General features: G+C 44.6%; 1 protein-coding gene and 1 pseudogene across 1 annotated transcript; both read right to left on the bottom strand.

The window, feature by feature from the left end:
* Nucleotides 1–1371: 1371 nt before the first annotated feature.
* LOC146196347 (uncharacterized) lies at nt 1372–3152 on the bottom strand (annotated as a pseudogene).
* Nucleotides 3153–5585: 2433 nt separating this feature from the next.
* On the bottom strand, nt 5586–59248 carry LOC146196346 (uncharacterized). The gene is made up of 6 exons (XM_084596966.1): nt 59129–59248; nt 52147–53077; nt 48036–48094; nt 26040–26518; nt 24851–24864; nt 5586–6424 (listed from the first exon to the last, which is right to left on the bottom strand). Exons 1-6 carry the CDS (start codon nt 59246–59248, stop codon nt 5586–5588), a joined length of 2442 nt encoding a protein of 813 aa, XP_084453092.1.
* Between the last annotated feature and the right edge of the window lie 62648 nt (nt 59249–121896).

Below are 121896 nucleotides of genomic sequence, written 5' to 3'. Positions count from 1 at the left end.
TGTTCATCCGTGCATCCTTGTCAATCAGCGCTCGTCTTGTCGTCTTCCTTCGTCCCTGTCGTTTTTTTCGCGCTGTTCTACACAATGGATTACCAACATGCCCAAGCTTCTGTTTTAACGCGCAATATGCACATTACTTTGTATGGCTCGGCCCCTCAAGCCGCACGTCTGGTGAGGGCCAATGAGAACCGACATTGCGAACTGTAGGCGATTTGATAAAAGTTTGGCGAAAATCTTGTAATCCACATTTGCCAGTGTGATTGGTCTATAGCCTTCCACTGAGCGTAATTTTTCTTCATCAGTACTCTTTGGAATTAGGACTGTGTGGCATTTTGTAAAAGTCTCGGGAAGGGCTTCTAGATCAAAACTTATCGTGCATACATCTAGCAGGATAGGAGCAAGAACAGTTTTAAAAGCTTTGTAAAATTCAGAGGAAATGCCATCAGGACCAGGCGTTTTTGAGAAAGGTAATTGATCAATTGCCACTTCTGCCTCTTGCTGCGTGAAAGAGCTACTAATTACAGAATAATCATCTTCTGATAAAGGGGTCACCAGGGATGTGAAACGCGAGATGTTAGAATTTCTTACAGGAGGAGTGGCACTAAACAACATCGAGTAATAATCCACGAATGCGGCCGTAACCTCATTCGTACTCGTAACCAATGTGCCATTACGCATAATTCCCGGAATAAGCTTTGCAGTCGCATGATGACGTTCATCAAGCAAAGCTTGCCGCGTCTGCCGTTCGCAGTGCAAAGCACGCTTGACACGAGATCGAATTAAGGCACCCCTGTATCGTTCCGCATCATGCCTTTGTAACTGACTTTTGACTTTAGCAATTTCGTCCGTATATGATCCAGGGGATTCACATTCTAGCTCATAGAGGTTACACAAGTTTTTGTTAAGTGTCTCCTACTGATGTTTCCTGTAGAAAGATTTAATTGAGCCAAGTTCAATTGCTATCGCACGTACTTCCTGCTTGAACATTTCCCAAGCGGCGAACAATGGTAGATTTCTGGAAAACATGATTGGGGCTGTGAGCGCACACGAATGATAAATTCTTGATCATTTACCAGCGATGTGTTTAACTTACAAAGTTCCCACTGCGGCCTAAACTTTGAATGGTCATTGCCGCCGAGCCGGGCTACTACCGTGCTATGATCAGAAAACGAAACCGGTATAGTTTCTCAAACAAGCCAGCGGGAAACTAATGTACAAGATGCATAGATCCGGTATAGACGAGCGTGAGAATGACCCTGAATGTGGGTGAATGATCTAAAAGCACGGCAGGATGCCCCTGTATCAACCAGTCCCGCATCTTCTGTAACACGGAACAAAAGTTCCCCACTCCTGTCACTGCGTGCGTCTGGACTAGAACCATCTATGGGATTGCAAACACAGTTGAAGTCACCCATTAGCACAAGATGTCGGTCACAGTCAAGTAAGCTGGCTATGTGCTCAAGAAAACTTATGCGCTCTGTCACAGTATTAAAAGCATAAACATTAATTATCCGCCATGGTTTCCTAAAAAGTAGAAGATCGCAACATATCAACCGACCTTCGGCGTCGACATTATAGGTTAGGCCAGCAGAAGGCAGCGTCTTTCGCAGAAACAGAAAACAACCTGCCGACAAGCCCACAGCATGTGCAACAATGACATTAAAATCTGCCAAAAAGGGCTGTAGCGCCCTCTCGGTTTCCTCCTCTCTCTCTATCTTCGTCTCTTGGACTGCCACAATATCTAGACGTCTGCTGTGCAAAAGTCTGCGAAGTTGCATCTGTCTCTGGCGAGACCTAAGACCCCGTACATTGAGAGTTGCAAGCACTATCTCTTCAGAGACCGCCATGGTGACAGCACATAGTTTTGTCTACAATTCCATTTGCCTCTCGGAAGACGGCGAAGCCACCTCCGAACCACCGCCAGGCCTCCTCGACCACGAACGCCGGCACTTCCCTTTGTGCTTCGACGCTCGACCGCTACGACGATGCTTGTTGCCAGCTTGATCGTCCTCCTCACTGGACTCGGAGGCACATGATGCACGGCGTTTCAAGACTGGCTCGTCGGCAGCCGCGAGCCCGTCAGCCACAGGAACTTGGCTCTGGTCTGGACGTTGTTGCACAGTAACGGCCACAGGGGTCACAATCTCCGCGGTGACATTCGCTGGGTGTTCGGGAACGATTGGTGGACAGTCTGCGGTTGGCTCCTTGTCCAAAGCTTGACACATCTCGTCCAAGGCCTGAGACGCTGAGTTGTTCTCATTACCCTCGGACGCATGAGCAGTATTTTGTTCCTCAGTATCCTGTGTAGTAGCACTTGAGGACTCGGCCACAACGCCGACAGGAAGGTCGCCAGACGCATCAATTATCTCAGACGCGTCCATGATGTGCTCCCGTAATGCTTCGTCAGGAGGCCGGACTCGGTGCCGAAGCTTGTCCGCGTATGTAACCACACACTCCTCTGCAGTGTGGCCGAAGCGCCGGCAATCTTCGCAACGCGGCGTACGGCAGTGCCGACGAATATGTGCTACACGGTTGCAGCGGAGACAGAGAGGTGGCCGGCCAGGTATCAAAACGAGGCTCTGCACTCCACACACTGTTAGCTGATGTGGAACGTCACCAACGCTAACCCCTTCGGCAAGAGTCAAAGTGACATCTCGGCTGAGCGTCTTCATCTGTTCCATATCGGCAACTTTCCACTTTTACCTCGAAATCGAGGTGACTTTGCCATAAGCTTGTAGAGCTTCACGAATAAAGGAGTCATCCAAGCGTTCAGGCAGCCAGAGAAGTTTCGCCTTTATCTCCTTCGGTACTGGATCCACAACAACACAGCGACGGTTCTTAACCAATAAATCTCCACATGAGACTAGGTTTGCTTTAGAGTGCGCCGATTTACATGTAACCATCCAGACATGCGACATTTGAAATTGTCCAATAGAGCTTATTTATTCCAAATCCACCACGTTCCGAAGGGCGTCTCTGAAGTCTTGGGCACGGTAGGGGTGACCGGCGAGGTCAGCATGCAGAAAAACAGAATCGAAGACAAGCTTACCAGTTGGGAAACGGGGAAGGACAACACGGTAATCATTACTGCTGGCATTAACCTGAGCAGTACCTCGGCCTGAGGCCGATTGAACCTTTGTAGCGGAGAGCATCGTGAAACGCTGCTCGCGCCGCTACCGCGCGCACCACTCTCGCCACAGCCAGGAGTTCGATGCATGAAAGCGGTACAAAAGCGCTTCTAGTGAATGCGGTGTTGCCTTAGAAACGTGCCGTAGAACGTTACACTGCGGTGTATATCGGTAATTATGAGCATGTTACTTACAGAAGTCGCAGTTGCACGAGTAGCGAAGTACGTTTCCGCTACATTTCTTCTGCGCTCTGCGCACATGCAGAGCCATCTTGCGGCAAACACAGAAGAACGCCTCCTCGCAATGTGCGGCGCTGCCCCGACACGTGGCGCGCCACTCGCCCCTGACGTTTCGCCTTGCACCCTCACGGGTTGTAGAATCAAGCGTCTTTCCTTTCTTTAGATCACTATCTTCGCTCACCCGCTTCTCCCCTTCGAGCCGCGCGGGTAGCAGTGCGAGGATGCCCCGATACCCTTGCGTTTAATAAGTTTTTTCGACGAGGTGCACTAACGCTATCGCGTTTACTCTTGAAGGCGAAGCTTAAGCGTCCTCCAAATTTTTTCTTTTCCTTCTTCCTACCGCCACAACAACAACGCAGCCGCCGGCGGTCGGAATCGAACTCGTGTACTCCGGCACAGTAGTCGGGCATTTTATCCACTGCACCATCGCGGTGGGGCAAGCGTCCCGCAACCATGTGCAAATGGTTAGAGTAAACGTTCGTTAAAGTGCTCGGCTGGAGATCCGATGGATCGTGCCACAAGTCTAATTTTTTGTACATGATAGAGTCAGTGATTAAACAACTGATTACTAGATTTGGCTAATAAAGTTTATTACGTTTACCTTAAAGAACCATTATTTTGCTAATTAGTTGAAGGCCGTCAAGATGCAAGCTACGCCGTGTTTTCAAAATTTAATTATTGGCAATACAGTTAGAAATATATAACGTCGAAAATATGTATCATTAGCCTGTAAAGTTTGCTTCCCGCAATGCAAGTTTTTAACAAGGTGTCGCTCGCATATCTAATATAGTAAATGCAGAAACCGTTCGTCTATTTTCTCCTGTAGAAGCAGATGACGTGGTTTCAACGATAATGATGTGCTCAGTGGCGCAAGTCAAGAAATTTACATAGCTGTGAGCGAAATTTAGCAGCTAAAAAGGATAATCTTGCCTTTAGATATTTTTAAATCCATTGCTGTTTCAGAGAATTGGAAACCTTTATTCAGCTTCTATGTTGACGGCCCTCAATTGCTTAATATAATGTCGGCCCTTGCATTCATAACTGAAAGTGCTGATTATATAATTTTTGCTAATTTATCGTTTTTTTTTCACTTAGCTGTACCATGCCTTACGGTTCGCCTTGCTGTAAATCCATCTGCACAGACCGACCTGACCCACCTATAGTAAGAATAAAATAACCATCTCTAAACTATTAAATATATACCCGGTCAAAGCATATAGTTGGCCGCATGCTTTAATTCAACGTGCAAGGAAAATTTCTTTTTCTATTTCAATTTACAACATGCCATAATCATAGTTTGTTTTAGAAAAGGGACGTATATAGTGGAACACTGCATGATATGTAAAAAAAAATGAAATTCAACCTTTTCATTAGATATGGTTTAACCTTCGCAGAAGCAGTATCAAGTATTATTAAAGCCCCGCTTATTTCTTTCGTTTCTCCACCACAGATCCATCCTCATTCCTGTAGTATTCTTATTCGGGCGTGTGCAGTGTCCGTATACATTGCTTCCAAATGTGGGCGTAATAAATGTCTTGTTTAATTTTGCGAACGCACAGCCCGCTCTAAACATCGTTTGTTTCTTAAATATTACGCCCTAGCGCATGTATGTTTGAAGTGTACGCGAATTTTAATAAAAGCCTTGGAAACCATCTACCAAACTAAATTCTCCACTTATCACCTATATCTGCCTCAGGAACTCCCATCATTCGCAACTAGCTTGTAAGAGTACCCCTTTCTGATTGGTTGCTTTTCTTCGCACTCCACTTCAAACTTGAGAGCGTAAACAGTCCTTGCATGCTATATTCGGTAAAGGCTGTACCAATTGATGGCTCTTTCTCTCCGGTGTTTACGGGTCGCACAATAGAACACACGTTTGAAAATGTGTATGTTTATTGACACATGACACTTCAGTGGAAACCGCTGAGCAGAATATAATGTTGAATGTAGGCTTGATACATCTTGTGCAGATTCTGAAAAAAAAAGAGAAAAAACAAATGTGAGGTCCGAGCTTTTTTCCATCATATCCACTAACTGGGAGATTTCGCGCTGCTATACCAGTTTGTTAGCTTAAAAAGTAACCCCTCCGCACGATAAGTCAAAGCCAGTAGGAATATTAGGCGTTTTTGGACTAATTTCGTGAAAGTTATTTGCTTTTGAGCGAGTGCGTAACGAAACCTAGATTTAACCTGATAAAACTGGTCTCAGTATAATGACTCTAATTATCTATTGCGGCCTTAGCTTGTGGATACATGAGATCGTCAGTGTACTCACACTTCTTTTTGCGGAGGAGGGTGGTGTAGTCGAACGGAGAGCCAAGACCATAGCCGTAGTTCAGGCCGTAGCCGAGAAGACCGTGACCGAAGCCGTAGTGGCCGACACCGTAGCCGAGCGTACCAATGCCGTATCCGTAGACTGGAGCTGCGTGAGCCACGGTAGCGACAGCTGGTGCAGCGTGGGCAACGGTGGCCACAGCTGGGGCGTGGTGGACGGTGGTGGTGGCAACAGCTGGGGCAGCGTGGTAAGTGGCGACAGCAGGAGCGGCGGCGTAGGTGGCGACTGGAGCAGCAACAGCGGTAGCGACTGGGGCAGCGTGGTAGGTGGTGGCAACCTTGGTCACAGCTGGAGCGGCGACGACTGGTGCAGCGGCATGGTAAGTGGTAACGGCTGGGGCAGCGTGGTAAGTGGTAACGGCTGGGGCAGCGTGGTAAGTGGCGACAGCTGGAGCGGCGGCGTAGGTGGCGACTGGGGCGGCAACAGCGGTAGCGACTGGGGCGTGGTAGGTGGTGGCAACCTTTGTTACGGCTGGAGCAGTGTAGGTGGCGACGGCTGGAGCAGCGTAGGTGGCGACGGCTGGAGCAGCGTAGGTGGCGACGGCTGGGGCAGCATGTGCCACTGTAGTGACAGCTGGGGCGGCGTGGTACGTGGTAGTGACAGCTGGAGCAGCAGCAACGACTGGAGCAGCGTGGGCGACAGTAGCAACGGCTGGGGCGTGGGCAACGGTGGTGACCGCTGGTGCGTGGTAAGAGGCGATGGCTGGAGCGGCAACATAGGAAGCTCCGTAGCCATAGCCCAAGCCAAGTCCGTAGCCGTAGCCGGTGTATCCAGCGAGAGCGCTGGCGGCCAGAGCCAAGATCAGGCAGACACGGAACTGCGAAGGGGCCAAGAAGTGAGAGAAAATAACCTTTTCTTGACATCAGTAATATTTTTCACACTACTCAAAGAACAAATACTTGATGAAAATTATTTGCTGTTACAAATGCTTACACCCTAATGCTTTCATACCCATTCTTACAGTGATATTTCGCTTTCTCTCCTATTATATTTAGTAACAAATTGGCACCAGAAATTAGGCCACTTGAAAAAGAGAAACCTCCTATGTGCAGAGAGCGCCCTAAATGAAGCTGTATAAGCCTAGGAGGATACCTCGAAGCAAGCGCCTAGATTATTTTTCACAACATATCACTTTTAATGCAGAACCATTGCTACCCGCATTCTTCGACTTTGTCGAAGAGGCTGCAAAGAATCTTTAGAACGTGCGCTTGGAAAGCCTAGCCGCCCGGGGGTTTCGAGCTAAAGTCAAGGTAAAGAGCTCACCTCCAGTGGCCACCAAGTTAGGCCACTGCGCAATCCCCATAGCCGGTTTCGTCAATACTAAGTTGCTAGTCTTTCACGCTGCGCTTCGGTTGTCATCGTCTTCACCTTCTTCATTTCCCCTGACAAAGCTACAATAAATGCTTTCATTACGCCGCTTTCATACCAATAAAACTCTAAAGCATCCACTAAATGTCAACTAAACGTGTCAAATTTTCCCCGACAAAGCTGCACTAAATGCTTTAATTACGCTGCTTTCATACCAATAAACAACTAAAGCATCCACTAAATGTCAACTAAATGTGTCAAGTGATAACAAAGCGAAGCTAAGTAAAGCTAAAATTAGCTAATAGAGGGCTCAGTTTAACTTCTGCGCGTATATCTCTAAGTATTCGAAGTAAACCACCGCTTATTGGTTTTCAATTACTTTTGACTCTTGGACATTTTGTTGTTGCGCTCTAACATTACGCGACAGACCAACATTTTAAAGCAAGCGTGGTAGTTATATCAATAATAAGTTTTGCCATTTAAGAAATGTTGTTCGTAAGCCTTTGCCATGTTGTTACAAGTCCCGTAAACTTCGCCTGCAAGCACGCAAAATAGTGGTTTGATCCTTGTCGAGGCTGCCCCTTTGCGGCGGAGGTCAGAAGAATGGCAGCCGAGTATTGGTCGACTTTAATGCACTTAAAGAACTACAGGTGCTCGAATCTTCCGTAGCAAGGCATATCTCGTACTATGATCTGAGTCACTTCTGTACCTTAAACCTTCTGAACCAATGTAAAGAATTAAGAAACGTATTGGCAAGAAAAAATTCTACCATATTTCTCTTTATGAAAAATACAGATAATTAATATCCGTTAAACTGCAAAATTTCAAAACCAGACTTAGTAAGTCTTACCATGGAAATCTTACGTAAGTCTTATGTGACTTAATATGTCATACCATGCATTTATTATTGCTTCAGTTCTATACCCATATTGAACTCGTAGCTCAGGGCTTTGTCCACAGGAGCGCCTCACAGAAAACTTTTCACAATCTGGCAGCAGTATTTGGGCTCCAAGGTACAGTTATCTGTGAAACCTTTTGTTTTACCCTCCTTCCACCTAAAAATTACACTTGACTGCGGCATAACAGCGATAATTAAAACGTAGGCGCGACAATGAACTTACTACAAACAAGAAGAGCTAGACGCCTCTCAGGAAGCACTAAGTCATACAAAAGTTTAGCTTCGTCGTGCTAAAAAAGTCATGCGCGTCTACAGCCAATATTTAGGCGTGCCGGAATGGAATATATACTTTGTAAGGAAATGAAGATGCGTGCATTCAAAACCTCCCAAACCTCGCAACGCAGCGTCTGAGAGGAAAAGGAAGCTAGCAGAAACTACTCACAGCGATCATTGTTGCACGTACTCCACTCGAAACGGAGGACAGAGGGCTGCTGGCTACAAAGAGGTCGGTTCGCTCCTTTTATTTGAAATCCTAATGGAGAGGGTGCAGTCGTTTCAAACTCATTAAAGAAACATTAATGTATCATGGACAGCACAAACGTACAGCCATGGGCTGACAAAATGTCTCTCGGCTAGGTGTGTCCTGCATCGAAAATTACTGTACTGGAACGCTACCTACAACTACCGTTCCGCCAGCACTTCCTCAGAGCCAACGATCTGCCTTCCTATAGTGCTGTCGAATTACACTCCTTTTTTTTATTTCTCAATTTGTGCCGCCTCACTACTTTAGCAAAGTTCGGCGGTGTTCTCATAAAAATGACCAGGGAACATTACTTTCCCTGAGTATCGAAAAAGCCAGGAATTAGGATTCTCTGTACCATTCCTGTACTTTCCTTTTTACATTTCTATTCTTTTTTTTTTGTGCTGAGAAAGAAACTAAAAATGAAATTTTACATGTATGATGTTGGCCAGCTTGCCTTTAATGAAATCCAGGGTTGGAAAGAGAGTTCCCGTACCCTAAGGGTCGGCAATCAATTAAATCTTCAGGAAACTGGGAGAACGAAGATTGCGTAAGAGGGCACAATTTCTTCCCCGTGATTACCACTGCTCTCATTGCATATATTTATCAATATTCAGGTGGTCTCATCCTTCTTGATGAGAGTTGTTCTTCGAAGTTTCTCTCAGAACTTGCCTCTGCTTTTATTTTCGCATTATCAATGAATAGCTGTTAGTTGCGTAAGGATTATATATGCCGAGAACAAGACATCGCGCCGTACTCATGTGTATTGCATTACGCCCAGAAACAAAGAAAACGGCGCTTGAATGCTAATTCACTTCGGGCCATTCGGATTTCGCTCGTAAACTTGGCCGGGGAACCTGATCGAGTAACGGCTGCTATGTTTCGCTATGAAGAAAAGAGAAATGTACTGGCCGTACTTCCGCTCGGTTGAACTCTTTGCAGACTATCTTTCGTTGCTTTTTTCATAGGTTTACGTTTCTGAACGGTCTTTGTGTGATTTATATTTCTACAACGCTACGTTTAAAGCAGCCCTGCCTATGAACACAACAACGACTGCGGCGGTACACAATCTGAATGTCTACCAATCGCATGAATTGTGAATAATGAAACAATTCTAATTCTTTTAAACTGAGTTCGTTGTTATATTTTATCAAGGTGTGAAGGTGGATTAAAGCTCGTTAAGTCCATTTTCAGAGGCGTCTGGCTGCTTAGAATCACATTTTACAGAGCTACTTTATTGTGCTACTTAAAAGAAAACCACAAATATGAGCAAATATTTGCACAATTACCGATCATAAAGCTGTAATCAAAATAGAAGCTTTGTGCAATAAATAAGGATGTAAGTTACCGAACATTATATTCAGATTGGTACTGAGCCGTAATTTAATTAAAACTTATGTCATGGTGAATACCAATCGAAGAGCTGGAGCACTTCTACAAGAAAGTTTTCTGCTCTTTTCGGAGTAATTGTATTTTAAACTAAGATCCTGAACACAGATCGCATCTTCTAAAAGCAGGTGGGAAGCAATCCCCGAGCCAAGGTCGATCCGTGGCCCAGTCGACTGCTCCGCCGACTACTCCTGAAAACTTCCGGCGGAGCTGCACAGAAGTTTGCATGATATATTCCTTCAGCGGCTCTGCATTTCCGACAGCTTGTCGTCATCCCTGCGCCGGTTTCACCTTCTGCACTTTGTAGCAGACAATCAGTACATTCCGCCGCTGTGGACGCAAATTCCCCGTCGCGAGTGGCGCTCTCTTGGGAACAGCGAGTCGGAGAGCAGCCTCAGCTCGGAGAGCGACTGAAACACTATGCACGAAAACTCTCTGTACACTTGTATTTCGTAAACTTGAGGTCATCCAATCACTGCTCTGCTTTTCTCTACTCTGCACCATAGCATTGTTTTATTCGAAAAAATGCGAAGTAACTCTTACCGTGCGGGCCGCGTTAGGCGTGTAATGGCACTTCATTCATTATTAATAGTTTATTGTGCGCCTATGACAATTCCTGATATATTCTTGTTCTAAGCTTCTCAGTAGAGTTCAAGTGTCATGAAATAAACTCAATCTTCCACCACAATGTTCTTTTCGTTTGCTCTGACTGACTGAGTCCGAACATTTTGCAGACACGAAATACAGTAATTATAAAACCAGTATGTGAATAAACGTGATATATTTTGAAGTAGCCTGCACTAATTTAAGGAGAGAACGTAAGAACCCCAGTTAAAGCAAGAATGAAATCGCCAGTCCAAATTGCATAATATAAGCTTCATTATTCTTGTCTTGCCGAACAATAACAAACTATAATAAAATTACTTTCAGTTGTCCTGGCATAACACTCAGCAGTCATGAAATAGTTACAAAGGCCACGTAAGGCTGCCTACGTACTCTGAAGTTGAAGGCATGACCGCAGTAACAAGATTTTTGTTCGTGTTTTTAATCACTTTATTTCATCTTTCTTTTATGAGAAATATACTGACTGTACCGCGTATTGACCATGTCTGTATTAGATAAAGAGCCTTCTCGACATGTGAGTAGCGCACCGATCTGCAATCCGAAAGGCCCGTTTCAAGTCGCATCCTTTCAAATTAGTCCAAATATTCCCATCTTAATTAACTTCGATTACTTGCAGGAAGCTTCCTGTGAAATTTAACCTCAATCCGGATATTGACCCGTGACGTCACATGTGCCGAGATTGCCTTTCAAAGTTTGCAAGAGTTGATAACTCCGCTTCTCTCTTTTGTGATGATGTCACAGTTCCGTTTGACCAATCTGTACACATTTCTGTCATCAACTGGTGAACCATATAATACTCTCAATTTCAAAACAAGCAGCAGCAGTCCGCAGTAAATGTTTTAACACTGCCATAAGCAATACACATGGGAGACAGGGCTATCAGTGCTAAATTGTAAGGCTAAATTGTAATCATGCAGATGCCGCACAATCCTGCCGAAAGCAGTTTTCGAGAATTTCAATCAGAATGCCTTTAATTTTGATGAAATAAATTGCTTGTTCGGCAGTCAGCTTAGAGATCTGCAGGGGACAGAAAATATTGGCAGGCATTTCTAATCCATAAAGTTTGTACTTAGGAACCCAGAAAAATAAGTTTGGTAAGAGCGAAATTAAAATCCCTTAAATATATACCCTTGCGTAATAATCAGGCGGGGAAAAGAATCTCACACAGCGTGAACTTTGAAATTTATTCCCAGCCTGCACCCTCAAGATCATTTAAGTTCAATAGGCTTTTCCAAACATGTTTCCTTCTCAGCGCTTAGTTCGGTCCCCCCCTATTGAATGCTTCTCTTCTCATCATGCCCCGCTTGCAGGTATGATTTACTACGATGAAATATTTTTCTGTTTTTTGCAATTGCATTTCCCTCTTCCTTGTCTATATTATTTGTTATCTAACGTTCTTAGCCGGTTATGGTACTTCCGCTGAAGCTGTATTGCTTATTATCTCCTTTAACAGAGAGTGTCTCCTTCCGAGAAACACCTGCCAGCGTCCGAATTGCTTTAGAGGGATGACGCATCATCCTGTGGCTGCCGCATTTTTATTTTGTTTTTAAGCAACATCACCGCTTCAAGGCTCAAAGAATTCATAGCTATGGAAACGTAATTTCACTCCTTCTTCTGCACATCTCTCCTTCTTTACCTTTTTTTTCCTCCACCGTTTTATTCTTCGGGAATAAGAACGCATTTAAACCCTGCCAACAATGATTTGCGTTTCCAAGACGAAGTACAGTCTTTTTGTCTAAACGTTGGCTTGTGCTTCCGAACTGACACTCCTCCTCAACCCTTGTTCAGATCTCTTTCATCTATACGTATTCAGATACGCTTGCTTTGCCGCAACATCTGGCGCGAAATGATTATGGCCCTGTGTAAGTCGTTTTATTTGGAGACACTCCTCTGTATATATACTATTTTTTATCTCTTAACATGTTAGGAATAAGTTCTACTTCTTCTTCTTTAAATGAGGCGCAATTTCAAAACTTGTGAGAAGAATGTCTATCGTGACGAATGCACATGAAGCTTGACATATCCATAGGACAATTTTTTTTTCAACTTTTCTAGATTACAAACTATGCAGCCCGACTAAACCTGCCAGTCATTTCATAATCAGCCTTTGAGACCCCAGCTGCTTAGTCAGGGTTTCCGAGTACCCTGGCTATGTCGTATACGTCTAAATTCTCTGCCCCCTTTTTATCTCCTATTCTATAGTGTCACATCACATCACGTTACAGTCATGTCATAGCAAACTCATACTCTTTCGATTAGGACTGTGCTTCTCATAAAGCAGAGCAGTGCCTGGGAGGCCTTCACCCCAGACGATCGCCGTGGCCAGGCACTTAAAATCTTAGTTTCACTCAATGGGCGCCCATCTAGATGCTCCAGCGAACGGCGCAGACACTGCCTTTCCTCACTGTATATCGGGCACTCACAAAGAATGTGGCCTATAGACTCGTCGCATCCACAGTTTGTACATCTAGGGTTGTTTGCCATGCCTATCATAAAAAAATACGAGTTTGTGAATGCTACACCAACCCACAGACATGTCTGTTATGTGACTGTATTAACTTCAACTATCCCTCTCTCACAACTTTTATATCCACTCATCCCCTTCCCCCAGTGCAGGGTAGCAAACCGTTTGCTTTTACTGGTTAACCTCTCTGCCTTTCCTCCTCATCTTCCTCCTCCTCCTATAGTGTCACGCATATTGTTACTTCGAATCCTTTTTCTTGTTCTATAGGGTTTAACTTCCTAATGCGAATCGGACATTAGTGATACTACAGAGAAGGATCTAAAAATTTTGACCACCTGGGATTCTATAACGTGCGCGGTCATTGCACAGTACACAAGCATCTTGCTTTCCACCTGCATTGAAAATGGTCAACTTGACTTAGTTTTGATCCCGTGTATTTGTGTTAAGCAGTCGAGTACCCCTACTAATGAGCAGCCACATTTATTGTCGCAATGTCGATGTGGCGGTCGACGAGTGGCAGTGGCAGCACCCGACTGGACGAATGCTAAGCCTTCTGTCTGACGCGCTTGGTCAGTTTGTGATGCTAAAATACGATTTTACTGCCCATTTTTCGTCAGAATGGACTAGGCTCTGACCACGAGCCTAGCTAAAATAATGAATTAGATTGCGCGTCTATAGGTTAGGTGGGGCTAAGTAGCAATATTTTGCACTATGCTTCATGCCGAGTTTTACCTGGCTCTCCTATAGAGTTTATTGATTCTATTCAGCAGCCTCGCTCTGTTCTCTCCACCGCCCTATCATCATCTTTTTAGCGCGCGCCCACATGTCGCGATCACTCCGTGTAAAAAGCTAGAGCCGTACTGAATCAAGGCTTTTATTCATTCCCCCCGCGCGTCTCAAAATGATAATTTTTTTTTATAAAAACGAAAAACATCATGCTGGCGTATATCTGCCTACACAAAGCTCTTCATTTCCATCGCGGCACAAAGGCCGGATTAGTATTGCCATGCAAAAAAAAAAATAAAAGCATGGGCCCGGGCTTCTCAGTCAACGTATAAAACGCACTGAGCGTAAATGGTAGACGTTGCGAAAGTGATAAATGTAACACTATTCTTAGCGATAGCCTGACGGCAGAAAAAATATAGTCTTCCTAATATACTCTATTTTATTAGGAAATTGTGGCTATAATCGCTATAACACAGCTGCGAACGGTGATGGTAGGAGCACGCGCAGCAATCGAAGAACTCGCGCGGTCGCCGCCACGAAGGAAGGGGAAGGTTGATCTGGGAACTGAGAAGGGGGGGACCTGGTTACGAGGCACAACGCTGATTACGAAGGCGACGCCAACGACGACGCGAAACGCCGAAACAGGCGCAAAAAAAGCTGCGCTTTAAAAACTGGCATGGCGATAGAATTGCATAAACACCTATGAAAACGCACTCCCTCACCTGAACAGGTTTTCGGCACCCTGGTGTAGTGTTTGGCCACAACCTTCTATGCATGCTCTAACAAGCCCCTGGCCCTCTGTCCCTAGCGGCTGCGAAGCAACGGACTACAGACGCGGTCAGACCTGCAACGGAGCAAAGGGTGCTGAGAATCTCTGGCTCCAGAAAGGCCGCTATTGGAAATTGACCTTTGCAACGTTCAACGCTATTACACCAGCTAGTGAGGGTAGTTTCTCATTAACCCATTAGGAACCAGCGTCCATATTGTTACGAGTGGAATTCACGCACCAGTGGGCAACATCATTCGGGAATTGATGGGCACTACTTAATCGCACAGCTCAACACTCAACGTCGTCTTCATCCACACACGCAGACACTTCGTTCTTCACTTACTGAATGCCAGCATGGTACACCACATAACATTACTCCCGCCACAGAAGCACAGTCCCCGTGCGATTGAGGTAAACGAAGCAGGGCGTGAATAATACGGTCCGAGTCGTTTCAGATGCACAATGTCGGAAGTGTGGTGCAGAAGACTTCGGGTTCAGAGATTCGATTTCGTATGTGACGTCAGTGACTCGGCGCAAGATACGGTAGGTGCCTGTGTAGCGTGGTAGAACTTTTTGCTCACAAGCCCACCCGGCGGGATGGGAGCCAGAGCAGAACGAGATAGCCTGGGGCGTAGCGCATATCGCGGTGGTGACTTTTTAGCAGGATTGCTGGGAGCCTTGGGAGGAAAAGGGCCTGTCGCAAGCAATCTGGCGATCATCATTAGCGCGGGAGACGGTGTCACGAGCGTAAGTACTAGTGGCGGCGTCAGTAGAGGGTAGCGATGTATCAAAGGGGAATAATGGTGTCGGCCAAAGAGCAGGTAAAATGGAGAGTAGCCAGCGGTATCATGTCGATATGAGTTATAGGCAAATGTTACAGAGGGTAGATTAATATCCCAATCCCGGTAGTCGCCGGGGACATACATTGATAACATATCTGTGAGCTTATGGCTGAGGCATTCAGTGAGGCCGTTGGTCTGAGGGTGATAGGGCGTGGTAAATTTGTGGCGGACGGTGCACACACGAAGTAGCTCGTCAACCACTCTAGAGAGGAAGCAGCGACCACGATCCGCGAGTAGTTCACGAGGGGCACCATGTTGTAGTATCACGTCGGGGAGGAGGAAATCAGCGACGTCTGTAGCGCAGCTAGTCGGGATCGCGCGGGTAAGAGCGTAACGCGTAGCATAGTCGGTCGCTACGGCGGTCCATTTGTTGCCCGAGGCAGAGACCGGGAAGGGTCCAAGAAAATCAAAATCAACACGGAAAAACGGGTCAGTAGGGATGGAAATTGGCTTCAGGTGTCCAGATGGCAATACGGATGTTTTTTTTCTATTTTTTTACGCTGGCACAACTCACATGCGGCCACATAATGCTGAACAGAGCGATAGAGACCCAGCCTGTAAAAACATTGGCTCACGCTGTCATACGTGCGGGACACGCCAAGATGTCCAGCGGTGGTAGCATCATCAAACTGCTCCAGGATGGTGGAGCGCAGATGTTTAGGTACGACGAGCAAGAGCTCAACGCTATCAGGCCGCATATTGAGGTGGTATAGTGCGTCCTCTTGGAGTACGAACAAGGAGAGGGTAGGATGAGACTGGCTGGTAGCCAATCGGTCGATGATAAACCGGAGCGCAGAGTCCAAGCGCTGTTCGTCAGCTATGTGGGGAAAGGCCAATAAAGACAGGACACATGCGTCAATGTCACAGGCCGTGGAGCTGAGAGGATCGATAAGGTGACGAGATAAGCAGTGCGTATCTTTATGAAGCCGACCAGACTTATAAACCACGGAAAAGATGCATTTTTGCAACCTTAACGCCCAGCGTCCCAAACGTCCAGTAGGGTCTTTGAGTGAAGAAAGCCAGCACAAGGAGGAGGAGGATTGATGTTCTAGTTTGGGATGGGAGAAAGGGGGGTAACGTGGTGCTTTCAACTGTCTCCTCTATTGAGGGAATCACCGCCGTTGCACAAAGCCAGCACAAGGCATGGTGGTCCGTGATAACAGTAAAGGGTCGCCCAAACAAATAAAGGCGCAATTTCACAATAGCCCAAACAAGAGCTAGGCACTCCCTCTTTATGATAGAGTAATTTTGTTCTGCCCTAGATAGTAGGCGGCTGGCATACGCAATCACTCTGGTGCGGCCGCGGTTGCTTTGAGCGAGGAAAGCTCCAATGCCTTTGACCACTTGCGTCAGCGCGGAGTTCGGTAGGGGCCGAAGGGTTGAAATGGGCCAAGACGGGTGGATTGGTGAGAGCAGCGATAAGTTCGGAGAAAGCTGCTTCTTGGTCAGGCCCCCAAGCGAAAGGTGAATCTTTTTTTCAGTAGAGCGGTGAGAGGGCAAGGGCTGCGAAGTTCTGTACGAAACGACGGAAATACAAACACAAGCCGAAAAAATTTCGAACATGAATATATGAACGTAGCGTGGGAAAAGTACGAACGGCGTGATTCTTATCGGGGTCAGGCTGAACACCAGCAGCATTCACTAAGTGGCCAAAAACTTTGATCTCTCGATGGCCGAAACTAAATTTCTTTGAGTTGAGTTGAAGGCCAGCGCGGCGGAACAGCTCGAGAATGATTGAAAGGCGAGAGAGGTGGCTGTCAAAAGTGGACAAGAAAACAATGACTTCGTTTAAATAACACAGAAAAGTCGTCCATTTAAAGCAGCACAGCAACGAATCCATCATGCGTTCGAAAGTTGCAGGGGCGTTACGTAGGCCAAAAGGCATGATTTTAATTTGTAGAGGCCGTCAGGAGCGATAAATGCAGTTTTTTCGCGGTCTCGTTCATCGTTCATTCGCCATTAGCCAGAGTGAAGATCTATGGAGGAAATGTAGCTGGCTCCATGTAAGCATGCTACACCACATAACAATATGAAAAGTGCACTTAGATTATAAAGCGATTGAAGGGGCAGACTGAATATCTATTCAGGTGGATCGCAATTGTTTCGTCACGATGTCTGCTGTCAACCCAAAACCATATACTAAGGTTTTCCGTCCGTCATTATGGCCCGTACAGAAAGTTCAGGGTGGTTGCTTCCCGCCACTTTCATTGCTAAGCGCCTGTTTAAAGTTTGCTCGCGTCCGCGTTTTGCGCCGTATTTTGCCAGTATCAAGTCTCCAGGTGAAGAAAATACGTACATAAATTGTTCTTGTCTTGATTTTCAAGCATTTTGACCGTTTTGCCCTATCGTAAAGCAGACGCTCCTAGTTTTGTAGTACGCTGGGCTCTGCTCTACTGACAACGGCGCTTACTTTTATTGGTCGCTACTAGCTTAGACCCTTTAAAATAAAGAAAACAGTTTTGTTGGCTCAGCTAGGCCTTTACATTACTTCCCATGTTGCCAGTGATGCTGAAGAAAAGCTAAAGGTGACCATAATTCCCTCGGTTCCGTCAAGTTAAAGTGACGAGGAAGATGAGGGCGATAAAGACAACATTATTAAAAGTCATGTTTAGTTGAGAAAATAAAACATTTTTTAGGTTGTGTGCAATTTAGACCGATTTACATGAAAGCTGTGTACTTGTGAAAGTGGAGGCACACTGGAAGTCCACTGCGTTTGCGTTGAGGACATGGGCATTGATACCCCTTTTGCCGTGAAGTTAGTAAAGCTTTAGAACGTAAAGTGGAAGTGCACTCGTTCTAAGTATACCTGGCCGCATAAAATAATAGAGGAAGTCAATGACAGCAAACATGTAGGTCTGAATATGCGATATATTTGCCAAGCCAAATATTCCCACGGCTGTATTCTTCACAACGAGATACTCACCCACATCATTGTTCAGACCGGATACTATCCAAAAGAGAAAAGTGAGGTGAAGAATTTTATTAGCACTGTCTTCTTGACTAATCAATTCAAAACTTTTGAAGAATGTGAACACTATTTGAGCCGCCTATTTGTGTCTCCTTTTCTCACAGTAACTCTCTTCAAGAATCATTCCAGCTGACTGGAAACAGGGCAAGGTGGTTTCAGTCTACAAGTCGGGTAACAGAAACTCACCTTTGAATTACCGCCCTATTTCCTTAACTAGCGCACCGTGTAAAATAATGGAACACGTTATATACTCACAAATCATTAATTTCCTTGACTCAAACAAGTTTGTCCATCCTTCACAACACGGATTTCGCAAGGGCCTCTCATGCGAAACCAAACTATCACTGTTCTTTCATGACTTACATTAATCTCGACCGTAACATGCAGACCGACGCCATTTTTCTAGATTTTGTGAAAGTCTTTGGCAAGTTCCCTCACCGTCGACTATTACTAAAACTTTCGCAGCTCAAACTACACGCTAATATTTTAAAATTAATTGAAGAATTTCTATCTAATCGTGTGCAGTCAGTATATGTTAACGGCCACCTGTCTACGTCCATGCCAGTAACATCCGGCGTCCCGCAAGAATTTGTCATTTGTCCACTTCTATTCTTGATATATATTAATGTCTTGCCCATGCATGTTTACTGCAATATTAGAATGTTGGCGAATAATTGTGTCATTTACGGTACCATTAACAATCGTGATGATCACCACACTCTTAAGGCAGATCTTAACAGTGTACCAAACTGATGAAATTATTGGTTGATGTCCATTAGTCCTACTAAATTCAAACTCGTGTCCTTTCTTCGTCGTCATAACCCTTATCCCTTTTATAACTCGATTCTGACACAGCGATTGAGCTAACAGAATCGTACAAATATCTGGGAATCACCGTCTGTCCTGAACTGTCATGGCGCACTTATATTAGAAACATGATTTCAGCATCAAATACACCATTAGGTTTCTTTAAGCGTCATCTCCGTCTTGCCCCACCTCAGGTAAAGCTGCTCGCATACAAATCACTGGTAGCATCAAAATTAGAATATGCCTCTGCAATCTGCAATCTGCAATCTGGAACCCACATCAAGCATATCTAATCACTGCATTGGAATCTGTTCAAAATCGTGCCACCCAGTCATTCATTCCTCATTCTCCTACGACACCAGTGTTTCAACTTTGAAAGTGAAATCTGGATTGCCACTCCTGTCATTGCGTTACCGCATCGCTAGCGTCGCTCATTTTCACAAGTTTTTTTTTATTCTTCTCTGAATCAAGCACCGTATATCACATCCGCAGCACGCATATCTCACCGCACCAGCCCCCCACTGCAAGTTGCACGCCAGCCTTCGCACACTACTACTTTTTCAGCTTCACTCTTTTCTCGAACAGCTTCAGACCAGAACGGCCTTCCCTATGACATCATCGTCATCGCTTCGCCATCTGTTTTTCAAGCGCATGTAACAGATCATCATCAATGTTAAATAATAATTGCAGTTTTTCACATTTTCAAGCGTATTCCCACCCCGTATGTAACACCCCCTGAAAAGGGTGAATTTAAGGAATAAAACTGAACTGAACTGAACTTACTTTATAGTTTCAAGTAAAACGATGCGTTGGTGCATCCACGAAGAAGCCGGTGTACCTGCTTGCCTCAGTTCAGTCGTTCAGTCGTGTCCGACTCTTCGTGACTCATGGACCATGTTACGCCACGCTTTCCGGTCTCTCACTATCTTCCTAACATCACATAACTTCATCTGCAGTGCCTTGAGGATGCCATCAAACCATCGCGTTCGCTGCCTACCCCTTCTCCGGCGACCATCAACCTTTCCCAACATCAAATCTTTCTCCAGCGACTGCTCTCTTCTCATCAGATGACTAAGGTACCTGAGCTTTAACTTTAGAATTTGACCCTCCAATGAGTAGTTAGGGTTTATGGTCGACAATATCGACTGATTTGATCTTCTGGCAGTCCAAGGAATTCTCAAGAGTCTTCTCTAGAAACACAATTCAAACGCGTCAATTCTTCGGCGGTCAGCCTTTTTCACAGTCCAACTCTCGCATCCATACATCACAACTGGAAAGACCATAGCACGAGTTATACGGATCTTGGATGGCAGACTAATGTCTCTGCTCTTTACTAGGCGGTCAAGGCTAACCATTGCTCTCTTTCCCAGAAGCAGGCGTTTCATAATTTCATAGCTGCAGTCTCCTTCCGAGATAATCTTGGTGCCCAAGAAGAGAAAATCTGTCACAGCTTCCACTTCTTGTCCATTGATGCTCTAGGACTTGATAGGGCAAGACGCCATGATCTTTGTCTTTTTAATGTTCAGTTTAAGCCCAAACTTCTCACTCTCTTCTTGTACGCGCATCAGAAGTCTCTTGAGTTCCACTTCACTTTCTGCCATTAAAGTGGTATTATCCGAGTATCTAAGGTTGTTGATACGTTTTCCAGCAATCTTCACTCCAGCTGAAGACTCGTCCAGACCGGCCTTCCTCATGATGCACTCTGCATATAGGTTAATTAGGCAGGGCGACAGTATGCAGCCTTGTCTCACTCCTTTCTCAATCGGAAACCAATCAGTAAGACCATGCCCAGTTCTGACTGTGGCCTCTTGCCCTTCATACAGGTTCCTGAGGGGACAGATGAGGTGAATTGGAACTTCCATCTTTTGGAGAGCTTGTCACAATCTGCTGTGATCAACGCAGTCAAACGCTTTCGCATACTCAATAAAGCAGAAGTATGTGGATTTCTGGAACTCTCTTGCTTTTTCCATGATCCAGCGAAGGTTGGCAATTTGGTCTCTAGTTCATCTGCCCTTGCGAAACCCATCTTGCACGTCTGGAAGCTCCCGATCCACATACTGCTGCAGCCTACCTTGGAATATTTTCAACATCACCTTGCTAGCATGCGAAATAAGCGCGATCGTGCGATAGTTGGAACAATCTTTGGCACCGCGTTTCTTTGGAATGGGGATGTAAACTGACCTCCTCCAATCCTGTGGCCACTGCAGGGTTGTTCAAATCTTCTGACATAATGTATGCAGAATGTTAACAGCGTCATGGTTAAGGTTTTGAAGCAACTCAGCTGGAATGCCATCAATTCCGCTAGCTTTGCTCTTAGCAAGGCTGGCTAAGGCCCATTCAACTTCACTCTTCAGGATGCCTGGCTCGAGATCAGTAATCACAACCATATTATGTTGGGTTTGCACATTCGGGTCCTTCTTGTACAGTTCTGTGTATTCCTGCCACCTCTTCTTTACCTCTGAGGCTTCAGTGCGGTCCTTGCCTCGTTTGTCATTTATCACGCCCAGCTTAGCACAGAAGCTTCCTTTGATATCTTTGATTGTCTTATACAGAGCTCTTGTGTTCCTTAATTGGCTGTTGTCCTCAACTGCTTCGCACTATATGTTCAGGAAGGCATTCTTATCTCTCCTTGCTATTTTCCGAAAATCCGCATTGAGAACCTTGTATCTTTATCTTTCCCCCATAACTTTTGCCATCCTCCTTTCCTCAGCTGTTTGCAAAGCTTCTTCAGATAACCAGTTTGCTTTCTTGCATTTCTTTTGCTTTGGAACTACCTCAGTAGCAACTTCTTATATTATATCACGAACATCTGTCCACATCTCTTCGGGCTCTCTGTCTTCTAGATCTAATTCTTGAAATCGATTCCTCACTTCCACAGCATATGCTAATGAAATTTGATCTAGATCATACCTGAAAGGCCTTCTAGTTTTCTGCGTTTTCATCAATCGAAGCTTAACTTTTGCAACAAGAAGCTGATGATCGGTGCCACAATCGGCCCCAGGCCTTGTTCTTAATTCTTGTATAGCGCTTCTCCATCTCTGCCGGCAAAGAATATAATCCATCTGATTCCTGCACAGACCGTCCGGTGAAGTCCATGTGTACAGGCGCCTCTTGTGCTGTTGAAAATGAGTATTCGCTATGTTCAGGTTGTTTTCTTGACGAAACTCCACTAGCCTCTGCCCAGCTTCATTTGGCTCGCCAAGACGGAACTTGCCTATAATTCCGGATATTTATTCACTCCCGACCTTAGTATTCCAGTCTCTTATGAGAAAAACGACGTCTGATGATGGGGTGCAGTCTAAAAGGCATTGTAGGTCCGCATAAAATCTCTCAACGTCGGCTTCTTCAGCAGTAGTGGTCGGTGCATAGACTTGGATAACTGTTATGTTGAGAGGGTGACCTTGATCCGAAGTGAAATCATTCGGTCGTTTCTGGGGTTGTACCCTTGCACTGCTTGCCCATTCTTCTGTTTACTATGAGAGCGACCCCATTCCTTCTCTTAGATTCGTGCCCACAATAAAAGACATAATGGTCGCCGGAGTTAAATTCTCCCATTCCGGTCCACTTGAGCTCGCTGATACCCAAGAATCAATGTTCAATCTGTTCATTTCTCGCTTGACGACATCCAGTTTACCTTGCGTCATAGATCTTACATTCCATGTTGCTATGTGATATATCTCCTTGCAACATCGGACTTTCTGGTCGCTTCCCGACACATCCACAACTGAGCGTCCTTTTGTCTATAGCCCAGCCGCTTCATTCGTCCTGGAGCTACTAGGAATCGCCCTTTGTTCATCCCCAGTGGTCGCTTCCCGACACATCCACAACTGAGCGTCCTTTTGGCTTTAGCCCAGCCGATTCATTCGTCCTGGAGCTACTAGGAATCGCCCTTTGTTCATCCCCAGTAACATGTGGGACGCCTTCCAACCTGGGGGGCTCATTTTCCAGCGCCATATTATTAATGGTATTGTGACTGGCCATAGGGCTTTCTTGGCAGGAAATACTGGAGTGGATTGCCATTACCTTCTCTAGTGAATCACATTTTGTCAGAACTCTCTGCCGTGACCTGTCTATCTTGGGTGGCCCTACACAGCAGAGCTCACGACTTCATCGAGTTTCGCAAGCCCCTCCGCCACGACAAGGCAGTGATCCATGAAGGGGACCTGCTTGCCTACAGCGAATTTATTGAAGGAGCAACCGATAGAACGTACAGATTCCGACCATTTATGAATTTTGTCAATAAGCGAACAGCACGCCTTCTTTCACACATTAGACGAGTTTACCCAAGAAACACTTTGGATACGATCTTGCATACAATCTATTAGACGGAAGCGAACTCAGTACGGATACAAGAACTGGATGCTCTGCAGGCTGAGGGCTATTGCTGCTCATGGGACACCTGCTGTCGCAAGTGCAGTCCTTGACATCACAAAAAAAACATTGGAAATGTGTTCTGTCAAACCATCACTCTGGCACTATTTAAGCGGCCCATTCTACGGTCGACTGCTGCACTGTGCAGGTAAATGGCGCTCTCAGCGCTTCTTGCAAGCTCCCTATACTGTGAACATGACCATCAAAACCTATCGGTTTGCCACATTTTTGCAGCAACACTGGCATTCAAAACAGTGAAGCGGTCATCCCGATCGATACACTAATAAACAAAATAATTAGACTTATTGGAAGGGACGGTAATGTGTGAAACAATATATGAAGATTTTCTGGAAATAAACGTTGGAATTGAACTACCTGACCATTTACTGGTGTTGAAGGAGTTTCAATTACTGAGGCATATAGTTTATGTGGCTTGGCATTAATCAAACGCCGAGAGAATTCTTCGATGAAAATTGCTGCACGAAAGAGGGGAGTTGACAGAGGACATTTTCCTCAATTGCCTGCTACTTATTCTTTTGTTATGGGGACGACAATAGGCCAGGTTTACAAACGTTCTAAAGCAACCATTTTATTTGGTGGCGCACCCAACGAGAAAAGAAGCAATCTGTGTGGGCATTATATTAAGCGTAGAGCATATTTTGATTTCACCGCTGACTTTAGGTAATTGGCAGGTCATGTGACTATCCGGCTAGCAGAGACTGCATGCCCACTCATGCCGCGGCGCCGAAAGAGGCATTGCCCGGTGGGCAACATCGGGCACTTTCACATTAAACAGGTTTTTCCAGTGAAAAGAATTGTGCCTACAGCACCGCCAAAGGCAGAGGCGCCCTGGGCCAACACTATAATGGGAATTTGCTCCGGCTGTCGCCCCCTTCGAATGGGAGGGCAATGGGTGCCTCGAAGCACTATTGCCTATTGTAGTGGGCATTATCATGAATGGGCAAGGGCTCTCCTGCCTTTCCCAGTGTTGCAAACATAGGATTCACGTTTTTTCCATTGGCGCGGAAACACGTGCTATGCACCAGAAACATGCACTCAGAGAGGCTGGAAAAGAGACAAGGGAGCAGACTGGGATCAAGTGAACAGTTTGTCTCCCTGTTACTCCTCTGGCTAGTCTTTTTCTAGCCAGGACTCAACTTTAGTCTTTCTACTTTGCACACGGCACGCCTCTCGTCGCAGTTCCTCCTGTCGCGGAGTAATGGCCCGATTTGAGGACCAAAGTGGACGTTACTCTCCCAATAAGACGTTTTTTTTTCTTAAAGTGTAGTGAGTTCCATACAGTTACATACAGCTGAAAACAAAATTGTTTGCTTGCCATAAATTATGTTAACTTTGGGAAGTAGTAAAGCGTGGTTTTGGGAAAATCTGCAGAGATTACTCTTCATGAGGGAAGATCGGGGAAGGCCAGTAATTACAATGTCACCATTAGAAGCACTGTATACGAATGCGGCTAATCCTACGTTGAGCAGCCTCACTAGAAGAAGAGCAAGATTTTGGTACAAGGGGGCAGCTGAGGCAATATTTCTGCTTGAGGCTATTTGTGCGCTTTGTAATCATGTCGCCTGTTTATACGTTATACGAAAGTGCACTAATTTATTACATTTTGTAAAATATTGTAACTGACAATAAAATAGCTATATTCTCATGCGCTTTCCTAAGCTTAGAAAAGCTGCTTTTATAGGCGTTTTCAATTTCAACTATTAGGCATACAGACACGAGTGTGTGTGTTATTATGTACAAGTTTATTGCACCAATGCACTTCAATAGAAGTGGTATTCAATGCGTGAATGTCATGTGCTGTGATTTCTAGGAGAGATGACCAGATTCTGAAAGAAAACAATGAACAGATAAGGGATTAATCAACTTGTAAAACCGTTTGAAGATCCAACAAAGCATTATAACTATTTGAAACTCGCACAACTAGTATCAGTGCCCGATTGGCTTCTTTATATTTACTACATCTATAGAAAGCCAAAATATTTTCACAAAAGGCTACATATACACTGGCACGATTTTCTTCTGTATTTAAAGGTATGAAAATATTTAGCTGTAAATTAAGCCGGCTTATTATATGCATTTCGTTTCTGCTTTTTCAGATCGCTGCAGCATACCTTCTCATATAAGCAATGGTGTCAGCCGCAAACAGTGCATTTCAATGGAGGTCAAATGCAAATGACGCGCATGTGCTTTTCATGTTTGTGAACTTAATGAAACCAAGTCGTCCAAATTAAACGCAGATGTACTACCTCTCCTAATAATTATCTCTGCATTTCACCTCCTGACACCACGGCATGATTAGGTGCCGCAATTAGGTCACTACGTATGTATGCTTCTCTTAACTTAATAGTGTTATTTGGTGCATAGATAACATTTACTCAGGGTCGAGTAGGTCTCGTAATATTTCAAATGATGGTCAGCAGCTATCGGTGTCTAAAGGCACACTACCTGCAATGTATAAAAGTTCAAGCTTGTGCATGAACAGCCTACTTACACTTCTTTTTGCGTAGAAGGGTGGCGTAGCTGAAGGGCGTTCCGAGGCCATAGCCGTAGTTCAGACCGTAAGCACCAAGACCGTAGCCAAAGCCATAGTTGCCAACACCGTAGCCGAGGGTGCCAACGCCGTAGCCGTACACTGGAGCAGCGTGGGCGACGGTAGCAACGGCTGGAACAGCGTGAGCGACAGTGGCCACAGCTGGGGCATGATGGACGGTGGTAGTGGCAACAGCTGGAGCGTGGTAGGTGGCGACAGCCGGGTAGGCAACTGCGGTAGCAACTGGAGCAGCGGCGACAACTGGGGCGGCGTGAGCCACAGTAGTCACAGCAGGAGCATGGTAGGTGGCTACAGCTGGGACAGTAGCGACAACTGGAGCAGAGTGAGCAACAGTGGTCACCGCTGGGGCGTGGTAGGTTGCGATGGCTGGAGCTGCAGCAACAACTGGAGCGGCGTGAGCAACGGTGGCGACAACTGGGGCATGGTAGGTGGCCACTGCTGGGGTGGCAAGGTAGGAAGCTCCGTAGCCGTAGCCCAGTCCATATCCATAGCCCAAGCCATAGCCTGTGTATCCAGTAAAGGCACTAGCCGCCAGGGCCAGGAAAATGCAGGCACGGAACTGCGTAAAAGAGGAAGAGAAAGAATTGTGTATTGTGGCGTTTATGCATACAGAAAACTGTTGCAGTCACTGTCGATCCCGTGGAACATAATTCCTAATTTTTCAAAACTGTCCATTCCTTAACGAAAGCTGATGTCGCTCTGAGCGCTAAAATTTCTTTCTTTGATATTCTTTTGGTGGAGATGAGTCCTGCTACAAAGGAATCAACAACCATGTCGCAAGGGTACCCAGAACCATGGCTAGCTATGAGAGGAGGTCAAAAGACTCCGTCCTGAGGACATAAGCTGTTCTTAAGCAATGATTCATTCTGAGGTACCTTGAGGAGGCTGCGGGTGACCTATATGGCTCACTCTGCAAGGAGACTCTATGGGACCACGTTGTGCACCTTTACAGGTCAACCCCTACTCTTCGGCAGAATGTATAGAAAGTCTTGCGAAACAAATCTTGATTTGTGGCTTGTTTGGTACAAATACCTTGTCCAATCTTCTAATAACGTTAGGGGATATTTTTGCTCAAAAATATCTGCATAGAGTAGACAGTTTGCTGAAGGTCCTGACAAAATGTTAAAATGGTAGCACCACCTTTTTGAAACGAGTTTAGTTTTGCGCACTCTATGTATCAAATTTGTATTCCTTTAATTATTAATTTCTAATAATTTGATGAGGAAACAAAATTTAAGAGAAGCTATCGAGATGCTAATTGTTAGCACAATATTTACCGTAGGTGTGAACCTGTGCGCAAGCCTTTGCAAAACTGACGTTTCAGTTTCAAAGCGTCTCTTTTGCGGTATAAAAACCGATTCGATGTAGCCGGCAGACCTTCTGTTAAGCCATAATCCCCCTGTTTGCTTCAGAGTACCGCGGCGCAACCTGAATCTCGCTTTAAATATTTTGTCATATTACCGTGCGTTCATATATATTAAAACGTTGTTCTACTGTAATGAATATCATGTTTCACTCGACTGGGATGCCTTCTTTTAGACTTAATGCACTGAATGCAAGAAGCTTGCTGCTTTAAAAATGTAGCCGTTAAATCCTGAACTAGAATAGGACTCTAAGAAACATTTTCGCGAGAATGAGTAACACACAAGTTACTCATTCTGGCAGCCACGTGCTGCAATGTTTCTTGGAGTTTCACCCTTCTCTCCTCAAAGACTACTTTATGTATGCCCTAAATTAACTGCGCACCTTACCTCTGATGTTTATCTAGCATCACGTCATAATGGTTTAAAACCCATTCTTAGGGTGGAAACTACTCCATCAGTAATACAAGATGCCGGTTTGAGTGAAAAACCATGGCGTTGAATTCTATGAGAAATTTCAGAGCAGATTCTCCTCACAATAAAATACAGTTTATTCTTATTGAGAATTGCACATATTATTAGGAAGATAATTAAAATTTCTGCTGTTTTTGCACGCGCGTATAAATGGCTACTCAAACCTGAGAAGGCGGAAACTGGACGTGAAAGAAATGGCCACAAAAGCTCCGTGTTGAGTGGTACAAGTGGCAAAACTCAAAAAGAGAGATTGAGAAGCGGTGACGATTGTTGTTCGGACTTGGGCCGCAGTTGGGTTGCTTGGGCTTAAGAAACGGCAACTTCTATCACTGTGTACACCCAGCCTTCAAAACAATATTTGGCTTCAATGTGAAAAAGCGCTCCAACAGCTTGAATTTTCCAACGTTTGCAATGCAGGCCGTTGAGGCCTGAACTGGTGTAGCGCCATTTTTAAAGCCATCTCCCAAGATGGTAAAACTTATTGTCTAGCAAAGGCTTCTTCTCGATCAGACGTTTGAATCGCCCCCCTCTTCATCCTCCAAATGTATCCCCCTGCTGACGCATCACCACATCACATCACTTTAATACCTTAAAGACCCCCGGTTCGGGGGTATTACATAAGGGGTGGGTATCATGTATGAAGATTATATACAAAATGAACATAAGGAATGGTACACGCATGAAGATTATATACAAAGTGAACATATTATTGGTTGAATATGGCAGTTATACAATCACAAAATGTGGATGGGCAGGTGATTCCAGCAATCTCGTGTGGAAGGCCATTCCAGTCTACGGCTAAGCGAAGCAAGAATGACGCCGCAAATGTGGTAGTATGAGATTGTGGACGCGCAACTTGCAGGGGGTGACCAATGCGGGGTGAAATTCGTGCCGGTGGGTTGATGTAGGGCGGAATTCGAAGTGAGCTGGAAAAAAACTTATGGAACAAACACATACTGGCGATTCGACGACGACATGCAAGATTTGTTAGACCGGACTTAGCTTTTAAAGATGAAATACTGGCATTTTTGAATAGCAGGAATGAATGAATTTAGCGGCTCGATTCTGAAGGTAGTCAAGTGAACTTATCAGATAGATTTGGTTTGGACTCCAGATGGGCGATGCATATTCAAGTTTTGTTCGTATTAGTGACTTGCATGCGAGAAGTTTTACGTCTGGCGGTGCATGGCGCAAGTGGCGTCTTAAAAAACCAAGAGATCTATTAGCTGACGATAGGATGTTGGTAATATGAGCATTCCAGGTTAGATCTTCGCACAGAGTTACGCCTAGGTATTCATAAGATTTGATTAGTTCTACTCGGACGCCTGAGATTAGGCAGGGGAAAAGAATGGGGTTACGTTTGCGGTGAAACGATACGTGCTTGCATTTAATTGGATTAGGTTCCATGAGCCATTGGCTGCACCAGTCTTGTACACAGGTTAAGTCGTTTTGAAGAGCTAGTTGATCAGATGTGTTGGTAACCGTGCGGTAGACGACGCAGTCATCGGCAAACATGCGGATTTTAGAATTATTATGAGTGGGTAAATCGTTTATGTATATAAAAAACAACAGGGGACCAAGCACAGACCCTTGTGGGATGCCTGATGTTACTGGAAGAGAATCAGAAGACTGGTTATTAACATAGAGAAACTACGTGCGATGTGCTAAAAATTTCTTTATCCATTCTAGTACATTGTGGTGTAAATTTAACTGAGCAAGTTTTAGTATCAAGCGTTTGTGAGGCACTTTGTCGAAAGCTTTAGCGAAGTCTAAAAATATTGAGTCAGTTTGAATGTTAGAATCGAGATTCATATGCAGATCATGAACGAAAATGGCTAATTGCGTTTCGCAGGAAAATCCCTTGCGAAAGCCGTGCTGTGAAGAATGAAAAACATCGTTCGAGTCAAGAAATTTCATTATGTGAGAATAAATGGTATGTTTCATGATTTTGCATGGTACACTAGTTAAAGAAATGGGGCGGTAGTTAAGGGGGGATTCTTTGTTACCTGATTTATAGACTGGAATGACCTTTCCCATTTTCCAATCAGTGATTGGAAAATGGGAAAGGTCATTCCCATTTTCCAATCAGTGATTGCGTGAAAAGTAATGAAAGGTAAGATGCACAGACATGCCAAGTATTTTTTAAGAGTTGGGAAGTGATTTCATCAGTGCCCGCTGAGGATGGCAACTTGATGTTTTCGATAATACAAGCGATCCCATGTGCAGAAGATGTGGTTGACGTCATTGGGGATATCGGATAAGCAGCTGCGGCAGATAGTGACACATCAGTTTCTTTAGTGAAAACGAATGAGAACGCAGAGTTAAATATATTTGCACATTCAACGTCGCTGGCCTCCTGCCCTAGTGTATTAGTAAGGGTGATAGCGCGTGTCTGTTGAGGGCTTAGTATTTGCCAGAATTTTCGTGGGTTTTTGATTAATATTCTCGGCAGGTCTGTTCCAAAAAATGTGCGTTGAGCGCTGCGGATAGATTTCAAATGCACATCCTCGGCTGCATAATACTTGTTCCACGCGCATACGTTAGGGTTGGGTTTAGCTGCACGGAATAGGCGCTTCTTTCTATTTTCAAGCGTTTTTAAAGATTTAGTAAACCATGGCTTATTTTGGTTAGCACAAAACGTTATGCTGGGAATAAATTCGGTCGCTAGTTCTGCAATTTTAGTTCTGAAAGTCAGTTTTCTTCAACGGATTGGTCCCGGAAGCCTGTTTCAAAGATAGAAAGAAATGTCTGATGTTGGTTATTGATGGCTTCGTAATTACCTCTGTCGCACAAGCGAGTCGTTTTATGATCAGTTTGGCGCGACTCTTGGACAAAGGTGAAAGTGGCATGCAATACTTCAATCTTCAAGACTTCAATAATGCAATCTACGCATTAGCTGTGAAACGCGCAGCACCACATTTTAGAGGTTAAAGTTCACACAATTTGAGAGATGAGGTCTGTTTGCGCAAGTATTGCAATATTATCCCAGCCTTGGATTCGCAGGAACTTGAAGACATGAACAAAAAGTGCGAGCCTCAAAGTACTCACAGCAATCATCGTTGCGCTGGCTTCCGTCTAATGATCGGTGAGACTGCAGCTGAAATCGCGCCTACCCACAAGGAGCTTTTATCCGCAAGCTCTAGAGGAAGAAAGGGGGAATAACAGTGCTGTCGCCCGCCACTGCGCATAATTTTAAAGCGGTCACATGGAAGTGCCAGCGCTGCAACCATGGCCGCACAGCAGAATTAGCAGTTTAATGAGGGTCACTTTCTAGTTCATTTCCTACTTGGTGAGAATGCTTTCGTGCTATTTAAAATGCGCTTTACGTGACAGGTACCTTGAGGCGCATCGCTCGCTACTATTCCCTTAGGCCTTCCCTCTCTTTCCTCTAGGTGTGATGCGTTTTCAAGGAAAGAAACCTTGCCTCTGGAGATTCTACGGGCCCTATATAAAACGTTTGTTCGACGTGCCTCCAATGATATTTGTAGAAAGTTTTGAAACACAGTCCTTTATTCACTAAGCGCGGATGGGCTTTAGTTTTTAATGTTTTCTTCTTCCGCAGTATGCAGTATAACGCCTCTTATAGAAAGTTGTTGATATGTATCTTGCAATCTGCTTAAAATTCAATTCATCTAATAAAGGGCCGCTGCTGCAGGCGCCATGCGCCACTGCCAGACCGCTTGGCATAGCTTGCAATATCGTGAGGTTTAAACAGTGACACACTTAGTGACCTCCTCACAACATTTACCGTGGTTTTGCAACCTACAATAATTTATATTCAGGTCGCCGAGTCTGAGCTCTGACGCTATGCCGGTAGGCGATATCGGAGGCTTCAAGGCAATTTCACCAGTACTTCCCAATCCTAACACACCCTTATAGGCTCAACTTAGTTTATACTGGCTTTACCTTATATATGAAAAACACAAGATGACAAACTGTACTTTGTTCGGATGGTAGGCTGCCAGTACCGATGGTACCCCGATGACACCTATTTTGAGGATGATGAGGCAGGACGGATTTTCGACAGTAAGAGAATTTGGCTAAGAAATAGTTTTCTCGTGTGGTCAGTCTCAACTTTGCGATTGTCCTGGATGCGCGCCAGCTTCAGCGCCATATATTGTCCTAACGTAAACGCGGTAGGATATGTGGATGATTATATATTTCGGCATGCCTACTTGGGCATGCGTGGAACTGAGCCATAAAAAATACGTGTTTGTTGTATGTTATCGACCTCCCAATCACCCGTTTCGTTCGCATTTGAACTGCATGATGATATCAACTTTGTTTTTACGCGACACCCCACCCCTTAAATACTTGTACTAGGCGATTTCAACTTCCCTAATCACACATGATCCTTTTAACTAATTTCAAAGACATTTTTTTAGCGAGAAGGTAATGAGTTTTTGGACCTTTGCTCACTTCTTTCCCTTTCTCAGTTGGCACCAAAATCAATCCAAAATCTGTTTTTTTTTTTTCTAAAAATCTAGATTTAGTTTTAATATCCCATCCCAATCTTATCTCAACCTTAGCCTGTCTGCCCTGTCTAAGCGGCCGTTTGCTAGTATCCTTCAACCTCAAACGTGCAACTGTCAATAATATTAAAAAGTCAAGCAAATTCGCGATTATAATAAAGCTCACTTTCAGGCCGTCAACAAATTAACCTTTTTCGCACGGCGTATTCCTAGCATAATTTGATCGCTGATGCACGGAAATGAATTCGGGCATTTGCATTAGTAAAGCTATTGTACTTACTGAAAAATATATCACTCTACGCACCATTACAACGCATGCTAAAGCATTGTGGCATAATGCACACATAAAAAGGCTTGCTAATAGAAAGAAATGTTTTTACCACACTGCCAAAAAACACAACTCTGTTTCCAAATGGGAGGCCTATCATGAAGCCAATAATGTGTATGTTGTGGTAATGAAAAATGCTAAGGCATCGCGAGAGTGAGTCGTAACTTCAATGCTCCTGTCTCACTGAAACTTCTTTATAAATCGTTAGTTCGCAGTTAGTTAGAATATGCAACGTCCATTTGGAATCCCACCACGGATAACATCATCACCGTCTTCGAATTAGTTCAAAATAACTCAGCTCGCCGCATCCTTCACAAATATAACCACACTGCTAGTGTAATGTCTATAAAAACACATTCCAATTAACGTCGCTGGCTTCCTGTCGTAAGTACGTTCGTCTTTATTTCGCAAAATAATGTACCATAACCCCATGCTTCGTAGCGATCTTGTGCGCCCTTCATAAGTCCCATCACAAATTGATCATTCCTATAAGGTCGGTATTCCTTTCTGTAAAAAAAATGTGAAGCAGACTTTTATAAACTAACACCATAGGAATAAAACGACCTTCCTTGGCCAACTGCCTAGATCACTGATCATCGAATCTTTGGTAGTGCTTTAGCTAGAATTATACGAGTAGCATTATAAACACCCTCTTACCGAGCTCCTTGTTTGTATCCACTCCCATCTTGAATGCCCCGGCCAAGAGCTAAAAATAAATAAAAAATGTATGTATGTATGTATGTATGTATGTATGTATGTATGTATGTATGTATGTATGTATGTATGTATGTATGTATGTATGTATGTATGTATGTATGTATGTATGTATGTATGTATGTATGTATGTATGTATGTATGTATGTATGTATGTATGTATGTATGTATGTATGTATGTATGTATGTATGTATGTATGTATGTATGTATGTATGTATGTATGTATAATTATTTTCTCTCTAAAATCGTTACTGAACTAATGCTTGTGAATATGAACTTTAAACTTTATACATAAATCGATATATCCTACATTTACCTTGGGCTCGCAGAGAGTGGGCTCCTTTAATGTATATATATGTATATATTGTTACGGTGAAATAGCAAAGGGGTGATTATTTCCAGTGATGTGGCAATGGGATCAGGGATAAAGTGAAGCCTACTAGCCCCCAGGCACCAACGCTTTTCCTCCTCTTCTTCTCCCAGACCACCACAATTCTTCCTCGTCGTTAGTGGCGTGACATTTCCCCCCCTCAGCCTAAGCCCTCTGGGCGTGTTCGTGAGTTGTGCGAGGCTGACACGGCTTCAAGCGGGCAACATGACATAGTTCGGTTTTGGCAGACCGACGACCCGATGCTGTCAGGCGGGCTATTGCATAAGTTAAATCACTGATGTGTTTGACAACCACATATGGGCCGTCATCAATTCACCTCATCTGTCTCCTCAGGAACCTGTATGAAGGACAAGAGGCCACAGTCAGAACTGGACATGGTCTTACTGATTGGTTTCCGATTGAAATAGGAGTGAGGCAAGGCTGCATACTGTCGCCCTGCCTATTTAACCTATATGCAGACTGCATCATGAGGAAGGCCGGTCTGGACGAGTCTTCAGCTGGAGTGAAGATTGCTGGAAAACGTATCAACAACCTTAGATATGCGGATGATACCACTTTGGCAGAAAGTGAAGTGAAACTCAAGAGACTTCTGATGCGCGTACAAGAAGAGAGTGAGAAGTTTGCGCTTAAACTGAACATTAAAAAGACAAAGATTATGGCGTCTTGCCCTATCAAGTCCTGGAGCATCAATGGACAAGAAGTGGAAGCTGTGACAGATTTTCTCTTCTTGGGCTCCAAGATTACCTCGGAAGGAGACTGCATTCATGAAATTAGGAGACGCCTGCTTCTGGGAAATAGAGCAATAGTTAGCCTTGACCGCCTAGTAAAGAGCAGAGGCATTAGTCTGCCAACCAAGATCCGTATAACTCGTGCTATGGCCTTTCCAGTTGTGATGTATGGATGCGAGAGTTGGACTGTGAAAAAGGCTGACCGCCGAAGAATTGACGCGTTTGAATTGTGGTGCTGGCGAAGACTCTTAAGAGTTCCTTGGACTGCCAGAAGATCAAATCAGTCGATATTGTCGACCATAAACCCTGACTGCTCATTGGAGGGTCAAATTCTAAAGTTAAAGCTCAGCTACTTTGGTCATCTGATGAGAAGGGAGGAGTCGCTGGAGAAAGATTTGATGTTGGGAAAGGTTGAGGGTCGCCGGAGAAGGGGTAGGCAGCGAACGCGATGGTTAGATGGCATCCTCAAGGCACTGCAGATGAAGTTATGTGATGTTAGGAAGATAGTGAGAGACCGGAAAGCGTTGCGTGACATGGTCCATAGGGTCACGAAGAGTCGGACACGACTGAACGACTGAACTGAACTGAACTGATGGGCCGTCATAGTGGGCCAAGAGTTTTCGATGTAGGCCACGGCGCCGAATTGGACGCCTCAGCCAGACTAAATCATCTACAGAGTACGTGACTCGCCGGTGAAGCACCAAGCCGTAATCGGGTGATTATCTGAGCTTCTTCGGCGAGGCAGAGGGTGTCAGCCAGGCAGGGGTCTTCACGGCTTGTGAAGGGCAGGACAGTATCCAGGGAGTAGCGTGGTGGTCTGGCATAGAGCAGGAAAAATGGACTGTACCCAGTCGTTTCATGCGTGGCGGTATTAAACGCATACGTGATGAAGGGTGGTAAGGTGTCCCAGTTCTTATGCCCTGCGTCCACATGCATGGCTAGCATGTTAATTAGCGTTCTGTTGACGCGCTCAGTCAAGCCATCTGTCTATGGATGGTATGGCGTCGAGTGTCGGAAAGTTACGGCGCATAAACGCATGAGGTCTTCAACAACATCAGCAGTGAATTGTCGGCCCCGATCAGTGATGACAATTCGTGGCGGCCCGTGTCGTAAGATGACTGAGTGCAGGAAGAAAAGCGACACCTTATGCGCCGTAGCAGATGTAAAAGCGGCGGTTTCACAGTAACGTGTGAGATAGTCCCCACAGATTACAATCTAGCGATTTCCATCCACGGACTTCGAAAACGGACCTATGAGGTCAATGCCTACTTGAACAAACGGAGCTGTCGGGGTCTTCACAGGGTGCAGCAAGCCAGATGGAGTTGCAGTTGGATGTTTGTGGCGTTGACATTGCTTGCAACTGGCAACGTATTGTTCAATCGTTCAATCGTCGAGCGCATTCTGGGCCAGTAAAATCTTTCTTTAGCACGGTGGAGTGTTCGAACCGATCACAAATGCCCAGAAGTTGGATCGTCATGCAAGACACGCAATACGTCCGTGCACAGCGTCTTGGGAACTACGAGTAGGTATTGCTGGCCGACAGGCGAATAACTCTTTTTCCATAGGAGGCCATCACATACACAAAAACGGCTTGTAGGTACGCCGGCTTGGGCGGCGGCAAAGAGGCTGCAGATCATTTTGCGGTTTCGTTTTGAAAACATTCGGGTCGGGGAACGCTGGCTCGAGGGTCGATATATAATTGTCGAAATCGTCGCTGTCAGGTCCAGTCGTGGCCATTGGCATCCTAGAAAGACAATCTGCGTCTGCATGACGCCTCCCGCTTTTGTACTCCACGGCAAAGTCATATTCCTGTAACCGGAGGGCCCAGAGTGCGAGGCGACCACATGGGTCTCGAAGGTTCCGCAGCCAACAGAGTGAATGATGGTCAGCTACGATAGTAAATGACCGTCCGTACAAATATGAACGGAAACGCTGCACAGCGAAAACTACAGCCAGGCATTCCTTTTCGGTGACTGTGTAGTTTCGTTCCGGCTTGCTCAGGGTACGACTTGCGTACGCGATAACATGCTCTCATTCATCGTGTCGTTGGACAAGGACTGCCCCGAGACCGATTCCACTAGCGTCCATGTGAACTTCTGTCACTGCAGCAGGATCGAAGTGACGTGGGATGAGTCTCGATATTAAAAGAAGCTTCAGTTGACGAAATGACGCGTCGCAGTCTGGTGTCCTGTTAAAAGTGGAGTTTTTGTTGAGAAGGTACGTCAATGGGTAAGCAGCGTAAGCAAAGCGATGTATAAAGCGTCTAAAATACGAACACAACTCTAGAAAATTGCGCAACTCCTTCACTCTCTGCGGGGGTTTAAAAAACTCAACAGCGGCAGTTTTCTGGGGATCCGGCATTACACCATCACCATTGACATGGTGTTCTAGCACCAGCGCTTGGCGCTCTCCAAACCGGCACTTTTTCGAGTTTAGAATTAGGGTGGCGTTGTGCAGACAATTCAAGACGCGTACTAGACGGTCATTGTGTTCTTGGAAGGATTTCCCAAATATGACGACATCATCCAGATAGCAAAGACAAATGTCCCATTTTAAGCCGCGCAAAGCTGTGTCCATAAAGCGTTCAAATGTGGCTGGCGCATTACACAGCCCGAATGGCATAACATTAAACTCATAAAGGCCATCTGGCGTTACGAAGGCTGTTTTTTTCTTATCCGCAGGGTCCATTGGAATTTGCCAGTAGCCAGATCTGAGATGACAAGAAAAATAGGACGCACCAGAGAGGCAGTCGAGGACATCGTCTATGCGATGAAGAGGATAGACGTCCTTTTTCGTAACAGAATTTAGACGCCAATAATCGACGCAGAATCGCCACGAACCGTCTTTCTTGCGTACAAGAATAACAGGGGCAGCCCAGGGGCTAGATGACTCCTGTATCACCTTCTTCTGTAGCATGTCCTCCACTTGCTCATGAATGACTTTGCGCTCAGATGGGGACACGCGATATGGCTTTTGACGAACGGGACGAGCCGAACCAGTATCGATGGTATGATGGGTCCGATGTGCAGGGCGAGAGGTCGGTCCTTCTGTTTGAGAAAAGTCAAACATAGGCGAAAAGGGTAGAAGAATATCCCCAATAGTACGGCGTTGAGGTGAGCTGAGATCGGCGCTGATCATGCGGAAGATCGAAGTTTCATCAGCAGGCAGAGGTACGGTGGCACTCGTAGCATCTGTCACCAAAGCAACGACGTGGGCCGCATCGGGTCCACAGGAGGCAAGCTTCAATCCCGTTGGTAAAACTGCGGGCTCGGACGATGAATTGATTGTCCATAACGAGGCACTACCGTGATGCACGGAGATCATACAGTATAACATTTTTCTTCAGGCATGCTGAGTGAACTGGGTGCACCACGGCCTGAAATGAAACTTGGTCAAGAATTGGAGCGGACACGGGGACGAACATGGCAGACAGAGATAGAACTACTGTGTCTTCGGTAATACTAAAAACTGTTTCTTCATTACAGCCACTTTCAAAAAGAGTCTGCAGATGCGAGCCGTCAAAATGAACCTCTTGACTTCGGCAGTCCACGGTAGCGCCACAAAACTTCAAGAAGTCCATTCCTAAAATGATGTCATGCGTAGAGTGGGGTAAGACTACGAATACGGCTTGAAAAATTGCACCACCCACAGACACTTGCGCACTACACACACCCAGTGGCCGCAACGCCTCTCCACTCACACCACAAAACGTTGAAGCACGGTCATATTCAAACATCAGTTTGCGTCCCAACAAGCGCCGAAACTGATTACTCATCACAGACACAATCGCACCCGTATCCACCAAAGCTAGTGTATATACACCATCAATGAACACACGAATTTTGTTTTTGAGCATTGTAGTTGGAGGGATGTTGGCACACAGCACATTTCCAGCGGCCTCACCCCCATTGGTCGCGTTGGTTAGTTTTCCTGCTGAGGCGACATGGAGCGCCGCCGCGGTGATGGAGAACGACGCGCACGGAAGGCAGGTGGAGGAGTAACACTTCTATCAGATGCAGGGGAGTGCTCGCGGAGATTCTCGTTATGGATGTTGTGGTAATACCCACGCTGAGTATTTGATTGTTGAAAAATGGGACAGTATTGCCGATTGTTGGGTACTGTTGGAGGCGTTGGACGGTTATAGCGAGGTGGGAACCTACTGCGGCAGTACCTAGCGATGTGACCTTCGACGCCGCAGCGGTAGCATACCGGCGGGGAAGATAGAAAATGATGTTGTGGATAAGAGAAAAGAACAGCTGGGCTCGTCGTAGGTCTGGCTGAATGCTCATACTGCTCAGGAATCCTGGTAGATCGAATGGAAGGTCTATGTGCACTTGAGGCGCCAGGCATCGACGCATTCCGGTTGGCGAAATGCATAGGAGGGTAGTCAGTAGAAGCTGCAACTTCAGAAACTTGAGCGAAAGGCTGCACTGTAATCGCTTGTGGTGGTGAAGCCGGCCGTGTGGGTACCCCTTGGACAGAGACCTCAGCAGATTCGTGCAGCGGAAGTGGGTTGAGCCGCAGAAGTTCTTCCCGCACGATTTGCCGGATCGTCGACGGAAGATCTAGTTGCGCATGGTCATCAAGGCTGGCCACGGTGGGCACGTTGGCCAGCCGCCCATATTTTGGCGCAATACGACGCGTTTTGAGAGTATGAAAAGCGCGTATGTGTTTAATAACATCGGAGATGGTTTCAAGGTTGTCTTTGGCGATTAAAAAGTTGTACACGTTAGCCGCGATGCCCTTCAAAATGTGGCCGACCCTGTCTTCTTCGGGCATGTTGGAATTCACACATTTGCACGATCTGAGGATCTCTTCTGTATAAGTGGTACAAGTTTCATCCGGCAATTGAGCTCTTTGAGCAAAGTCTGCTCAGCCCGCTTTTTGCTCGGTACAGAGTCACCAAACGCTGTTTTATCTCGGTGGCAAACCGTCCCCAAGTTGTCAAATTGTCTTCGTTATTCTCGAACCAGGTCATAGCCGTGTGAGTTAGAAAGAATACGACATTTGTGAGCATGGTGATAGGGTCCCACCGGTTGTACCGACTAACTCGTTCATATTGAAGTAGCCACCTCTCAACGTCCTCACCTTCTTCTCCTGCAAATGGTCGTGGTTCCCGGTAAGGCTGGCAGGGAATAGTAGAGGTGGAGGGGGCAGGCCTGTCACCAGCCTAGCTTGCAGCGTCGCGGCTGGCGCGGTTAGATTCGGTGTGGTCCATGATGGTTGGAAGCGGTAGCAGTCCAACAAGGCGGCGACTTCGTCGAAACTTCAGTTGGTCTTGCTACGCCGTACTTAGGGGTCGAACGGAGCACCTTCCACCAAGTTGTTACGGTGAAATAGCAAAGGGGTGTTTATTTACAGTGATATGGCAATGGGATCAGGGATAAGGCGAAGCCTACTAGCCCCAGGCACCAACGCGTTTTCTCCTCTTCTTCTCCCAGACCAGCACAATTCTTCCTCGTCGTCAGTGGCGTGTGTGTGCGTGTGCGTGTACGTGTGTGCGTGCGTGCGTGTGTGTGTGTGTGTGTGTGTGTGCGTGCGTGTGTGCGTGCGTGTGCGTGCGTGCGTGTGTGTGTGTGTTATTTTCCGACGTTTTGACTCGGGCCCGGCCTTCGCCATCCCGCATGATCATGATCAGCGTGATGATCACGCAGAGCGCAGCTAAGAATATAAGCCGCCGCACGTGCGCTATACAGACGTGCAATGAATTCAGAGGCAAAGAGCAAGAAGTCGAAGCTTAGCGAGTGTATGAAGGTGCAGTTCGACAATAATTTGGTAACGGATCATCGCGTTCGGAGTAAACAGTGGGAAATCGCCACAGATTATGAGTACCAAAAAGAAACTCTCCCGTCTGGATACTGCGTATTCAAAATCGAGACGCTGGCAAACTAATTTACAGGCCACTTATCGGTCTTTGTTTGTATAAAGCGTAACATTAAAAAATTGTCCTTTACATATTACGACCGCTACAATGTCTCAATTGCTTAACCGGTGCAGCCTAACATAAACAAGCTCAACCAAGCCAAACCCTAACTTTCGCTACGTATAACCTGGCCTAGCTGAGGTAAGCCACTGAAAATGTTTTTAAGGGAGAGTAATGGAAAGTTTTTTGTTGTTTTCAACAGCCGCTAGCACGTGGCCTTATCACTTTGATTGCAGCGCACGTAACGATAATGTTCCGGATCGTTGTCGCGAGACGCGGCATTATCACTTTCTTTGTAATCGCGAGATGCACCATGATTTTTCCCATGTGATCGGTGATTGCAGCGGAGTAGCACTGTTTTCGTATTGTTACAAATGTTTCCAGGTTCGTTTAGTCAGTGACCTAGATGATTCTTAGGCGTCCTAAAATTTTACGCTGCCGAACTCTGCAGGCATATATACGTAATTCGACGTCTGCCGAACGCGCGCGCGCGCTCGAAACACACACGCGCACGCACGCACGCACACACCCAGGCACGCACACACACGCTCACACGCACACACAGACACACACACACACGCACGCACACATGCACATGCACGCGCACACGAGCACACGCACACGCACATACGCACGTATATATATAATTTGACTGTCGAGCAGAGTGAATGCAAGGAGCAAGTGAAGAAAGCAGTGAAGCAAGATGATTCATTGAATAGCAGTGCATTAATGCTTTACTCCGCAACAATATATAATGAAACATGGCGCACAAGTACACCGACTGAACACCATAAGGGCAACGTGAGTAAAAATTTCGAAATGCAAAAAGGTACAGGTCAAGCCGTAGAAAAGCCTCGCAAAGGAAGGTAAACTAAGATTGCAGTCAACTCGTATTGACCAGATAGCGAAATGTGTGTTGTTGGTGCTGAAATATAGGCAAAAAACAATGCTCATTTATAATCAGTAATATGTTTAAACACAAGTCATGCATTACGAGCCAATAACAGTGGCTATTAGAACACTTTATTGTTAATAATATATGCCTTCCTGTTGTAATTTCTGCACATTGTTATTAATAATAGCATACGAACGTCTGAACCCCGTTTTTTTTTTTTTGCAGCCAACCACTCAATGACTGATGGATATGTAACGCCTGCACTTTGTTAATTTTTTTTCCCCTCGGCAGAGAGAAAAACCTAACAGTTTTCTTTTTCTATCGGTATTAAGTGTAAAGCGTGTCATTAACTGTGTACATTGTGATTACGTTACCACATTTTTGAACCTCTGCTCTTAGACGCCTGTTCCTGTGGGTCCTCGGCGTAGAGGTCGGCATTATATTTGGCGTCACAGTTCTCGGGCAACAGGCACCAGTTTCCAGCTGGTTTTTAGACATATGAGGAGAACGAAGTACCCATATCTCCTTCTACTGCTTTTAGGTGGCAGAGAGAAGGGACGAATATGTCCTCACTATATTTAGGGGAGAATGAAGAGCGAGAGAATACTGATGGCTTAGTGGGTTGGGTATATGTAAACGGCGGAGGAATTCGCAACTGGCAAAGTAGCTGCCACGGCAAGAACCAGAAAGGTGGCAGTCGCGAATGGAGGAGATTGTGTCAACTTCAGTATGGTGCTACGCGAAGAAGCTGAAGGGTGACTACCTGGAAAGTGTAAGGTTATGTCCAGTGTTGGTGGGACCACAGAAGGGCAAAGGCGATTAGGCTTGTGAGTGATAAAGGAAACGAATAAAGGGGGCAACAGGCAGGCTTAATGTAGAACAGCACGGTAAGGGATAGAAGCCGTACGTATAGATAAAGCGGCTAATGCGCAATATATCGCACTCAAATGAGATTGCGAAAAAAGGAAAAGACCGTTCTCGCAATGAGGTGTTGTGCTAGCCTGGCTAAGACATCCCCATACCTGGTACCAGAACAAGGCGTCGGTCCGGCACCTGCAACACATCTCATACCCCTTTTCAGATCAAGATACTACCTCTGTGAGAATCAAATCAGGGAAAAGAGCCTCTATTTGAGAGGGATTATGTGTGGAAAAGTAAACAGTGGTATTTACAGTAACCTAATGCATTCATGCCTGTCCCCACCTAATCGCCTCGGAACAGGCGTAGTCAAAAGTCGCAAAAGCCGCCCCCCCCCCCCCCCTCCCTTAGCACCTTTTTTTAATTCCAAGCAGTTTGGTACGGTTTGCGGCTGCCACCTAAGGATGTACATTTGGTGGCAAAATTGGCGCACTGCGTTGGTCTAGACAGCGTGTTTTAGATAACCGAATCCGTTCGCAAACATTGTTCCGTACGACTCAAAGCGGGAAATACATTTTAAAAGAGCCTTGACACAGCACCCGTAGATGGAACTCATTGCGCCGCCACATCAAAGATAATGCGTGCGTATTATCTTTGCTGGTTCATTCCAAGGCATTTGCGCTTTCATTTTGACAGTTAACTTCAAAATATTTAAATCTGTTTAAGGCATACCATATCTCCCTCACTAAGGTATACGGACAAACTTGTGATCCTATGCCTTTTGCATTTCCCAGGCGAGTAAGAAAATATCTAATACGGAATTGACTTCAGATTAGTTCTTTATTTACGCCCGACAGATTTTCCTTAGAAGCTTGTAAGAACAGCAAATGAGAAATTGATTTCACATAAGTTCTTTTTATTCGGCGTGCAACAGAATTTTCTGAGGTTTTTTAAGAAGAGCACTTCTGTATCAGCCCCCCAACGTTTCCTGCAGAAGTAGCTTGAGTTTGCGTATCTATAGTTGATATTTGAGCCGGAAAAATAACTAATGTGCACATGGTTATCAAGTAATGTTTGCAATGTTTATAAGCAGCACGAAATGCTCGACCGACTCTCCGGTTAACGCTCTAATTAATCAGAAAAGATTTTTCCATCACAAAAAATTCCCAAGTTGCAAAGAGAAGCGGTCATTCAGGGAGCCCTAACTTCCAAGTGATGTGTTGCTAACTACAAACAAAAACCGTGCGCTTTGCACATCCTATGTGAGTATGAGAACCATCACTCGTTTTTATCGGAATGACGTTTTTTAAAGGATCCAAAACATATCCAGAAGTTGGATGCAGTCAGTACCGGCTTTTGTTGTTCAGTGCTACTGTACTACGTTGCATGCCCTTCCAAGGAACAAGCAGGGCGGTTTTTATGCTATACATTTCAACTGCACACTGGTAAAAAACACAAATGAACAAATAGTTTCTTTCCGAGTAAACGAAGATTGTAGTGTTAGTATGCATGCTCAGTTTCGGATTTAGAATTTGGGTACCGCAAGTTCCACGTTCACGCTATTGCACTCACATTTCGGCCACTTTTATCGGTATAACGGCCTTAAAGAAGAATAGTCAGAATATATGAACAAAATTGCAACTGTCACATGGGAAATGTAAAAAGTTCGCGTTCTAGGAGAAACAATGATTCACTCAGTCTCGACAAACGACGTGTTGCTTGACACATGGCACCTGACATTTTCACCATCCTGACCACGCTTGGACTAAGATTACTTTTTACCTTTCGATTTAACCGAATCTGGAACCAGTACGCCACACTTTATCCGCGCACACATCATAATCACCTCTTCAAACATATATTTAATGCACACCTGCTAGGCTTGCCTCCTATCGGGATCCTTTTAGGACCATCGGTTATCTTGCCTTTGCATTGCGTGCCAAGTTCAAGCACTATTCTTCATCTCAATTTCGACTGGGGATGCTATTGTTAGCCATGTGTTTTCTAAACCCTCTTGCTACCATCCTCTATCTTAAAGCTGATTTGATTGTTTCCTTTTTATTCCTCGCCACATTGCCTTCAATTTCCTTCAAGTACCTTTTGTTGGCCACTAAGGTTCTTTCCCATAGGCCATGATCCCTAAGATACAACTGTTATATTATGCTCTCCTCTCGGGCTACCGGCATGCAGTCAGGCATAACTTTAGATTGATTTCAGATTTTCTGCCCCCAAATCACATTATTCACGATATTTCATTCTTGCTGTCCATATCAGCGCTCAAATATATTTCAAGGTAAGTGAAGGTCATTCGCTTTTCCAGAGGTTTGCTACTTGTAGCAATCTGCGGTGACTAGTCCTGATCAATACTTTAGTTTTTCGTATGTAAAATTTTACAACTTGCGTTTCAATTGTCTTCATTCGTACATAATGCTTTGCAAAGTATACCCTGAGTTACATCGCAAAAAAAAGTCATTAACCAAGTCATTAGCCTAAATCTTATCCACAAATCGTCCAAATTGTAGGTCGCTCAATGTGTCCTGTAAACATGCGGCGCATAACACCCGAAATACGTGTCTCCATGCCGCAAACATTCCCTTATTGCGATTGTACTGATTTCTTCAATGTTGATCGTGTTGTCTCTGCAGCAGCTATAGATATCTTCTAGCATTTTATTACCACAGCATGAAATGTCTGGTTTTACAAAACATGTGTCGGTCCGTGTAAAAAGAAATCCCCATTGTTCAAGAGCCAATGCAGTCGCGCCGTCACAGAACGGCCTATTACTCAAAGAGCAGCCACCAGCTATGATACAGTGACATAACTGAACACTACGCCAACGAAGGAATCTTGTGGCCTGTTTAACAGAGACTCTAGAAAAAGGTATATGGCTGCCTTTCTGCGGCTTGTGGGGTGTAATGGACGAGTAGGCAAGTCTCAGAGGGGGTTCTGCAGGGCTGTGACATTATCGACGATACCGCAGCATCAACGTTCGACAAACGGCATGCGAATAAATTTGTCGCTACATAAGCAAACTTTTCGTTGAAAATAAGAAAGTGCTGGTCGAACGGTGACGATCTCCTGCCCTTTATGTCGCGCGGAGGGGGCTGCCTCTAAACACTCAAGTGAATCAGGTCAGCGCAACTGGTTATAGATCTTATGCGGCCCCTCATGCCAGTTAGTTCTTGACAAATCAAGAAATATGTTACACCAACACTCTTTAATATTTAGACCAATAATTAACCTTATGTGCTACAGTCCCTCCTAACCATTTCTCCTACTCTGCCACTTCGAAGAAATCAAAACTAATTAGAGAATACAACAATTGATTTGCAATCGGTTGGTGTCATATTTAGCAAAAAGGCATTTTTTCGTGTCGCAACGCTATCGTATTATCGTCTAAGGATACTTAAGCCTCCCCTATTTATATATATATATATATATATATATATATATATATATATATATATATAGCTAATTAACATCCCGATTCCACAATGCCTGCATGTGCTCGGCTTCTTCATCACGTGCTGGACGGTCAAATCACTCACTGAACAACTTGCGTTAGCGACAGCGTTCTTATTTTTTTACTGCCATGAGTTGCGTTTTTGGCGGCGCTTCGAGAGTCTGCATGTGTGGCGGGGTGTGAGAACTTCGTGTGTGCACGTGGCAGATAGAACTTGTGCGCGCTTTTCGTGTGAGCTCAGTGCGACGATTCGCGGATGCTGGATCTTTTTAATTCACGAACTTGTTCCACATTTTGTTGGTTTTTTTTTAATTTGTCTACGAAGTACTAACTCGACTACACGTCAAGACAGCCAATGGTTAAGAATAGTAAAACTTAAAGTTTTCATTTTGTTTTGAGTTTCCAAGTCATCGTTTTGGTTTATGAAACTGTCAAAGAAGGTTTGCAGCAAACACAATTTTCGCTTGGAGCCGACGTAGCCAGTTCTGTGAGAGTGACATACTGGAATTCTGTAGATATTCCCGTGCTTGTGTCTGCACCTTGCAACCTATTGAACTACTTTATGGCTGAGTAAAAGACCTTTCCTGATTCTTGAAAAATATTTCCTTCGAAACGTAGCTATAGAGGCGGGGAGGGGGGGAGGGGTGGAAGAGGGGAGGGGAAATTCCGGCCTACATTGTCGCTTGTAGAGCCTGCTTTGAATGAGTGGCAGAATAAGAAAAAGAAAACAGAAAATCTATACATGCATGGCAAAATTACTTTTCAAAAGGAATTAAATTACATTACTGATTACTTTGCTGAAAACTGCAGGAAAGTAGTTAAATTACATTACTCATTACTGCTCCCAAAAAGTAATGAAATTACATTACAATTACTTATACTGAGTAATTCAATTACTTTTATATTACTTTATAGTTTCCATTCATGCAAAAACTAAGTAAGGCTATTGAACAAAACAACTTGTTCTGCAGACGCGAAGCACACATATTTTTTCGTCTTCCCGCCAAATCCTGTCCCAGAGATCTATTCCTTCCTTCTTTCCTACAGCACTTGCCATTACCAGAACAAGACAACCGCAAAAAAAGAAAGGGAAAAAAGAAAAAAAAAAGCAGAAGCAGGGTCGAACGGTCGTGAAATGACCGGCAAACCCAGCGCCTTGCTGGCCTGTCTCCGCCATTTTAAGGGCCCGAAGAAGCTAGTTTATTTATTGCTGCCGCAGTCCCAAGAATCGACGTCGGTACCTTGTACTCACTGCTCAGAATGTTCAAGCCACGGCGGCTCCCGCCATGGAGCCTTCCACCTATCTCCCCCCACCCCAATCCTTCCTCGCCCCGTGGTGACGAGTGTAACCAGGCACCGCTGTGTCCTAGCAGAGGGAGTGCCACTGCACCGCGCTCCTAGCTTGTTTTCAACACCAGCCTTCTTGCACCATCTGTCCCTTCGGCATTCCCTTGACTCCTTGTATCCTGCTGCTTGGAGAATGGTTGTCATGAGATAGCCTCACTAGAGCCTCACTAAGTGACCCTGCTACACACGAGCTCTCAGACGCACTGTTCTGCTCAATTCTGTCTACTTTTGCCGATCCGTTAGGCTGGCTTCGGCTTGCCGCACGTCATTCCTGCTTTCGCAGCACCTTTATTGTCTATTCAAGGAGTAGTGGCGCACTTAAGTAAAACTAATTTCGAAAGGAATTAATTACTTTTGCTGCGAAATTACTACCAAAAGTAATTCATTACATTACTAAATTACCAACCCGAAAATGTAATTCATTACATTACAAATTACCGCAAAAAAGTAGATAAATTACAGTAATTTTATTACTGTGATTCAATACTGCCATGTCTGAATCTATATATATAATAAACAACAAGGCATCGAAAATGTCTGCCATATTGATAATAATAATGATTGTAACCAGCAGAAAATAAATATAAAAACACAATTTGTGATGTTATTCAAGGATTGTCCGAACTATTGCAGAGAAAAATGATCAAAGCAAAGAAAAATGATCAAAGCAAAGAAAATGTTTAGTTGTGGTACGAACTAGTCCTGCAGTGCTAAGCCCTGACGTTTCTGCTCCGCGCTTTCACTTAACACTGTTTTCTAACAGCATGTTTAGGCTGAAAGTGCGGCTGTTGCATCCTTTTCTTCGTAAATATCAATTGAAAGGGTCGCGGAGATTCTTTCTATTGCCCAGAGAGCTTTCCTGTTCTAAATCAGTGAGGCAAACATCTACGCGTTCGGCCCCAGCTCACATATTTGAGGAAGCTTAAGAGCTTTCTTCGGTTGGTTAGTTCGGGAAAATGCCTACTAATGGGCGTCTCCTCCATTCATCAGACGTTCGCTCACTTCAGAACTTCCTGGATAGCGTTCGAGTCCCTCCAGCCCTACGAGAAGCGTGACTTCACTTTCAAGTTCTCAAGAGAGCACATTTAGACTTTTTTTTTTTTTTTTTCATTCTAAAATACCTGAAATCTTGATTTCCTTTTGCACTCTTGCGCTGAGCAGTTCCTAAACATGTGCTGATCTGTAACATATATTTCGGAAAACTCTGGTAATTAGGTATTTTTTATGATGCTTTGATTCTGCGATGCGTTTTGTCGGACGCAGTTACCAATATATAATTGCTAGGTAAAATGAGGTATTCGTGGCCGGCACATGTGTTAACTGGCTTCAAAGGTATAAGAACACGCAAAGTAATTCATAAGCGCTTTCAGTCAAAGCATGCACAAGCCCTCCAATCTAAGTCTCTGATTACTTAACTGCTTAATCAAATCTTCTCTTGAGCTAAGTAAGATGTCCATCATCTAACGATTTTCAACCGGAGCATGTTTACAGATACTTCGAAATATCCCTTCCATTTATTCGGTACGCCGTGCATAAATAATCCGACATTTGTGCTCACAAAAGCTCAAGTTCATAGAAGGACGCTTTTGAAAAAAAAAGAGACCAGACATATTGACACCGGTTGGTAGCTGAAGAGATACGCCGGCATGTACGCTAGTGCATTCCTGGCAAAGGAGAACAGGCGTACGTTTTGACGTCGCATGAAAAGATAAATACCTCCGTGAGATGTCTGTTTATTGTTGTAAGGATGCAATGAGGGTATCTTTGTGAAAACGCTAACGCAAGTAGTTTTATGTAGCATACCGTATCTCTATAATAACGTCATCTAGCACTAAAAAGCTCGCTTTACACTATGTGTACTTACGTACAAGGGGAATGCATAGTGTCGCCCTCTGTTATTACTCAACGGCCAGCAATGAAGCTCGAGAACGATGGACTATTATTGGCCCAGGTCAAGCCCGAAAAAGTGCTGCACTCTTGAAATTATGCTTGTCAAAGAATAGTCAGACGTCGTAATTGAAGCTTCTCAAAGAGGAAACGTTAGAATTCTCGAATTATAATTCAAGAAAAAAATACCCGAATGAAAAGCTGACAAGATATTCTCGTGAATTTCAGCCTGATTGCCAAACCGTTCAAGGAGTCTTTTAGCGCTGATTAAGAGCAACGGCAAAAATGGCCCCAAATTGCTTGAGCGCTTAGTATATGCTCCATAAGAAGACTACTTGCGGTTAAATTAAGCTGCGTTTTCTCTATCCTCGTCTTCATTTGGACAGAGACGCTTTCTTTGGAAGCCATTCCATCGCTCACTATAGGGCCATAGAGACAACTGTAAGCAATCGTGACTCGTAACAATTTGTGCCAAACGCCCGGGGAAAAGAAGAATCACTCGTGAGTCGTAACTCAGTAAAAAATGGCGCTCATTTCTATTAAACGAAAAACAGTTTCTACATACCTGTCTCTATTAACAAAGTGTTGAATGTGAATTGACAATTAATACGAAGCCATTTAAGTTACGAACGTGGGTTGCTTGTCAAAGAATGATACTATTCATCGGGAGAAGGCAAATCCATTAATTGTGCGAAGGGCACGTATAAACGGCACCATGGTGCATTCTCAGCAAGGCATTCGTAATCTCGATCTTCACATTTTTTTCTTAATTGCCATTTTCGCGAGGTTGCTCAATTCAGCGGCATTCGGTGTTGAAAGGATGCTTTCCGTGTGCTTTCATCTGTCGCCTATTACAGATTTTTCATGCGTTATTATCTCATTGCGTTCAATGCGTCAATGCGTATGCAAGCTTACTCGGTCTGTAGAGCTTAGTTGCCAAGATAACTGTAGCTTCGGAACACAGATCGCGTTCGCTCTACGTATTTGAGACAGCAAGCTACTATGATTACTCGCATTGATACTAATTAACATTACTTTCTGAATTAGAGAAACTAATCGTTTTTCTGTTATGTATATTGCTATGTTAGCTATATGCCCTAAAAAAAGGAAAAAACACACTGGTACGGGAGCGCTTTGGGAGCTGTTCTGATAAAATGAATACAGTTCAAAGGGCAACCATCTGTTTAAAACAAACTATTACCTATTATAATTTTCATCTTGTAAGCTTCTGTGATTTGGCACTACTAGGGAGACTTCACATTTATAAGTGGCAAAAGCTTCGTTAGCCTTTCTAGCTTTTGAACGTTCACCAAGGTACTCCTCTTGTTACGCCTATTCTAAAGAATAAATATTGCAAGAGACAAAAAAAGAGAGTACCGCACTCCTTTGTACCCCTCGGGCTTCTCATTTTCTTTTCGCTAGCAGTATCAGCTTTCTGTCCTTTCTTCTATTCTGATTTCACAACAACTCAATAATGACCTAAGTGACCTGAGAATCGCGTTTCTATACACCGGCTGTAAAATTATTGCTGTCTAAAGGGGGCTGTCATTGCATTAGTATTCGATGCACGTAACAAAGGTGTAAGCTGCTGCTTATGTATCGTGTGACTCAGTCGCCAGTCGACCTCTGGCGTGAACGGTACGAAAGTGTCGTCGTTTTTCACTCCCCCTCAGCGCATGGAGGTCAGTCGGAGGATAGTGCGGCTCTTATCGCATTTGTGGGAATGTTGGAAACCCGGATATGCTTTCTCGCAGCGATCGCATAAATCGTTACTGGCAATATAGGGACACTAGATAAGAGCGACCACCACTGCTAGGGCAAATTTCTAATTCGTAGCTCTGAGCGATATGGTACAGCAGAAAGTACATAACTTAACAAAAGGTTGTGCACAGACCTGGACAGTGGAAACATCGTTTCTTTTCTGCTTCACATGGGTAAATCAGAACACTATACAGTGTTTTGTATACTATAATTTCGGATGTGATTCCAAAAACGCGTTATAATGATCTACTTTACAAAGTTAACTTTGTAAAGTAGATGATTATAACGCGTTTTCGGAATCACAGGTTAGCGTATTTACGCTAACCTGCGCCATTGTGGTCACCGCGCTCATACTGTCTTTGCGCGCAATTTTTCGCGCCAGCGCCTACATCGAAATTAATGATTTGCTAGCTCTTTTTGTTTCGTTCAATATTTGAAATGTGGGATAAGAAGTTTAACAACTTCAAATCATTATTTTTAGAAAAGGAACCAGATATCAGTACACCGCCACATACTGTGAACTGTCGGTATACAGGTCTTTCTTAAAGGCTTGCACTTTTCCCCTTGTTTATGTCACTTTAATGCTACAAAGAATTGGTCTAGAATTTTGAGTAACATAGCGAGCAACTCCAAACAAATTCGCACATCAGGAATGCGTTAGGAAGGGGCAGAGATGCACCCTTTTGTAGTAAAGATATTATACATTTGGTTGCACATGAATGCATATCGTGAATAGCTGAAGGCTCGACGAGGGCAGGTTGCGGAGTTCGATATAGGGCGGCAGCAATGTTGTTAATAGAATCATTACAAGCAGCTAACGCAGACCTATGTTTTACAGATCGCTTTCATTTGCAATGATCTATATACCATCACTAATAAGTGAGATATATGGAGAAGTGTAAGTACCGAATATTAAACGCTGTTGGAAGAGTTCGACGGCATTGAAGAGGTAATAAAAATACCGAAAGATACGAAGTACGAGTTTAATCGAAGACTGTACAACAGTAGAAATTCTTGTAACCAAAGAAACCACTTTTGTGCGCCAGGGCTGACGAACGATGGATATATCATAGTTGTTCCTGCAAAGAGAGAGAGGGGGGACCATAAGAGCAGATAAATCAATTCTCTACGAGTAGTGAAATGAATTCAGTGAGATTAGTGAACAGTTCTCGCGCAACACATTGTTTACAAAGTCTTGTTCTATTGCTGAACTAGTGTCGAAAAGCAACGGTAGAAATTTAAATGTAATGGGTAATAACGTGCACTCATGCAGGGACTATTAATGAAGCATGCCGCTTCCCACTAAAAAGATTTCTAAGAGCGGACTGCCTTTGGAGTATTAGGAGCAATATATGATGCATGAGAAATATTTCCCATTCTATTCATCCTACCTCATGCCTTTCCATCTTATGAACATAATTTTATTTCAGGAACACAAGGTCTGCGCTTTATCTCGAAGCAGTCTTGTGCCGTCTCAGAGACGTCTATGTAATGGCCGAATAATATGCATTGTGAGCGAAAAAACATGACGAGAAAATTTATGGGCTGGTTGCTAGAAAGGTTCGAGAAAATAGAAATACATACATTTTTTCTTGCGGAGAAGCGCCGCGTAGTCGAGGGCGCCGAGGCCGTAGCCATAGTTGAGACCATAGGTGGGCAGAAGACCATGGCCCAGACGATAGTGGCCAACCCCGTAGAGGCCACTGATGCCATAGCCGTAGGCAGGAGCGACGGCAGCAACGGCTGGGGCCGCATGGACAGTAGTCACTGCCGGTGCAGCAGCCACCACTGCAGCTGGAGCGGCCGCGACAGTAGCCACAGCAGGGGCGACATGATGGACTGTGTGTACTCTGGTCACGGCAGGAGCAGCTACTGCCACGGCTGGTGCAGCATGGACAGCGGTGACGGCGGGCGCGGCGTGAAAGGCGGTTACTACTGGGGCAGCCTGGTAAGCTGTCACCCTGGTGACAGCAGGAGCTGCTACAGCGACAGCTGGAGCAGCGTGTACAGTGGTGAAAGCTGGGGCAGCGTGGTAAGTGGCGAACCTTGTCACGGCAGGCGCAGCCACGATGGCCGGGGCGGCATGATAGGTGTGCACCCTTGTCACCGCAGGGGCAGCAGCCACAAAGGCAGGAGCAGCAGCCACTGTGGCCACAGCCGGAGCGGCACGGAATGTTGCCACCCGGGTAACGGCGGGAGCCACGGCAAAGACGGGTGCTGGTGCGTGATAAGTTGCCACAGCGGGCGCAGCGGCTACGGTCGCAACGGCTGGAGCGTGGTAGGCTTGGAACCTGGATACTGTGGCGACGGATGGAGCAGCATGGAAAGTGGCAACCGCAGGGGCAGCGTGAGCAATAGTGGCGACAGCTGGAGCGTGGTGAATGGTAGTGGCTACAGCAGGTGCTGCTACAGCGTAGCTGGCAGGTGCAAGTCCAGTCAAGGCAGCGTGGTAGCCGCCGCCCAGGTATCCAGCAAATGCGTTGCTGGCGGTTGCCAGTACGAGAATTGTACGAATCTGGAAGAATGCAAACCCACAAGATTATTGTGCTGGCCTACGAGCGAGCTAGCAAGAAAATAGCAATAGGCCAGCCAGCGCAAAGCTGCACTCTTCCTCCGATATTTTTAGCTATCCTTCTTATGTTTTATACTCTCTGTACTGCAGTGAACTCATCTCAGATGTGCTTTTAAGCATCAATGAAAGGCGTCACTTCTACACCATACTACTCTGCTGAAGCTCACTTTCGAGAGCATGCAGTGAAAATATATGCAGACTCACTGGCGGGAATAGCACGCACGTATTGACGGCGGAATCGAGCAAAATAGTCTGTACGTCATGCACTTATCTAAAAAAGGTTAGTTTTCTCCGCACCCCCTCTCTGCGTGAGAATACGTAATGGTGTTACTTTTCCACTAAGGCACGCAGTGGGTAAATAGATGTAGTGGGGCTGAAATCGTCCTTCTTTTCAGGATGCTAGTCTATGAAATTACAGTCCTGTATATAAATAACTCCAGAAACAAATTACGTAGCTCATTAGCAACGACACCTTACGATCATGTCTGCTATACTGCAGAGACAATCTAAGGACGCTGGAGATCAGGGACGCTTCTAAGTTATGCTGTTCCGAAAGCAAGAATGCACCTACTCGCCACGTATACTTCATTGCGGTGAAAATTTCGGTCCCTGCGAGGAACGCACGGAAATCAAACACTTATGTATAGTTTTCTTACCATGACTATGGGGATGTTTGATACCTGTGCGCGCTCAAAGAAATGACACAACTCTGACGGTGCGACTCTCGCTTCTGGGCCTTTTATACTGGGTCTCTGGGACAAGGAGGACGTTGACAAACATTGGTGATATAACAAATAAGAAATGCTCTCAGCAACGGCCACTGAAAAGGTGACTTTATAGACAGTATCGCGCACAGCTCATACGAGCGGTGGGTTCCACAGGTGCCGAAACGTCCTTGAACCAGAATCACTCGCGATCTTGGTTGTAACATACATGTTGTGGGTGTATTCCTCGCCTTCGGGCGCTGTGCGGTCTTCGCGGGTATCCCCGATGATAATCCACGAAGGTCAAAACAGTCGGTGGCTTCATCTAGGCGTCGCAGCTTGAAAGGGTCGATAGTGGGATACTTTTTGGAAAGTAAACAAGCAAAACATGCAATTTGTACACAAGATATGAAACGCTGAAAGGCAGTTTTTATGGCACCGTATGGAGGGGACGTAGCAAAGGGTAAGGCCGGAGAAACGGTAACACTTGTTTAGTGCATTTGTAGCGGTATGTATTGTGCTGGAAAGTACTAGAAGCGTACTGTGAAGTGCAAGCACAGCTCATCATACTTGTCTTGTATTTTAAACTGTCTGCCGCGGTGGATGAGTTTCTAACTGTCGGATGCTGATAGGAATGCCAGTCGATTTGTTCTGCTGGAGGGCCAAATAGTAATATTTCCATCTGATGCGCCGTGTCTGCAGCGACTGTGTAAGTCCGGGCTGTCTAAACCAATCAGGAACCTCCCCTTCGGTGTCCCTCATAATTATTCTGTTGCCTCTGGACGTTAAGGATGATCATTAGAACTTGCTAGAATTCTAAAGCATATTGTAGTAGTTTTGTGACAGCGTTCTAATAAAAAACACTTGTGCATTTACAAAACCCAAGACATGCCTATATTGTAATAGCTACAGGTATACATGCTTCAAATGTGAGCCGTTAACCGATCTCTTCTGATAATTCCTACAAACTAACGTCGCATTCGCGGAACATTTTAATGAGCCCATTGCAAACCCCTTTCACTAAACAATCAATATTACCTTCCAAATTACCATGGTGCAATTTTGCGTCTCGTATTTTATGTTTGCTGAGAAAAAGACTGACGCTTTGACAGAGATGACCAGTAGATCCCGTTTGTTAGGTATTCTATTACTCACTTTTATTTAAACAGATATTTAGAAGGCTAAAGCACGTATATAGGGTTGTTCGTTAGCCACGAGGACAGATATTCGCCAGAATTGAAGTTGTAAGTTATTGCCCGTCCTGTATGTCTCGCTGTGTCCGCGTCTGTTTAGACCTATGTGTCAAGTGGACAGATATTCGATCGTTATCCATTTCTTTTGCAATCGTCTTGTTTTAAAGGTCTCTTCTTGGACATGTCCACAGCTGCACCTGAGCGGCCAGAACGTCACAATTAGCGCAGAAGACCAGTGCTGCTTCTTTCCAGAGCAAAGACGAACATCAGCCGCCATGTAATGCTGCCGCACTCATTATACATTATCACTATAATCTAATGCACTGCCCTGTCGTTTTGTTAAGCTTAGTTTCTTTCTAGGGACGTGGTCTGAAAACGACAAATAAAGTAATGTACTTTCCGAGCCCATCACCGGCAGCGCGCTGATAATTGAATAGAATTTCATCAATGGGTTAACATTATTTTATTTCTCTTAGCCACTCTTCGTGTTTTATTGCGTTCAATGCTATCCAAGAAGCCAGATAAATGCTTTGTAAGATGTGTGCCACTCAAAGTGTTACGTACACCATTTCTGGTTTCTACAATTATCGAACGAGCGGCGTCTTCCTCGCGCTGTCCCGCTGAAAGAAGAGGGGAAGGAGAAAGTATTAAAAGGGCGACGGCAAGCCATCATTCTTGCGGGTGAAGGTAGCGCTATTCTGTGAGCTCTTCTGATTTTTGTGAAGCAGTTCCTGTCAGTCGGCAGCTGTTATTGAAAGAAGCCTCAAGAAACGGCGTCTAATTGTTTAATCCGCTGCGTATGACGAAGGTTATACGCAAAAAAAAGGACAAATTTGTGATGAAAATCTACAATTATCAAACAATCACTTGCAGTTTGCTCGTTACTTACGGAAACAAAATTTCGGAGGACCCTGGCTGTCGAAGCATCATTTAGTTATAGAGGAGTGATTACTCATTAGCGTCCACCCATGCCCAGTCACATGGCTAAAAAGCAAAGCTAATATAGCTCTCAATGAAAATTTACAGCCGATGAAATATTCCACCTGAGGTGATTTTGAAACCCATGGCCACCATAAATTCGGGGCGGTCCCACAAATAACTGCGCTAGCACTGAAGGCTGACAGATTACAAGTATTGCGAGAGGGAATTGGCCAAGAAGTCGAAGCACGAGGTTGGTTGTTTAAATGTTCAGCGAAATCAGCAAAGCATAAAACTTTTTTTTTTATTTCGATCATACTGCTAGACTGTTACGAGTTTATGGCAGGATTGGAGTATATCACGAAGGTCACAATCATGTCTCGGAATATACAAGCACAGAACGAAGCGCGCACAACGGAAACATTGTGAATAAGCAGTCATTATGTGTAGTAATATTAATGACCATGGTGTGGTACACACTGCAACATGTGGGCAGGTGATATAAAATTTGGTGATGAGAGGTACAGAAAAGTACAAATAATCGATTATGATTTAGTGATAAATAGTACAGAGGTGTCCGAGTTTAAGGTTCAGTTAGACTATTATGGAAGTCAGAAATAAACCTGTGCACAGTTTCAGAGCTAACAACGTTGGGAGGTAACATACTTAATTCGCTAATCGCTTGCGGGAAAATTGAATAACGAAGAGCGTGCAACAAGTAGCAAGGCTCCCACCAGAAGATGAGAACAATAGCTGCATTTACCCAGTGGTGGATATTCTTGCCCACTCAGTACAACAACATCGCACAGCACACGGATGCCTCTTCGTTTCGCCTCCATCGAAACGCAGCCGCCGAGGTCGGGTTCGAACCCGGGTACTCCGGCACAGTAGTCGGGCGTATTAGCACTAAGCCACCCCGGCGGAAGTGAAAGTAGAAAGAGAGAAAGGGGAGCCATAGTGGAGGGCTACGGAGTAATTTGGTCGAAATATTACATATTACATATTACACAAAATTTAACGTGCGCTGACATCGCACAGCACACGAATGCCACTTCGTTTCGCCTCCATGGAAGCGCAGCCGCCGTGGTCGGGATCGAGCCAGGAAACTCCGGCACAGTGGTCGGGCGTCTTACCACTGCACAACCACGGCGGGGCAAATTCCACGTGTCTACAGTGAGAATGACAGCGAGCTTCCGCGAGTTACAGATAAAATTGGCAAAAAAGAAGTGAATTAAGCAACTAAAAGCAAGCAACCAACAGCAGTACCCGTGCTTTCGAATTACTCCAATGCAGATTCTGAAGTGCTCTTTAATTTGTTTTTTCAAGAAATGATACAATACGCTTTAGAATATGTTCAAGGATCCTCGATGCAGTACAGGGGAGTGAAATAGGGTGGTAGTAGTATCTACTTGTAGCGCCCCTAAATTTATGAACCAACTTTCCCGAGTTTCCAGTTTTTCGGCACTTCTGCGTTTTGAAGGGACGTCTTAAAAAGAAGGAGCAAGTATTTGTATACGCACTCTGCATATCTCTTGATAAATGAAGAATAATATTTTCTGGACCGCTAGATTTCTTTCGCTCAACATTAGGTAGAGAGATAATTTGCGACTCACTTCGTCTAATTGTAGCCTACGAGACTCTATGTGTGATTCTAGGTGAGACATAGATTTGTCATTAAGCTTGAAAACAGTTTGAAAATACAGGTTAAATTCATAAACCTTCTTTAAGGCGACATGCTGTGCTTACATGGCTTTCTCTGTGTTTCCGAGGATTCGGATAACCCCAAAATATTTGGGGGAGCCGTTTCGATGAAGTTACTTAGGTTAATGTTTGCCGATTTAATTGCTCGCTTTGATGATACGAGAGAGTGAGAACTTGTTCAGTGTGTATTGCCAGCCATTTGGAGCTATATTTAAGAAAAATTAAGCCAAACTCTCTGGAGGCGCTACCTGCGAACGCCGTGCACTGGCGCCTATCAACGTGCTTGCAGTATTTGACACTTGCACTGAATAAGAAGCGTGAGCGCGCAACACATATAACACAAAATTACGCTATCAGGACTCGACGCTAACACTTTCCTCTTGGGGTCTGCTTTACACAAAGCAGGACAGTCATGAACACGACGAACTCTCCTCAGCAGCATGACCAACGCGATTGCTTGTTGCTACTTTCGATTTCCGCTCAGTTGTATTTCCACGGCTCGCCACCGAGGCATTGCAGCAGTACCGACAGACTGTGGGGCCGTAAAAAGTCCTTGGACAAGCAGGAACTTCGTCGTGCTGTTGAATTTCTTTTCCTGTGATCGTGTTTTTCATAATGCGACCATGTATTTTTTTGCAGTCTCATTTTCACTTATGGCAAGTTACATACTGTTGAATTCTTCAAAGCTCTAATTGTGGTCTTTAGTAAATAGCGACGTTTTAAGGATGCGGGAATATTTTCAAACTGTAAATTAATTTCCCACTTTTTCAGAGCTTCAACTGTGTACGTTTAAGAATACGCGACGTACTAAAGATACTAAAATGCTGAAGCTCTCTTTGCATGATGCATCGAAACATTTCTACGCTAAAGTTACAATGACGCTGTGATGTCATGCCCTTGCAGAGCCTCAAAGAATATCAAGCATGGTCGAACAAAAAATTATCTGTCTTGTTTATTCCTGACAGAATGGTTAACGGAAATGTTGTTGCTATGATTATGTTTTCGGCTGTATCGTCCAACACTGCTTAAGAATGTCAATATCCATATGATGGACGTCTACATTCACGTCCAAAGAGCGCTCAAATGCTTCACCGAGGGGACACAGAGGTGTCGCTAACTAGTATAGCTTAGTGCTAGACGCAGCACCTTACTGTGCATACATATACTAGTTCAAGAAGCTCTGCATGTCGAACCCAGAGAAAGCGCCGCTTTTCACACACGCGTGGACTTCTGTGAACGGACACTTACTGAAAGTATAGGTAGCTCGGCTTCGCGAGCAGATTGTTATTGTAGCCATTTTTGCTCTGAACCGGAGAGACGAACCGCTTGTGCAATTTGCAACACGTCTACTCCACAGCTATGAGCTCTTCCTTCAGAAAAGTACCTGGGTGCGCCCGTTATTAGATTTCACAGGCCGGAGAAATCCTCTACCGCGATTGCTCACACCTTCATGTTTCCGTTATTTCCGTTAAGCTCACCCGGGAGCGGCACGGGGAGCGTAGCGCCTCATTCTTCATGCCTTTCACGGCTACCGGTTTCCTGAGGCGCGAAGGCTCCTCGAGGCAGAGTCGGTCGCGGCGCTCAACAGGGACCTTCATCCTACTTTTTCGTGCGCCGGTGAACGCTGGCGGCAAAACGTTTGGGATTTGGCGCTCCGGGCGTATACGCCGCAGCGGTTGGGACGATTGCGAGCATCGATATCCAGGGCGCAACTGGAGATGCTTCAGCGTCACGTTATCAGGACGAGGGCGTTTGTCTTACACGAGGCAGATATTACCCGGAAAGCGCAGACATGTACGGCATACCAGCGCTGACTGAACCGGTTCCACCCGCGCTTCTTCGGCATCACCGTTACTCCCAATATGACGACGCGCGTTTTTGTCAAGCTTCCGAAGGACGAGGTTTTCGGTCGCTCTGCTCTTACGGATGTGCTATCGAAAACGCGTTGCTTTACAATGCTTGCGCGATTCGTATCATGCGATGAAGTTTACATCGACATTCTAGCACATTTCGTTCTTTCTAACCGCCTTCGTAATGGGATTATCCGAAAGGCACTTTCGCCGAAGGACGAATGCGCTGAAAAGACGGACTTCACTCGTTTTTGTTTTGAATTTGAGTAAATATTTGAGCTGTATCGGCACACGTGGATGGAAGTTATTATCGGCGTACACATGCTTCCAGGTGTGGCAAGGAAAAGGCACTCCTACTGAAACTACTCATCCGCGTGCATAGAGGACATTTACAGTCATGCTAGCAATTGAGTGAGTGAGTGAGTGAGTGAGTGAGTGAGTGAGTGATAACTTCATTTAACGTCCGCCAGAGTTCAACGCGACTGGGCCTAGACCTCCCAAGTGGAAATGTCTAGATCTTGTGTCTTCGCGGCCTTGAGGGCCTGCTGGCCGGCCCAGAGTTAGTCGTTAAGTTTGGAGTTGTGCAGAGCGGCGGACCACCTCGACGAGAGGCCAGCCCTTCTTTTTTTGTAATGAGAAACCTATTGCTTCATTAAAAGTCACTATTTCGCTCTTTCAAACATACACTTTAGCAGAAAAATAATTTTAAAATTTTACACATATTTAAGGAAATGAATGTATTACATATGTGCGAATAAACGTCTTTCGTTCCTTCCATTTTTGCTCAGCAATTAATATTAATTAATTTACTTAATTTATAAGTAAACAAAAGACGCGGGAGTTTGCTACTTGGGTAGGAGCTACGGCAACCGTTAGTGTTGGAGCCCGGTAAGTTGTGACAGTTGGGAACAGAGATAACGGTCGCTACGGCTAGAGGGTAATGGACCCCTTGCAAAAATCGTTAAGAAGGCTTTCCCACGCTGCTTCTTTCCCCAAACATGGCGTCGCTGGCCGCCAGAAAAATGGCGATATAGACCTGAAATCGCATGTTGCTTCTACACAGATGCATGTATTGGTAATAGAGCAATTATGCAAATATGTTCTGATGCATAAATGATATGAATTATGGCCATAATATAATGTTTCAAAACATTGCTGTTCCGCCATTAGAGGGGAATGCAGCATAGAAGTGAAGCTGACTAAACATTTATGAAAGGGGTCTATAGGTTTTGAACCTTGATACTGCGGGGACCGATGTAGTACTGCTCAAAAGTGGTAACCACAGTGGCATCATCATCAAATTGTTGGGACGTGGATAAATGAAGTGGCTACCCGCTCACGGTGCTGCAGCCTATAGCTAGCTGGTTCGGAGCAATCTTAGGGCGGTCTTGACAAATCCAGAACTGCGGCAAAAGTGCAATGTGCAAGGGATATTTCTATACGCAAATAATAAAGAGAGACAGGTGATTTAAGCAGCAAAGCTCCATACTAAGCGAAAACACTCGCAGAAAGGCGAGCAAATAGAAAAGAACTTCGTATTCAAAGAAGGAAAACACAAGAAAATAAATTTTATTCTCATTGTCGTGTGATATTGGGACGCAAGGTTATTTAAATGTTTGTAATACTTTAATTTTTCGATGTAGCTCGCAAATTCAGCTGTGAACGTAGCGGTGGGCTTGGTTCTCCATACCGTGCAGGTGCATAGGAAAAGTTTATTTCTCAAAAGTTCTATTTATAAGAGAGCAGGATGTTTGTCAGCATAACTTCTAGTCCTAGCCGAGATGCAGAAAGAGTACTAATGTGTCAGATACACTTGCTACCTTTTTATTGCGAAAGCAATACTACGCCAGGTCGAACCGCTCGTCGCTGCCTGCCGTGTCCGTGTCTGTGGTCCGTGAGCCGGTGCTGCGCTCAGAACAGAAGAAGAAGAAGAAAAAGAAGAACGCTCGGTCACCTACAGCTAATGTTTTCGCTCCATATTCGGTTTAGCAGTGTTGAACCCTTCTAATATTTTCATTCAGTTTACATGTGCAGAGCCAGTTTCATGATGGGGAGGCAGTTTGTTCATCTTTTTGATCATGTCAGGCCGGCAAAAATGCCGTGTGCCTAAACTGTAATTAATTTCAGCCAGCCACGAAGAAACGCAGGGGCCACATCTTAAAACAATTTTGCGCTTCTTACTTGTCGACCTACAAGAAATCTTCTAGTTACCTATTTACTATCTGTCCTATGGGCATGAGTTGCCAGTCCAAATAAAAATAAGCAAGGAGAAAAAGGAGAAACAATAGATGGTCATGCGCTTTCAAGCGTTTCTGTCCACTAATATAAAATTCCTATTGCATGTCACCTGATTGGATTAGTCTTCTTATACTCGAATCATAACAAAGCTTCTCTAAATGAACAAAATTCTCCCGAATTGTCCCAACGTTGCCCGAGGGCAGTAGCGTGTAAAACAGCTGGGGTTGTACACGGGCTGACCTGGGTTCTATGACCGCTGTCTTCTCAGGATTACAATCTCCAGAATATATCAGTTAGATGTTTTGAAACATACTTTCACAATAGTGTGCATTTTGTAGTGATGTTAAACATTTTTGGCATATTTATTTCTTTATACAACTACCTGCAGGGCCTCAAGGGCATTTTTTAGGGGGGGGGGGAGGGGTGGCAATTGGAAGAAAACATACGTCTTAAATGAACATGTGCTAAAAACTTTGAAAACAGTTAAGTACAGTTGGGAAAGCAAGAAAATAACAAGATACGTGAGATTCATATATCATCTCTACGGCAAACGGTCTTCAGCGCACCACGGTGCAAAATTCACAACGCAGTAAATGGAAAAGCTGCACCATCACATTTATAGGTGCATATTTTACAGATGAGTACTTATTACCGCAAAAGCTTCAACGCGAAACATTTCTTTCATGCCGATACAGTTCACAGGCTATCGAAAATCAGGAATTGTCTACACAGAGCGGGATGCTGGTGTTGCACGCCGACTATAGAACGCATTACAGCGTATCAAATAGCTAACAGCCCCATGAAAGAATATCAGTGGAGTCGCAACTGCGTATAGAATGTTCTTGCAAGCTCCCTCTGCATCCGTCTTTATTTCATTGCAGCGAACGTTTTCGCTGGCTTGTGTGTACTTTGTCAATATTCACTGATGTAATTTGTTTGCTATAATTTATCAGACGTCCAACTGAGTGCTCCAAATATCATGGTTGTGTAACACATAACATCACATTCGTGTCCCGTACGAAGAATGTTAATAGGCGTCGTTCTTTGCGACGATGTGCAAATATAGAGGAAATGGTGCGTGAGAACGGTTAATATGAAACTGCGTATAGAATGTTCTTGCAAGCTCCCTCTGCATCCGTCTTTATTTCATTGCAGCGAACGTTTTCGCTGGCTTGCGTGTACTTTGTCAATATTCACTGATGTAATTTGTTTGCTATAATTTATCAGACGTCCAACTGAGTGCTCCAAATATTATGGTTGTGTAACACATAACATCACATTCGTGTCCCGTACGAAGAATGTTAATAGGCGTCGTTCTTTGCGACGATGTGCAAATATAGAGGAAATGGTGCGTGAGAACGGTTAATATGAATACGTTCAGAAAAGGGGCTGTTTTTCTTCCATATTCAAAAGGTTATAAATCATAAAACAGCCGAAGGCAATCCCTTTTGTGCTGCGGAACGCAGTAGGCTAGAAGATTTAAGATAAGGATGGCAGCTTCGTTGATGCGTTTGAAGGTGAAATGCCTTACTTCTGGTCTCGCAATTGCGGCGGCGTAACGCTTGCACAGCGCTTGCAACACTGTTACCGATAGGCCGTACTTTTATCGTGAACGGATCGCTCTCATTAAAGTCAGTTTACACCACTCTGGCGGCGAATTCTAGGCAGTAAATAACGAAGACGGTGTCGAAGAGATACTCGTTTAGCCGTAAAAACATTCCATGTGCGCTTCGGCCTCACGGTTTGCAATGCATTCTCACTGCGTAGGCATTTCTACATTTATGAATACTCGTTGGGTTCAAAACTTTCGATTCACAAAGAGGCGTGAGAGTCGTAATCAGGATGCTCGGCATAGTAAAAAAAAGTTTACTTTGACCCATTTTGTTGTTCTACTCAGCTTCTCTGGCAGAGCGACCGAGGATGTGTGGAGATCGATAGAAAACTCGCAGCGAGTTGCCTCTTCACTCATGCATGGTTCAAGAGGTCACTATGATCGAGCTACTGTTACTGTGTCATTCCTTCTCCCGTGGACACTAATCTGTACAGTCTGTGCTTCAGTCATGTTCTTCGTCACTGATAATCACATTCCTCTGAATTGTGCCTTATCTGAGGTTCTCACAATGCAGGGAACGCAGCTTCACCACAGCTAACTAAATATATGCAGTCTTTAAGCTGTTCTTATATATAGGAAGGACTCCACATTATCAACGGAAATATTGCATACTATACTACCTTATTTCTAGCGATCACAGCGACCACGGACAACTTCAGGATAACGGGGGATGTTTCTTTTCATTTGTATCAGAACCAAACACAGAAAACCGAATTCTGAACACTGGAGATTCGGCTGATAAAACAGCAGCTATTTGCCGCTGCCTACTCCGCACCTCTGACTTCTGCAGTGCAGACTAATAGAAAGAGAGGTCTCCTCAGTTCTGCGCAAGACTGCGCCGGACCATCCCAAATATTTCGTGGACAACCTTTGGCATGATCGTTTCCTTTAAAAATATTAGTTGCGATTACCCAAATTTCTATGCGAAAATTAACAGGTATCTGGAATTTGATAATTTGGTAAAAAATAACTAAAAAGCTAGATTTGCAAGGTTCACATGTGCGATCCTTGCACATTATTCTGCACCGTGTGGATTCACATCTTCAAACAGCGGCCGCAAACTCCGGTAATCGAGAGAAGATATTACCACTTCATGTTTACATCTGCTCTCGATTACAGGAGAGACATTCTTATTTGTAATTTTGTACATCTTGAATGAACAGTGCCCAAGAAAAAAATTCTGTGGCATTACTTTTTAATCTCCACTCGAAGCTCACTACAGCATCTAGCCGCATAAACCCTGAAAAACATAGCTTTCTTGTCATATCTGCGCATCCGTGCCACTATTCCCTCTAAACGTAGCTAAAATGCACAAGCTTGCATTATGAATGCCGCTTTTCACTGGAATATGTTAATATTATGCCTTCTAATTTTCTCCCGTTTTGTAATTTGTGCTCCTCAACAGCGAACGTTATATTAACGGCTCATGGTAAATAATTTTCTGCGCATAATGTTCAACCTGGTATTGTGGTTTTGTGGTTTCATCACCTGTAGATTCTCACAGTATTCAACTTTATGTTGGGGCATTGCGGATAATAACAAGCATTGGACTTACCGCTTCCTTATTACGGTAAAATGTTCGTCGCATTGCTCTTTTTGGGCAAATAAACATGTAATGAGTGGTTTAAGGTTGTACAGGCTTTGTGAGTTTATTTTACACATATCAAGTTTTTGTTGCGGGACATCGAAGACCTGTAATCCACTTCTGAGCCGTTTTCCAGAAAAATAATACATAGGCGCCTAGATGCCCAGCTTCTGCGAATTGGCAGAGAAGTAAGCGCCATCAAGCCTGCAATTGATGGGTTTAGGAAATATAAAAGCACCTGTATGACAGGTACTTTCTTACAGCCGTTTCAATATATACGATTAAGAACATATTAATCATCTTGATCATCATCTGCCGAACTATACCCACTGCCGGGCGAAGGCCTCTCCCATATTCCTACTGCATCCACTGCATCCACTTGAACCCTGCGAACTTCTTAACTAAATCCGCCCTCCTAACTTTCTACCTGAGTCTGAATTTCAATATTATTTCAGGGTCCGAACAAGATAAATGAAATTCATTATATTATTTGAAAAGGAATTTTTTTGACCTTTTCTAGTGAAGTAGCAACCACCCCATTAATCTGTGTGCCTCGCTTCTGAGCGTTTCCATGCGTTGCTGTGTTGTTACTGAAATCGCAGCGTGAGCAGTAATTTTTATAGTTATTGTTCCACCTTCTTTACAGAAAGTTAGTGCTGTGTGCTGTGAGCCGGTATAAATATTTGCGCTTATAAATAACTGGTTTTTGAGGAATGGGGGTCGATTTAGTTATTACAAAATGCCCGTTCCAAGGCGCACTACTGTGAAGAGACGAATATCAGCATCATAAAAGTTTTTTCACTTCCTTCTAGTCAATATCAACTAGAAGACATAAAAAAATGATATTCCCTACGTTTACCTTTGACTGTTGGCTCCTTTAATCGTGTCATAATGAGCCCCTCGTTCCCTTCAATTTTCTGTTTCAGCGGTGCTACACCTAACCCTTACTCCGATCGAGAGACGCGGATAGGGTAGACATAAAGTTATCCTTCTAGCCGGCATGCTGAATACATGACAACTGAATTTGTTTAGACCCTAATTTTATAAACGTAAAAATAATAGAAAGCTGTAGATCGAAGGCTCACATTATTTTCTTGAATGTTTAAAGAACAAATAGAGCCCATGACTTCAAGAAGTCAAGAAACCAAGGCACCTATTCACCAGGAAAAAAATGTAACTATGACTTTCTGGCAAACGTATTACTTTTAGGTCTGTGGAACAAATTTTAAAGTAAAGTAGAGATTTACAGTTAATAACAAAATTTATAAACTTTCCAGATGGTACTAGTGTTTTTTATAGTCAAATTCTTATACTAGCCTTATTTGCACAGAAAATAATTTCCAAACCAGTCCCTCAAATTTTATGCAGCATGATGCTTTAACGTTCAACTCCAGAAAAAAGCACTAACATTCATTGAAAACAGAAGATACGTACATGCTAGTCACACAAAATATATTTCTATAACTCACAGAATATAGACGTTGTAAACTGAGTAAAAGCACATCGCCTATATCTCGCAGCCAGATTGCAATGGCATGATCACATAGATTTTATGCTTAAGAAATTGAGTCGCATAACCGGTATTCTCAATCGATCCGTCAGCTAAACTGATCATTCACGATTAACTTGTTGCCTCCCATATAAACTGGTCCTATCGCATTTAGAGTACAACATCAGCCCCCAATCTGTCCAAAAGATCAGACGCTCAACCAAACAAAATAATACATATTATTTCAAATGTGCCCTGCAACTCACACACCTTACCTCTCCACCAAGAACATCATTCCGAAAAGTCATGATCTTTACAAACGAAACCTCTTACGGGCCTACTATTTTTCTCTAAAACCATATACAAATAATTAATAACAGATATTGCAAACTTACTTCAGACCACTCAAATATATGATGAACGCAACCATGAAAAATAACTCACCCCTGCAGCGAGGACCAATTACGGTCATTAAATGATTGTTAACACCTTGCCGCGGCTACTAAATCCCTATCTAGAGGCCGGCATAGGCATTTACAAATTAACATCGTCGGAGCACATCTGCTGTGTGAAATCTATTGCTTGAATTATACTCTTACACTGTAATTGTTTTTGTATTTTTTACTGTAATATGTAATATGTAATATATGGGAGAGGCCTTCGCCCTGCAGTGGGTATAATCAGGCTGCTGCTGCTGCTGATGATGATGATTTCTCTACCATCGGACCATCAATAGGTAAAAGAGGCTAAGCACCCCTTACTCTGGGACAGCTTGTACCTTGGCACCCTTCATTTTCTTGTAAATACGCCCAAATAAATGAAAACAAAATGACAAAATATTTTCCAGGAACATCAATCCCGAGCTGAGTTAAATATTGTGAAAAAACTAATTTTGTGTCGCTCAAGAAGCCATGTGAATGGGGGCGATTCTTTTGTATGACATCATTATTGAAAAAGCAGTGCCAGCATACAAAGGTGGAGGACAATGAATGTAATAGACATGCCCTCATCTAGTGGCACTACGACAATTTCACTTTTATGCGGCTTAAAAGGACATAGCAATAAGTGCGTATCTACGGGCTAACGTTTGTGATTTACGTAATGGCTGCGAAGTATTTCTGCAACACTGTTACTTATTCAATGTCGATTATGGTGCTCAGCCCCCTACGTAGAGCGTACAAAGCTAAAATTAATCATTTGATTGGCACTGTTGAAAAAAGTTTGCTTCCGGGTCGTGGCAGTTTCAAGAAGTCCTGCAAATGCTTGTCATTTCAAAGGGTTGTACTGCACGTGAATACTTTGGGCTGCAAGTAAATACCTAAGGCTAATCATAGGCATCGAAGCTTTTGTATGTAGTCACGCGTGTGGTGAGCGGAGAGTTATGTTTATCACAAGCAAGAATTAGGTGGTAGACTCCCTCGCGCATAATTGCTCTGCGTTTTACCACTTGTCATGTCTGTTGAGCATCGCACCACTGCAGAGCAAATGATCGCTTCCTTCGGGTAGCAAGCTCCGCAGGATTGCGTGCCTGAGCGAGAGCTTCTGGTGCGCTACAGAAGAGCGCCATTGCCGTTCTGCTGCCGGCTTTATAGGGAGCACGCGGCCGCAGAGACTTTCCTCTCGACTGTTGGAATGCGTCATCTATCGAGCAGTACGAAAACCTCAGAGTTAAAAGTTAAGCGCTTGCTCAACAGACGGCACTACTATGAACGTGTTACTAAAACTCCTTTACGTGGCGCCGTGTACGACCGCGAAAATCGAAATTTAGGTTTTGGTTTGGTTTTGGGTTTGTAGAGTTTAACATTCCAAAGTGACTCAGGCTTTGAGAGACACGGTGACTCAGGGCTCCGTGAATTTCGACCAACTGAGGTTCTTTGGCGTGCACTGACATCGCTCAGCACACTTTGGCTTGCTTGTCGCCTCCACAGAAAAGAAGCCGTCGCGACGGGATTCGATCCCGCATACTTGGGAATAGCAGTCCAGCGCCCTAACCACTGCACTACTATGGCGGGGTGAAATTTAGGTTTCGTTTTGGATATTCAGTAAAGCAATACGTAGTATATGGTGACCTCTGCAATCCATATATAACCGACTGGCCGCATAGTAGCTTTCTTTCAAGAGCAGGAGTATAGTGCTTGTTGAAGGTTACATTGATTTCACGGAGAATTAGTGTGAAGAATATTTTGTTGTGATCAAGCGCCCAAATGTAGGGTCGCCACTCAAGCTAGCTTGAAAGAATGGGTGCAGCGCTGTGATCAGCATAGAAAATGGACGCACGAGATCACCCTTCACTCAATCTTTGAGTAATCTTCCTCGACTTCAGGTCATGTGCGATCGCAAAATCGGCCGATGATAGCCTCTATTCGATATATGTTGAAATTATTCTATTCGTAATTTGTCGGCTTATATCACTCTCCTACAGTCACAGTGGATATCATGGGTGACAAGCAGTTCGTCGTCGACTTCACATGCTATTTGATCGAAGGGAACTCATGGCAGATTTTAATGTTTATGATTATCATGTACTCGACTTAAGACAGTTTTATTAATGCAAATTTAAAAAAAAAACACGCTTTAAAACTATATTATCTTTAATATTGAACGCAGTCATGTACGGCAGAGATTTTAGTGATTTAATTTATGTACACAACTCTAGGTTCCATGGCTGCAGCTGCCGGTTTTCTCGCCACTGGTACAAGTGTTAATCCATTGAGCATTTTGATAGGCTGTTTATTGTAGTCCCTATACCGTTCTTCTCTTCCTTCTGCTGCATCATCAGCTCTCAATATTTTTAGCACACTTCAGTGTTTCGACCAGTTCGAAAAGGAAATAACTTTAGACGCGCGCATTTAGAAAAGCATCGCGTGCTGAATGTAAGTAAACAAGCACTTTTCCCTGTTACACTGCTGACGATGGCGATGTTCTTGTGGACATAAAGGAGAAACACAAGAAGCCCCAGCCCATTTCAGGGTTTGTTTGCCAAAGAGGCGCTAGGTGCCTTGCGTTGTCCATTATGGGGCCCTTAAGAACAAGTGTGGGTTTATGTTTAGCAAGGTAATGGAAAGCATTTAGAGTATCCATGCTCATCCTGCTTGTCTTGGCATAGAAGGCTGAAAAAGAATGAAGTTCGATACATTAGGAAAATAAAACCGCAGCAGGCACAGGACGGAGGGCGGAGACAACACAGAGTGGTACTGGCAACTAAAACGTTTATTGAAAAAGCAAAGGCTTTTAAAGACAGATGCCACATGTGATCTCACAACTTTGTTTTGTTTTTACAAAATAAAAGCACCTCTTCCACAATGTCGTTGAGTAAAATAATATTTGCCTCACATATCTTTGATGTAGAAAAAGTGTACTGTTCAAGGGTTATGAAAAATATTTATAAACGTTGGCAATGAAATCAGAACAACGCCTGTTGTCGTAAAATTCGTATTTTTAAATTTATTGCCCTTACTCCAAATTGGGTGACTTCAGCGTTGGCATGAGAGACAGGTTCAAACATACGATTTTCAGAAGTCTTTTACACATTCTCTAAGCGTGAGTCTAAACAATAGCAAAGGCTTGTTTTATCTGGTTGTCCAGACCCCTGTAGGATTTCTTAACATGGAATTCAACAGAAATGATATTATAACGTTTTTGTTTCGGAATTCCAGCCCCGTGTACAGCGTAAAAACAGAGTCTGGAATGGCTTGAAGGTTAGCTGGGAAGTTCGAGCTCTTGCCTTGCGTGCTGATTTCGTATCTTCGTTACCAGCGAAAATCTTGGCGTTTATGTATGCATGAAGCTTTCTACCTTTAATGTATTCACAGATAAATAAGCTTTCGGTGGCGCCGGGGTTCAGTGCACTAATGGCAAAAGCTTTCTGCCTGGGATACCTGGAGGACTGCATAATCTAAGCTATATCAGGTCGGTAGGAAAGTACTTGGTAAGACCGGCAAGTGTTTATGAGCTCATTCTTATAAACATTCATAAACATCGAAGTATTCTAAGCTTAGACTCGAAACGGCTACTACCCAATCAAACCCCACTTTTCTAACAGACATTACTATTTCGAACTATGGCGTGCTGACTGCACACCGCAGTTAAAATTAGCGGGAACAAACTTCTTTTTCTTGTGTGTATTACGCTACAATTGCCACTGTGCCAGAAAGTGCAAGAAAAGTAATAATTAAAAAGCAATGGCGATTCCAATAAGAAAGAAATAAAAGGAAACATATCGATATTTCGTTGCAGCAGAAACAAAGCATTCCGGTATTGTGACTGCATTGACGGGTGAGTTTGCATTTAGAATTAAATTGCATTTGGAGGCGTTTTAGAAGACAAAACTCTCACTATCATCATCCCTCCCATAATTCCCATTACGTAGCATCGAACGAAGTTTTTTTGGGAATATAGAGGTACATCTGCATTTTTCAAATCGAACCTTGAAATTGAATACTTCTAGAGCCCTACCAAGGCAGTACTACCAAGCACTACCAATATGTGACGACCTATCACTCATTCCTGAGTAGGAAAAGAGCATTGTTACTAGACATTGTTCACCTGGGGATCAATCAGCGTCACAAGGTGGAACCTGACAGTTTCTCAATGACAAACAAATGAGTGCAAAGCTGTGTGCTTATCTCGAATCATCTGGGTCATGGCTTATATTTTCCCAAAGATTGGCGGAGGGTTTTCCTCACTGGCTTGCGCCACGACATTGTGGCATGTTGGACAGTAAGTTGCAGCACAATATTAGGGCTAAAGCCTTAAATGCCCAATACGATCGTTAGCTAATGTGTCCGCGTTTCGAGAGCGAGAGTTTAAAATAAATAAATAAACCTCGTCTCTACCGGGAATCAAACCACCATCAATTGGATCCCGAGCCGAGCGCCTTGCCACTGTGCCATGCCCCGGATCGTGAAACGCTCTTCATAATTCTGCTTGTCTACCGTGAGGATGATAGCGGGATTCCGCGAGCGACAGATATTGCGCCCTTCCTTGCCTGTAAACGAATTATAAAACGCTGGTGAACTTTCATGTGTTCAATGAAAGGCTGGTTGTGTTCGACAAAGCGCATGCAATGTACCGTAATTACATATCATGACGTAACCAGGCGGTTCATGCATGTACGATTCCTTTCCTAATCAGCGTGGCGATGAGGGGTCTCCCAAAAGCGCTGAGCAACATCGAGGGGCTCAAGTTTAGCATGTACGCGGACGACATCAATCTCTGGATAAACCAGGGGAGTGATGCGATCATAGAGAGACGACTGTAGGCAGCGGCAGACACAGTAGTGAACTACGCCGCTAGTAGGGGCTTTCAGGCTCACCGCAAAAATCTGAACTATTAGTCTACAACCCAAAATCGTTGAGGTGCAAGCAAATCGGAAAATTCGATATCAAAGTGGAAGGAATGTCCGTGCCAAAGGGTGATCAAATACAAATCCTAGGGCTATACATTCAAGAGAATGGATTAAACGACGGAATACTAAAGAAACTGGAAGGCCACGCCACACAAGTCTTAGGCATATTCAGGAGAATAACATTGAAGGATTGAGGCCTAAACGAAAGGAGCTTGATCAGACTTATGCAGGCATATGTCATAAGCCGCATAGGCTACTCTACTCCAATATTAAACCTTAGAGCAGAGGAAAACAGAAAATTAGAAGCACTCATTAGACGATGTATAAAGAGGGCCCTGGGCCTAACAATGATTACATTCACAGAGATGCTGCTCGCTATGGGGGTACACAATACGCTGGAAGAAATAGCAGAGGCAGTCAGAGTGTCGCAACTCGAAAGGCTAAGCCAGACACAGGAAGAGCCATTTTAAATATGGTAGGCCTGCAGAGAGACAAAGGGACGCAACAAAAGTCGAGCATTTCACAGATATACTGAGATAAGCTAACCATCTCCCCTCTTCCTCGACACATGCACCCCATATACAACGAGGAAAGCAGGCAAAAGAGAGCAGAATCACTCAAAAAGCGTTTTGAGACACTGGAGAGCAAGGTAATTGCATACGTTGATGCGGCGAGTGGGAAGTCGGATGCGGCTGTAGCCTCGGTAGTCGACAGCCGAGGCGCCCCAGTATCGGCAGCCACTATCAGAAGCCGCAATTCCGAAACAGCTGAAGAAGTTGCGATAGCGCTCGCTTGCGCGGGAACGGAAGCAAAATTCATAATTAGTGACAACAAAACAGCCATCTACAATTACGCAAAGAGTAGGATCGCACCAGAAGCGCTGAGAATCCTGACCGGAAAACTTGTGAATAGAAAAGTCAGCTTAATATGGACTCCAGCGCACGTGTCTGTTCCTGGTAACGAGGCGGCACACGAGTTAGCCCAAGATCTCTACTTCCGGGTAACCGTGGAGCCGCCTGATTGCCAGAACATGGACGAACGTCTATTAAATTACACAGAATAGTCGAAAATTATAGACAAAGCAGAAAACTGGTGCCACCACCAGATAAGCGTCTGGACAACAAAGAGGCGAGAGCATGGCGGCGTCTACAGGCAGGGAATTACACCCACCCGGTCTGGGCCTATCAGGTCCAGAAAGATGAGCGACACGACGATAAATGTAAGCAATGTGGGGAGACAGGGACCCTAAACCACGTAATTTAGGAATGCGCCTGCTCCCCAGAGCTAACACAAAATACTTAGTAGAGAAGCCTGGGAAATCCTTCCGCGGAACGAGGACCCAACTCTTAAGAAGCAAGCCGTCCGCCTGGCGGAAGAAGCCACAAGGAACCAAGACCTCTTTGCCTGCCTCTAATCGCGGAGGTCCCGGCCCCCGTCCACTAGGCCTGCGTGCCGGGGGCGGGGAGTAGGTGGCCTCAATTGTGATGCAAATAAAAGTTGTTCACACACACACACACACACACACACACACACACACACACACACACACACACACACACACACACACACACACACACACACACACACACACACACACACACACACACACACACACACACACACACACACACACACACACACACACACACACACACACACACACACACACACACACACACACACACACACACACACACACACACACACACACACACACACACACACACACACACACACACACACACACACACACACACACACACACACACACACACACACACACACACACACACACACACACACACACACACACACACACACACACACACACACACACACACACACACACACACACACACACACACACACACACACACACACACACACACACACACACACACACACACACACACACACACACACACACACACACACACACACACACACACACACACACACACACACACGCACACACACACACACACACACACACACACACACACACACACACACACACACACACACACACACACACACACACACACACACACACACACACACACACACACACACACACACACACACACACACACGCGCGCGCGCGCGCGCACACGCACACGCACACACACACACGCACGCACGCACGCACACGCACACGCACACGCACACATGTACGAATCTGGCACCGCCGGGCGTCCGATCCGGGCGTCCGTGTTGCGCCTTTCATTTGCCGCTTCCTAAGAAAACAGAGGCAGACTAAGATAGGAAACAACTTTATTTAACGCATTACATTAAGCGTTAAGAATGTCCTGGGCCAGGGTCACCAAGGCCCACTGATCTTGCAGCTGGTCAGAGGCTAGCCAAGCCCGCCACGTTGGGGGAGGATGGTGTGGAAAGTGAGGAGATTGGAGGGCGACAAGGCATGAAAAGATGCAATGCTCCAAGTTTGCATAGTGTTTGGGCAGTTTGGGCATGCAGGGGAATGTATGATTCTGTATAGAAAAGATCGGGCAGGAGTAAGCAGTGTATTTAGTTGTATGCGTCTAAGAATGCGGATTTGCGTGGTAGTGAGAGATTTATCAGGAAGAGGAAGTGTACGGAGAGTTTCTCTAATGTTGTCGTAGTGAACGTTGATTTTTTTTGTAGTGAAGAGTAGTGTCCCACGTTGGTGGATAAGGCCAGGGAATCCCAGGCGCCCGGTGTTGAAGTTCGCGGGCGAGGCGATGAACTACCTCATTGCTTGGGATTCCAGCGTGACCAGGAATCCACCTCAGTGTTACAGTGTGGGGACGTAGTTTGGTAAGAGCTCTGTGTAGATCATCGTGTAGTTCTTCAGGAATGCGACCCGTGTGAATGGCGCGTATAGCTTGTATTGAATCAGTGTATATGGTATATCCTGAAGGGCTAGGGGATGCTTGTGCGAGGTCTTGAATACTGGTAACTATTGGTAGGGTCTCGAGAGTCGCTGTAGGAGGAGGATCTATGTAAGGAGCGAGGGTATGCGTCACTACATCGCTACAGCTCTGAATTGAGTAAGCAGCTGCTCCGACGTTAGTTCGTGATGCATCTGTGTAGATGATCGTGGAATCTGTTGGGTGAACATGGTTGGAAACGCGAGCAGAACGTCTGCCTGTGTTAGTGTCGGGTGCAACGTTTTTTGGAATGGGGATTATTCTGAGGTTATCCGGGAGCGAAGAAGGAAGTGTAATTATAGGGAGGTCTATAGGTTTGAGTGCTACCTGCTGTAGTATCCAATGTCCTTGTTTGGTGCTAGAAAGACGTGCCATTTGCCGGTCGCGATGTTGTTGTATGAGGTCTCCCAGGGGCAAGAACAGCCCCGTAGAGTATAGGCGCTCCGTGGACGTATGTACAGGGACGTTAAGGGCGGCCTTGTACAATATGTGAAGCGCAACCTCAATCCCATGTCTTTGGCGACAAGTTAGTGTAAGGTAAGGAATCGTATATAAAATTTTGCTAAGTGCTAATGCGTGGACAAGCTGCCTGACTTGATCCTCGCGTAGCCCGGCGTGCTTATTGACTATGCGGCGAACTAGATGCGTAAGCTGATAGCAAACTTTAACGGTTGTAGATACATTGGCCTGATTGGTTGACTCATGGATATGAAGTCCGAGGATCCGGCAGGATGATACACGAGGGATGGGGTGACCTGCCATTGTGAGATTGATCAGCTGGTTATGTTGGCGTTGATAGCGAGTTTTTGCAATCAGCAGCAATTCGGATTTTTCAGGTGCGGGAGATAGCCCTACCTTATCAAGGTAACTAACGACGGCATCGATACCTTGCTGTAGGGTCTCCTCTACTGCTCAAGGAGACCCAGAAGTGCACCAAAGAGTAAGGTCGTCTGCATAGAATGTGTGTTTTAGGTTTGGGATAGACGCTAAAATACGAGATAGAGGAGCCATTCCAAGGTTAAAAAGGATGGGTGACAGAATAGCGCCCTGAGGAGTACCATGCGTGAGGGGAAAGGATCAGATATCGAATCGGGGAGACGGAACTTGGCCGTACGGTCGCGGAGAAATGCTGTGAGGTAGCCATACATTTTTGGACCACAGCCAGTAGAGGCAAGGATGTTTAATAGAGGATCGTGTGCAAGGTTATCAAAGGCTTTTCGCACATCAAGGGCCACTATGGCTTGGATCTGGGAAGTGGGCGGAGGGTCAAATTCGTGCATGAGGAGAAAAAATAGGTCCTGAGTAGACACACCTTTTCGGAAGCCAATTTGTTGAGGGGGAAAGAAATCTATGGATTCAAGATGAGTCTCGAGCCGATTGAGCACCATCCGGTCCATGGTTTTTCCCAGGCATGATGTTAAAGAAACTGGGCGGAGGTTTTAAAGCGCAGTTTTTTTGCCTGGCTTTGGAAGTAGGGTTATAAGTGATTGTTTCCAAGATGCTGGGAGTGTGCTTTCTTCCCAATGTAAGTTTATAATGCTCAGAAAATGTTCTTTGTCTTTGTCAGAGAGATTTCGAATGAGTGAGTATGTAATCTGGTCTTCACCTGGGACTGACTTCCGCTTTAGCTGTTCTAGCGCCCAGTCGAGATCCCAGAGGGTAAACGGCTGATCGAGTTCTACATTGGAAGCACCAGTGTACGGAGTATAAAGGCTGGGTAGGGGAGGAGGAATGCAGAGATCGCGGAGTTGGGCTGTTAAGGCATCCGCGCCTAGTTGAGAATAGTGCTTCTCGAGAGTGGGAACAGGCGCCGGTTGAGGCCCGAGTAGTTCTCTGAGTAAATGCCAGGTTCTTTTTTGATTTAGTGTGCCGTTAATGGTGTTACAAATTTTGTTCCATTGATTGGTGTCAAGTGTAACGCAGTGTTCTTTAACCTGTCGCGTCAATTCGGCGACTCGGTCGGAGAGGCGAGCATTGTTGGGTTGAGTGCGAAGAGTGCGCAAGAGTCGTTTCCGCCTCTTCCAGATGCGTACAAGGTAAGGGTCCGGATTATCTGACGGGGGCTGAAGTGGAACTCTCCTGCGTAGCTTGTTTCTGAGCATGTTTGAGTGCTTTCGTCCAGCTCTGAAGACTGCCAGTAGTATGAGAGGTGTCGCGTATAGTGCGAAAGGTATTCCATCTATGAGGCGTTAGTACAGCAGGCATCAGCGGCGTTTGAAATTGAATTTGTGTATAGAAAAAGTCCTGCATAGGTGTCACAATTCTCGTCGGACACATGTACCGCGTCGTAAAGGAAGGGAGGAAGGTAGGAGTGAAAGAAGAGAGGGAGATAGAAGTGCCGTAGTGGAGGGCTACGATCCACTACGCTGTAATGGCTCTCGCCTCATGACACTTTAGTGGTCCAAAGGGCCCGCTAGAAGTTTATACTGACTTGCCGCAAAGACTTTATTGAAACTTATATTGAGCTGTAGTTATTGCTGGTCTTAGCACTTTCTCGATTTTAGGAATGTTTGTCAACAAGATATACCGCCGGCAACGCGGGCTACCAAGGTAGACAAGAGAGCATTATGCTGGTCATTTAGGAATAGTTCATTGAGAGGCAGAGGAAACGTTCTCTGCCCACCGTCTTGAATAGCATACATGGAAGTCATCGACTAAACATCTAGGTACATTCGGTTGCAGTTATTATTACCACATGTTTTCAAAGTAAATTGTTACGTGGCAGTTGTGGTTAACGTGACGTTTACGCGATAGAAACTAATGCTTGCCGGGAACAGTGACGCACCGTTACAATCCGCAAAGATACTGAGTAAAGCCGCGTGAGACAAAGGCGTTTATTTATTTATTTATTTATAATACCCTCAGGGTACAGTTGTACGTTACAGAGGGGAGGGGCGCATACAGGATATATATATAAAACAGAAGGTTAACAAAAGCGTACAAATCTGAAAAACAAAGCAAATAAAATAAAAAAAAGGTACATGTGCAATTTAGGAAATTTAGGAAAACGGCATAGGTGTTAAAAACAACAATATAAAAATATAATAAGCAACAGTATACAATGATGTTATGCAAATAACCATACAGTAAGTTTTAAAACTAGGCAAAAAAGAAAGATTGCAGCGCGGATTTAAATTTTTGTTCTTCAGTTATACTTGTTAGTGATGCAGAGAGGTTATTCCAATCATTACAGGTGCGGGGAAGAAAGGAGTTAAAATAGGCAACTGTGTTTGTGTGCGGAATGTTTACCTTTTGACTATGGTTACTATGGTTGCTATGAAGCGTCGTTAAAAGCACGCCATGTTGACAGCATAGCAATTGCGTCGTTTACATGACATGATTACATCCATTTGCTTCTCATTTTGTGCAGCCATATGCTACGCTACTTTACCTACCTGCCTGTTCGCGACATTTATGCCTCTGCCCGAATTCAGCCCCTTCCTCGTAATTTATTCTAAAATATCATCGAGCGACTGTCCGGTTCACAAACCTGAAACTTCACTGCTGAAATAAAACGTGTAAGGCTACAACTGCTTCATCTGTTTGCCAAATCTCACGTATTCCGTTCTTGAAAACACCGGCAGAAGCCTTTCGTTCAATGTGGAAATCGACCACATGCACTGCATTGGCGCAAGCAGCACAAACAAATGATCAGCCATTTTTTAAAGCCACAGCAGTTGCCAAGCTTGAAGGCATATGATCTATCTATTTGTGAAGTCACGGAAATATTACAAAGCTCTCAAAGAATTGTTTTGTGAGAGCCTTTAATAAATGTCTGTCGTTGATTGTACACTGGCCCCAAAATTAACAACACACTGCAACCACATCGCTCTTTCGATATCATTCGCCCGAGTTCAGCGCTCGCTTACACCCATCAAAATGAGAAAAGCATTATAGAAGATTGCCTGAATTAGGCGTCACTTAAAAAGATGTCAGGCAACAGATGTAGCCTGGCTCCATAGAGCTTGGCTTTGAGCTTGCGTTAGTGTTTACATCCGGATTGAAGGGTTTTAAAAGTTTGTGTGAATAAATAAATGCAAGGAGCCGGAAGTTTGTGAAGCATATATAGCGCAAGATGTAAGATAAGAATGCTTGTATATCTGAGGCTATTTCAAAGGTGTAAATCAGAGACGCTTTCCAATAAACAGTTCATTGAGAAATGATATACAACTTTATAGGACGCGTGAAAGCCTTATCAAGAGTAAAAAAAAACGGCTCGGAAATGATGCAGTACTAATTGTCGAAGATTTTAAGGCTTGGTTACATCACATTTTATATTTTGAGATTAGTACTGCAACACAACATAAAAGCTCTGGACACCAGTGAATTCAGATCAGCATTTCATTAACCATTTTCACCAAATTATGCACGACATATACAGGTTCTGAGAAACCAGCACGCGGAAAGAGTCCTACATCGTTCTTTTTCAGTTCGTTTGCGGTCGCAATGAAGAGTTGATATCAGTGCTTGTCTTCTCTTTTGTGCTTAACACCTTGTTACTACCACGCGACAATGTCAGGTTATGTGTCTGCAAATGACATGTAATTCTAGAGCTCACAAACCTTTTCAAAAATCTTAGAAAATGATGAAAGCACTGAGATAGGCCTGTAATTTCCGAGATCGCTCACTGTGCCGTCTTTGTAAAGTACACCTATTCTCACTATTTTATTTTGTGTGGACAAGCAGTGGTTGTAAATGTAAAATCTTCTACATGAGAGAGCGCATCACATATTTAATCAGGAGTTGCTTTTATTGGTACTGCTCTAATATCGTTATAACCTGAGGAGCAGTTGTTTTTTATACTAAGTACTTGGTTGCAGATTTCGGTGGGATTTCTCGGACACAAGAACATTGAATGTATTGACCTATGCTCTAAGTATTCTCCAAAATGACGGAAGTCAGCCCCATTAAAATCTCCAAAGGTTAAAATGTGCTTACTTATTTTATTCGCAAGAGCATTAGCTTTTAGCATCTCTTTCGCGATTTCCACTTTAACCGGTGTATGTGTTTGAGGTGCTTAAAGAAGTTTATTAACAGCAGGCCGGGTTTTCTGAGGGTCAGAATAAATATCCGAAACCCTTCCATGGTACTAATGTATTTGCGATTTTTTTATGCGAGTGCCTAATTTATTTCGAACTTTCTTATAGTGTTCTAAAAGTGACAGATCCTTAGTTTTTATAAACCTGCCAACAAATGCTTTCGGTCTCTTATACGTTTTGGTAACTCAGAAGTATTCCAAGTTTTCCGGCTTTTTTGCATTTTGCTAAAGTTACTTTGGGTAAAGCGCTTATTGTACAACTCAATAGTTTTTCCTATAAACATCTTATATACTAGGTAAGGATCTATGTCTCAAAGACAGTCATTCCAGCTCACATTTGAAACCATGTTTCGGAAGTGTTCTACCTTTTTCTGTGTTATGGGTTAGACAGTCCGAAAATTTAGGTGCATTTTCGTTCATGCAACAGCTAACTCAAAGGGAAGCAACCATGGCTAACAAGTACGGTAAGGGGAATGAGAAACCAATTATATGCCCTCTGCATATCTTGCATGAACAACAGAAGAAAATGCTACCTGGAAACCCTTACAGACACAGTGGCTCCGAATGTCACTGTCAATGGCAAGATCAGTCCAGGGACTGCCAGCTGAGCTGATCAGGCGCAGGCATTGTGGAGTACGCCAGATTTAGCTTCGCGTTTGGGCCTTTCAGGTGATCGTATTACCAAACTTCCTGGTACTAATACGATTTCTTTGTGTACGACAGCAAGTGCAAGAGACGACTGAGGCTTGCTTTTGCACAAGGATGTTCTGCTCAAACTAGCTTTGCGACAATGCGAGCCGGCACCGGCTGTGCGTACATGGTCTAATGATAATGAATCGCAGAAATCGAGTCTGGCAGACAAGATGAAGCAACTGCGAAGCGTGTAATGCAAGTAACGTATTACAATTTTATTGATATCAGCTGTAGTGAAGCTAATGCAATTTCGAATGTCCCAGACACTTAAGAAGGAAATCTGAACATGTCGATCTTTTCAACTCTAAGTTCTTTTTAAAAGCATTTTTATAACTTCGCACAATGTAACTTTCCGGCAGGGCGATAAATACATCAGCATAAAATCTCTGCAGTAGTTTCCATTCTTCAATTGTTATCAAATTCGCGCCCTCCTTTTTTATTTAAGCCTTAGCTACTCAGTACGAGTGCAGGACAAAGGCAAAATTTAGACTGCTACAAATTCAACAGTGCGCCATTCTCCTCCATACTATCGCCCCATACTTCCACCAGTATGATACGGGGCAGAAGGCTAGCACAGGAAACCACAACAGGTGATGAGAGACGTGAGTATTCAGGCGAGCACCAAAAGTTGCTTCACCTTCGTCGTCTCTCACTCAGTAGTCCATCATCGCCACTTCACTGGTATATACTTAACACTATTATAACAATGTCTTAAAATATTTCACACCTGCTTTATTACTGACTAGTGATACCATAGAAAACCGAATTTGTCCATACCAAATGATATTATTGAAGGAGCAGGAAAATTCACCTTGTATATCGATGGCCTCAATGGAATACGTGGGTCAGACCATAAAATTCACCTTCTCACTCATTCTGTGTCAGAGAACGAACTTCTCGAGTCAATGATCTGAGGTAAAACGATCACCATGAACGAAAGAATGCGGATACCTTATCGGCGGCAGTAGGTTAAATGTGGTTTCACACAATGCACGGTTGCTGTCACTGGCGGAAACAATATTGTAACGTAATGTTACACAGAAGGCACTCTGGCACCGAGGAACACCGACAGCCAGTTAGGTCAGCACGAGACTAAGCAGGCGCACTTCGTCATCGTTTCCCAATCGCCCTTTCAATTCTCCGTCGACTTCTTTAAATGGTATGTGTCATTAGCGCCCCCCCCCCCTCCCTTCTTGGCAGCATCGCCTCGATGCTGCAAATGTGATGAGCTGACAGATAGTGTGCTAGTTTGATATCAGAAGACCACAACACAAAACGGGACGCCATCAGTCTCAAGAATAGTCAGCGGGGCGGTCGCAGTAGGGTTTCATCCGGACGACGTGTACAACGTCAGTGTACCAGCGTCGTCTGCGGCTTGAGGGGTCTTGGGTCGCGGATTCAACTTCGTAAGTAACGGCGTCAGTTGAACTTCGTAAGTTGATGCGGCGGATGGCACGGTATTGGACGAAGTATCAGTGCAGCAATTTTTCGGACATTCCGCGATGACGAACGGGCGCCCAAATCCAGACATAGTCTCCTGGTTCGTAGGCAGCGAAGTGCCGCCTCTGGTTGTAGCTGTCAGCGTCTAGTATATGCGCTGCCTAGCCAGCTGCCGCGCTTCTTCCGCACGCTGAGTAAAACTAGCGACGTCCGGGCCAAGCAGATGTTCGTAGTCGGGCTATACAAGCGGCATTGTATCCAGGGGAGTGGTCACTCGACGACCGAAGACAAGTTCGAAAGGAGTGAGCTGCATTGTCTCTTGAAATGCCGTATTATACGCGAACGTGGAATTAGGGAGAATTTGATCCCAGGTCTTATGCTCTATATCCACGTACGTAGACAGCATGTCGGCCAGAGTTCGGTTTAGTCCTTCCACCAAGCGATTAGTTTGCGGGTAGTATGCTGTGGCTGTCTATGGCTAGTGTGTGTAAGATTCAGCACAGCCTTAGTCAGGCGGGCCGTAAAAGCTGCCCCGTGGTCGGTATGATAATAGCCGGAGCGCCGTGACGCAATACGGTGTCGTGAACAAAGAACTCTAATTCATTGGTTGCAGTTCCATTTGTGAGCAACACGGTCTCAGCATGCCGGGTCAAGTAGTCTGTCGCGACAACAATCCAACGTTTTCCATTTGTTGACTTCGGGAAAGGACCAAGAAGACCCTTCCTCACTTGTTGGAAACGAATTTTCGGTGGAGCGATGGGTTGAAGAAATCCGGCTGGTTTCACGGGTGGAGTCTTTCGGCGTTAACAGTCACGGCAGGTTTTGGTGTAGTATTGTACTGAAGGTAAAAATTTCGGCCAATAGGACTTCTCTCAAATTCTTGCAAGCGTACGACTAACTCCCAAGTGTCCGGCGGACGGTTCGTAGTGACAAGCGCTCAAGATATCAGGCCGTAGATGCGTAGGTACTACCAGTAGAAATGTCTCTTCTGATCTTTCAAAATTGCGCTTGTAGAGAACTCCACTTTGTAAAGCGTATGACTGCAAGCCACGACGAAAAACAAGCGGTGTCCTACCACCTCGTCCTTCCAGATACAAGATGAGCGGCGCAAGGTCCGGGTCCTTGCGTTGAAGGTCAGCCGTATGGGATTGCGTAACGGCCCCAATAAAGGAAAAATCGTCACCTTTTTTCACTGCAGTGAAGTACAAGGGCGCGCGTGTCAAGCAATCCGCACCTTGGTGTTTATGTCCCGACTTATAAACAACAGTAACGTCATACTCTTCAAGACGGAGGCTCCATTGAGCCAAGCGTCCAGACGGGTTTTAAAGACTTGCCATCCAGCACAATGAATGATAGGCGCTGACAATACGGAAGGGTCGTCCATACAGATATGGTCGAAACTTGCTGATGGCACAGATTACCGCAACACACTCCTTCTCCATGGTAGGATCGTTCACCTCCGATCGTGAGAGTGTTCGGCTCGCGTAAGCGATAACCCGGTCAACTTTGTCTTGCCGCTGGATGAGTATCGCCCCGAGGCCAGCGTTGCTGGCATCAATATGTACGTCGATTGCCGCCTGTTCATCGAAATGGGCCAGTATTGGGGGTCTATGTAAGCGACTTTGGAGCTCCTGGAAGGCTCGTTCTTGATCGCCTCCCCATAGTAAGGGTATGTCTTCTCTGGTTAGTGCTGTCAGCGGTTCAGCTATCTTGGAAAAATCTTGGACGAAGCGTCGGTAGTAAGAATAAAAACCCAAAAATCGACGAAGTTTCTTTTTGTCGGTGGGGCGCGGAAAACTTGACACTGCCGTCTTGTCGGAATCAGGGAGGACGCCCTGTGCTCGGTGGGGCGCGGAAAACTTGACACTGCCGTCTTGTCGGAATCAGGGAGGACGCCCTGTGCACTAACAACATGGCCGAGAAAGCGTAGTTCATTGATAGCGAAGTAGCATTTCTCAGGCTTGATCGTTAGTTGCGCACCTTTGAGTGCTTGAAGCACAACGCGCAACCGGTCCAGGTGTTGCTCGAAAGTAGGCGAGAAAATAACATCTTCTAAGTACACCAAGCACGACTGCCACTTCAGACCTGATAAAACAGTGGCCATCATACGCTGGAACGTGGAGGCGCAGAGCAAAGACCAAACGGAAAGCACCTTAAACTCTTATAGGCCGTCGGTAGACACAAATGCACTCTTCTCTCTATCTCTCTGATCCCCCTCGATTTGCCAGTTTCCGCTTTTGAGGTTTAATGAGGAGAAGTACCTAGCGTCGCGTAGTCAGTCGAGGGCATCATCAATCCAGGCCGCGGATAGATGTCCTTTTTGGTCCCGTTAATTAGCTTGCGGTAATCGACACAAAATCTCAAGTTGCTATCTATCTTTTTCACAAGGACTACTGGCGACGCCCGTGAGCTCGTCGAAGGCTGCATCACGTCGTCCGCAAGCATTTCATCCACTTGCGTTTTAATGGCTTCACTTTCCTTTGGAGAAACCCGGTACGGCCGCTGGCATACCGGTAAAGTGGTCTCATCGGTGATGATGCGGTGCTTGGCGACAGGAGTACGACCTACCTAGGAGCCCGTAGCGAAGCAGTCTGTGAAATCGGCCTGAAGAGCCGATAGAAGATTCCTTTGATCGGGCCTGTTGGGTCCGACTGGTGAGCAGTTTGGACAGTTGACGCCAAACCGACTGCGTTATAGGAAAAGCGGCCTGTTACCGCAAAACAGAGTGTGTGTGCGTGTTTATTCGCCGGCATCACGTTCGGAGAGTGTTTTCGTCGCGCGCGCACGTGTTTCCGAACGATTTCCCGTTTCGTTGAGGTCCAGACGCCCCCTGCGCACCGCCTTCTTGCAATCCGAAAGCTGCCGGTACCCCCTTTGCGGCAACGAGACCGCCGCCTCCTGATCGGGAGAGACTGCTCCCGGACCGCACCATCACCATCACCATCACCGCTGCCTGGGAAAACGGCGGCGGCGTGCGTAAAAAGAAGTAGATGACAGGACCGTGGGGCCGGAGGCCCATAAATCGACAGTCTGCCGAGACGCGGCCGTTTGAACGCTGAAGTTCACACAAGGCTGACAGCGGAATGACAGTGGAGGAGCATGGATCTCCTTCGCCGGCTCCGAAGAGCTTGCCAGTCCAAGCAGTGATGTTACATCAATCTACCAGCCGCTTGGCGGGAGGACCGGCGAGAGTGTGAAGGCACCGCCTTATCGTGGGCGGGTTTTTGCAACGGATGTGATTGGTTGATTACAATAAAGCCAAATTTTCACTCGCAATTCGGAAGCCTTAAAATGAACCTCTGGAAAGTCTTCAGACACCTTGATTCTCATCTTGATCTTCGCTCCTGATCCTCGATCTGGATCCCGACTAGTAATTATGTAAATAAAGTTTTTCTATCTCGTCTAACTTTGGTGAACCAGCTGCACCTTATTCTGCACTTCGTTGGGGAACCGAAAAACTTCGGAAACCATCAGAAGTACGAACTATCAAGGCCTTAACTGGGCCTCAAGTCTGGGCTAATTGTAACGGTTTGAAGAGCATAACAAGGTGCGGCCTCTTCAGGGTTTGGCCTGATGGGTCATAAATGAGACAAAGCAGCTACATCGTGAAGGAAGGCAAAATCCTTATCCTTAGCGAGATGCCGCATCTCCTTAGCAAGATTTGTCAGGAGGACAGTAGCACAACCGTTCTGGAGTTGCACGAGTCCTCGAGCAACGGCTAATTCCTTCTCGAGTTATAACGGGAGGTGCCCATACGCGATGCCGTCGTAATCGTGAAACAAGGCATGCCTCACAAGAACCAGCACTCTAGACCATGCTGGCACCGACTCTGCTGCGTGATTGAGTTACTCGTATAGGTAGAGGGGCCCAGAATAGATATTTCTTATTTACAAAGAAATGATAGGAGCTGCCGTTACCTTAAAAGCATTCCTTCTAAAATGGGTTGATGGAAACACTATAGCTTTGAACATGATTAAATTTGATTTTCCTACATGGTTGCTGAGGTCCTGACAAGCACGCAATCAGCCATTCGTCACTCTTCACACAGTAGACAGTTAAAGGGGTGCATAAGATGCCCCCAATGGCCCGATTGCCTGTATAAAGACTTGCGACGCAATAGCGTAAACTGAAATCAATGCCATTTAGTGATAGCAGGAGGCGAAAATTCATTTCGCTCGCTGAGAAGTACATTCTGGATGTTTATAACAAGCTGTTGGCAAACGTTAGCTAAAGGCTTTCCATGACTTAAACTTAACATGAAACGAGCAACATACTCGACACAGCAATGACCTTGTTGGACAACACATCGCTTTCCTATACGGCACCCAGCTAATGGGAGACCTTCTTTTAGTGCATGGGAAGAATGGACCAGAAGAAGCAGATTTCTAGGCACTAATAGGTGTTCTTAATGGTCATGTTGCCAGGGAGGGTGTCATGCAAACTCTAGCCAAATTTAAAGCGTAGGTCGACGATATTAGGAGCCCATGCATTCGTTCAAATGAGTGCAGCTGTACTGAGTTCAGGAGCTGAAGAGAACTTTAAAGCTGCTGAGCTAGGGGCGCATTTCGGCTTTAAGATGTAGCGATGCAGTCGCCAAACACTGGATCAGCGTTGTACCGTATAAATGCTTCTTCTAAAAAAGCGCGCCGGTAATAGGTGTGGAACTAAATCTGCAAGTGGTTGTCAAAGGTAGGAAGACCGTATACTGCCCCGACGAATCGGTCGCGAACAGTAAGGAAAAGCGCGGACGCAACACGAAGGCGGTACTGCTACTGTCGTGAAGGATATTCATGCTCCCGGACCAAGTGGACGAGATTTTCACATCTGTGAACAAACGCAATGTATAATAAATATTTAGAGCCCAAATTAGAGCCTAATTAGATTCGTTTTGCAAAACTGAAACTATCACATTCCACGTCGAGAACTTGTCAATATTGGGTTATCTTTGCTGAAGTTTTGTTTCAACGTCTCTCACCTGTTGTTGACATAGGTATGGTTGGTCATGCAATCTCTCTTCCGTGCTGTTTCCATCTCGCTTCCGATGGCCACAAAGATTATTTTGTGGCCATCGTAGGAACTGTACCTCCCCCCCTTCTCTTTGGCCAGAAAACTGAGCAGAACGTGTGAGGAACATTATATATTGTAAGAATAATAACAAGCGCTGAGCCTATCATTTATTATGTCTCTTGGTAAGATTCCGCTTTAGAAATAGGAAAATATAATCTACGTCCAGGGGGGGGGGGGGGGGGCGTCTAAAGGATCTTTGCAGTTTGAAGTGCCCGGGCGCTGCCACGTTGTTTACAAGACAGCCGTATGTGCATGCCTCTCTCAAACACTGTGGAAGCTGCAGCGAAACCAGTTTTTAACTGTCCAGAGAGGAGGAATTTTGACAACTCCATCGCCCGATGCAAAGGTCTGTCGGCCAGGAAAGTCAGCATAGTATAAGAGTAAAGAGGTGCTCAGGCGCAGCGTACAAAATTAATAAAATAAACAATATGGCTGTACTGAACTACATTACCAGTAACAAATTTGTTATTTATGATAAAAAATCCGTGAGAGGCTTAAAGGAAAGAGCGGGAAGATTCCAGAGAATTTTTTTTCACTTTAGATTGCTAAGCCTGCTTTACAGTTTCAAAAACCAATATTAAGGACATGGCGAACAAATGACGAACAAAAAATCAGCAAGAGAATTACCTGTGATTATTATAACAAACGAAATGTTACGCAAGTGAGCAAGGCGTAAACGGCTTATTAATCATTCTTTACTCCCACCCATCCACCACCACTATGCGTCTGCAGCATTTACAGTTAGTTGCTTTCATTTATATAGAAGAAAAACTTCCTCACGTGTGTGCGCATCATAGCGATGCTTTCAGTGGTGATGTGCGTCACGCTTCAGGCCAATTTCGGCGCTCCTATAAATTGTTACGTATTATGCTCTGTTCTGAACGCCTCATCAGCTTTTCCCGCCGGCTGCCTATCTGCCTAATGACGGAGCATTGTGAGCGAGATCCAGGGCGAAGACTTTGTGTCTGCCTACGAGGTGAACGCAATGAAGATCTGGAGCCGGCAGTTTGTGTGCCTACCGTTTTCGTAATTACGATTAAGGTCTTTCCCCAGGCAGCTGCAGTGCTGCGCGAAATTGCATCGTAGAGAGACAGGTCTTTTGCTGCCCCGCGCGGCACCCGGGGGAGCACGGACGCAATAAGCGGTGCTTTTTATCAAGGACTGAGAAGGCACGCGCATAACTAGGGACATGCGCGGTCCCCAACTGTTGTAACCTTCGAAGTTGCACAGGCGGACAATCTGTGGCAAGAGGAAGTACTGGTAGAGAAGACTTTGCGCACCCAGACGAGTATTATTGTGCGCTTGGGAGTCGAATTTCCAGGGCGCTTATTGCACCGCATTGTTTCTTTTATTAACGTCCTCCAAGTTGACGTCAGGATGGGATAAACATATTAAGCAGAAAGTATAAACCTTTCGTGCAACCGTATAAGCGTGGCATGGGGTGGTCTGAAACAATGAATATTTATCGTGGTGGCGGACTACGGATATAAAAAGAAAACGCTGCGTCGAGAAAAAAATAAATGACGCACATAGTGCGAATCAGAGGAGCAGCAATGCTTTTCAGGGACATCGCAATAAATTTTATTGTCTTTTTACCTGTGTGCTTCATTACGCGGGGAAACGAGAACTTCAATTTATGGATGACTGAATGATTTTAATCGCTTCTCGCGAGAACATATTGCGAATGACAAATTAAGAACATGGAAGAGAATATCGCCACCAGTTTTAAAGAGCACTGATTCATGAAATGTTCATTACTAAATTGCTTACTCTACACAGCCTAGCAACTGCAAAAAGAAGCAAACACTGTTATGTTAGAACGCGGAGTCTCCAAGTGGTTCCGTGTATTTGGAATGAATAAGGGGAGAGTGGAATTTAGCAACCTAGTAGGCCATCAGAAAAACGGAGTACGAAAAGAAGGAATGCGGGGGTTTTTCATACTGTTGGCGTAAGGTCATGGTGATATACGTTGTTGTATTGACAAACATAAAAATAAGTTAGGTTTGGTTTCATGCGGCTTAACGCCTCAAAGCCAGTCAGGGTATGAGCGGGACGCTATTTCAACCACCTGGGATTCTTTAAAGTGCACTGACATTACACAGCACACGGCTGCCAAGCTTTTCGCCACCATCGAAAAGTGGCCACCGCGACCGGTAATCGATGTCACAAGCTTGGGCACAGTGGTCGAACGCTCTAACTACTTCACCACCGCGACGGGGAAAAATGTAAGTAGTTTTGGAATCGCTGTAATGTATAACGCCATGAAAAGCAAACGGACTGGTTGATTGTGTTCGTAAACACGAAAAGGTTTGATTTGTAGGGTTTAAAGTTCCAAAGCAACTGAGGCTATGACAGACGCCGTAGTGGAGGACTCCGAAAATTTTTACCTCCCAGGAATCTTTAACGTACGCTGACATCGCACAGCACACGAGAGCCTGGCTTTTCGCCTCTATGGAAAAGCGGCCGCCGAGGCCGGGATTCGATCCCTCATCCTTGGGCACAGTAGTCGAGCGCCGTAACTACTGCGCTACCTCGGCGGAGTGTAAACGTAAAAAGCGGAACGAGAACATCACAGTGTGAATATAGTAAACGATTAAAAATAGGGAGGGGTGTTAGATCATAATGAATGTAGCCAAAATATTATCACGCGACGTACAGCTTATTTTCTCTTTCCAAAAAAGCCGACGTATCCTTTGGTAAACCCCAATCGGGCGTATGCGATAGAAGTTGCTCTATGCCCCTAGTGTAATGTACTTTTCATTTCTTATTTTCCTTCCGGAAATATTACAGGCGCAAGTCCATGTCTGGCTGTGGGGATAGTGCATATCACCGAATGTTCCTCTTATTTGGAAGCTAGGCTCATTATCGGTGTCACAAAGCTCAACAACCCCATAAGTGGGGCTGGCGGGTGGTGAAGTGGTGCTCACTTGGAAGTTAACGAGGAAGTTTGACTATTGCTCCGCATGGTGCTTATAGAGATGTGAGCAGGTTATGGCTGATGACGTCCTCCTCCTTATTTTGATTTTATTCAGGCACCATAAAAGCTTCAACAGGAGTATTATGTAAGAGGGGTTACATTGTAACTCGTGTAAAAACGATGCAAACAAATATCGTTATATGAGCATTATGTATTGTCACGAAATAGGCCCACATTTCCGTCTAGTCGACGCAGCGCGAATAGAGCACGCGTGTAGCATCGCGGAGGGGGTTCCGGAATATGGGACAAATGTCTCCTGTTCCTTGCAAGGAGCGCGTAGCCTTGAGTACATCGGCGTCACCCCTCGTCATTACTTGGCGGCGACGGTGACTCACCCGGCCGGAGTAGTCACCGGATTTCTCCAGAAGGTTCGGCCGGAACTGACCAATGAAAATGCGCGTCAGGACGTGAGGAAATGAGGACGCTTGCAGAGTAGAAGTTACGTGTATGTGCGCGCCTGTCTTGGCGCGGCGTGCCCTATTTATTGAGGTCACGTCGCCTCTGAAGCATGGTAGCCTATGTTAGAGCCAGCATTGCTGCGAGTTAGCAAGTGCTACTGCTCTGCTCCCGGGGTCAACCCGCTGCTCGGCAAGCCCTCTAATCTGCGAGGAAGCAGCAGTCGTCTACAGGATGAACACATAATGATTCTCCAGACGTCGGTCTGCGACAGTGCCCGGTGAACAATTTGTTTATTTGTTCTGACTCTCGTGCATACGGTTTATTGATTGGAACTATCTGTATTTGATAATTTTACATCTTGGTTGCGTGCTTTGCATTGCTCTTCTGTGAACCTCTCGTCAGTGTATTTTGAGTGTTAGCGTTAATTTCCCTGTATCGAATCTTGCTGTGTATAAAGTTTGTTTTGTTTGTTAACTCTGACTCCGACCTTTCCTCTGGCTTGAACTGGCGAAAAATCAGCACCAAACGACCACCTCCTCTATCACTACAGGTAGCTGACCTTCGGCTGAGCTTGCCACGCAAGTCGAGGGTGTCTCCGTTGAGATCGGAACAGCTGCCCCCCACCCTTTCTAAGCCTTCCTGGCAGTGTGCCCAACGATAGTGGCGCATCGTTAATAAACTGCAATTATTAACGGGTGACAATTATAAAGTATAAATAAACTAAAGAATGATACGAGAAGGAAAAAATCTAGTACAAAATGCTAGATTTTTCTCTTAAGGCAACAGTACTAGACATATATATACACATTTTTTCCACATGACCTTTCTAATAAGTGATTGCACATGGCAGGGCTGATAAGTTCAAAACCGTATTTTTTTTTCCGAAAGGCTACTGAAACTTCTATAATTGTGTGATCGATATGATTTTACATTGTGTATCATAGAAGCAATGAACGCTCGCTCACTTCCGAGCATAAACGTTTGGAGAGAAGCGTGATGAACGGTTTAAAAAGGCTCGTTGAGAGCAATTTACTGGTGAGCAACGACAAATATCTGACTCGTAAATTCACGTGATTGTTATTTTCCTTTCTACCTTAAGAAGCCAACAAAGAAATGAGAGTGTACAGTGTGATATTTAGAAGAGATATAACTTCGAACACAACAGCAGGAACAGCACAAACTAGCTGGAAGGCTACTGTAGATATTTCTTCTCTTCCATCTCAGCTACCTTAATCCTTAAGTAAAACCAACAGGAAGTAGGCGTCCCGAGAGTGTAGACAGTTGCTAATGCTGAGGGAAAAATAGTTGTTCCCCAGAAACCAGAAATGTATTAATAATTTCCTGTGTCCACAATATCAAGACACATAATCCAGACCGGTTACTCTAATTTTATTGTCAAATGAGAAATGAGCGGTGTTATTTTTTTGTTAGGAGCCTGCTGTGCCTTGCGCATTGCGATCGACATAATCTGGGATTTCCCTAAAAACTGAACGCGATACCGTTAATAATCCCGTTCATAAAAAAAAGAAAAAAAAAACTGGCGTCGATGGCTGGCGTCAGCGGCAGTCTGCCTCCGTTGGCGTTGTGTGCTAAAAATCATGAGCATGACACTGGCATACGGTCGCTGGTTGCTGACATGGCCGAGCACTAATTGGACGTAGGGTTGCCTGACGTTACGTTTGGCGGAAGCTGCCAACTGGGGCCTTCTCCTTTCACATGGGAGTGTGATATTAGAACCTGCTTGCCAGCACCGTAGTATTCACGTTACCTCGAGGCTATCCAGGTACGTTCATACGACTTGCTTAATGTGAAGCTTCATATGTCGGCTGATAACCTACGTAATCAAGGAATAGCCTTAAAAGCGGGCTTGATTGTTCCCAATAATCTTTTTCTTTATTTAGCTCAGTCGTAAACGTGCACCGAGAGAAGTGAAAATTGACGATATTGTCACGGTGGTTTACGGCAATATTTTTGTATAGAGGTTACTTCCACTCTGCTCTTTGAAACATCTTTGCTGTGCTTAAAGTGGTAGAAAGAAATTGCAAGAATTTTGGCTTTGTTCCGTACTGAAAAAAAAAAAAATACATGACCAGCACAACAACTGAAGACGCTCCGTGTGAAGCAATGCAATAGGAAGACGAAGACTGGATAAATGTTACCGTGAAGAATTCACGTTTATTGTTATTTATAATTCATTTTTTAAAGTCTACGACAGCAATTCTAAAAGGCAGAATAGATTCCGGTCCCATCAAATAAGCGATTGGAACTCAGACACACATACCACAATGCAGCGTTTGAATAAGATATTCTTCGGACATTAAATAAAGGGGTGTGGAAAAAAATGTGCAAACTTTTCTGCTATATCCGCACAAAATTGTGAGCTAAAATGGGTAGGCCAAGTAAATGATTGACCATAACCTGAAGGAAAACTGCACTGCACAGTGAAATTAGCGAATTGCTGATTTTTTATTGTTTTTTTTTTTACTTTGCTGTCAAACACTTTATACAATCTAGGAAGCATCGACTACCCCACTTACGCTAAGGATAATATTTTAACCTTTCTTACGGAATAAGGAGATCAGTAATAATTGCTGTTCTTGCAATCACATGAGATCCAGAAAAAAAGATATTCCTCTTGGCTAGACACGGAGAATTCCATAACCGCCGTTTTCTTTTCCTACTCTACAAACATAGAGATAGTAGGCCGCAATATGCCATAGCCGTTGACTGCAGCTTGTCGTTAAGACGATCAAATGAATGACAGACCCAAACTGGCGACCGAGGAGAAAGTGATGAAAAATTGCCGCTTTTATGCAAATGAAACAACAAAAAAAAAACGCCTATACTCCCATTTATGCTCCTGCTGGCGTGCGCACTGGTATCTCGCAGTAAAGTGGCCTCAGGAGCCCACTTGCATTTAAAGCGTCGCAGGGCTCTGATGGTCGCTGCGGGATCACGCTTCTTGAAATCTCCCCTTTAAGAACTTATGTGTCTCTGGAGACCCACTCTAGAGGAGAGAAACAAAATTCTTTGATTTCACAAGCGCACTAGAATAAGAACCAGTGCGACACGTTTTCTAGCGCGGAATATATACTGACTGAATTCGCTAGCTTGATGAAGCTAGGAACTGCAGGATCACATATGGCATTAGTCCTGCAAGATGGAATGGGATTCGATTTCGCCAGTTGCTACCGCGGGCCTCGCAAAGTACGTCAGTTACGACTCGCCTTATTAGTACACCTTTACGCAGTCGTCCTTGTTTGGAGCGCGACATATTCTTGACAACGTATCTAGAAAGGAGCAAGGTAAGTTGGGTCGCCGCGGCGCCGTAAGAAAACTGGTACTATATCTCGTTTTCTCGGCTGTTTCAAGCCTTCGCCTAGTGGTTTGTCCAGATAACAAAGCATATTTATGACTTCAACACTATACTGTCTTTCGTGCTTCCTGTGTGCAGGGTACCCCTTTTGTTGAAGTTCACGTAAGGAAGAAAGAGGGCTATAAAAATTACAGGTGTGCACTTATGTCTCTTAACTGCGGAAACTCAAAAGCGTTGCAATTTCCGGGCCTACTTCCACTATGAGCTCGTTCAGCGTTTCGTTGATTGCACAACCCCGCCAGTGTACTTTTCCTTTATTTGATTTAGTTTTCTTATCAGTGCTTTTAATTTTTCTTTTCTTACTCTTTTTTCCTTTTTCATGTTCTTGCTATGATTCTTTAGTTTTTGTGTTTCATTACATTGCCCTTTTGCATTTTTAATTCTTTATTTTATTTTTACTTCATGTACTTTACTTTTATTACCAGTGATCTTATCCTCTGTTTCCTCAGCGCCTTACAGCCTGCTTACGTTAGCAAAGGAGAATTATAGTCCTATTCACACGAACTCAGCCTAGAGTACGACTATACTCGAGGCAACTTTCTATGGCTATACAGCCAAAAGCGAAGAGCTGAGAGCAATCAGCTCACTGCGCACAAGAATATATGATATTTTGCTGATCGTGTTCTGGAATATTGCACCATTACGGGAATATTCACTTCATTACTATTGTACTACATGCAGTACAACGCCATTATAGCGAATTTTAAAATACGTCGACAACGCCGTGAAATTGTGATGGCTGCGCCATATGTCGGGAATCCTGAAATACGTACGTTGGTTGCTGCTGCTGAGTCTACCCATCGGTTCATGTACGCTTTTGCATAGCGCTTGATTGCCACAGCGTGCGCAGTGAGTGACATTCATTCACCCATTGCGTTCATACGGCACTTCAGTAGCGTAAAGAAACACATTTCTGCGTCGCTTGTGTCTCGAAAAATATTATTTCAAATTAAGGAGGACCTGAACCTGAAACTGGGGATTTTAGGTATTCAAAAGCAATCACTCCGCAAGATGAGCAGCCCCATGTTTAAACGGCAGGGGCACAATTTTGGCACGGGATTATGCTATGAGCGGTAAAGTCTTTCGAAAAAAGAAACAGTGGTTTAACACTTGATGTTTTGACTCGAAAGAATATTAATATTGTGACAAAGCGGTGCTGAAGAAACACACATTGTCAGCTTAATTTTAAAAGAGTGTCTACGAATGGGAACAAGAACAACCACTTCGTGCAGGCTGAATGAACGTCATGAGCCCTCAGAACATTTATCAGTGCCGTCTACAACTATCCATCTTTATCTCTAGAGCATTCTATCATTGCAAAAAATTAAATATCTAAACATACTTTCTTTAACCTTAACTCTCATTGTCACGATTAAACGTGTTCAAACGAATTATTATGCATCGCGTTGTGGTTTATCCGTATTACGGTTTCAAGATATGAATATTTGGCATCTAAGTGTACAAAAAACATGGAAATGTGGTATGGACAAAACATCTAAATGCCCGAAGCTCCGTGGCGGAAACTGCATTGGTACTATAGCGATAAAACAGCCACGCAAAAGAAAGGTATCCCTGCCTGAAGTAGCCTCCAAATACTGAAAACCAGATCTCTAGACTGGAATACGAGCGACAAGATGTCACACTAAGATGACAGAAGGGGATCTATTATATTTTGTAAGGTAATGTAGCTGTATGAACGGTCGCTGCTAAACCTGAAATTGGATATTTCAGTACGACGCGGAACGTTAGTGGGAAGAATATGACCTACAGACCTATTGAAAGCAGCCACGCACGGAATTAGGCCCGTAGTAGGTGACACTGACGTTGTGCCGTTTGTTTCCACAAAGTATATTTCTATGGCAATTTTGTTAAACACGCATTTCTACTAATGCTTGTAAGCTACATGTTCTGCAATGAACAAATGACGTCACGGCTGGAGCTTTAAGTACAACTCCGTTTCCTTGCAGCACGGCGGGAATACTTCAACTATATTCTCAATCCAGTAACATTGTATAGAAACTGATCAGGTCCAGCTTTCTTACAAAAAACAGGTTAATTGTGAGGCGACAGTGGAATATTCCAAAACCATGTTATGAGAAAATGGAATGGCAGGGGCTAATCTTCCAAATCGTTTTCTTTGAGGTTTTAACTTGGTCGCATCGAGTAGTTAAGCCTGTCGTGCGCTGCTAGTCTGAATTTTTTTGCTGGTAGAAAGAGTGTTAGCAAATCCTCTGAACTTTTAGAGAGGAGTCCACAAATATCTTTTTTGCTTAAATGGGTTTATATGAGATGCAAAAAAATTGCTTCTGCAGGCAGATTACAGCTGCAAATATGCGCTTGCACTAAGGCTTCCACTAATCATAAAAAAAAACTTGTTTGTGTAAGTGGTGCTTTTAGTTTCGAAAGAAATGAAAACAGCGCGACCGTGTCGGCGCCGCAATATGGTTTCGATCTCGAGGCAGCCCGGCAGATTAGGTTCCCTGATGACGATATGCGAGCACTGCACTTTTGTAGAATTTGCTTTATTCCCTAAAGCGGCAGTTAAAGGGTTCCATCCTTTTTTCGTTGCTTCTGCTTCTTTCTACTATTTACCAAATCAGGTCTTTTTCGGTTACTGCTATATGAAAGTACAAGAAACCGCAACCGCGTCAGTTGGTGCAACAAACCTCAAGGACTCTATTTTTTGCAACGGCATCCATCAATGCAAGGAGGTCATCGAAGTCTCGTTGGTTTTCGATGAAGTGGCGGCGTTTATTATTTTTCTTTTACATACTGAGACTGTACAAGGCAGGTATGAGTATGAGAGTTCTTGATCCCTGTTCGGCTGCCATTTCACATGCAGGGAAAGGAGAAAAACGCTTCCTATATACACTACACGTCTTCAAATTCCTGTCGCGAAAGCTTTTCGGAGAAATTTGTAGGTGTTATTTCGCTGGAGGCTGCCCGATAGAAAACTAGCATCCCAGCAATATATAAAGACATGGTTGATAGGCTGTGGTGTACGACTTAACAGGAAATGTGACCATAGGAAAGTAGAACTCAGTTTTCACGGGGGAAGGTCTTACCTGCGTAATTGCAGCATCCGGGCATCCCGCTTATTTATGTCGCACTCTTTCCCACTGTGCATTCCATGTCGTCGTATTTATCAACTTCTATCTGCTTAGAAAACCTTTTCCCACGTCGTAATCGGGTTAATTTCTTCAAATGTCTATCATTTTTCTCAGTAGCAGGGAATGTTTACCCACGAAGAAAAAAACAGTTTTTTGTTGGAGACAAGTTTTAAGTTCCAACAGCGCCATCGCCGCCTACGGACCCTCCGCCTGTTTATGTGTCACTCTCTCACGTTGTGCACTGCACGTCGCCACTTTCAACTTGAATTTCTGAGCAGCAGATACAGAATACGCAGATATCGCTTTGCTCACTTAAGATACTTTAAGGGGTGTGAAAGGTTTAAAGTACGCTATACCACCAAGGTCCCAAACCACGGATGGCGCCAATCTTTGCCTAATGCTTGACATTGAAACGCTAGTTTCGGACCGAAAGCAAAGTTAAACCATTCGCGCCAGGGCAGGTAATTTGCGTTTTGTCCACTGAGCTAAATCAGCTATAACTTTTTCAAAGAAAAATTGTTAACGAGCACATTATTGCAAAATTATAGCGTTTCGCTATAAAAATCAATATGCCGGCAGATCGTTCATCTAGAGGTTCATTTGATATGGCTATTCGGGTATCTGCTGTTGTCAAAAAGGTTCCCCACTTAATGCGAGTGAAAGACAAACGTTCAAACGTGAATGTTTCTGAGAATTGTGAGATCAGACCACTTTCTTCTATATTTTGATAAGGGGCATCTTGTAATATTCTGCATTTCCATCACATGTGAAATATCTGGAAAATAAAGGGGGATTTCTGTTGCAACATACTATAACAAAGCGAATAATGCATATGAGATGGTCGGTGTAATTTTATAACGCTGATGAAACATTTGGTTGCTCAATGCGTGTCATTTGATAACAATGTCGTACTGAGCGCGTGTCCTAGTATTGTCAATCATGGATAAAAATAAAATTCTCCAGCCACACTAATCTAAGTGTAATTGGAGCACTGATTTCAGCGCAGAGAATTATCATTGGTTGCGTATTCGATGTTATAATTTTGCCTTCCCACCGATAATGACATTACAGGGAACGCTACCCTGATGCAATTTTACCTGTCCCAGACGGAACACTATTGTAAACGGGCTGTCATCTTAAATGCAGCAGCAACGTCAATGCGACACAGATTTACGTAATAAGTTAAACGTAATTACTGCCAAAGATTGCACAATAGACAGCTGCGATGGTTGATGGTCCACTGAAGAGGGCGTCTTGCCATTAGAAAGGCGTAATGCGGGACATGCGGTGAGGGTGTGGCAATCACTACCAAATTAATCAACTGTGCACTGTTTTTGATAGGCAAACGACCGGTAAGAGGAATGTTGCTATATTCGCGTGCTACCTGTGAAAAATGGCAAGAGTGGTAGAAAGGTTCTTTAACGTGATTAATGAGCGCCGCGGATACCATCAACACATATGCAAAACTATAGCGTAGATACTTCAATGCGGGCACGCGATTGATAGAAGTAAAACTCTAATATTGTATGAACAAAGGGGTATTTGAGCAGCATCCGCCTTTATTAAGCCCTTTTCGTTTGGTCGCGCTTTGAAACGGGCTGTTGGACCCATGAGGAACAAAAATAGTCTTATGAAAATGGTTCTTGCTAGGTAGAGAAAACAAAAATGCAATTCCATTTTGCAGGTACCCTCCCTCCCTCCTGAGAAGATACTCCGAAGCGGTAATGCGTAGGATGTACGAAAGGGGCTAGGCGCTTTAAACGAGGAGTTCCTTGGGATAAATGGCCGCAGGGAGATAGAAGCTAAATATAGACAGTGCGCCTTGAACAAAAGCGTATTCTTTGTCTGTGTAGCATTGCCTGAATCCAATATATAGAGACTGCATTGCATGTGCTCTAAATTTAGCTCCAGGCCAGTGTAGTTTTGTATAATAGTAAGCTGCCATGAAAAGGAGAGGGGCCGAATGAAAGGTGCCCCTCTCCTACGCAATAACTTTGACCGTCTCGCAGGCAGCAATATACGATATTTTCGTCTTTATTTTCAGATTCTGGCTGCAAACATTACTTGGGCTAATTCTCTGCCTTAATGTATGCGTTAACTAGTATTGGTGTGCTTTAGAGGTTGTAACTTGAATGACTATCAACTGCTGTAGAACTGTAAATAAATATGCCGGTTTCTTTTTCATGCGCCCTTTTTCACTTCCATTTCAGAGATGCTCTTATGGCCACGAGGAAATATTAATGTGACAAAGCGAGCTGTGCGTTCAGCTTTCTATTTTCCTCGCCGAATTTACCATAGCATTAAGGAAACAGTTACTAATGAAACATATGGCTCTTAGAGTGTCGGACCATATCTTCGACACAACCGGTGGCAGGCATTCACTAAAGTTGACAATGTTTCTAATTTGTAAAGGGCTCTCTTCCCGCCTGCACTTTCTTGTGGACCACTTTAAGGGTTTCTTCAAGAAATCTCAGAAAGAAGCTAAGGGCAAATATTACAGATGTCGACTTTAAACAGTATTGCACTTTGTAGGCTTGGAATTTGCGGGACTATAGTTGAAGTGGCGAAACAGTGTTTCAGCGTCCTAGTTAATGCAAGTAATAGCACTGCCCCCCTTTTTTTTAATTATGAATTACTGTCGCCAGAATACGGACAGCTAAAGAACGCCTAATGCAAGGGGTGCCAATCCCTTTTGTACATGCTGTGTATCCAAATGTCAAGAAATGTAAATCGCTCAGAGCGGGATGGCAATCCGAACTCGACCGGAAAATAAGATGAAATACTTTTGGTGAGCGTCAAAAGAACAAATTGCTTTTTTTTAAGGCACCTTCATAGCGCTGAAGCCTTTGTCGCCAGGTAGGTGAAATTAAGTACCCTCGAACTGGGGCTTTTGGTCAAATCATCCAATTATGCAGCCTTTCATCTAATGAGCGGGCTTTATGAGGAGGACTGCGTTTTGTTCATGAGAGGTTTACCCGAGCGCTCCACCTCACTTGCAATTTCGTCCAGCGGGAGCTATTGCGAGCAGCGATAATGCAAAGAAAAAACATTTCATTCTGTTCTTTTTTTTTTGAAGGACGCGTGTATTCACTGTGTCTCCGAAGTAGAGGAAAGAAGTGCGTATTCAAGAGCAAAATGGCAGGATACAACAATGGGAACAGCGTGTTCTGGTTTTTGAGAACATACACTGGGACAGTGTCGTGGCCGTGCGGTGGTTTGGAACTGAAGCTGCTAGAAGCTAGGCTTTCTGGGCGCCGCCGCGCCTCAAAGAAGTGTCTCGTTCGCAACCATGTCGATTTATTATTTCTGGAGTACAACAATGTGCTCAGCCACTTAAGAGAGACAGAACAAAGTATGGATGAATATACCAAATGCTAACAATGCACAAACACGGCTGCTTGCAGCGAGGAGCGGGAGAAGGTAAAAACTTCACTAAGCCACAGTAGTAAGCATCAAGCCAGGTCACCGATTGAGACTTGCAACAATCTGCTGCCGTCGTCGGTGCTTGGCTTAGGTAAACAATGAAGAGAACAATAACATTGGAGCTTCCAGGAAACATGATGGTCCCTCCGATGTTTTCAAGACCACGCGGGAAGTGCTGGTTGTCTAAAGAGGAGAAAACGAAGGCCTGAAGGATTTGGCTGGAACTGCCACGGCATTCATAATTCTTACGCGCTCTCTGTTGCCCTCCCTAATTTCAGGAACCTCGCGGGCCACTGCATCGCTCCTTTCCTGCCGTCGCTGCATTGAAGGCCTCACTGACATCTGGGGAAGAATACCCGATCAAGCCAGTAGCAACATTGAGGTTGGCGCAGGACTGCTGTTCGTGTTGTGAGGTCCTTTAATTTGCCTCTTGTTTGCTAACGCGTCTTTCGAACAAGGGTTATGCTATTTGGTAAAGATGTAGTCAGAGAATTCCGGATGCATATTTTGTCTATGTCTCATTTATTCATGCTATTTTTTTGTTATCTTTTAACTTCATCAGACATATTTTTCCATGCTTCAAAGAGTCGTCATTATGGAATGTCACGTGTCTGGCTATGGAAAAAGGTTTGATTTGGTTTGCGGGGTTTAACGTCCCAAAGCAACTCAGGCTATGAGAGACGCCGTAGTGGAGGACTCCGGAAATTTCGATCACCTGGGGTTCTTTAACGTGCACTGACATCGCACAGCACACGGGCGCCTTGCTTTTCGCCTCCATCGAAAAGCTTGCCGCCGAGGCCGGGATTCGATTACGCATCCTTGGGAAAAGTGGTCGAGCGCAGTAACCACTGCGCCACCCCGGCGGTGTGGCTATGGAAAAAGCGTAAGCCTAAGGAGAGGTGCATGGCATTAGCGAAGTCTGGGTGTGAAAGACGGTGAACTCAAAACAGGATTCTTTACACAAGATTGCATGATCAAAGATCTATGACATTAGTCACACCTAAATACAGAACATCAATTTGGCCGAGGTGGTGAATAACGTGTAAGACAGAAAGTAATAGCACTATGAGAGAAGAATACGCAAGAAACGAGAAAGGATATGCGCTATATCCGCTATGTACTTAGAGAGCTATGGCGAATATTAGAAAACATGGAACCATGTGCGTGCCGTTTGCTATATCTTTAAACATGTATGGTTGGCATACACGAAGCTTCGTACGATTCGCAAATTTACAAGAATATCGACTGATATTTGGTCACGCAATGAGGCATAAGCTAGTGTTCCTGGTACAGGTGCACCAAATAGTGAGAATCAGACGAAAACGAAAACAAGTGCCTCCTGGATGATTTAGATGCGCTAATGGGGTCTTCTAGTAGCCGTTTATTCATGCCTGTCAAGGATCCTACGGCAAATGTGGGGTCAGTACAGCCTCCTGCTAATCAGAGCTTACAAGGATGGTGGCTGCGTGTGCTGACCGAAGAATAGTACAGTAAAGAAGAAGCGATTGCAAAGTCAACAACTCCCGTTTGTTCCATTAAGGATGAAATAATTTTTTTCTTTGACTCTTAAAGGGCAACTCCGGTGGGTTTTTCATCATTTTGTGTTTTTAATTGAACTAGATTCCTCGGCACGTCCTGACTCCAACACAAAAAACCGTTTTCCAAAATTCCAATTAGAAGTATTTTTAAAGAAAAACAGCAAATCGAAACCGAAACTGATTTCCCGGCCAGAAACGACGTCACGTTTGACGAAATGGTGACGTCACACTCAGTATTAGAAAAACACTCGTACGTGCGTTGGATGGTGAAAATAAAGTATGGAAATCATGACGCACTGCATAAAGTGTCTGAGGTAGTTCAATATAAACCTCACAATTTCATAATCACGCGGGAAGTAGACATTAACGCCTGTGTACTGTTTGTGACGTCAGAAACTCAGTGTTGCCCGCAGAAATACTCTCAACTTAAGCCATGAAAACGGCATGTTTTAAAGCCGTATTGCGCGTGAACGGATTATCGTACGGCACCCAAATTTTGTAGAATGCGTCAGGACGGAGAGAAGAACCTGTGGTAAAAGTTTCACTACAATATTCGAATGTCAAAAAACCCCCGGAGTTGCCCTTTAAGGATAGAGTAAGGTGCTTAAATTAAGCCGCTAAACAGAATCCTCTGATGGCATAGCTCCAGCGATGAACGTTATGGTACCAGTCACGGGCCCCGTTCTCGTTTCTTAGATAAAGCTTGTATGCGGTTGGTGAAATTATTGTTCAGCTTCGAGGACTGCCCATGCCAAACACAGTATTAGCTCACCTCATTGTTCCTGCAAGATTAAGTAATAAAAGTAGACAAAATCTGTTTGTTGCTCACTTCCCTTCATAACTAACAAAAATGATTTCAGCCTGAAGAGCGTTGCAATGGCTGATACAAACTCTATTGCATCCTACGATATAAAAGGTACCAGGAGAGCGTCTTGAGTTGTTTTATAATAGGAATAAATATTGCCTTATTTTTAACAATCATACTAATTTGGTGCAAATTTTGTGTGTTCAGAAGGCAAAAGTTTTTCACCTGAACCGCCTACAATATCATTATCACACTCCTTTACATTAGCAGGTACAGTCAATTGCGCAACCACGGCCCCTTTTGGGGGAAAATAGAGCTCGAAAAGTGCTTCCATAATTGAGCAACCGCGATTTTTCTTCATTCCCGATACAGATCAAAATAACTATGACCAGCACTGTGGGTATCATAATGTAGAAAAAAGATTACAAGGGTTCAACGCTGCTGAACCAAATACTGAGCGAAAGCATTAGCTGCGGGTGACCGAGCGTTCTTCTTCTCTTTTTCTTCTTCCTCAGCCACATATAAAGCCCCGCTTTAACCAACCCATATGAGCGTGCCTTAGTGACCTGTAGGGGTAACGCAAATGCCACGGTCCTAGCAGGCTGATTCTGACATAACCATCCCATGTGAAACGAGAGACTCAAGTTGGCAGCTCCTGCCAGCCCGTGTGTCACGTGGGGCGTGACGTCACAGCGTCACGTGGCTAAGACGTAACTGCGGCCGGGCGACGCGAAGGCTTGAAAGTGCGAGTAGTATTGCTTTCGCAATAAAATTCTTCATTATGGACCTTTTCGCTGCCGCGTACGAAAATGAAACCTAAACAATTAGGACAAAAGCAAAAATATTTCTTTGAAAGATTATACAAATCACAAATGGATTGAAGTTGATGCTCCAGCGCAAAAAGTTCTGTTATCAATGTTTACTGACTGAAAATTCCTGGTGACAAAATTTTGCTTGCGAATTCCGCAGTTACGAGTATTGAAAATATGTGAATACGCAAAGTTAATGACGAATTTATATTCTGAAACATTCGGTTTGAGAGTGTAAAGGTCGATATTTCTAGTGATCGCTGTACTTTGTAGCCTCGTATATTTTTGTCTGCAGAAATACGCAATGACTTGGTAGCTTCCTTCATATTGAAATGGAAGGTGCGTCAACATGAATACTATCACATGATCTTTATAGGTTCGAACACATTGTGAAAACAATTTTTCTGTACAGCAGCCGCCAAGTTCCATTGTTGATATTATAGTAATGTTGACGGCTTTTACGATGGGTGGAAAAAAATCGCTTTCCAATTAGACAACAAGACATATGCGGATAAGTATCTGGACATTTGTGTTTGATGTTATGATTTCTTACTTTATTCTTGATTAGACAGTGTCCAGGTTCTACCTCATAACTCATTTATTGCGCTGCCGGCGTGTGGTTCGGGCCTAGAAAACACATACGTCGAGATCACACTAAAAACGCGGTAGTCAAGGAGTAACCACAGGAATGCTGATATTATGGGCGCAAGATACTAGGTAAAGAGTAGTAGTCAGCAATGCAGAGGGCTTCTTCGGTGCCACTCACCAACTAAATATCATACCAATTGTAAGCAAAGTGGAGAAGAATAGCGAGTGGTCTGGAACGACATATACAACCAGCTTCTTACTTAAAAGTGCTGCTGCACCGTAAGACAGAGGAGAGAATAAAAACATGCGAGGGTGAGGATCTGCCCACAATTCCTCATGACGGAGAACGCGTCATCTGCTAGGTTCTTCGGATTAGTTTCAGGTCACCCCTAATCGGCTGTTATGTATCGGGCCGAAGAAGCTGCGACCACGTTTTTTTCTTATCCTTTATGTAGTGCGGTTTGTAGCTTAAAAACATTCCGAGAGCACTATGAAATCTACACTGCAGAAATGCGAAACCGTAAGCGTTGCTGGTGCTGGTGCACACCGTTCACCACGTTTTCTCTCATTATCATCATCAATGGTATGCGCCGTCATTATTATTGATAATGTCATCTTTGTCATTATCAGTCATTGCAGCTTCATTGTCTTCCCTGCTATCATCCCCAAGGTGGAGAAGAAAAATTATGACATGCATTTCACGATCCCGGGCGAGACGCATTTGGTTAAAGCGCTCGGCTGGGGATTCAAGGGATGGATGTTTGATTCCAGGGGGTGACAGACTTTATTCATTTTTAATCGTCTTTCTCATGGTAGACAAGGAGAATTATGAGGTGCATTTCCGTGGATGACGTCAGTTGATAGACAGCTATAGTAGGACACGAAGCCGGACGCCGTGTGTATTGGGTTTTTTGTCTTAAAACCTCTTATTTTCATTAACAACGTAGCATTGTTTCGGCGGTCGTTACTTAGGAATAACTAGATACGGAAAACCCTCTGTATTAGCGTATTATTAGACCAATTTCACTAGGAGTTCTGCTATGCCGCCGCTGCCGCGGTGTATTCTGGACGTTGTAGTTACGCCGCTGTAGCTATGCCGAAGTCGATACTACCACTAACTTTTTCTCTCTGTGTTTGAAAGTGTTTCGTGGCATTTTATGCTATTTCTTCACTGTCTGAAATGGAGGACTTTACCTTCTACGTTTGTTGCAAAAAGAAAACTTCTATCCCGTAGGCTCTTGCTGCGCGTTTCTCGTACCCAAGCCGGTAAAGCCGCGATAAAGCAGTTCATATGTTTAAAATTTCCACAACGCCTGGCAGTGACCTCATTGTATGCACGTTACTGAAAATCAAGCAAACGTGCATACGAGAAGTGTATGAGGAGCACATATAGGCAGAAGCGTTAGCACGAGCAAACATAACACTCGAACAAGACACACTGCAGCAACAGTTTGTTGCAACTATATCTGGGCCGTTTTGAAAAATGCCCTGCCTCAGCCGGTAGCGCACCTGCGATAAAATAGGGCAGAAATATTGAGCCTTGTATTTCCTTTTTTCGCCAAGTATGTGTTGTAATCGTACACAACTTGTTTGGCAGTGCATGGTGAGAAACCAGAGCCGTCTGCGGAGATATTTTGGGAGTGAAAACCCGCCAACGCAGAGTTTCCTGGGAGGGGCAGTAGTGGCGCCACCGCACTATAGGCACTCGCATTGCAACGCTCGCCTCGGCGGTTTTCTAATGCGGCGCTTTCTTCAAGCGCCACAACAGGAAATATTGCGCCAAAATGTCGGTGTTCGCGTTTTTGAGTAAAATGGAGTTACGGGCTAGTTGTTACATAGTTATTTACAGGGTGCTTTAGCGCGAGACAGACAAGGACAAGAGAAGCACTCAGGACTAGCGCTCGCCCCGTGTGCCTATCTTGTCCTCGTCTGTCTCGCGCTAAGCCTCCGTGCAAATAACTGCGTGTTTTGTTCACTAGATACGTTCGCAGACGCCTATGGCTTCTCATCATGCACGAACAAGACAGGTAAACATTCTTGCCAAAATAAGTACGTAACAGAAGAGTCAACAAGGGCAAGCTTTGTGCGCGGTTTCACCGCAAACGAGTTCGGATAAGGCGGGAGATATCTTCAAAGCGACACAAATAAATATGTAGAACGCTGATAATAACATCTTAAACTGTAAATTTTTGGTTCCATCCCATACTCTGATGACACCAGCATGGATTTAAAATTTTCGCGTAAATAGTAAGAATCCTCACGTGAAGTTACCGCTAGAGTACAGGAATAGAGTCGTCCGTCTCATTCCCGCTGAGATGTCCCCGTCGCGGTTGATTGTGCCCGCTCACCGCTCTTTTCATCTAAGTTGCAAAATGTTCTTTATGAGCAGCCAGGAAGAGCCCTGATCCTCCCCTCCTTTTTTATTTTTTATTTTAATTTTTTCGTACGTGCGTTTTGCATTACTTGCCTATTAACCGTTTACTGAAATGCTTGTTGATTCTTTTTGTTTGTTTCCTCTTTTTCCTTTTCTTTTTTTGTGTTGATTACGGCCGCCTGATCGAGTTTATTTTGTACTGGATCGTCTACTAGTCCCGCGGCTATCGGTCCAAATATTCCTTATGTATTTCTTCGCGTACAAATAAAGATCGCTTTTGCTTGATTGATTGATTGAATGAATGATAATTCCTTCGTGTACTAAGATCGGCAGCATCAGTCATGGTTCCTTCGCTTTACGGGACAATATAAAACTTTTCACAAAACAGTGTCGTCGCAAGACGTCTTCTGCGACAACGGCTGTGCAGCGGCATTTGTAATGCTTCGTTGACCTCGATGACGTTGAATAAAGCAATATGGCGGTACAGCACGTTCGGTCTATTGAGGCGAAAAAAAAAAGCGCCCGGAGACGATGCCTTTCAACACATCAGGGGTCTAAAGCGTCGTATTTGCAACGTTACAAATTCCCTAAGCAAAGCAGAAAACATGCAGCGTATATAACATGAAACTAGTGGGCTGGAATATAGCAGTACTCACAATGTTTAAGTACAAGGATGACTCGCTTGTACTCTTAGGCGGCCATGACAATATAATATTGCCGCAGGATATAGTGTGCCGGCCATTGTCACTCGATATTTGTCGCTCTTGGGTTAAACGCAAGAGATCCGAACGCCATTCTTTCCATATAATGTACGCAAAACTGAGCGAGCTGGATTGAATTCTTATCAGCCATAACTTTACAGCTGTACAGATACAAGGAAAAAAAAAAACAGGAAGCGAAAAAGAACAAAAGCAGCGTCATGATGTTTAGCCTCTTTCTTTGTCCAGTCTGTTGTTTTAAAATTACGGCTAAATTCAATTGATTGCCTATCTTCAGCTCAGTCGTCTGGTTTCATCATAACATGAATACCAATCTCTTGAACCAAGGGTCAAGGAGCATGTCGTTCCCTATGAAGTCGTGCATTCGTAGTTATAAAAAGAAACATTGTTCCAGGCGCATCAAAAAATGCGATGAGCTCTCTAAAGACCAGCTTCCGAATAAAGCCGAGAGAACGCTTTTTTCCGAGTACCGCAGTCAACGCTCCTCTCCTCGACAGCAAAGAAAATGCTGATTGTGATCAAAGGTAAACGGAGCAAAACTTTTCAGTGAAAAATATCGCTATAAATATCTGATCGTCATAACGCATGTTCACGAGGTTTAGCACAATAAAAAAAACTGACAGTAAAAGCAGAGGTTAAGGTGATGTTCCGCTCCACATCGCATTTTCAAACTTTGTAGACGGGTCATCAAACCAGCCGAACGATGGAAAGAATGCATAATACGATATTGAGATCCCTTCATGTCAGGCTCTATGGGGGTACTTTATCAAGTTCCCACCTTACGGCAAAGAATACTCTGGTCAGACAGGCTGCTGCCAGAACAAACACAGCAGCAGCATAATTTCAGCATGATATACCAAAACAACAGGTTTGCCATTCTCGCCGCTCTCGAAACTTCATGAAGAAAAGATTAATTGCGAAAGCATAGAGACAGCTAACCCTCGAAATAATTGAGGCAGCCTCTGTTGACAACCTAAAGTCAGGCTGCGTTAGCACGCCATTAAAAGCTCTTCGGCAAAAGCGTTCACATTACTGTATACAATATAACAGATTTTTTACTCCCGTTTCAGACAGTCTTTAAACGTCCTTTTTAATGTATTCCAAGCTAAACTGAACCGTTTCCACGGTTTATCTCAGATTTCGTGCTATCACTTTTGTGGTCTTGCTAATTGTTGTCTCACGTATCTCATCCTTTTACCTATTTTATAGCGCTTCAATGATATTTGGCAGTGTTAATGGTTGCCCTAAATATCGCATCCTTCTATAGTTTGCTCCATAAATGTCCTTCAGTCGTAGCCTTAAGCTGTTCAAATTCTTTAGCGCGTACCTATGCATAAGCTGTAAAAGACAATAGGTGCTATAACAATACCCATGCTTGCTCGTTTTGGTACCAGCTCCCCCTCTTACATAACGTGAATTCTCACCTCCTGTCCTATACATCTCCAACGCAATAAAGGTTTTACTTGTATTTGACTGCGTCTTTCGCCCTCTTAAACAAGGTGCATTTTTCTATGAATCATTAGCATTATGTACCCTTCTTAGCTGAGTTTTAGCCTGGTCCTTTGTGTCTGAATTTTCTCTCCATCCTTGTCGTCCCGGTATCTCTAAAAAGTGCTTAACCTCGTCCTATTCAGAGAACTTCTTACACACAAATGCGAGCTAAGGCAGATGAGCGGCAGCGGGGAGTGCCGTCAACAACATTGCGGAAAAGGTAAAACCGTTTTCATCACTAACGAAATTTGCATAGAAGATGCAGAGGATGGCGCTCTCACAAAAGCTGTAAACACAAAAACATAGCAAAAGAAATTGCAATAATCTTGTGCGAGTTGATAAACTCCTGCAGGACATAACTTAATGGGGAGATTTCTCTTGCGGCTGTAAACTCCATTAGAAGAGCAAGCAAGCAAAGCACACTATACATAACATACTATACACAACATACTATACACAACATACTATACACACCTACCCTCATACAAGGGCACAGAACAAAATGAGTCGGCTGAAAGGGTAGCTTGCGGCCACAAATTCTGTGTCCTGAAATTCCCAACCTGTAACTTGCATTCCCTTTATAATACGGCGAGCTTATATGTCCCTGCCAACTAAGCTGGCGGAAATACTCGTAAACTCATACAGAAAGGGAGCAATGGGGCTAGCTTTTTGAAGACTTACTATTAATGGAAATAGCGCGCTACACCAGGAAAAAGACAGCCAAAGTACACGAGCGCGTTTTTACTTTGTATCTCGTTTGTCTGATTAGCAGTGCAGCGCGCGTTTCATTAAAACTCACAAATAACTCCTCACAAAAGAGGCCATAGAAGGGAAAAACATGCCAATGCGCATGCTTACAAATACAGTAAGTGCAAACAACTCAAGCTGAAATATACAGACAGAAAAACTGAATAAATGCGTAGCAATTCAGGGTACGCAGTCCCCCAGGTAACTGCACGACCCCACTGCACCTCAATTGTTTATGTCTCTAAGGCTCATAGCACTGTCAGCCCGGCCGAGTCCCCTAGCGCCGCAGAGTCTCCCACCCCTCCCAGGTATTGAAGCACTCTAGGCTCCGTGGGGGAGTGTCCGCCGAGCAGAGGGAGAGAATGTGGAGGGAAGAGGCAAAGGGTTCTGGGCATAGGGTACAGGCAGGAGAGGGGAAGGAGAGATGGTAGAGGGAAGCTGAAACGTGGCCGTTCGTTCGAACGCCTAGATTGAATCAGCCTTCATCGCCTTCCTCTGCTGCTGCATTGGTCATTTTTTCCTCCTCTTCGCTACCGCTTGACACTCAGCCACGACTGCGGATTTGAAAAACAAACAAAACAAGCACCATCATAAGCACACTGTCAGTTCTCCAGGATAAGTCTCTTTTTTAAACGTGGCACATGCAGAGCGAAGTTGTTTCGTCTACATCTTTCGGAGACCGCCTGAAAACACATAGTGCTCCCACGCAACATACTGTTCGTTAAGCGTACGATGATGATAATATAGTGCCCTTCGATTTTCGTGGCCAGCTTTCTGCCCGCTCCACGGAGACCCTAAGAAACCCACATCTGATTGCAAAATTTGTAGCAAGGGGCTGGCCGACGTCGACGGCCGAAGTTACGCCTCTCTGTCTCTTGCGCACAGGACGCTCTCTTCCGGGCTGCTGGCCTTATCTTTTGGCAGGCTTCCCGTCGCGCCACATGGGCTCCAATGTTGATTGGTGTTTTCAATTTTGACACTACTCTTAGTTGAAGATGCTGGCCGTGCAGAATCTCATAAGGCGTTTTGCCAGTTGAGCGCTGTAGGGAAGTCTTAACTGTGCTGGTTGCCGGTTGGAGGTGCTGGTCGATGACCGCGTCAAAAATCTCACCACAAAAATATCAGACTAGGGGATATCAAGCATGCGGAGAGGCCTCCGACCTCATCCACATCGTCTAGCACTGCCCCTAACAATTTAGATAAGAGCATTGCAAGCAAATCTGTCGCTACCCGTGTGAAAGAAGGCCGGCTCACGCATAGCTTCCATATTAGTGACGGATGGTCGGTCAAGCCTAAATGGGACGTTCGCAACAATGATTGCTCGAACATAGGCGAACCAACCACGCATTCATTCGGCACCAATAAAGTTTGCTCTTTTCTCTCTCTCTCAATGTTCTAAAAAACAATTCTGCACGAATACTGCTGCATTGAATTTGAAAACTTAAGACTATCTTCTTGACGTAGACAAAAAGCATATCAAAGATAATCAAACTGGCAAGGAAACCACGATTTCTTAATATGCAGAATTCATTGTTTAGAATAAGCATGTGAAGCGATTTTGAGAGTCCCTTTCTCGACAAGTGCGACGGTCCTGTTATTTGCCCTTAAAGAGCAAAACATATTGATTTGTGTGTTCCTTTTCATTCTTTCTTCATTTCTACAATTTCCTTTTCTCGTTGCGTAATTGCCGCGTTTGAATAATTATTTCAGCACATAGAGAAGGCGATTAACCATTTCACATGTTTGTGCATCGTTTCTACGGAGCTCCTTCTTCCGCTTGCACCACGGTGAAGTCTTTGCTGATTGAAAGGGAGGCGGTGAGGCGAAGAAACTTTCCCTTTTCTCTTGTGGTGCGCACCACTGAATTCCATTTACTGAAGGAACGATTCATCTTTACTCACTCGCTCCACGTTCCGGCAGGGTTTTTCAAGAAGTGGCGGCTGTTCACTGCGGCCCGGTGATCTAAACTGAAAGTCGAAATGAGGTTTTGTCCGCTACGTGGATTAGAAACAGTGGAGTGTGGAGAAGCGCTCAAGCCGCTTTGGCTACGTGCTGCGCTGGCTCTTTTTGAAGGTAGGTTTAATTCAGCAGGTCTTCTTTTTGTAGCTCGAAAGGAACAAAATGTAGCGCACCAAGACAAGGACAGAGAAAGAAGACACACACAGCTGTGTGTGTCTTCTTTTGTTCCTTCCGATCATTTTGTTCCTTTCGATCATGTACCAACATGCCCAAGTGTCTACCCTTTTTGTAGCTGCGCATCGTGCACTGCTTAACCGCTGAAGCAGCGGTGAATAAACACGTTCCTCTTACCCTGCGTATATTTTCTATCTCGAAAGAAAATGTTTCCCGTTTTAGAGGAGTGGGACATTAAATTTCACGCTTTTATTTTTTCTCCCGATAACAGAGTGCAGAAAGTTCGGAATGATAGGAGCCAGGAAGGTATGCGCAGTTGCCTTTTAATTATTTCCGACACTTTTCCATTTGCTCCACTTGATCTACGGCATTTCTTGCAAGCACCATGCATGACGATAATGAAGACTTGTATTTACCATAAAGTTTAGTTGGGATAGGCCTTCTTACTAATGAAGGTATTTGATTGGTGCCGCATTATTTGCCCTCTATAAGTTAAACTGAATATCAGGATTCAAGCTAAAATGTGTCTACCGTATACTAAATCTCGCCCACCGGATCGTCGAATACTTTTTTTATGTGTTATAGCAAGCCCATGACATATAGGAACTTTCTGCCTCTTAACCGTAGAAGGTACGCTGTGGGTAAAGTTTTGTTGGTACGTATATACAAGCGTTCTTGAACAAATATACTGTTTAGCTAAGCTCCTGCTACAATTATAAATGCACAACACTTTGAACGAACTCGCAGAAGCGCAGCACATATCGCAGCTAGAAAGACTGACGACCACCGCAGCTGGACGACACATGTTCAAAGGGCTTGGTATTGGCTACCACCGTCAACACGGAGAACGTCACGGGGAAGTAATCCCACGGAACGTCAGGGATGGGATTCGAGTCGCACAAGTTCCGAGAAACGTACACCCGAAGTATAATCAAGGTATAAGACAGGCCAGAGCCGCAGCCATGCGGCGAAACATACGAAAAAACGAGGGAAGCTCGCTTCGTGGACGCTTGCCGATTATCAAGACGATCAAAGATACGCTGTCACAATCGTCGACAGTGCCGGAATGCTTGTCCACTCCGCCAACATAAAGTCCCGACATGCTGAAGTGGCCGAAGAATTAGCCATCGCACTTTCCATATCTGATCCCGATTGCGGGATCGTTGTCAGCAACTCGCGCACAGCAATAAAGAATTACGCCCAGGGGAGAATATCGTGGAAGCCTGCCGAATAATCAAGTACTTGAAACTCTCACCAGACAACAAGGTCAAGCTAGTTTGGTTCCCAGCACATATGGGGAACGTCTCTCCGCATATCACCAGCCTCAACGAAGTCGCTCACCCCTTATCACGAGGTCTGGCTTACCGTGCAGGAGAGAGTGATGGCGAAGAAAGAGGGAGAAATAGGATGACGAGCTTTAATTACTTAACCAAAGTCTTCTACCTAGCCCGCCGGACCTTCCCTCCGCTTAACAGCAAACTATGCAGAGCTCAGGCAGTCGCGTGGAGGCATTTACAAACAAATACATACCCGAACCCGCTGCAGTACAACAGGATTTACCCCGAAATATATGACACCAACACGTGCAAGGTATGCAAGACAAACATACCAAAACTTAAGCACATACTCTGTGAGTGCAAACCACAATTGACAGGCGTTAATCCCGAAACCCTCTCGTCGAGGTTTTCAGCCGCTCTGCGCAGCTCTAGCCTCCACGAACAAATCTGGGCCGTCCAGCAAGCCCCCATGGCGGCGAAAAGACAACATCTCGACATTCCCACGTGGGAGACTTAGGCCTGGTCACGTTAAATCCTGCCGGACATCAAAAAAGGTATTCCTCCTCCTCCCAATTCTCCGTACAGTGTCGTTACTTGTACCTCTGCTTATCCGCTAAAGGTTATGCTACAATACTTAGTCTGCGTGCTGTGGCATCTCTGCGTGCGTGAACATCGCATTCGAACAAAGCATATGACAAGAGTGCTTCGTCGCTACACAGGGTTGATTCGTTGCTATCCACTATTGCTTTATGACCTTAAACTTAGCCCCTCTTCTGTCTTAGTGAAATCATTCTGTTCACATTTCAGGGTAAAAAGGTAATCAAGAAGGCTTCATCTTATCCTTCGGTTTTGCAGCTCTTCGACGTGCTTATATGATGTGCGACAGGCCATAGTTTTCTAGCATTGCTCTTGCAGTTTAGCTAATCACCATACGGATTCGAAGAAAACTTAGGTGCGCCTTTATGATTTTGTTCATACCGTTATGAAATTAAAGTGTGAGAAGCTCCTCATTCCATGTAATAGTTTAATTGTTGAGGGCCTTTTACGGTTTCGTAGTCAAGGTGTCTTTTCTGCTTCTGACCAGTTTTGTCAGACTTAGCACAATCTTCATTTACGTAATCCTGCTGATAACGAGGACTTGAAAAAATTTAATGGTGCCTCTCTTGTTTTCTTCCCTCTGTTCGTGGCCTTATAGACCTTATTTGCCAATGGGCTGTATGCTCTTCATGAGTCTTCTGAAAACCTTTGTATTTTGGTTGTTACTCGTAATCTTCAAAACCAATATTTTTTTCTGTTTGTACCTGTTGCAATAGCATTTTATTAAGTACTACGTCAGTTTCACATTCATTCCCAGACTTTTCAAATAAGAGTCATTACGACACAATTTGGAGCGCATTCTATTACCGGCACTTCTTAAGACACCCATATGCTGCAGTGGAATTTCCGTAAACTGCTGTAACTATCACGCACAAATATAAGACTTCGTTGTTCTCTTGTCTGCTTGTTGCAGTGAACTAGACCTGAACCTTCCCTGCCAAGCGTTGTGCCGTGCCACACAGTCTTCCGACCCGGAGGACCACATCAAAGCATAATCATGAGCCACTTGCCGAGAATATATCGATACAAGAGCATCCACACTGAGCAAGAAATGCACACCCCGTGCGTCTCAAAATGAAGGACTGTATACCAAGCATGCAGATATGAATGCCTAAGAGAGGAAATATTGCCTGTTTTTTTCACGTCACGGATAGTTGCTAACGATAGTTTTGGTTACGCAGTAGGGTAATTGCCGCACTGCCTCAGCACATACGGTTATGTTATTCGAGAGCAGAACGGTAACCCAACCACGCGGTGGTCACCTGAGCGAGAACCGAATACATCTGATGTCTGGTGTTCGTTCGCTGTTGCAGTCAACTGAAGTCAGGCGAGTCGGGGTTTCAATGGGAGAGCGGGCAAGAGAAGCATAGAGCTAAGCTGGATACTTGAACACTGCTTCAAGGAATGATTTGAGCGGAAGAGTTTCCAGCGTCCATCGGAGGCTACCTTTGCGGATACTCGGTCACGCATATCAAGTTTTCTACTCGCTTAGCCACAACTCTCTTCAATTGTTCGTCTCTTATCTAGTAGATACGCATTAGCACACAGTCTTACAGTCATAAATCACAGCGAAAGACCACCCAATATAGATGTGTAACCTAGCTTTAGCAAACATACAAATATTTCTTTGTGGGCTATAGGGACTCGAGGGCTGACACGGGACTCGTAGGTTTTGAGTTCTACTAATCACCTACCTTTTAAAATAGTTAATTCCTTTAGTCTAGTAACTACGTTTACTCTATCCGGAGTTTTCGCCCTCACCAGGGTATGTTTTAAAGGATCAATTGGGGGGGGGGGGGGTGGAGGAGGTTGAGAGAGGTGGTGAGTAGGCCAACTCCAGCTAGAGGGCTCAGGTGCTGAAGTGACTGTTGGATGGTGTTTCTACTAGGCAGTTGGCTTTGCCCTGACATTCGTGAATTTCATTTAACCGTAGCTTCTAGTTTCGCTGCCAAGTGGGTTTTTATTAAGGTGAACTGCTTTCTAAAGGTTGTTTGCGAGAAAATTAAGTTCAATCAAACCTTTTGTTTTATATTATCCTTCTTTTCCCAGTGCATGATTCCGATTGCTGCGACAATGCATGAAGGCTGGCAACTCTTTATAACGTTGTCGGTGCGATGCAAGTAGAATGCGCACATGTTTGTTGTTTACTGGGGGGTGTTATGTCAGAGAGTTATATTGAACAGATTAAGGCACAAACTAGCCGCACATGCGTAGTAAGAATAAAAGAAACAGCTTTAGTCGATGTTGCTCGCATGTTCTTTTAATACTGCAAATAAAGCATTATGAATTCTGCTGTTAAATTTGATTCTTGGATTCAGGTATCTTAACCGTCTCTACCCACTAGGAGGACGTGAAATTATTTTGTAAAACTCTTTTACAGGGCTCCTACATTAAAAGAAAAGAATAGTAGGACCGTACATCAACCGCTTTTTGTTTTTTATTTCGTCATTGGGTCTGCCCTAAGTGAGGCTTCACTATATTTCAAATGCAGGCGCATGTAGAAAAAACAGTAGTTATTTTTGCGCATGTATTCGTTGATGTCCAGGATTATACTTACATTGAGCGAAAATTTGGATAATCTTTTAGGAATGGAGGCGAAGTGTCAAGCATAAGTTTACATTATAACCCCATAAAACATTCTAGTGCTGATCAGTCTGTGCAGTATCAAGGTTCTTCAGAGTAAACCCATCGATTACACTGCAAACTGCACACAAAAAAAAAACTGTACACTTCAGCGTCTCATTTGAGTGCCTTGTGCAATGGTTTGCTCAATATTTCACAGTACTAATACACTACTACTCTAGCTCGAATGCATTCCGTTTTCCTTTCTGCTTACTTGTCTTTATTCTTCTCCAACCGATATACTTTTCACTCAAGCGAACTTATATCCTGAAATCAGACGGCTGGTTGGGGCCAAGCATTTCAAGCCTTTGGCGTCCGCCACTACTATAGAACGCGCTTCTTAGGCGAAACGAAGAGGCGTCTGCGTGTTGTGCGATGTCAGCGCACTTTAAAGATCCCCAGGTTAAAGTGCTCTTCTTGTTGTTGTTGTCGTGGCTGTAGGAAGCAGGAAAAGTAAATGCACGGGCCTGCTACTGGCTGTGTAGCTGAGCCACCTCCGCTGCCTGATTTATTTTTATTTATAGGAAGGGAAAGGCGCGGTAACTGTCTCGCTTGTTTTCTGTGGACACCTCAACCGCGCCGTAAGGGAAGGGAGGAAGGTAGGAGTGAAAGTGGAAAGAGAGAAAGAGAAGCCGTAGTGAAGGGCTACGGGTAATTTCGACCACCTGGGGATCTTTAACGTGCGCTGACAACCTCCGCTGCCTGATTGATTGATTTAGATGAAGGGAAAGGCACGGTAAATGTCTCACTTGGTTTTATGTGGCCTAGTGCATATAGAGAGAAAAGAGAGAAAAAAGAAAAGGAAGAGGGAGAGAAAGACGCGCGCTGCAACAACAGCCGTCGTCTACCACTGAAGAGGTGGCGGGTGCAACGACGGCCTACAACAAATAAAATTTCGGACAGGCTAGCTCACGCCGTAAGCGGCAGTGAGCTACCTGTCCCAGCCCCATCAGGTGAGTTTTAGTACTCTTCTAGAGCACTATACCCAGGTGGTTGAATTTACTCCGTAGCCCTCAACTATGGCTCCTCTTTCTACTTACTTTCACTCCCACCTTCCTCCCTTCCTTACGGCCCGGCCCAGGTGTCCACAGAAACAAGTGTGACCGATACTGCGCCTTTCCCTTCCTATGAAACAATAATTTAAAGAATAATAAAGTATCATTAGTTTATAACAATGTAATACTTCGCCCGAAGACAAAAAAAAAAATGTAAATGATAATGGAAACTACCAAGTTACCTTTCTGGCAGTGATACACAAGAACTTAGGGCCTTATAGTAGTTAGCCCTCAGTGCATGGATAGGGTAAGTAGTGCTTTCATGACGCAGCCTGCTTCCTTAAGAGTGTACCTCCTTTGAATGGGATATTCCCGGACTGGTGAAACCGTCGTCGGTGTAACTTGTGAAAAGAAGTATCTTCATGACGCCAATATCACCTTGGCACCAAAGGTACGTTTCAATAAGCAATATATCTGATGTTAAATTACAGGAACATCTATTTTGTGAGTGAAATTATCCACCTTTTTTGCGCATTGCTGACTTGATTTTCTAGCCTTTCGTTTTAGCCCGGCGCTGGGTGCAGCATGTACCTGGCACTGTAGCTCCAGAATATAACCAAATACCCATCATTTTATGAAATCGACTACGTCCAGAATTTTGTAAGAGAGAGAGAGAGAGAAATAACATTTATTGCACCCGTCAAAAGTTTGGTGAGGACCAGAGGCGAAGCTCTGTCCCAACCATGCCCTCCCCCTCAGCCGTCGACCTGGATCCCTTGGATCTGAGCAGCGGCCAGAGCAAGACGGATGACTTCTCGTTGCCCTTTTTCGTCCTGCTTGAGAAGTAGTGCCTCCCAGGACTCATCTGTTCTGTCAGGTTCTAGCTTTTTTTGCAGAGTTTGATTTCGAATCAAAAGGTCTCATCCCCAGAAGACGCTTCCAGTCTTTGTTAAAATTAAAAGTAGCCGTCACCCCTTTTAGAGCGCATTCACAAGGGCGAGTCGCGAACGTTTCGAGGGGAGGGAGTGCAGCGAATGGGACGAATGGGACGCATTCAGTCAGGCTCGAGGAGCAAGGCTCTACACAATCCCAACATCATTAATTCTCTATTTCACATATTAAGAGGCGGTATTCAAACGTTGTACTCTTCGGACCTTTCTCACCGAGTGATCTCAAAGTCGACTGGAGACATTCCTTAGTTTACATAGCAAAAGAGAAATTTGTTTCTGCTAGTTTCTGCAAACAATGCGAGAAATGCGCCTGGGAACGAGAACTCTCGGTTGGAAAAGAAGCATCAATGAGAGGCTGACCAACAGTGTTCCGCAAGTGGTCAATTCTAATACCACTGTTAACCATCGTTAACCATAGGCCTCCTGTTCTGTCTCAAAAGGAATGAAAAACGTCAGTGAAAAAAGGAGCTGTTTCTTTATCTTAAATACATGTTAACTGTTTTAAAATAATTTTTAGAGCCGTGTCACACCCGATTAGACATTTCTATGCACGTTCCAGTTGGCAACGTCCTTGCATGACCTTAGGACGATGTGACGAAAGAGTTCTATTAAAGCTTTGACCAGGCCTTATCTAGTTTCGGAGGGTTGGTCCAACTTGAGTAGTTCCCGAGGCTGTCGACAGCAGCACACAGACGCCCGCATGGGCAGCGCTAACACTTGTCTTTCTGCGCGGCCGCGCGATGCATCGTTTTGGCCTTTAAACATTCGCGAGCACGCTCCACCACTCGCAGCTACCCACCCAAGCAGTCTTCAGGCGCACTTCATCGCTGCCGAGAGCTCGAGGCCATCTCCAGGGGTTTGCGACACCTTCTTCAGTATTTCAATAAAGCATCTGCGCTGGCTGCATAAACGCACCGAACACCTCGGCTTCGTTGTTGTCCCTAAATTCAGGGTTGCATATTTTGCAATATGTCGAGACCCGTCGCTGCTGCAGTTTCGTAGTGCGCGCAGTTTACATTTCAAAGATGAGTAGACTTTCTTTGGTCGCAAAGTATTGTATTTAAAAAGTTCTGTTTGGATAAGCGGGTAAACACAGTTTTTTCCCAGTGCGCCTGCCTCTGTGTAAAACGAAAACTCTCGACTTCAAAGCCGCGAAGAGTGTGTTCATCTTCACTCATTCTTGCCTCTGCTTTCTTCAACATCACTCTGTAAGCCACCTGGGCGAGAAAAGTTGTACATGCTTAGAGAGAGAGAGAGAGAGAGAGTGAAATAGGATAGAAAGGCAGGGAGGTTAACCAGGCGATGCCCAGTAGGCTCACCTACACGTGGGGAGGAGAACAAAGTGAGAAAGAGGAAAGAGCGCCAAGGGAAGGAATCTATAGCATGTCTAGAGATCTATTACGAAAAAATTCGGAAAAGTTTACGTGACCTTCTCTAGATCTTTCCTCTGTTCACTAACCTTACATTATGCTTTCGAGTTTACCCAGTATTACTAACTTTGCCCTTAATCACAATCTCGCTTTCCATAGAACAACCCATTTATTCAGCCACGTTCTTGATGCCTTCTTAGATTGTAAGGAAATTCGCCTAACCGGCACGGTAGGATTGTCTCGTAGACCGGTTTGTCGTTATAGACAGCGGTGTTGCTTTTTTCGCGGAACTTCCGCTATCTATACACATAGGGTTGAGTTAAGCACTCAGTTATGTGAACTAGTCCGTTACCCACTGACGTCGATACTATATTTTTTAGCTGTTTAAAGATCGTTATGTAAAGAAGACAAAGAACAAACAATGCTGCGGCATCGCCATCATCATCGCTTGTCTCCGGCGCCCATCTCTCTCGCGCTGAAGCTGTGCCCTGCGGCTGGTAATTCGATCCTGCTGTGCCCGAATTACTGCCAGCGCTAGGCGTTCGAACCAGCTATTAAATCCACATTTCACTGCCAATACCCAACACCTCCACCAAGTGAAATGTGGATTTAATAGCTGGTTCGAACGCCTAGCGCTGGCAGTAATTCGGGCACAGCAGGATCGAATAACCAGCCGCAGGGCACAGCTTCAGAGCGAGCGAGATGGGCGCCAGAGACAAGCGATGATCATGGCGATGCCGCAGCGTTGTTTGTTCTTTGTCTTCTTTACAGTTATTTGAAATTCTGCAAGAAATAAGTCGCTTTGTTATGTGCAGGGGGGTTGTACTACGTAAGGGCGGACAATATGTGTTTGATGAGACAATGATGAGTAATTAGTGATGTAAAATTAAGTAATCAACTTTTTTGGTTTTGATTTTGGGGCCAACACTATATTAAAGAAACTGAAGGCCGCCAAAATAGAAGGTGAGCTTTGTTGTTATCTTCTATTTGTCGGGAGCGCAGTTGAAATCATTAACGACTAGTAGGTCGTAAACTTGTGTTCCCTCAATGCATGGTTTTTGTTTGTTTTTACTGGCGTCACTTGCATAATGCAGCAAATACGGAAGACGTTTGTGTATTATTTGCCGTAAAAGCAGTTCACGTGTTTACCGTGACAGTACTACGCCCAGAGGTACCATTTCAAAAGTGTGCAAATGTGGATTGTGGGAAGCTAACCTCAGAAGGCAAAATATGCGTCTTCTGGCGTTAAATATTTCAGTATCCATGACCTATATATGGCTTATAAAGATAGCTTATAAACTGTACTCAACTTCTACGTTTGCAGCCTTCGAATTCCCAAAGTGATGTTACCCCTTGAAATAAAACGTGAAAAACTTGATTACATAATTTTAGTCAATTAAAGGTTTCATATCACTAGGATTTATCACGTAGATAATGTCTTGATAATTAATGAAGTGAGATCTTCAAAGTTGTCTGGGCTAAGTGGAACGCTCGTATATTAATATACAAGTGAAAATACGATATGTTATTCCACGACACACGGCGAGCTCTGCGGCTAGAGTGATGCGAAAAGCATTTTTTCTGAGCGTTAAGAAATAAAGAGCCTTCTCGTGGAGCCTAGTGGAAATAGAGCCCTTATCCTCACGCTGCTGACCCACTGCGCTGGCACCCGCATTGTTTACACCGTAATTACCATAGAGAGACCAGGTGTCTAATTCTTCGATCGTTACTTATTCATTTTCATCTTCTTTTATACACTACATGAGAATGTGCCACAAATTCCTCCAATAGGAAGCAGGTCTTCAGAATGGCCCTGCAGGACAGTAGTAGTTTTGAGCCATAAATAAACGATATGATCAATAAGTTTAATCTGCAATATCAGATAAAAATAACATTTTTATCACTTTCATAACGTAACCTAACCAATCCAAGCTACGACACATTACTTTGTACCGTGAGAGGTTTATCATCCAAATGTTATAAAAAAATTTGGGGGACGCTTAAGCTTCGCCTTCAAGAGTGGAACGCGATAGCGTTATTGCACCTCGTTCGCACCGCCCACTCATTCGCTCGGTATGCTCTTGAGTCACACAGAGACATAGTTTTCATACTCAACACTTCTAAGTGCACTGTACAACTTGTTTCTAATTATTTGTTCAAACAAGTGCTTCTCACAATCTACATTATCGCAACGGTGAGCGCCGAGCAACGCAGCGTTCGGCGCGGCAACGGAACGTGCGCCTGTGCAAGCGGAACGAACCAAAGAACTCGGTGTCTCGGAGGGAGAAAGCCGGGCAGCGACGCGCCATGAAGGCGGACGCGATCATGGGGCTGGCGCCTTGATGGGATCGTCCTCTATCTCGCTTAGGAGCACCACGCAGAAGCATGATTCCTCGGAAGCAGCTCGGCACACATCGCAGGGGACGCTTTCCCAGCAGAAGCGCTACGGCGCAGCGATCACGTCAGAGGCGTCCGGAATCAGACGCTGCACCTAGCAATTGCGCTGAGAGCGGAAAGAGGAGCCGCGTCGCCTAAACACCACTGTTGGAGTGACGCACGCTGGATGTTGGAAGGGGAGAGAGCGAGAAAACTTATTAAACGCAAGGGTATTGGGGTACAGTGTACTAGAATACTATTATAGTACACTGTAATTGGGGCATCCTCGCACCGGTACC

Source organism: Amblyomma maculatum, chromosome 3 (assembly GCF_055883805.1).
Source record: "Amblyomma maculatum isolate TAMU_Amacu chromosome 3, ASM5588380v1, whole genome shotgun sequence".
NCBI classification, from domain to species: Eukaryota; Metazoa; Arthropoda; class Arachnida; order Ixodida; family Ixodidae; genus Amblyomma; species Amblyomma maculatum.
Note: the sequence above shows the minus strand (reverse complement) of the source record. Positions and strands in the feature narration are given on the sequence as shown.

Bases quoted from the DNA above. Each gene is read 5' to 3' on its own strand.
- LOC146196346 (XM_084596966.1), bottom strand. From the start codon at position 59,248: ATGAAGGTCCCTGTTGAGCGCCGCGACCGACTCTGCCTCGAGGAGCCT. The intron at 48,095-52,146 runs GTATGTATTTCT...TATATGTTACAG, and splicing joins GCTTCTCCGCAAGAAAAAAT to ATCAGCACATGTTTAGGAAC. The intron at 26,519-48,035 runs GTATTTTAGAAT...TCTTTTACGCAG, and splicing joins AAAGGAAATCAAGATTTCAG to TTCCGTGCCTGCATTTTCCT.